This window comes from Pseudophryne corroboree, chromosome 2 (genome assembly GCF_028390025.1).
Source record: "Pseudophryne corroboree isolate aPseCor3 chromosome 2, aPseCor3.hap2, whole genome shotgun sequence".
Taxonomy (NCBI): Eukaryota; Metazoa; Chordata; class Amphibia; order Anura; family Myobatrachidae; genus Pseudophryne; species Pseudophryne corroboree.
In genome coordinates, this window is record NC_086445.1 from 629,819,823 (window position 1) to 629,964,001 (window position 144,179).

A 144,179-nucleotide genomic window follows, 5' to 3' on the forward strand; every position below is an offset into this window, starting at 1 on the left:
CAATTTATCAGAGATTTAAGTGAATAAGCTACAGTGTCCAAGGTACTAAACATAATATATTCTATGGGGTGTCATAAGCAAGTCATTAGAATACTTTCCTACTAAATTTATAAGACATAAGCATTCAATATTTGAGTAAACAAAGAGAAAATAAAGCTATCTATTGGGTTTCACTAAAAAGTCCATTGGAAGACTTGACTATTGTTGTTAAAAGACATAGGCATTCATATTATAGAGCCACACACTACACTAGTTAAATAAAAACATGATAACATAAGATTCGAACCAATGACAGTCTTAATTTGATAGTGCAAACCCAACACCTTACTAACTGTGCTAACCAGACTGTGCATACCAGACACACAATTTATCAGAGATTTAAGTGAATAAGCTACAGTGTCCAAGGTACTAAACATAATATATTCTATGGGGTGTCATAAGCAAGTCATTAGAATACTTTCCTACTAAATTTATAAGACATAAGCATTCAATATTTGAGTAAACAAAGAGAAAATAAAGCGATCTATTGGGTTTCACTAAAAAGTCCATTGGAAGACTTGACTATTGTTGTTAAAAGACATAGGCATTCATATTATAGAGCCACAAACCACACTAGTAAAATAAAAACAAGATAACATGGGATTCGAACCAATGACAGTCTTAATTTGATAGTGCAAACCCAACAACTTACTAACTGTGCTAACCAGACTGTGCATACTAGACACACAATTTATCAGAGATTTAAGTGAATAAGCTACAGTGTCCAAGGTACTAAACATAATATATTCTATGGGGTGTCATAAGCAAGTCATTAGAATACTTTCCTACTAAATTTATAAGACATAAGCATTCAATATTTGAGTAAACAAAGAGAAAATAAAGCTATCTATTGGGTTTCACTAAAAAGTCCTTTGGAAGACTTGACTATTGTTGTTAAAAGACATAGGCATTCATATTATAGAGCCACAAACCACACTAGTAAAATAAAAACATGATAACATGGGACTCGAACCAATGACAGTCTTAATTTGATAGTGCAAACCCAACACCTTACTAACTGTGCTAACCAGACTGTGCATACCAGACACACAATTTATCAGAGATTTAAGTGAATAAGCTACAGTGTCCAAGGTACTAAACATAATATATTCTATGGGGTGTCATAAGCAAGTCATTAGAATACTTTCCTACTAAATTTATAAGACATAAGCATTCAATATTTGAGTAAACAAAGAGAAAATAAAGCTATCTATTGGGTTTCACTAAAAAGTCCATTGGAAGACTTGACTATTGTTGTTAAAAGACATAGGCATTCATATTATAGAGCCACAAACCACACTAGTAAAATAAAAATATGATAACATGGGATTCGAACCAATGACAGTCTTAATTTGATAGTGCAAACCCAACACCTTACTAACTGTGCTAACCTGACTGTGCATACCAGACACACAATTTATCAGAGATTTAAGTGAATAAGCTACAGTGTCCAAGGTACTAAACATAACATATTCTATGGGGTGTCATAAGCAAGTCATTAGAATACTTTCCTACTAAATTTATAAGACATAAGCATTCAATATTTGAGTAAACAAAGAGAAAATAAAGCTATCTATTGGGTTTCACTAAAAAGTCCATTGGAAGACTTGACTATTGTTGTTAAAAGACATAGGCATTCATATTATAGAGCCACAAACCACACTAGTTAAATAAAAACATGATAACATAGGATTTGAACCAATGACAGTTTTAATTTGATAGTGCAAACCCAACACCTTACTAACTGTGCTAACCAGACTGTGCATACCAGACGCACAATTTATCAGAGATTTAAGTGAATAAGCTACAGTGTCCAAGGTACTAAACATAATATATTCTATGGGGTCTCATAAGCAAGTCATTAGAATACTTTCCTACTAAATTTATAAGACATAAGCATTCAATATTTGAGTAAACAAAGAGAAAATAAAGCTATCTATTGGGTTTCACTAAAAAGTCCATTGGAAGACTTGACTATTGTTGTTAAAAGACATAGGCATTCATATTATAGTGCCACAAACCACACTAGTTAAATAAAAACATGATAACATAGGATTCGAACCAATGACAGACTTAATTTGATAGTGCAAACCCAACACCTTACTAACTGTGCTAACCAGACTGTGCATGCCTGACACACAATTTATCAGAGATTTAGGTGAATAAGCTACAGTGTCCAAGGTACTAAACATAATATATTCTATGGGGTGTCATAAGCAAGTCATTAGAATACTTTCCTACTAAATTTATAAGACATAAGCATTCAATATTTGAGTAAACAAAGAGAAAATAAAGCTATCTATTGGGTTTCACTAAAAAGTCCATTGGAAGACTTGACTATTGTTGTTAAAAGACATAGGCATTCATATTATAGAGCCACAAACCTCACTAGTAAAATAAAAACATGACAACATGGGATTCGAACCAATGACAGTCTTAATTTGATAGTGCAAACCCAACACCTTACTAACTGCTAACAAGACTGTGCATACCAGACACACAATTTATCAGAGATTTAAGTGAATAAGCTACAGTGTCCAAGGTACTAAACATAATATATTCTATGGGGTGTCATAAGCAAGTCATTAGAATACTTTCCTACTAAATTTATAAGACATAAGCATTTAATATTTGAGTAAACAAAGAGAAAATAAAGCTATCTATTGGGTTTCACTAAAAAGTCCATTGGAAGACTTGACTATTGTTGTTAAAAGACATAGGCATTCATATTATAGAGCCACAAACCACACTAGTAAAATAAAAACAAGATAACATGGGATTCGAACCAATGACAGTTTTAATTTGATAGTGCAAACCCAACACCTTACTAACTGTGCTAACCAGACTGTGCATACCAGACGCACAATTTATCAGAGATTTAAGTGAATAAGCTACAGTGTCCAAGGTACTAAACATAATATATTCTATGGGGTCTCATAAGCAAGTCATTAGAATACTTTCCTACTAAATTTATAAGACATAAGCATTCAATATTTGAGTAAACAAAGAGAAAATAAAGCTATCTATTGGGTTTCACTAAAAAGTCCATTGGAAGACTTGACTATTGTTGTTAAAAGACATAGGCATTCATATTATAGTGCCACAAACCACACTAGTTAAATAAAAACATGATAACATAGGATTCGAACCAATGACAGACTTAATTTGATAGTGCAAACCCAACACCTTACTAACTGTGCTAACCAGACTGTGCATGCCTGACACACAATTTATCAGAGATTTAGGTGAATAAGCTACAGTGTCCAAGGTACTAAACATAATATATTCTATGGGGTGTCATAAGCAAGTCATTAGAATACTTTCCTACTAAATTTATAAGACATAAGCATTCAATATTTGAGTAAACAAAGAGAAAATAAAGCTATCTATTGGGTTTCACTAAAAAGTCCATTGGAAGACTTGACTATTGTTGTTAAAAGACATAGGCATTCATATTATAGAGCCACAAACCTCACTAGTAAAATAAAAACATGACAACATGGGATTCGAACCAATGACAGTCTTAATTTGATAGTGCAAACCCAACACCTTACTAACTGCTAACAAGACTGTGCATACCAGACACACAATTTATCAGAGATTTAAGTGAATAAGCTACAGTGTCCAAGGTACTAAACATAATATATTCTATGGGGTGTCATAAGCAAGTCATTAGAATACTTTCCTACTAAATTTATAAGACATAAGCATTTAATATTTGAGTAAACAAAGAGAAAATAAAGCTATCTATTGGGTTTCACTAAAAAGTCCATTGGAAGACTTGACTATTGTTGTTAAAAGACATAGGCATTCATATTATAGAGCCACAAACCACACTAGTAAAATAAAAACAAGATAACATGGGATTCGAACCAATGACAGTCTTAATTTGATAGTGTAAACCCAACAACTTACTAACTGTGCTAACCAGACTGTGCATACTAGACACAATTTATCAGAGATTTAAGTGAATAAGCTACAGTGTCCAAGGTACTAAACATAATATATTCTATGGGGTGTCATAAGCAAGTCATTAGAATACTTTCCTACTAAATTTATAAGACATAAGCATTCAATATTTGAGTAAACAAAGAGAAAATAAAGCTATCTATTGGGTTTCACTAAAAAGTCCTTTGGAAGACTTGACTATTGTTGTTAAAAGACATAGGCATTCATATTATAGAGCCACAAACCACACTAGTAAAATAAAAACATGATAACATGGGACTCGAACCAATGACAGTCTTAATTTGATAGTGCAAACCCAACACCTTACTAACTGTGCTAACCAGACTGTGCATACCAGACACACAATTTATCAGAGATTTAAGTGAATAAGCTACAGTGTCCAAGGTACTAAACATAATATATTCTATGGGGTGTCATAAGCAAGTCATTAGAATACTTTCCTACTAAATTTATAAGACATAAGCATTCAATATTTGAGTAAACAAAGAGAAAATAAAGCGATCTATTGGGTTTCACTAAAAAGTCCATTGGAAGACTTGACTATTGTTGTTAAAAGACATAGGCATTCATATTATAGAGCCACAAACCACACTAGTAAAATAAAAACATAACATGGGATTCGAACCAATGACAGTCTTAATTTGATAGTGCAAACCCAACACCTTACTAACTGTGCTAACCAAACTGTGCATACCAGACACACAATTTATCAGAGTTTTAAGTGAATAAGCTACAGTGTCCAAGGTACTAAACATAATATATTCTATGGGATGTAATAAGCAAGTCATTAGAATACTTTCCTACTAAATTTATAAGACATAAGCATTCAATATTTGAGTAAGCAAAGAGAAAATAAAGCGATCTATTGGGTTTCACTAAAAAGTCCATTGGAAGACTTGACTATTGTTGTTAAAAGACATAGGCATTCATATTATAGAGCCACAAACCACACTAGTTAAATAAAAACATAACATGGGATTCGAACCAATGACAGTCTTAATTTGATAGTGCAAAACCAACACCTTACTAACTGTGCTAACCAGATTCTGCATACCAGACACACAATTTATCAGAGATTTAAGTGAATAAGCTACAGTGTCCAAGGTACTAAACATAATATATTCTATGGGGTGTCATAAGCAAGTCATTAGAATACTTTCCTACTAAATTTATAAGACATAAGCATTCAATATTTGAGTAAACAAAGAGAAAATAAAGCTATCTATTGGGTTTCTCTAAAAAGTCCATTGGAAGACTTGACTATTGTTGTTAAAAGACATAGGCATTCATATTATAGAGCCACACACTACACTAGTTAAATAAAAACATGATAACATAAGATTCGAACCAATGACAGTCTTAATTTGATAGTGCAAACCCAACACCTTACTAACTGTGCTAACCAGACCGTGCATACCAGACGCACAATTTATCAGAGATTTAAGTGAATAAGCTACAGTGTCCAAGGTACTAAACATAATATATTCTATGGGGTGTCATAAGCAAGTCATTAGAATACTTTCCTACTAAATTTATAAGACATAAGCATTCAATATTTGAGTAAACAAAGAGAAAATAAAGCGATCTATTGGGTTTCACTAAAAAGTCCATTGGAAGACTTGACTATTGTTGTTAAAAGACATAGGCATTCATATTATAGAGCCACAAACCACACTAGTAAAATAAAAACAAGATAACATGGGATTCGAACCAATGACAGTCTTAATTTGATAGTGTAAACCCAACAACTTACTAACTGTGCTAACCAGACTGTGCATACTAGACACAATTTATCAGAGATTTAAGTGAATAAGCTACAGTGTCCAAGGTACTAAACATAATATATTCTATGGGGTGTCATAAGCAAGTCATTAGAATACTTTCCTACTAAATTTATAAGACATAAGCATTCAATATTTGAGTAAACAAAGAGAAAATAAAGCTATCTATTGGGTTTCACTAAAAAGTCCTTTGGAAGACTTGACTATTGTTGTTAAAAGACATAGGCATTCATATTATAGAGCCACAAACCACACTAGTAAAATAAAAACATGATAACATGGGACTCGAACCAATGACAGTCTTAATTTGATAGTGCAAACCCAACACCTTACTAACTGTGCTAACCAGACTGTGCATACCAGACACACAATTTATCAGAGATTTAAGTGAATAAGCTACAGTGTCCAAGGTACTAAACATAATATATTCTATGGGGTGTCATAAGCAAGTCATTAGAATACTTTCCTACTAAATTTATAAGACATAAGCATTCAATATTTGAGTAAACAAAGAGAAAATAAAGCGATCTATTGGGTTTCACTAAAAAGTCCATTGGAAGACTTGACTATTGTTGTTAAAAGACATAGGCATTCATATTATAGAGCCACAAACCACACTAGTAAAATAAAAACATAACATGGGATTCGAACCAATGACAGTCTTAATTTGATAGTGCAAACCCAACACCTTACTAACTGTGCTAACCAAACTGTGCATACCAGACACACAATTTATCAGAGTTTTAAGTGAATAAGCTACAGTGTCCAAGGTACTAAACATAATATATTCTATGGGATGTAATAAGCAAGTCATTAGAATACTTTCCTACTAAATTTATAAGACATAAGCATTCAATATTTGAGTAAGCAAAGAGAAAATAAAGCGATCTATTGGGTTTCACTAAAAAGTCCATTGGAAGACTTGACTATTGTTGTTAAAAGACATAGGCATTCATATTATAGAGCCACAAACCACACTAGTAAAATAAAAACAAGATAACATGGGATTCGAACCAATGACAGTTTTAATTTGATAGTGCAAACCCAACACCTTACTGACTGTGCTAACCAGACTGTGCATACCAGACGCACAATTTATCAGAGATTTAAGTGAATAAGCTACAGTGTCCAAGGTACTAAACATAATATATTCTATGGGGTCTCATAAGCAAGTCATTAGAATACTTTCCTACTAAATTTATAAGACATAAGCATTCAATATTTGAGTAAACAAAGAGAAAATAAAGCTATCTATTGGGTTTCACTAAAAAGTCCATTGGAAGACTTGACTATTGTTGTTAAAAGACATAGGCATTCATATTATAGAGCCACAAACCACACTAGTAAAATAAAAACAAGATAACATGGGATTCGAACCAATGACAGTCTTAATTTGATAGTGCAAACCCAACACCTTACTAACTGTGCTAACCAGACTGTGCATACCAGACACACAGTTTTTATCAGAGATTTAAGTGAATAAGCTACAGTGTCCAAGGTACTAAACATAATATATTCTATGGGGTGTCATAAGCAAGTCATTAGAATACTTTCCTACTAAATTTATAAGACATAAGCATTCAATATTTGAGTAAACAAAGAGAAAATAAAGCTATCTATTGGGTTTCACTAAAAAGTCCATTGGAAGACTTGACTATTGTTGTTAAAAGACATAGGCATTCATATTATAGAGCCACAAACCACACTAGTAAAATAAAAATATGATAACATGGGATTCGAACCAATGACAGTCTTAATTTGATAGTGCAAACCCAACACCTTACTAACTGTGCTAACCTGACTGTGCATACCAGACACACAATTTATCAGAGATTTAAGTGAATAAGCTACAGTGTCCAAGGTACTAAACATAATATATTCTATGGGGTGTCATAAGCAAGTCATTAGAATACTTTCCTACTAAATTTATAAGACATAAGCATTCAATATTTGAGTAAACAAAGAGAAAATAAAGCTATCTATTGGGTTTCACTAAAAAGTCCATTGGAAGACTTGACTATTGTTGTTAAAAGACATAGGCATTCATATTATAGAGCCACAAACCACACTAGTTAAATAAAAACATGATAACATAGGATTTGAACCAATGACAGTTTTAATTTGATAGTGCAAACCCAACACCTTACTAACTGTGCTAACCAGACTGTGCATACCAGATGCACAATTTATCAGAGATTTAAGTGAATAAGCTACAGTGTCCAAGGTACTAAACATAATATATTCTATGGGGTGTCATAAGCAAGTCATTAGAATACTTTCCTACTAAATTTATAAGACATAAGCATTCAATATTTGAGTAAACAAAGAGAAAATAAAGCTATCTATTGGGTTTCACTAAAAAGTCCATTGGAAGACTTGACTATTGTTGTTAAAAGACATAGGCATTCATATTATAGTGCCACAAACCACACTAGTTAAAAAAAACATGATAACATAGGATTCGAACCAGTGACAGACTTAATTTGATAGTGCAAACCCAACACCTTACTAACTGTGCTAACCAGACTGTGCATGCCTTACACACAATTTATCAGAGATTTAGGTGAATAAGCTACAGTGTCCAAGGTACTAAACATAATATATTCTATGGGGTGTCATAAGCAAGTCATTAGAATACTTTCCTACTAAATTTATAAGACATAAGCATTCAATATTTGAGTAAACAAAGAGAAAATAAAGCTATCTATTGGGTTTCACTAAAAAGTCCATTGGAAGACTTGACTATTGTTGTTAAAAGACATAGGCATTCATATTATAGAGCCACAAACCACACTAGTAAAATAAAAACAAGATAACATGGGATTCGAACCAATGACAGTCTTAATTTGATAGTGCAAACCCAACAACTTACTAACTGTGCTAACCAGACTGTGCATACTAGACACACAATTTATCAGATATTTAAGTGAATAAGCTACAGTGTCCAAGGTACTAAACATAATATATTCTATGGGGTGTCATAAGCAAGTCATTAGAATACTTTCCTACTAAATTTATAAGACATAAGCATTCAATATTTGAGTAAACAAAGAGAAAATAAAGCTATCTATTGGGTTTCACTAAAAAGTCCATTGGAAGACTTGACTATTGTTGTTAAAAGACATAGGCATTCATATTATAGAGCCACAAACCACACTAGTAAAATAAAAACAAGATAACATGGGATTCGAACCAATGACAGTCTTAATTTGATAGTGCAAACCCAACAATTTACTAACTGTGCTAACCAGACTGTGCATACTAGACACACAATTTATCAGAGATTTAAGTGAATAAGCTACAGTGTCCAAGGTACTAAACATAATATATTCTATGGGGTGTCATAAGCAAGTCATTAGAATACTTTCCTACTAAATTTATAAGACATAAGCATTCAATATTTGAGTAAACAAAGAGAAAATAAAGCTATCTATTGGGTTTCACTAAAAAGTCCTTTGGAAGACTTGACTATTGTTGTTAAAAGACATAGGCATTCATATTATAGAGCCACAAACCACACTAGTAAAATAAAAACATGATAACATGGGACTCGAACCAATGACAGTCTTAATTTGATAGTGCAAACCCAACACCTTACTAACTGTGCTAACCAGACTGTGCATACCAGACACACAATTTATCAGAGATTTAAGTGAATAAGCTACAGTGTCCAAGGTACTAAACATAATATATTCTATGGGGTGTCATAAGCAAGTCATTAGAATACTTTCCTACTAAATTTATAAGACATAAGCATTCAATATTTGAGTAAACAAAGAGAAAATAAAGCGATCTATTGGGTTTCACTAAAAAGTCCATTGGAAGACTTGACTATTGTTGTTAAAAGACATAGGCATTCATATTATAGAGCCACACACTACACTAGTTAAATAAAAACATGATAACATAAGATTCGAACCAATGACAGTCTTAATTTGATAGTGCAAACCCAACACCTTACTAACTGTGCTAACCAGACTGTGCATACCAGACACACAATTTATCAGAGATTTAAGTGAATAAGCTACAGTGTCCAAGGTACTAAACATAATATATTCTATGGGGTGTCATAAGCAAGTCATTAGAATACTTTCCTACTAAATTTATAAGACATAAGCATTCAATATTTGAGTAAACAAAGAGAAAATAAAGCGATCTATTGGGTTTCACTAAAAAGTCCATTGGAAGACTTGACTATTGTTGTTAAAAGACATAGGCATTCATATTATAGAGCCACAAACCACACTAGTAAAATAAAAACAAGATAACATGGGATTCGAACCAATGACAGTCTTAATTTGATAGTGCAAACCCAACAACTTACTAACTGTGCTAACCAGACTGTGCATACTAGACACACAATTTATCAGAGATTTAAGTGAATAAGCTACAGTGTCCAAGGTACTAAACATAATATATTCTATGGGGTGTCATAAGCAAGTCATTAGAATACTTTCCTACTAAATTTATAAGACATAAGCATTCAATATTTGAGTAAACAAAGAGAAAATAAAGCTATCTATTGGGTTTCACTAAAAAGTCCTTTGGAAGACTTGACTATTGTTGTTAAAAGACATAGGCATTCATATTATAGAGCCACAAACCACACTAGTAAAATAAAAACATGATAACATGGGACTCGAACCAATGACAGTCTTAATTTGATAGTGCAAACCCAACACCTTACTAACTGTGCTAACCAGACTGTGCATACCAGACACACAATTTATCAGAGATTTAAGTGAATAAGCTACAGTGTCCAAGGTACTAAACATAATATATTCTATGGGGTGTCATAAGCAAGTCATTAGAATACTTTCCTACTAAATTTATAAGACATAAGCATTCAATATTTGAGTAAACAAAGAGAAAATAAAGCTATCTATTGGGTTTCACTAAAAAGTCCATTGGAAGACTTGACTATTGTTGTTAAAAGACATAGGCATTCATATTATAGAGCCACAAACCACACTAGTAAAATAAAAATATGATAACATGGGATTCGAACCAATGACAATCTTAATTTGATAGTGCAAACCCAACACCTTACTAACTGTGCTAACCTGACTGTGCATACCAGACACACAATTTATCAGAGATTTAAGTGAATAAGCTACAGTGTCCAAGGTACTAAACATAACATATTCTATGGGGTGTCATAAGCAAGTCATTAGAATACTTTCCTACTAAATTTATAAGACATAAGCATTCAATATTTGAGTAAACAAAGAGAAAATAAAGCTATCTATTGGGTTTCACTAAAAAGTCCATTGGAAGACTTGACTATTGTTGTTAAAAGACATAGGCATTCATATTATAGAGCCACAAACCACACTAGTTAAATAAAAACATGATAACATAGGATTTGAACCAATGACAGTTTTAATTTGATAGTGCAAACCCAACACCTTACTAACTGTGCTAACCAGACTGTGCATACCAGACGCACAATTTATCAGAGATTTAAGTGAATAAGCTACAGTGTCCAAGGTACTAAACATAATATATTCTATGGGGTCTCATAAGCAAGTCATTAGAATACTTTCCTACTAAATTTATAAGACATAAGCATTCAATATTTGAGTAAACAAAGAGAAAATAAAGCTATCTATTGGGTTTCACTAAAAAGTCCATTGGAAGACTTGACTATTGTTGTTAAAAGACATAGGCATTCATATTATAGTGCCACAAACCACACTAGTTAAATAAAAACATGATAACATAGGATTCGAACCAATGACAGACTTAATTTGATAGTGCAAACCCAACACCTTACTAACTGTGCTAACCAGACTGTGCATGCCTGACACACAATTTATCAGAGATTTAGGTGAATAAGCTACAGTGTCCAAGGTACTAAACATAATATATTCTATGGGGTGTCATAAGCAAGTCATTAGAATACTTTCCTACTAAATTTATAAGACATAAGCATTCAATATTTGAGTAAACAAAGAGAAAATAAAGCTATCTATTGGGTTTCACTAAAAAGTCCATTGGAAGACTTGACTATTGTTGTTAAAAGACATAGGCATTCATATTATAGAGCCACAAACCTCACTAGTAAAATAAAAACATGACAACATGGGATTCGAACCAATGACAGTCTTAATTTGATAGTGCAAACCCAACACCTTACTAACTGCTAACAAGACTGTGCATACCAGACACACAATTTATCAGAGATTTAAGTGAATAAGCTACAGTGTCCAAGGTACTAAACATAATATATTCTATGGGGTGTCATAAGCAAGTCATTAGAATACTTTCCTACTAAATTTATAAGACATAAGCATTTAATATTTGAGTAAACAAAGAGAAAATAAAGCTATCTATTGGGTTTCACTAAAAAGTCCATTGGAAGACTTGACTATTGTTGTTAAAAGACATAGGCATTCATATTATAGAGCCACAAACCACACTAGTAAAATAAAAACAAGATAACATGGGATTCGAACCAATGACAGTTTTAATTTGATAGTGCAAACCCAACACCTTACTAACTGTGCTAACCAGACTGTGCATACCAGACGCACAATTTATCAGAGATTTAAGTGAATAAGCTACAGTGTCCAAGGTACTAAACATAATATATTCTATGGGGTCTCATAAGCAAGTCATTAGAATACTTTCCTACTAAATTTATAAGACATAAGCATTCAATATTTGAGTAAACAAAGAGAAAATAAAGCTATCTATTGGGTTTCACTAAAAAGTCCATTGGAAGACTTGACTATTGTTGTTAAAAGACATAGGCATTCATATTATAGAGCCACAAACCACACTAGTAAAATAAAAACAAGATAACATGGGATTCGAACCAATGACAGTCTTAATTTGATAGTGCAAACCCAACAACTTACTAACTGTGCTAACCAGACTGTGCATACTAGACACACAATTTATCAGAGATTTAAGTGAATAAGCTACAGTGTCCAAGGTACTAAACATAATATATTCTATGGGGTGTCATAAGCAAGTCATTAGAATACTTTCCTACTAAATTTATAAGACATAAGCATTCAATATTTGAGTAAACAAAGAGAAAATAAAGCTATCTATTGGGTTTCACTAAAAAGTCCATTGGAAGACTTGACTATTGTTGTTAAAAGACATAGGCATTCATATTATAGAGCCACAAACCACACTAGTAAAATAAAAACAAGATAACATGGGATTCGAACCAATGACAGTCTTAATTTGATAGTGCAAACCCAACAATTTACTAACTGTGCTAACCAGACTGTGCATACTAGACACACAATTTATCAGAGATTTAAGTGAATAAGCTACAGTGTCCAAGGTACTAAACATAATATATTCTATGGGGTGTCATAAGCAAGTCATTAGAATACTTTCCTACTAAATTTATAAGACATAAGCATTCAATATTTGAGTAAACAAAGAGAAAATAAAGCTATCTATTGGGTTTCACTAAAAAGTCCTTTGGAAGACTTGACTATTGTTGTTAAAAGACATAGGCATTCATATTATAGAGCCACAAACCACACTAGTAAAATAAAAACATGATAACATGGGACTCGAACCAATGACAGTCTTAATTTGATAGTGCAAACCCAACACCTTACTAACTGTGCTAACCAGACTGTGCATACCAGACACCCAATTTATCAGAGATTTAAGTGAATAAGCTACAGTGTCCAAGGTACTAAACATAATATATTCTATGGGGTGTCATAAGCAAGTCATTAGAATACTTTCCTACTAAATTTATAAGACATAAGCATTCAATATTTGAGTAAACAAAGAGAAAATAAAGCTATCTATTGGGTTTCACTAAAAAGTCCATTGGAAGACTTGACTATTGTTGTTAAAAGACATAGGCATTCATATTATAGAGCCACACACTACACTAGTTAAATAAAAACATGATAACATAAGATTCGAACCAATGACAGTCTTAATTTGATAGTGCAAACCCAACACCTTACTAACTGTGCTAACCAGACTGTGCATACCAGACACACAATTTATCAGAGATTTAAGTGAATAAGCTACAGTGTCCAAGGTACTAAACATAATATATTCTATGGGGTGTCATAAGCAAGTCATTAGAATACTTTCCTACTAAATTTATAAGACATAAGCATTCAATATTTGAGTAAACAAAGAGAAAATAAAGCGATCTATTGGGTTTCACTAAAAAGTCCATTGGAAGACTTGACTATTGTTGTTAAAAGACATAGGCATTCATATTATAGAGCCACAAACCACACTAGTAAAATAAAAACAAGATAACATGGGATTCGAACCAATGACAGTCTTAATTTGATAGTGCAAACCCAACAACTTACTAACTGTGCTAACCAGACTGTGCATACTAGACACACAATTTATCAGAGATTTAAGTGAATAAGCTACAGTGTCCAAGGTACTAAACATAATATATTCTATGGGGTGTCATAAGCAAGTCATTAGAATACTTTCCTACTAAATTTATAAGACATAAGCATTCAATATTTGAGTAAACAAAGAGAAAATAAAGCTATCTATTGGGTTTCACTAAAAAGTCCTTTGGAAGACTTGACTATTGTTGTTAAAAGACATAGGCATTCATATTATAGAGCCACAAACCACACTAGTAAAATAAAAACATGATAACATGGGACTCGAACCAATGACAGTCTTAATTTGATAGTGCAAACCCAACACCTTACTAACTGTGCTAACCAGACTGTGCATACCAGACACACAATTTATCAGAGATTTAAGTGAATAAGCTACAGTGTCCAAGGTACTAAACATAATATATTCTATGGGGTGTCATAAGCAAGTCATTAGAATACTTTCCTACTAAATTTATAAGACATAAGCATTCAATATTTGAGTAAACAAAGAGAAAATAAAGCTATCTATTGGGTTTCACTAAAAAGTCCATTGGAAGACTTGACTATTGTTGTTAAAAGACATAGGCATTCATATTATAGAGCCACAAACCACACTAGTAAAATAAAAATATGATAACATGGGATTCGAACCAATGACAGTCTTAATTTGATAGTGCAAACCCAACACCTTACTAACTGTGCTAACCTGACTGTGCATACCAGACACACAATTTATCAGAGATTTAAGTGAATAAGCTACAGTGTCCAAGGTACTAAACATAACATATTCTATGGGGTGTCATAAGCAAGTCATTAGAATACTTTCCTACTAAATTTATAAGACATAAGCATTCAATATTTGAGTAAACAAAGAGAAAATAAAGCTATCTATTGGGTTTCACTAAAAAGTCCATTGGAAGACTTGACTATTGTTGTTAAAAGACATAGGCATTCATATTATAGAGCCACAAACCACACTAGTTAAATAAAAACATGATAACATAGGATTTGAACCAATGACAGTTTTAATTTGATAGTGCAAACCCAACACCTTACTAACTGTGCTAACCAGACTGTGCATACCAGACGCACAATTTATCAGAGATTTAAGTGAATAAGCTACAGTGTCCAAGGTACTAAACATAATATATTCTATGGGGTCTCATAAGCAAGTCATTAGAATACTTTCCTACTAAATTTATAAGACATAAGCATTCAATATTTGAGTAAACAAAGAGAAAATAAAGCTATCTATTGGGTTTCACTAAAAAGTCCATTGGAAGACTTGACTATTGTTGTTAAAAGACATAGGCATTCATATTATAGTGCCACAAACCACACTAGTTAAATAAAAACATGATAACATAGGATTCGAACCAATGACAGACTTAATTTGATAGTGCAAACCCAACACCTTACTAACTGTGCTAACCAGACTGTGCATGCCTGACACACAATTTATCAGAGATTTAGGTGAATAAGCTACAGTGTCCAAGGTACTAAACATAATATATTCTATGGGGTGTCATAAGCAAGTCATTAGAATACTTTCCTACTAAATTTATAAGACATAAGCATTCAATATTTGAGTAAACAAAGAGAAAATAAAGCTATCTATTGGGTTTCACTAAAAAGTCCATTGGAAGACTTGACTATTGTTGTTAAAAGACATAGGCATTCATATTATAGAGCCACAAACCTCACTAGTAAAATAAAAACATGACAACATGGGATTCGAACCAATGACAGTCTTAATTTGATAGTGCAAACCCAACACCTTACTAACTGCTAACAAGACTGTGCATACCAGACACACAATTTATCAGAGATTTAAGTGAATAAGCTACAGTGTCCAAGGTACTAAACATAATATATTCTATGGGGTGTCATAAGCAAGTCATTAGAATACTTTCCTACTAAATTTATAAGACATAAGCATTTAATATTTGAGTAAACAAAGAGAAAATAAAGCTATCTATTGGGTTTCACTAAAAAGTCCATTGGAAGACTTGACTATTGTTGTTAAAAGACATAGGCATTCATATTATAGAGCCACAAACCACACTAGTAAAATAAAAACAAGATAACATGGGATTCGAACCAATGACAGTTTTAATTTGATAGTGCAAACCCAACACCTTACTAACTGTGCTAACCAGACTGTGCATACCAGACGCACAATTTATCAGAGATTTAAGTGAATAAGCTACAGTGTCCAAGGTACTAAACATAATATATTCTATGGGGTCTCATAAGCAAGTCATTAGAATACTTTCCTACTAAATTTATAAGACATAAGCATTCAATATTTGAGTAAACAAAGAGAAAATAAAGCTATCTATTGGGTTTCACTAAAAAGTCCATTGGAAGACTTGACTATTGTTGTTAAAAGACATAGGCATTCATATTATAGTGCCACAAACCACACTAGTTAAATAAAAACATGATAACATAGGATTCGAACCAATGACAGACTTAATTTGATAGTGCAAACCCAACACCTTACTAACTGTGCTAACCAGACTGTGCATGCCTGACACACAATTTATCAGAGATTTAGGTGAATAAGCTACAGTGTCCAAGGTACTAAACATAATATATTCTATGGGGTGTCATAAGCAAGTCATTAGAATACTTTCCTACTAAATTTATAAGACATAAGCATTCAATATTTGAGTAAACAAAGAGAAAATAAAGCTATCTATTGGGTTTCACTAAAAAGTCCATTGGAAGACTTGACTATTGTTGTTAAAAGACATAGGCATTCATATTATAGAGCCACAAACCTCACTAGTAAAATAAAAACATGACAACATGGGATTCGAACCAATGACAGTCTTAATTTGATAGTGCAAACCCAACACCTTACTAACTGCTAACAAGACTGTGCATACCAGACACACAATTTATCAGAGATTTAAGTGAATAAGCTACAGTGTCCAAGGTACTAAACATAATATATTCTATGGGGTGTCATAAGCAAGTCATTAGAATACTTTCCTACTAAATTTATAAGACATAAGCATTTAATATTTGAGTAAACAAAGAGAAAATAAAGCTATCTATTGGGTTTCACTAAAAAGTCCATTGGAAGACTTGACTATTGTTGTTAAAAGACATAGGCATTCATATTATAGAGCCACAAACCACACTAGTAAAATAAAAACAAGATAACATGGGATTCGAACCAATGACAGTCTTAATTTGATAGTGTAAACCCAACAACTTACTAACTGTGCTAACCAGACTGTGCATACTAGACACAATTTATCAGAGATTTAAGTGAATAAGCTACAGTGTCCAAGGTACTAAACATAATATATTCTATGGGGTGTCATAAGCAAGTCATTAGAATACTTTCCTACTAAATTTATAAGACATAAGCATTCAATATTTGAGTAAACAAAGAGAAAATAAAGCTATCTATTGGGTTTCACTAAAAAGTCCTTTGGAAGACTTGACTATTGTTGTTAAAAGACATAGGCATTCATATTATAGAGCCACAAACCACACTAGTAAAATAAAAACATGATAACATGGGACTCGAACCAATGACAGTCTTAATTTGATAGTGCAAACCCAACACCTTACTAACTGTGCTAACCAGACTGTGCATACCAGACACACAATTTATCAGAGATTTAAGTGAATAAGCTACAGTGTCCAAGGTACTAAACATAATATATTCTATGGGGTGTCATAAGCAAGTCATTAGAATACTTTCCTACTAAATTTATAAGACATAAGCATTCAATATTTGAGTAAACAAAGAGAAAATAAAGCGATCTATTGGGTTTCACTAAAAAGTCCATTGGAAGACTTGACTATTGTTGTTAAAAGACATAGGCATTCATATTATAGAGCCACAAACCACACTAGTAAAATAAAAACATAACATGGGATTCGAACCAATGACAGTCTTAATTTGATAGTGCAAACCCAACACCTTACTAACTGTGCTAACCAAACTGTGCATACCAGACACACAATTTATCAGAGTTTTAAGTGAATAAGCTACAGTGTCCAAGGTACTAAACATAATATATTCTATGGGATGTAATAAGCAAGTCATTAGAATACTTTCCTACTAAATTTATAAGACATAAGCATTCAATATTTGAGTAAGCAAAGAGAAAATAAAGCGATCTATTGGGTTTCACTAAAAAGTCCATTGGAAGACTTGACTATTGTTGTTAAAAGACATAGGCATTCATATTATAGAGCCACAAACCACACTAGTTAAATAAAAACATAACATGGGATTCGAACCAATGACAGTATTAATTTGATAGTGCAAAACCAACACCTTACTAACTGTGCTAACCAGATTCTGCATACCAGACACACAATTTATCAGAGATTTAAGTGAATAAGCTACAGTGTCCAAGGTACTAAACATAATATATTCTATGGGGTGTCATAAGCAAGTCATTAGAATACTTTCCTACTAAATTTATAAGACATAAGCATTCAATATTTGAGTAAACAAAGAGAAAATAAAGCTATCTATTGGGTTTCACTAAAAAGTCCTTTGGAAGACTTGACTATTGTTGTTAAAAGACATAGGCATTCATATTATAGAGCCACAAACCACACTAGTAAAATAAAAACATGATAACATGGGACTCGAACCAATGACAGTCTTAATTTGATAGTGCAAACCCAACACCTTACTAACTGTGCTAACCAGACTGTGCATACCAGACACACAATTTATCAGAGATTTAAGTGAATAAGCTACAGTGTCCAAGGTACTAAACATAATATATTCTATGGGGTGTCATAAGCAAGTCATTAGAATACTTTCCTACTAAATTTATAAGACATAAGCATTCAATATTTGAGTAAACAAAGAGAAAATAAAGCGATCTATTGGGTTTCACTAAAAAGTCCATTGGAAGACTTGACTATTGTTGTTAAAAGACATAGGCATTCATATTATAGAGCCACAAACCACACTAGTAAAATAAAAACATAACATGGGATTCGAACCAATGACAGTCTTAATTTGATAGTGCAAACCCAACACCTTACTAACTGTGCTAACCAAACTGTGCATACCAGACACACAATTTATCAGAGTTTTAAGTGAATAAGCTACAGTGTCCAAGGTACTAAACATAATATATTCTATGGGATGTAATAAGCAAGTCATTAGAATACTTTCCTACTAAATTTATAAGACATAAGCATTCAATATTTGAGTAAGCAAAGAGAAAATAAAGCGATCTATTGGGTTTCACTAAAAAGTCCATTGGAAGACTTGACTATTGTTGTTAAAAGACATAGGCATTCATATTATAGAGCCACAAACCACACTAGTTAAATAAAAACATAACATGGGATTCGAACCAATGACAGTATTAATTTGATAGTGCAAAACCAACACCTTACTAACTGTGCTAACCAGATTCTGCATACCAGACACACAATTTATCAGAGATTTAAGTGAATAAGCTACAGTGTCCAAGGTACTAAACATAATATATTCTATGGGGTGTCATAAGCAAGTCATTAGAATACTTTCCTACTAAATTTATAAGACATAAGCATTCAATATTTGAGTAAACAAAGAGAAAATAAAGCTATCTATTGGGTTTCTCTAAAAAGTCCATTGGAAGACTTGACTATTGTTGTTAAAAGACATAGGCATTCATATTATAGAGCCACACACTACACTAGTTAAATAAAAACATGATAACATAAGATTCGAACCAATGACAGTCTTAATTTGATAGTGCAAACCCAACACCTTACTAACTGTGCTAACCAGACCGTGCATACCAGACTCACAATTTATCAGAGATTTAAGTGAATAAGCTACAGTGTCCAAGGTACTAAACATAATATATTCTATGGGGTGTCATAAGCAAGTCATTAGAATACTTTCCTACTAAATTTATAAGACATAAGCATTCAATATTTGAGTAAACAAAGAGAAAATAAAGCGATCTATTGGGTTTCACTAAAAAGTCCATTGGAAGACTTGACTATTGTTGTTAAAAGACATAGGCATTCATATTATAGAGCCACAAACCACACTAGTAAAATAAAAACATGATAACATGGGACTCGAACCAATGACAGTCTTAATTTGATAGTGCAAACCCAACACCTTACTAACTGTGCTAACCAGACTGTGCATACCAGACACACAGTTTTTATCAGAGATTTAAGTGAATAAGCTACAGTGTCCAAGGTACTAAACATAATATATTCTATGGGGTGTCATAAGCAAGTCATTAGAATACTTTCCTACTAAATTTATAAGACATAAGCATTCAATATTTGAGTAAACAAAGAGAAAATAAAGCTATCTATTGGGTTTCACTAAAAAGTCCATTGGAAGACTTGACTATTGTTGTTAAAAGACATAGGCATTCATATTATAGAGCCACAAACCACACTAGTAAAATAAAAATATGATAACATGGGATTCGAACCAATGACAGTCTTAATTTGATAGTGCAAACCCAACACCTTACTAACTGTGCTAACCTGACTGTGCATACCAGACACAATTTATCAGAGATTTAAGTGAATAAGCTACAGTGTCCAAGGTACTAAACATAATATATTCTATGGGGTGTCATAAGCAAGTCATTAGAATACTTTCCTACTAAATTTATAAGACATAAGCATTCAATATTTGAGTAAACAAAGAGAAAATAAAGCTATCTATTGGGTTTCACTAAAAAGTCCATTGGAAGACTTGACTATTGTTGTTAAAAGACATAGGCATTCATATTATAGAGCCACAAACCACACTAGTTAAATAAAAACATGATAACATAGGATTCAAACCAATGACAGTCTTAATTTGATAGTGCAAACCCAACACCTTACTAACTGTGCTAACCAGACTGTGCATACCAGATGCACAATTTATCAGAGATTTAAGTGAATAAGCTACAGTGTCCAAGGTACTAAACATAATATATTCTATGGGGTGTCATAAGCAAGTCATTAGAATACTTTCCTACTAAATTTATAAGACATAAGCATTCAATATTTGAGTAAACAAAGAGAAAATAAAGCTATCTATTGGGTTTCACTAAAAAGTCCATTGGAAGACTTGACTATTGTTGTTAAAAGACATAGGCATTCATATTATAGTGCCACAAACCACACTAGTTAAAAAAAACATGATAACATAGGATTCGAACCAGTGACAGACTTAATTTGATAGTGCAAACCCAACACCTTACTAACTGTGCTAACCAGACTGTGCATGCCTTACACACAATTTATCAGAGATTTAGGTGAATAAGCTACAGTGTCCAAGGTACTAAACATAATATATTCTATGGGGTGTCATAAGCAAGTCATTAGAATACTTTCCTACTAAATTTATAAGACATAAGCATTCAATATTTGAGTAAACAAAGAGAAAATAAAGCTATCTATTGGGTTTCACTAAAAAGTCCATTGGAAGACTTGACTATTGTTGTTAAAAGACATAGGCATTCATATTATAGAGCCACAAACCACACTAGTAAAATAAAAACAAGATAACATGGGATTCGAACCAATGACAGTCTTAATTTGATAGTGCAAACCCAACAACTTACTAACTGTGCTAACCAGACTGTGCATACTAGACACACAATTTATCAGAGATTTAAGTGAATAAGCTACAGTGTCCAAGGTACTAAACATAATATATTCTATGGGGTGTCATAAGCAAGTCATTAGAATACTTTCCTACTAAATTTATAAGACATAAGCATTCAATATTTGAGTAAACAAAGAGAAAATAAAGCTATCTATTGGGTTTCACTAAAAAGTCCATTGGAAGACTTGACTATTGTTGTTAAAAGACATAGGCATTCATATTATAGAGCCACAAACCACACTAGTAAAATAAAAACAAGATAACATGGGATTCGAACCAATGACAGTCTTAATTTGATAGTGCAAACCCAACAATTTACTAACTGTGCTAACCAGACTGTGCATACTAGACACACAATTTATCAGAGATTTAAGTGAATAAGCTACAGTGTCCAAGGTACTAAACATAATATATTCTATGGGGTGTCATAAGCAAGTCATTAGAATACTTTCCTACTAAATTTATAAGACATAAGCATTCAATATTTGAGTAAACAAAGAGAAAATAAAGCTATCTATTGGGTTTCACTAAAAAGTCCTTTGGAAGACTTGACTATTGTTGTTAAAAGACATAGGCATTCATATTATAGAGCCACAAACCACACTAGTAAAATAAAAACATGATAACATGGGACTCGAACCAATGACAGTCTTAATTTGATAGTGCAAACCCAACACCTTACTAACTGTGCTAACCAGACTGTGCATACCAGACACACAATTTATCAGAGATTTAAGTGAATAAGCTACAGTGTCCAAGGTACTAAACATAATATATTCTATGGGGTGTCATAAGCAAGTCATTAGAATACTTTCCTACTAAATTTATAAGACATAAGCATTCAATATTTGAGTAAACAAAGAGAAAATAAAGCTATCTATTGGGTTTCACTAAAAAGTCCATTGGAAGACTTGACTATTGTTGTTAAAAGACATAGGCATTCATATTATAGAGCCACACACTACACTAGTTAAATAAAAACATGATAACATAAGATTCGAACCAATGACAGTCTTAATTTGATAGTGCAAACCCAACACCTTACTAACTGTGCTAACCAGACTGTGCATACCAGACACACAATTTATCAGAGATTTAAGTGAATAAGCTACAGTGTCCAAGGTACTAAACATAATATATTCTATGGGGTGTCATAAGCAAGTCATTAGAATACTTTCCTACTAAATTTATAAGACATAAGCATTCAATATTTGAGTAAACAAAGAGAAAATAAAGCGATCTATTGGGTTTCACTAAAAAGTCCATTGGAAGACTTGACTATTGTTGTTAAAAGACATAGGCATTCATATTATAGAGCCACAAACCACACTAGTAAAATAAAAACAAGATAACATGGGATTCGAACCAATGACAGTCTTAATTTGATAGTGCAAACCCAACAACTTACTAACTGTGCTAACCAGACTGTGCATACTAGACACACAATTTATCAGAGATTTAAGTGAATAAGCTACAGTGTCCAAGGTACTAAACATAATATATTCTATGGGGTGTCATAAGCAAGTCATTAGAATACTTTCCTACTAAATTTATAAGACATAAGCATTCAATATTTGAGTAAACAAAGAGAAAATAAAGCTATCTATTGGGTTTCACTAAAAAGTCCTTTGGAAGACTTGACTATTGTTGTTAAAAGACATAGGCATTCATATTATAGAGCCACAAACCACACTAGTAAAATAAAAACATGATAACATGGGACTCGAACCAATGACAGTCTTAATTTGATAGTGCAAACCCAACACCTTACTAACTGTGCTAACCAGACTGTGCATACCAGACACACAATTTATCAGAGATTTAAGTGAATAAGCTACAGTGTCCAAGGTACTAAACATAATATATTCTATGGGGTGTCATAAGCAAGTCATTAGAATACTTTCCTACTAAATTTATAAGACATAAGCATTCAATATTTGAGTAAACAAAGAGAAAATAAAGCTATCTATTGGGTTTCACTAAAAAGTCCATTGGAAGACTTGACTATTGTTGTTAAAAGACATAGGCATTCATATTATAGAGCCACAAACCACACTAGTAAAATAAAAATATGATAACATGGGATTCGAACCAATGACAGTCTTAATTTGATAGTGCAAACCCAACACCTTACTAACTGTGCTAACCTGACTGTGCATACCAGACACACAATTTATCAGAGATTTAAGTGAATAAGCTACAGTGTCCAAGGTACTAAACATAACATATTCTATGGGGTGTCATAAGCAAGTCATTAGAATACTTTCCTACTAAATTTATAAGACATAAGCATTCAATATTTGAGTAAACAAAGAGAAAATAAAGCTATCTATTGGGTTTCACTAAAAAGTCCATTGGAAGACTTGACTATTGTTGTTAAAAGACATAGGCATTCATATTATAGAGCCACAAACCACACTAGTTAAATAAAAACATGATAACATAGGATTTGAACCAATGACAGTTTTAATTTGATAGTGCAAACCCAACACCTTACTAACTGTGCTAACCAGACTGTGCATACCAGACGCACAATTTATCAGAGATTTAAGTGAATAAGCTACAGTGTCCAAGGTACTAAACATAATATATTCTATGGGGTCTCATAAGCAAGTCATTAGAATACTTTCCTACTAAATTTATAAGACATAAGCATTCAATATTTGAGTAAACAAAGAGAAAATAAAGCTATCTATTGGGTTTCACTAAAAAGTCCATTGGAAGACTTGACTATTGTTGTTAAAAGACATAGGCATTCATATTATAGTGCCACAAACCACACTAGTTAAATAAAAACATGATAACATAGGATTCGAACCAATGACAGACTTAATTTGATAGTGCAAACCCAACACCTTACTAACTGTGCTAACCAGACTGTGCATGCCTGACACACAATTTATCAGAGATTTAGGTGAATAAGCTACAGTGTCCAAGGTACTAAACATAATATATTCTATGGGGTGTCATAAGCAAGTCATTAGAATACTTTCCTACTAAATTTATAAGACATAAGCATTCAATATTTGAGTAAACAAAGAGAAAATAAAGCTATCTATTGGGTTTCACTAAAAAGTCCATTGGAAGACTTGACTATTGTTGTTAAAAGACATAGGCATTCATATTATAGAGCCACAAACCTCACTAGTAAAATAAAAACATGACAACATGGGATTCGAACCAATGACAGTCTTAATTTGATAGTGCAAACCCAACACCTTACTAACTGTGCTAACAAGACTGTGCATACCAGACACACAATTTATCAGAGATTTAAGTGAATAAGCTACAGTGTCCAAGGTACTAAACATAATATATTCTATGGGGTGTCATAAGCAAGTCATTAGAATACTTTCCTACTAAATTTATAAGACATAAGCATTTAATATTTGAGTAAACAAAGAGAAAATAAAGCTATCTATTGGGTTTCACTAAAAAGTCAATTGGAAGACTTGACTATTGTTGTTAAAAGACATAGGCATTCATATTATAGAGCCACAAACCACACTAGTAAAATAAAAACAAGATAACATGGGATTCGAACCAATGACAGTCTTAATTTGATAGTGCAAACCCAACAACTTACTAACTGTGCTAACCAGACTGTGCATACTAGACACAATTTATCAGAGATTTAAGTGAATAAGCTACAGTGTCCAAGGTACTAAACATAATATATTCTATGGGGTGTCATAAGCAAGTCATTAGAATACTTTCCTACTAAATTTATAAGACATAAGCATTCAATATTTGAGTAAACAAAGAGAAAATAAAGCTATCTATTGGGTTTCACTAAAAAGTCCTTTGGAAGACTTGACTATTGTTGTTAAAAGACATAGGCATTCATATTATAGAGCCACAAACCACACTAGTAAAATAAAAACATGATAACATGGGACTCGAACCAATGACAGTCTTAATTTGATAGTGCAAACCCAACACCTTACTAACTGTGCTAACCAGACTGTGCATACCAGACACACAATTTATCAGAGATTTAAGTGAATAAGCTACAGTGTCCAAGGTACTAAACATAATATATTCTATGGGGTGTCATAAGCAAGTCATTAGAATACTTTCCTACTAAATTTATAAGACATAAGCATTCAATATTTGAGTAAACAAAGAGAAAATAAAGCGATCTATTGGGTTTCACTAAAAAGTCCATTGGAAGACTTGACTATTGTTGTTAAAAGACATAGGCATTCATATTATAGAGCCACAAACCACACTAGTAAAATAAAAACATAACATGGGATTCGAACCAATGACAGTCTTAATTTGATAGTGCAAACCCAACACCTTACTAACTGTGCTAACCAAACTGTGCATACCAGACACACAATTTATCAGAGTTTTAAGTGAATAAGCTACAGTGTCCAAGGTACTAAACATAATATATTCTATGGGATGTAATAAGCAAGTCATTAGAATACTTTCCTACTAAATTTATAAGACATAAGCATTCAATATTTGAGTAAGCAAAGAGAAAATAAAGCGATCTATTGGGTTTCACTAAAAAGTCCATTGGAAGACTTGACTATTGTTGTTAAAAGACATAGGCATTCATATTATAGAGCCACAAACCACACTAGTTAAATAAAAACATAACATGGGATTCGAACCAATGACAGTCTTAATTTGATAGTGCAAAACCAACACCTTATTAACTGTGCTAACCAGATTCTGCATACCAGACACACAATTTATCAGAGATTTAAGTGAATAAGCTACAGTGTCCAAGGTACTAAACATAATATATTCTATGGGGTGTCATAAGCAAGTCATTAGAATACTTTCCTACTAAATTTATAAGACATAAGCATTCAATATTTGAGTAAACAAAGAGAAAATAAAGCTATCTATTGGGTTTCTCTAAAAAGTCCATTGGAAGACTTGACTATTGTTGTTAAAAGACATAGGCATTCATATTATAGAGCCACACACTACACTAGTTAAATAAAAACATGATAACATAAGATTCGAACCAATGACAGTCTTAATTTGATAGTGCAAACCCAACACCTTACTAACTGTGCTAACCAGACTGTGCATACCAGACTAACAATTTATCAGAGATTTAAGTGAATAAGCTACAGTGTCCAAGGTACTAAACATAATATATTCTATGGGGTGTCATAAGCAAGTCATTAGAATACTTTCCTACTAAATTTATAAGACATAAGCATTCAATATTTGAGTAAACAAAGAGAAAATAAAGCGATCTATTGGGTTTCACTAAAAAGTCCATTGGAAGACTTGACTATTGTTGTTAAAAGACATAGGCATTCATATTATAGAGCCACAAACCACACTAGTAAAATAAAAACATGATAACATGGGACTCGAACCAATGACAGTCTTAATTTGATAGTGCAAACCCAACACCTTACTAACTGTGCTAACCAGACTGTGCATACCAGACACACAGTTTTTATCAGAGATTTAAGTGAATAAGCTACAGTGTCCAAGGTACTAAACATAATATATTCTATGGGGTGTCATAAGCAAGTCATTAGAATACTTTCCTACTAAATTTATAAGACATAAGCATTCAATATTTGAGTAAACAAAGAGAAAATAAAGCTATCTATTGGGTTTCACTAAAAAGTCCATTGGAAGACTTGACTATTGTTGTTAAAAGACATAGGCATTCATATTATAGAGCCACAAACCACACTAGTAAAATAAAAATATGATAACATGGGATTCGAACCAATGACAGTCTTAATTTGATAGTGCAAACCCAACACCTTACTAACTGTGCTAACCTGACTGTGCATACCAGACACACAATTTATCAGAGATTTAAGTGAATAAGCTACAGTGTCCAAGGTACTAAACATAATATATTCTATGGGGTGTCATAAGCAAGTCATTAGAATACTTTCCTACTAAATTTATAAGACATAAGCATTCAATATTTGAGTAAACAAAGAGAAAATAAAGCTATCTATTGGGTTTCACTAAAAAGTCCATTGGAAGACTTGACTATTGTTGTTAAAAGACATAGGCATTCATATTATAGAGCCACAAACCACACTAGTTAAATAAAAACATGATAACATAGGATTCGAACCAATGACAGTCTTAATTTGATAGTGCAAACCCAACACCTTACTAACTGTGCTAACCAGACTGTGCATACCAGATGCACAATTTATCAGAGATTTAAGTGAATAAGCTACAGTGTCCAAGGTACTAAACATAATATATTCTATGGGGTGTCATAAGCAAGTCATTAGAATACTTTCCTACTAAATTTATAAGACATAAGCATTCAATATTTGAGTAAACAAAGAGAAAATAAAGCTATCTATTGGGTTTCACTAAAAAGTCCATTGGAAGACTTGACTATTGTTGTTAAAAGACATAGGCATTCATATTATAGTGCCACAAACCACACTAGTTAAAAAAAACATGATAACATAGGATTCGAACCAGTGACAGACTTAATTTGATAGTGCAAACCCAACACCTTACTAACTGTGCTAACCAGACTGTGCATGCCTTACACACAATTTATCAGAGATTTAGGTGAATAAGCTACAGTGTCCAAGGTACTAAACATAATATATTCTATGGGGTGTCATAAGCAAGTCATTAGAATACTTTCCTACTAAATTTATAAGACATAAGCATTCAATATTTGAGTAAACAAAGAGAAAATAAAGCTATCTATTGGGTTTCACTAAAAAGTCCATTGGAAGACTTGACTATTGTTGTTAAAAGACATAGGCATTCATATTATAGAGCCACAAACCACACTAGTAAAATAAAAACAAGATAACATGGGATTCGAACCAATGACAGTCTTAATTTGATAGTGCAAACCCAACAACTTACTAACTGTGCTAACCAGACTGTGCATACTAGACACACAATTTATCAGAGATTTAAGTGAATAAGCTACAGTGTCCAAGGTACTAAACATAATATATTCTATGGGGTGTCATAAGCAAGTCATTAGAATACTTTCCTACTAAATTTATAAGACATAAGCATTCAATATTTGAGTAAACAAAGAGAAAATAAAGCTATCTATTGGGTTTCACTAAAAAGTCCATTGGAAGACTTGACTATTGTTGTTAAAAGACATAGGCATTCATATTATAGAGCCACAAACCACACTAGTAAAATAAAAACAAGATAACATGGGATTCGAACCAATGACAGTCTTAATTTGATAGTGCAAACCCAACAATTTACTAACTGTGCTAACCAGACTGTGCATACTAGACACACAATTTATCAGAGATTTAAGTGAATAAGCTACAGTGTCCAAGGTACTAAACATAATATATTCTATGGGGTGTCATAAGCAAGTCATTAGAATACTTTCCTACTAAATTTATAAGACATAAGCATTCAATATTTGAGTAAACAAAGAGAAAATAAAGCTATCTATTGGGTTTCACTAAAAAGTCCTTTGGAAGACTTGACTATTGTTGTTAAAAGACATAGGCATTCATATTATAGAGCCACAAACCACACTAGTAAAATAAAAACATGATAACATGGGACTCGAACCAATGACAGTCTTAATTTGATAGTGCAAACCCAACACCTTACTAACTGTGCTAACCAGACTGTGCATACCAGACACACAATTTATCAGAGATTTAAGTGAATAAGCTACAGTGTCCAAGGTACTAAACATAATATATTCTATGGGGTGTCATAAGCAAGTCATTAGAATACTTTCCTACTAAATTTATAAGACATAAGCATTCAATATTTGAGTAAACAAAGAGAAAATAAAGCTATCTATTGGGTTTCACTAAAAAGTCCATTGGAAGACTTGACTATTGTTGTTAAAAGACATAGGCATTCATATTATAGAGCCACACACTACACTAGTTAAATAAAAACATGATAACATAAGATTCGAACCAATGACAGTCTTAATTTGATAGTGCAAACCCAACACCTTACTAACTGTGCTAACCAGACTGTGCATACCAGACACACAATTTATCAGAGATTTAAGTGAATAAGCTACAGTGTCCAAGGTACTAAACATAATATATTCTATGGGGTGTCATAAGCAAGTCATTAGAATACTTTCCTACTAAATTTATAAGACATAAGCATTCAATATTTGAGTAAACAAAGAGAAAATAAAGCGATCTATTGGGTTTCACTAAAAAGTCCATTGGAAGACTTGACTATTGTTGTTAAAAGACATAGGCATTCATATTATAGAGCCACAAACCACACTAGTAAAATAAAAACAAGATAACATGGGATTCGAACCAATGACAGTCTTAATTTGATAGTGCAAACCCAACAACTTACTAACTGTGCTAACCAGACTGTGCATACTAGACACACAATTTATCAGAGATTTAAGTGAATAAGCTACAGTGTCCAAGGTACTAAACATAATATATTCTATGGGGTGTCATAAGCAAGTCATTAGAATACTTTCCTACTAAATTTATAAGACATAAGCATTCAATATTTGAGTAAACAAAGAGAAAATAAAGCTATCTATTGGGTTTCACTAAAAAGTCCATTGGAAGACTTGACTATTGTTGTTAAAAGACATAGGCATTCATATTATAGAGCCACAAACCACACTAGTAAAATAAAAATATGATAACATGGGATTCGAACCAATGACAGTCTTAATTTGATAGTGCAAACCCAACACCTTACTAACTGTGCTAACCTGACTGTGCATACCAGACACACAATTTATCAGAGATTTAAGTGAATAAGCTACAGTGTCCAAGGTACTAAACATAACATATTCTATGGGGTGTCATAAGCAAGTCATTAGAATACTTTCCTACTAAATTTATAAGACATAAGCATTCAATATTTGAGTAAACAAAGAGAAAATAAAGCTATCTATTGGGTTTCACTAAAAAGTCCATTGGAAGACTTGACTATTGTTGTTAAAAGACATAGGCATTCATATTATAGAGCCACAAACCACACTAGTTAAATAAAAACATGATAACATAGGATTTGAACCAATGACAGTTTTAATTTGATAGTGCAAACCCAACACCTTACTAACTGTGCTAACCAGACTGTGCATACCAGACACACAATTTATCAGAGATTTAAGTGAATAAGCTACAGTGTCCAAGGTACTAAACATAATATATTCTATGGGGTCTCATAAGCAAGTCATTAGAATACTTTCCTACTAAATTTATAAGACATAAGCATTCAATATTTGAGTAAACAAAGAGAAAATAAAGCTATCTATTGGGTTTCACTAAAAAGTCCATTGGAAGACTTGACTATTGTTGTTAAAAGACATAGGCATTCATATTATAGTGCCACAAACCACACTAGTTAAATAAAAACATGATAACATAGGATTCGAACCAATGACAGACTTAATTTGATAGTGCAAACCCAACACCTTACTAACTGTGCTAACCAGACTGTGCATGCCTGACACACAATTTATCAGAGATTTAGGTGAATAAGCTACAGTGTCCAAGGTACTAAACATAATATATTCTATGGGGTGTCATAAGCAAGTCATTAGAATACTTTCCTACTAAATTTATAAGACATAAGCATTCAATATTTGAGTAAACAAAGAGAAAATAAAGCTATCTATTGGGTTTCACTAAAAAGTCCATTGGAAGACTTGACTATTGTTGTTAAAAGACATAGGCATTCATATTATAGAGCCACAAACCTCACTAGTAAAATAAAAACATGACAACATGGGATTCGAACCAATGACAGTCTTAATTTGATAGTGCAAACCCAACACCTTACTAACTGTGCTAACAAGACTGTGCATACCAGACACACAATTTATCAGAGATTTAAGTGAATAAGCTACAGTGTCCAAGGTACTAAACATAATATATTCTATGGGGTGTCATAAGCAAGTCATTAGAATACTTTCCTACTAAATTTATAAGACATAAGCATTTAATATTTGAGTAAACAAAGAGAAAATAAAGCTATCTATTGGGTTTCACTAAAAAGTCCATTGGAAGACTTGACTATTGTTGTTAAAAGACATAGGCATTCATATTATAGAGCCACAAACCACACTAGTAAAATAAAAACAAGATAACATGGGATTCGAACCAATGACAGTCTTAATTTGATAGTGCAAACCCAACAACTTACTAACTGTGCTAACCAGACTGTGCATACTAGACACAATTTATCAGAGATTTAAGTGAATAAGCTACAGTGTCCAAGGTACTAAACATAATATATTCTATGGGGTGTCATAAGCAAGTCATTAGAATACTTTCCTACTAAATTTATAAGACATAAGCATTCAATATTTGAGTAAACAAAGAGAAAATAAAGCTATCTATTGGGTTTCACTAAAAAGTCCTTTGGAAGACTTGACTATTGTTGTTAAAAGACATAGGCATTCATATTATAGAGCCACAAACCACACTAGTAAAATAAAAACATAACATGGGATTCGAACCAATGACAGTCTTAATTTGATAGTGCAAACCCAACACCTTACTAACTGTGCTAACCAGACTGTGCATACCAGACACACAATTTATCAGAGATTTAAGTGAATAAGCTACAGTGTCCAAGGTACTAAACATAATATATTCTATGGGGTGTCATAAGCAAGTCATTAGAATACTTTCCTACTAAATTTATAAGACATAAGCATTCAATATTTGAGTAAACAAAGAGAAAATAAAGCTATCTATTGGGTTTCACTAAAAAGTCCATTGGAAGACTTGACTATTGTTGTTAAAAGACATAGGCATTCATATTATAGAGCCACACACTACACTAGTTAAATAAAAACATGATAACATAAGATTCGAACCAATGACAGTCTTAATTTGATAGTGCAAACCCAACACCTTACTAACTGTGCTAACCAGACTGTGCATACCAGACACACAATTTATCAGAGATTTAAGTGAATAAGCTACAGTGTCCAAGGTACTAAACATAATATATTCTATGGGGTGTCATAAGCAAGTCATTAGAATACTTTCCTACTAAATTTATAAGACATAAGCATTCAATATTTGAGTAAACAAAGAGAAAATAAAGCGATCTATTGGGTTTCACTAAAAAGTCCATTGGAAGACTTGACTATTGTTGTTAAAAGACATAGGCATTCATATTATAGAGCCACAAACCACACTAGTAAAATAAAAACAAGATAACATGGGATTCGAACCAATGACAGTCTTAATTTGATAGTGCAAACCCAACAACTTACTAACTGTGCTAACCAGACTGTGCATACTAGACACACAATTTATCAGAGATTTAAGTGAATAAGCTACAGTGTCCAAGGTACTAAACATAATATATTCTATGGGGTGTCATAAGCAAGTCATTAGAATACTTTCCTACTAAATTTATAAGACATAAGCATTCAATATTTGAGTAAACAAAGAGAAAATAAAGCTATCTATTGGGTTTCACTAAAAAGTCCTTTGGAAGACTTGACTATTGTTGTTAAAAGACATAGGCATTCATATTATAGAGCCACAAACCACACTAGTAAAATAAAAACATGATAACATGGGACTCGAACCAATGACAGTCTTAATTTGATAGTGCAAACCCAACACCTTACTAACTGTGCTAACCAGACTGTGCATACCAGACACACAATTTATCAGAGATTTAAGTGAATAAGCTACAGTGTCCAAGGTACTAAACATAATATATTCTATGGGGTGTCATAAGCAAGTCATTAGAATACTTTCCTACTAAATTTATAAGACATAAGCATTCAATATTTGAGTAAACAAAGAGAAAATAAAGCTATCTATTGGGTTTCACTAAAAAGTCCATTGGAAGACTTGACTATTGTTGTTAAAAGACATAGGCATTCATATTATAGAGCCACAAACCACACTAGTAAAATAAAAATATGATAACATGGGATTCGAACCAATGACAGTCTTAATTTGATAGTGCAAACCCAACACCTTACTAACTGTGCTAACCTGACTGTGCATACCAGACACACAATTTATCAGAGATTTAAGTGAATAAGCTACAGTGTCCAAGGTACTAAACATAACATATTCTATGGGGTGTCATAAGCAAGTCATTAGAATACTTTCCTACTAAATTTATAAGACATAAGCATTCAATATTTGAGTAAACAAAGAGAAAATAAAGCTATCTATTGGGTTTCACTAAAAAGTCCATTGGAAGACTTGACTATTGTTGTTAAAAGACATAGGCATTCATATTATAGAGCCACAAACCACACTAGTTAAATAAAAACATGATAACATAGGATTCGAACCAATGACAGTCTTAATTTGATAGTGCAAACCCAACACCTTACTAACTGTGCTAACCAGACTGTGCATACCAGATGCACAATTTATCAGAGATTTAAGTGAATAAGCTACAGTGTCCAAGGTACTAAACATAATATATTCTATGGGGTGTCATAAGCAAGTCATTAGAATACTTTCCTACTAAATTTATAAGACATAAGCATTCAATATTTGAGTAAACAAAGAGAAAATAAAGCTATCTATTGGGTTTCACTAAAAAGTCCATTGGAAGACTTGACTATTGTTGTTAAAAGACATAGGCATTCATATTATAGTGCCACAAACCACACTAGTTAAAAAAAACATGATAACATAGGATTCGAACCAGTGACAGACTTAATTTGATAGTGCAAACCCAACACCTTACTAACTGTGCTAACCAGACTGTGCATGCCTTACACACAATTTATCAGAGATTTAGGTGAATAAGCTACAGTGTCCAAGGTACTAAACATAATATATTCTATGGGGTGTCATAAGCAAGTCATTAGAATACTTTCCTACTAAATTTATAAGACATAAGCATTCAATATTTGAGTAAACAAAGAGAAAATAAAGCTATCTATTGGGTTTCACTAAAAAGTCCATTGGAAGACTTGACTATTGTTGTTAAAAGACATAGGCATTCATATTATAGAGCCACAAACCACACTAGTAAAATAAAAACAAGATAACATGGGATTCGAACCAATGACAGTCTTAATTTGATAGTGCAAACCCAACAACTTACTAACTGTGCTAACCAGACTGTGCATACTAGACACACAATTTATCAGAGATTTAAGTGAATAAGCTACAGTGTCCAAGGTACTAAACATAATATATTCTATGGGGTGTCATAAGCAAGTCATTAGAATACTTTCCTACTAAATTTATAAGACATAAGCATTCAATATTTGAGTAAACAAAGAGAAAATAAAGCTATCTATTGGGTTTCACTAAAAAGTCCATTGGAAGACTTGACTATTGTTGTTAAAAGACATAGGCATTCATATTATAGAGCCACAAACCACACTAGTAAAATAAAAACAAGATAACATGGGATTCGAACCAATGACAGTCTTAATTTGATAGTGCAAACCCAACAATTTACTAACTGTGCTAACCAGACTGTGCATACTAGACACACAATTTATCAGAGATTTAAGTGAATAAGCTACAGTGTCCAAGGTACTAAACATAATATATTCTATGGGGTGTCATAAGCAAGTCATTAGAATACTTTCCTACTAAATTTATAAGACATAAGCATTCAATATTTGAGTAAACAAAGAGAAAATAAAGCTATCTATTGGGTTTCACTAAAAAGTCCTTTGGAAGACTTGACTATTGTTGTTAAAAGACATAGGCATTCCTATTATAGAGCCACAAACCACACTAGTAAAATAAAAACATGATAACATGGGACTCGAACCAATGACAGTCTTAATTTGATAGTGCAAACCCAACACCTTACTAACTGTGCTAACCAGACTGTGCATACCAGACACACAATTTATCAGAGATTTAAGTGAATAAGCTACAGTGTCCAAGGTACTAAACATAATATATTCTATGGGGTGTCATAAGCAAGTCATTAGAATACTTTCCTACTAAATTTATAAGACATAAGCATTCAATATTTGAGTAAACAAAGAGAAAATAAAGCTATCTATTGGGTTTCACTAAAAAGTCCATTGGAAGACTTGACTATTGTTGTTAAAAGACATAGGCATTCATATTATAGAGCCACACACTACACTAGTTAAATAAAAACATGATAACATAAGATTCGAACCAATGACAGTCTTAATTTGATAGTGCAAACCCAACACCTTACTAACTGTGCTAACCAGACTGTGCATACCAGACACACAATTTATCAGAGATTTAAGTGAATAAGCTACAGTGTCCAAGGTACTAAACATAATATATTCTATGGGGTGTCATAAGCAAGTCATTAGAATACTTTCCTACTAAATTTATAAGACATAAGCATTCAATATTTGAGTAAACAAAGAGAAAATAAAGCGATCTATTGGGTTTCACTAAAAAGTCCATTGGAAGACTTGACTATTGTTGTTAAAAGACATAGGCATTCATATTATAGAGCCACAAACCACACTAGTAAAATAAAAACAAGATAACATGGGATTCGAACCAATGACAGTCTTAATTTGATAGTGCAAACCCAACAACTTACTAACTGTGCTAACCAGACTGTGCATACTAGACACACAATTTATCAGAGATTTAAGTGAATAAGCTACAGTGTCCAAGGTACTAAACATAATATATTCTATGGGGTGTCATAAGCAAGTCATTAGAATACTTTCCTACTAAATTTATAAGACATAAGCATTCAATATTTGAGTAAACAAAGAGAAAATAAAGCTATCTATTGGGTTTCACTAAAAAGTCCTTTGGAAGACTTGACTATTGTTGTTAAAAGACATAGGCATTCATATTATAGAGCCACAAACCACACTAGTAAAATAAAAACATGATAACATGGGACTCGAACCAATGACAGTCTTAATTTGATAGTGCAAACCCAACACCTTACTAACTGTGCTAACCAGACTGTGCATACCAGACACACAATTTATCAGAGATTTAAGTGAATAAGCTACAGTGTCCAAGGTACTAAACATAATATATTCTATGGGGTGTCATAAGCAAGTCATTAGAATACTTTCCTACTAAATTTATAAGACATAAGCATTCAATATTTGAGTAAACAAAGAGAAAATAAAGCTATCTATTGGGTTTCACTAAAAAGTCCATTGGAAGACTTGACTATTGTTGTTAAAAGACATAGGCATTCATATTATAGAGCCACAAACCACACTAGTAAAATAAAAATATGATAACATGGGATTCGAACCAATGACAGTCTTAATTTGATAGTGCAAACCCAACACCTTACTAACTGTGCTAACCTGACTGTGCATACCAGACACACAATTTATCAGAGATTTAAGTGAATAAGCTACAGTGTCCAAGGTACTAAACATAACATATTCTATGGGGTGTCATAAGCAAGTCATTAGAATACTTTCCTACTAAATTTATAAGACATAAGCATTCAATATTTGAGTAAACAAAGAGAAAATAAAGCTATCTATTGGGTTTCACTAAAAAGTCCATTGGAAGACTTGACTATTGTTGTTAAAAGACATAGGCATTCATATTATAGAGCCACAAACCACACTAGTTAAATAAAAACATGATAACATAGGATTTGAACCAATGACAGTTTTAATTTGATAGTGCAAACCCAACACCTTACTAACTGTGCTAACCAGACTGTGCATACCACACACACAATTTATCAGAGATTTAAGTGAATAAGCTACAGTGTCCAAGGTACTAAACATAATATATTCTATGGGGTCTCATAAGCAAGTCATTAGAATACTTTCCTACTAAATTTATAAGACATAAGCATTCAATATTTGAGTAAACAAAGAGAAAATAAAGCTATCTATTGGGTTTCACTAAAAAGTCCATTGGAAGACTTGACTATTGTTGTTAAAAGACATAGGCATTCATATTATAGAGCCACAAACCACACTAGTAAAATAAAAATATGATAACATGGGATTCGAACCAATGACAGTCTTAATTTGATAGTGCAAACCCAACACCTTACTAACTGTGCTAACCTGACTGTGCATACCAGACACACAATTTATCAGAGATTTAAGTGAATAAGCTACAGTGTCCAAGGTACTAAACATAACATATTCTATGGGGTGTCATAAGCAAGTCATTAGAATACTTTCCTACTAAATTTATAAGACATAAGCATTCAATATTTGAGTAAACAAAGAGAAAATAAAGCTATCTATTGGGTTTCACTAAAAAGTCCATTGGAAGACTTGACTATTGTTGTTAAAAGACATAGGCATTCATATTATAGAGCCACAAACCACACTAGTTAAATAAAAACATGATAACATAGGATTTGAACCAATGACAGTTTTAATTTGTTAGTGCAAACCCAACACCTTACTAACTGTGCTAACCAGACTGTGCATACCAGACACACAATTTATCAGAGATTTAAGTGAATAAGCTACAGTGTCCAAGGTACTAAACATAATATATTCTATGGGGTGTCATAAGCAAGTCATTAGAATACTTTCCTACTAAATTTATAAGACATAAGCATTCAATATTTGAGTAAACAAAGAGAAAATAAAGCTATCTATTGGGTTTCACTAAAAAGTCCATTGGAAGACTTGACTATTGTTGTTAAAAGACATAGGCATTCATATTATAGAGCCACAAACCACACTAGTTAAATAAAAACATGATAACATAGGATTTGAACCAATGACAGTTTTAATTTGATAGTGCAAACCCAACACCTTACTAACTGTGCTAACCAGACTGTGCATACCAGACACACAATTTATCAGAGATTTAAGTGAATAAGCTACAGTGTCCAAGGTACTAAACATAATATATTCTATGGGGTCTCATAAGCAAGTCATTAGAATACTTTCCTACTAAATTTATAAGACATAAGCATTCAATATTTGAGTAAACAAAGAGAAAATAAAGCTATCTATTGGGTTTCACTAAAAAGTCCATTGGAAGACTTGACTATTGTTGTTAAAAGACATAGGCATTCATATTATAGTGCCACAAACCACACTAGTTAAATAAAAACATGATAACATAGGATTCGAACCAATGACAGACTTAATTTGATAGTGCAAACCCAACACCTTACTAACTGTGCTAACCAGACTGTGCATGCCTGACACACAATTTATCAGAGATTTAGGTGAATAAGCTACAGTGTCCAAGGTACTAAACATAATATATTCTATGGGGTGTCATAAGCAAGTCATTAGAATACTTTCCTACTAAATTTATAAGACATAAGCATTCAATATTTGAGTAAACAAAGAGAAAATAAAGCTATCTATTGGGTTTCACTAAAAAGTCCATTGGAAGACTTGACTATTGTTGTTAAAAGACATAGGCATTCATATTATAGAGCCACAAACCTCACTAGTAAAATAAAAACATGACAACATGGGATTCGAACCAATGACAGTCTTAATTTGATAGTGCAAACCCAACACCTTACTAACTGTGCTAACAAGACTGTGCATACCAGACACACAATTTATCAGAGATTTAAGTGAATAAGCTACAGTGTCCAAGGTACTAAACATAATATATTCTATGGGGTGTCATAAGCAAGTCATTAGAATACTTTCCTACTAAATTTATAAGACATAAGCATTTAATATTTGAGTAAACAAAGAGAAAATAAAGCTATCTATTGGGTTTCACTAAAAAGTCCATTGGAAGACTTGACTATTGTTGTTAAAAGACATAGGCATTCATATTATAGAGCCACAAACCACACTAGTAAAATAAAAACAAGATAACATGGGATTCGAACCAATGACAGTCTTAATTTGATAGTGCAAACCCAACAACTTACTAACTGTGCTAACCAGACTGTGCATACTAGACACAATTTATCAGAGATTTAAGTGAATAAGCTACAGTGTCCAAGGTACTAAACATAATATATTCTATGGGGTGTCATAAGCAAGTCATTAGAATACTTTCCTACTAAATTTATAAGACATAAGCATTCAATATTTGAGTAAACAAAGAGAAAATAAAGCTATCTATTGGGTTTCACTAAAAAGTCCTTTGGAAGACTTGACTATTGTTGTTAAAAGACATAGGCATTCATATTATAGAGCCACAAACCACACTAGTAAAATAAAAACATGATAACATGGGACTCGAACCAATGACAGTCTTAATTTGATAGTGCAAACCCAACACCTTACTAACTGTGCTAACCAGACTGTGCATACCAGACACACAATTTATCAGAGATTTAAGTGAATAAGCTACAGTGTCCAAGGTACTAAACATAATATATTCTATGGGGTGTCATAAGCAAGTCATTAGAATACTTTCCTACTAAATTTATAAGACATAAGCATTCAATATTTGAGTAAACAAAGAGAAAATAAAGCGATCTATTGGGTTTCACTAAAAAGTCCATTGGAAGACTTGACTATTGTTGTTAAAAGACATAGGCATTCATATTATAGAGCCACAAACCACACTAGTAAAATAAAAACATAACATGGGATTCGAACCAATGACAGTCTTAATTTGATAGTGCAAACCCAACACCTTACTAACTGTGCTAACCAGACTGTGCATACCAGACACACAATTTATCAGAGATTTAAGTGAATAAGCTACAGTGTCCAAGGTACTAAACATAATATATTCTATGGGGTGTCATAAGCAAGTCATTAGAATACTTTCCTACTAAATTTATAAGACATAAGCATTCAATATTTGAGTAAACAAAGAGAAAATAAAGCTATCTATTGGGTTTCACTAAAAAGTCCATTGGAAGACTTGACTATTGTTGTTAAAAGACATAGGCATTCATATTATAGAGCCACACACTACACTAGTTAAATAAAAACATGATAACATAAGATTCGAACCAATGACAGTCTTAATTTGATAGTGCAAACCCAACACCTTACTAACTGTGCTAACCAGACTGTGCATACCAGACACACAATTTATCAGAGATTTAAGTGAATAAGCTACAGTGTCCAAGGTACTAAACATAATATATTCTATGGGGTGTCATAAGCAAGTCATTAGAATACTTTCCTACTAAATTTATAAGACATAAGCATTCAATATTTGAGTAAACAAAGAGAAAATAAAGCGATCTATTGGGTTTCACTAAAAAGTCCATTGGAAGACTTGACTATTGTTGTTAAAAGACATAGGCATTCATATTATAGAGCCACAAACCACACTAGTAAAATAAAAACAAGATAACATGGGATTCGAACCAATGACAGTCTTAATTTGATAGTGCAAACCCAACAACTTACTAACTGTGCTAACCAGACTGTGCATACTAGACACACAATTTATCAGAGATTTAAGTGAATAAGCTACAGTGTCCAAGGTACTAAACATAATATATTCTATGGGGTGTCATAAGCAAGTCATTAGAATACTTTCCTACTAAATTTATAAGACATAAGCATTCAATATTTGAGTAAACAAAGAGAAAATAAAGCTATCTATTGGGTTTCACTAAAAAGTCCATTGGAAGACTTGACTATTGTTGTTAAAAGACATAGGCATTCATATTATAGAGCCACAAACCACACTAGTAAAATAAAAATATGATAACATGGGATTCGAACCAATGACAGTCTTAATTTGATAGTGCAAACCCAACACCTTACTAACTGTGCTAACCTGACTGTGCATACCAGACACACAATTTATCAGAGATTTAAGTGAATAAGCTACAGTGTCCAAGGTACTAAACATAACATATTCTATGGGGTGTCATAAGCAAGTCATTAGAATACTTTCCTACTAAATTTATAAGACATAAGCATTCAATATTTGAGTAAACAAAGAGAAAATAAAGCTATCTATTGGGTTTCACTAAAAAGTCCATTGGAAGACTTGACTATTGTTGTTAAAAGACATAGGCATTCATATTATAGAGCCACAAACCACACTAGTTAAATAAAAACATGATAACATAGGATTCGAACCAATGACAGTCTTAATTTGATAGTGCAAACCCAACACCTTACTAACTGTGCTAACCAGACTGTGCATACCAGATGCACAATTTATCAGAGATTTAAGTGAATAAGCTACAGTGTCCAAGGTACTAAACATAATATATTCTATGGGGTGTCATAAGCAAGTCATTAGAATACTTTCCTACTAAATTTATAAGACATAAGCATTCAATATTTGAGTAAACAAAGAGAAAATAAAGCTATCTATTGGGTTTCACTAAAAAGTCCATTGGAAGACTTGACTATTGTTGTTAAAAGACATAGGCATTCATATTATAGTGCCACAAACCACACTAGTTAAAAAAAACATGATAACATAGGATTCGAACCAGTGACAGACTTAATTTGATAGTGCAAACCCAACACCTTACTAACTGTGCTAACCAGACTGTGCATGCCTTACACACAATTTATCAGAGATTTAGGTGAATAAGCTACAGTGTCCAAGGTACTAAACATAATATATTCTATGGGGTGTCATAAGCAAGTCATTAGAATACTTTCCTACTAAATTTATAAGACATAAGCATTCAATATTTGAGTAAACAAAGAGAAAATAAAGCTATCTATTGGGTTTCACTAAAAAGTCCATTGGAAGACTTGACTATTGTTGTTAAAAGACATAGGCATTCATATTATAGAGCCACAAACCACACTAGTAAAATAAAAACAAGATAACATGGGATTCGAACCAATGACAGTCTTAATTTGATAGTGCAAACCCAACAACTTACTAACTGTGCTAACCAGACTGTGCATACTAGACACACAATTTATCAGAGATTTAAGTGAATAAGCTACAGTGTCCAAGGTACTAAACATAATATATTCTATGGGGTGTCATAAGCAAGTCATTAGAATACTTTCCTACTAAATTTATAAGACATAAGCATTCAATATTTGAGTAAACAAAGAGAAAATAAAGCTATCTATTGGGTTTCACTAAAAAGTCCATTGGAAGACTTGACTATTGTTGTTAAAAGACATAGGCATTCATATTATAGAGCCACAAACCACACTAGTAAAATAAAAACAAGATAACATGGGATTCGAACCAATGACAGTCTTAATTTGATAGTGCAAACCCAACAATTTACTAACTGTGCTAACCAGACTGTGCATACTAGACACACAATTTATCAGAGATTTAAGTGAATAAGCTACAGTGTCCAAGGTACTAAACATAATATATTCTATGGGGTGTCATAAGCAAGTCATTAGAATACTTTCCTACTAAATTTATAAGACATAAGCATTCAATATTTGAGTAAACAAAGAGAAAATAAAGCTATCTATTGGGTTTCACTAAAAAGTCCTTTGGAAGACTTGACTATTGTTGTTAAAAGACATAGGCATTCATATTATAGAGCCACAAACCACACTAGTAAAATAAAAACATGATAACATGGGACTCGAACCAATGACAGTCTTAATTTGATAGTGCAAACCCAACACCTTACTAACTGTGCTAACCAGACTGTGCATACCAGACACACAATTTATCAGAGATTTAAGTGAATAAGCTACAGTGTCCAAGGTACTAAACATAATATATTCTATGGGGTGTCATAAGCAAGTCATTAGAATACTTTCCTACTAAATTTATAAGACATAAGCATTCAATATTTGAGTAAACAAAGAGAAAATAAAGCTATCTATTGGGTTTCACTAAAAAGTCCATTGGAAGACTTGACTATTGTTGTTAAAAGACATAGGCATTCATATTATAGAGCCACACACTACACTAGTTAAATAAAAACATGATAACATAAGACTCGAACCAATGACAGTCTTAATTTGATAGTGCAAACCCAACACCTTACTAACTGTGCTAACCAGACTGTGCATACCAGACACACAATTTATCAGAGATTTAAGTGAATAAGCTACAGTGTCCAAGGTACTAAACATAATATATTCTATGGGGTGTCATAAGCAAGTCATTAGAATACTTTCCTACTAAATTTATAAGACATAAGCATTCAATATTTGAGTAAACAAAGAGAAAATAAAGCGATCTATTGGGTTTCACTAAAAAGTCCATTGGAAGACTTGACTATTGTTGTTAAAAGACATAGGCATTCATATTATAGAGCCACAAACCACACTAGTAAAATAAAAACAAGATAATATGGGATTCGAACCAATGACAGTCTTAATTTGATAGTGCAAACCCAACAACTTACTAACTGTGCTAACCAGACTGTGCATACTAGACACACAATTTATCAGAGATTTAAGTGAATAAGCTACAGTGTCCAAGGTACTAAACATAATATATTCTATGGGGTGTCATAAGCAAGTCATTAGAATACTTTCCTACTAAATTTATAAGACATAAGCATTCAATATTTGAGTAAACAAAGAGAAAATAAAGCTATCTATTGGGTTTCACTAAAAAGTCCTTTGGAAGACTTGACTATTGTTGTTAAAAGACATAGGCATTCATATTATAGAGCCACAAACCACACTAGTAAAATAAAAACATGATAACATGGGACTCGAACCAATGACAGTCTTAATTTGATAGTGCAAACCCAACACCTTACTAACTGTGCTAACCAGACTGTGCATACCAGACACACAATTTATCAGAGATTTAAGTGAATAAGCTACAGTGTCCAAGGTACTAAACATAATATATTCTATGGGGTGTCATAAGCAAGTCATTAGAATACTTTCCTACTAAATTTATAAGACATAAGCATTCAATATTTGAGTAAACAAAGAGAAAATAAAGCTATCTATTGGGTTTCACTAAAAAGTCCATTGGAAGACTTGACTATTGTTGTTAAAAGACATAGGCATTCATATTATAGAGCCACAAACCACACTAGTAAAATAAAAATATGATAACATGGGATTCGAACCAATGACAGTCTTAATTTGATAGTGCAAACCCAACACCTTACTAACTGTGCTAACCTGACTGTGCATACCAGACACACAATTTATCAGAGATTTAAGTGAATAAGCTACAGTGTCCAAGGTACTAAACATAACATATTCTATGGGGTGTCATAAGCAAGTCATTAGAATACTTTCCTACTAAATTTATAAGACATAAGCATTCAATATTTGAGTAAACAAAGAGAAAATAAAGCTATCTATTGGGTTTCACTAAAAAGTCCATTGGAAGACTTGACTATTGTTGTTAAAAGACATAGGCATTCATATTATAGAGCCACAAACCACACTAGTTAAATAAAAACATGATAACATAGGATTTGAACCAATGACAGTTTTAATTTGATAGTGCAAACCCAACACCTTACTAACTGTGCTAACCAGACTGTGCATACCAGACACACAATTTATCAGAGATTTAAGTGAATAAGCTACAGTGTCCAAGGTACTAAACATAATATATTCTATGGGGTCTCATAAGCAAGTCATTAGAATACTTTCCTACTAAATTTATAAGACATAAGCATTCAATATTTGAGTAAACAAAGAGAAAATAAAGCTATCTATTGGGTTTCACTAAAAAGTCCATTGGAAGACTTGACTATTGTTGTTAAAAGACATAGGCATTCATATTATAGTGCCACAAACCACACTAGTTAAATAAAAACATGATAACATAGGATTCGAACCAATGACAGACTTAATTTGACAGTGCAAACCCAACACCTTACTAACTGTGCTAACCAGACTGTGCATGCCTGACACACAATTTATCAGAGATTTAGGTGAATAAGCTACAGTGTCCAAGGTACTAAACATAATATATTCTATGGGGTGTCATAAGCAAGTCATTAGAATACTTTCCTACTAAATTTATAAGACATAAGCATTCAATATTTGAGTAAACAAAGAGAAAATAAAGCTATCTATTGGGTTTCACTAAAAAGTCCATTGGAAGACTTGACTATTGTTGTTAAAAGACATAGGCATTCATATTATAGAGCCACAAACCTCACTAGTAAAATAAAAACATGACAACATGGGATTCGAACCAATGACAGTCTTAATTTGATAGTGCAAACCCAACACCTTACTAACTGTGCTAACAAGACTGTGCATACCAGACACACAATTTATCAGAGATTTAAGTGAATAAGCTACAGTGTCCAAGGTACTAAACATAATATATTCTATGGGGTGTCATAAGCAAGTCATTAGAATACTTTCCTACTAAATTTATAAGACATAAGCATTTAATATTTGAGTAAACAAAGAGAAAATAAAGCTATCTATTGGGTTTCACTAAAAAGTCCATTGGAAGACTTGACTATTGTTGTTAAAAGACATAGGCATTCATATTATAGAGCCACAAACCACACTAGTAAAATAAAAACAAGATAACATGGGATTCGAACCAATGACAGTCTTAATTTGATAGTGCAAACCCAACAACTTACTAACTGTGCTAACCAGACTGTGCATACTAGACACAATTTATCAGAGATTTAAGTGAATAAGCTACAGTGTCCAAGGTACTAAACATAATATATTCTATGGGGTGTCATAAGCAAGTCATTAGAATACTTTCCTACTAAATTTATAAGACATAAGCATTCAATATTTGAGTAAACAAAGAGAAAATAAAGCTATCTATTGGGTTTCACTAAAAAGTCCTTTGGAAGACTTGACTATTGTTGTTAAAAGACATAGGCATTCATATTATAGAGCCACAAACCACACTAGTAAAATAAAAACATGATAACATGGGACTCGAACCAATGACAGTCTTAATTTGATAGTGCAAACCCAACACCTTACTAACTGTGCTAACCAGACTGTGCATACCAGACACACAATTTATCAGAGATTTAAGTGAATAAGCTACAGTGTCCAAGGTACTAAACATAATATATTCTATGGGGTGTCATAAGCAAGTCATTAGAATACTTTCCTACTAAATTTATAAGACATAAGCATTCAATATTTGAGTAAACAAAGAGAAAATAAAGCGATCTATTGGGTTTCACTAAAAAGTCCATTGGAAGACTTGACTATTGTTGTTAAAAGACATAGGCATTCATATTATAGAGCCACAAACCACACTAGTAAAATAAAAACATAACATGGGATTCGAACCAATGACAGTCTTAATTTGATAGTGCAAACCCAACACCTTACTAACTGTGCTAACCAGACTGTGCATACCAGACACACAATTTATCAGAGATTTAAGTGAATAAGCTACAGTGTCCAAGGTACTAAACATAATATATTCTATGGGGTGTCATAAGCAAGTCATTAGAATACTTTCCTACTAAATTTATAAGACATAAGCATTCAATATTTGAGTAAACAAAGAGAAAATAAAGCTATCTATTGGGTTTCACTAAAAAGTCCATTGGAAGACTTGACTATTGTTGTTAAAAGACATAGGCATTCATATTATAGAGCCACACACTACACTAGTTAAATAAAAACATGATAACATAAGATTCGAACCAATGACAGTCTTAATTTGATAGTGCAAACCCAACACCTTACTAACTGTGCTAACCAGACTGTGCATACCAGACACACAATTTATCAGAGATTTAAGTGAATAAGCTACAGTGTCCAAGGTACTAAACATAATATATTCTATGGGGTGTCATAAGCAAGTCATTAGAATACTTTCCTACTAAATTTATAAGACATAAGCATTCAATATTTGAGTAAACAAAGAGAAAATAAAGCGATCTATTGGGTTTCACTAAAAAGTCCATTGGAAGACTTGACTATTGTTGTTAAAAGACATAGGCATTCATATTATAGAGCCACAAACCACACTAGTAAAATAAAAACAAGATAACATGGGATTCGAACCAATGACAGTCTTAATTTGATAGTGCAAACCCAACAACTTACTAACTGTGCTAACCAGACTGTGCATACTAGACACACAATTTATCAGAGATTTAAGTGAATAAGCTACAGTGTCCAAGGTACTAAACATAATATATTCTATGGGGTGTCATAAGCAAGTCATTAGAATACTTTCCTACTAAATTTATAAGACATAAGCATTCAATATTTGAGTAAACAAAGAGAAAATAAAGCTATCTATTGGGTTTCACTAAAAAGTCCTTTGGAAGACTTGACTATTGTTGTTAAAAGACATAGGCATTCATATTATAGAGCCACAAACCACACTAGTAAAATAAAAACATGATAACATGGGACTCGAACCAATGACAGTCTTAATTTGATAGTGCAAACCCAACACCTTACTAACTGTGCTAACCAGACTGTGCATACCAGACACACAATTTATCAGAGATTTAAGTGAATAAGCTACAGTGTCCAAGGTACTAAACATAATATATTCTATGGGGTGTCATAAGCAAGTCATTAGAATACTTTCCTACTAAATTTATAAGACATAAGCATTCAATATTTGAGTAAACAAAGAGAAAATAGAGCTATCTATTGGGTTTCACTAAAAAGTCCATTGGAAGACTTGACTATTGTTGTTAAAAGACATAGGCATTCATATTATAGAGCCACAAACCACACTAGTAAAATAAAAATATGATAACATGGGATTCGAACCAATGACAGTCTTAATTTGATAGTGCAAACCCAACACCTTACTAACTGTGCTAACCTGACTGTGCATACCAGACACACAATTTATCAGAGATTTAAGTGAATAAGCTACAGTGTCCAAGGTACTAAACATAACATATTCTATGGGGTGTCATAAGCAAGTCATTAGAATACTTTCCTACTAAATTTATAAGACATAAGCATTCAATATTTGAGTAAACAAAGAGAAAATAAAGCTATCTATTGGGTTTCACTAAAAAGTCCATTGGAAGACTTGACTATTGTTGTTAAAAGACATAGGCATTCATATTATAGAGCCACAAACCACACTAGTTAAATAAAAACATGATAACATAGGATTTGAACCAATGACAGTTTTAATTTGATAGTGCAAACCCAACACCTTACTAACTGTGCTAACCAGACTGTGCATACCAGACACACAATTTATCAGAGATTTAAGTGAATAAGCTACAGTGTCCAAGGTACTAAACATAATATATTCTATGGGGTCTCATAAGCAAGTCATTAGAATACTTTCCTACTAAATTTATAAGACATAAGCATTCAATATTTGAGTAAACAAAGAGAAAATAAAGCTATCTATTGGGTTTCACTAAAAAGTCCATTGGAAGACTTGACTATTGTTGTTAAAAGACATAGGCATTCATATTATAGTGCCACAAACCACACTAGTTAAATAAAAACATGATAACATAGGATTCGAACCAATGACAGACTTAATTTGATAGTGCAAACCCAACACCTTACTAACTGTGCTAACCAGACTGTGCATGCCTGACACACAATTTATCAGAGATTTAGGTGAATAAGCTACAGTGTCCAAGGTACTAAACATAATATATTCTATGGGGTGTCATAAGCAAGTCATTAGAATACTTTCCTACTAAATTTATAAGACATAAGCATTCAATATTTGAGTAAACAAAGAGAAAATAAAGCTATCTATTGGGTTTCACTAAAAAGTCCATTGGAAGACTTGACTATTGTTGTTAAAAGACATAGGCATTCATATTATAGAGCCACAAACCTCACTAGTAAAATAAAAACATGACAACATGGGATTCGAACCAATGACAGTCTTAATTTGATAGTGCAAACCCAACACCTTACTAACTGTGCTAACAAGACTGTGCATACCAGACACACAATTTATCAGAGATTTAAGTGAATAAGCTACAGTGTCCAAGGTACTAAACATAATATATTCTATGGGGTGTCATAAGCAAGTCATTAGAATACTTTCCTACTAAATTTATAAGACATAAGCATTTAATTTTTGAGTAAACAAAGAGAAAATAAAGCTATCTATTGGGTTTCACTAAAAAGTCCATTGGAAGACTTGACTATTGTTGTTAAAAGACATAGGCATTCATATTATAGAGCCACAAACCACACTAGTAAAATAAAAACAAGATAACATGGGATTCGAACCAATGACAGTCTTAATTTGATAGTGCAAACCCAACAACTTACTAACTGTGCTAACCAGACTGTGCATACTAGACACAATTTATCAGAGATTTAAGTGAATAAGCTACAGTGTCCAAGGTACTAAACATAATATATTCTATGGGGTGTCATAAGCAAGTCATTAGAATACTTTCCTACTAAATTTATAAGACATAAGCATTCAATATTTGAGTAAACAAAGAGAAAATAAAGCTATCTATTGGGTTTCACTAAAAAGTCCTTTGGAAGACTTGACTATTGTTGTTAAAAGACATAGGCATTCATATTATAGAGCCACAAACCACACTAGTAAAATAAAAACATGATAACATGGGACTCGAACCAATGACAGTCTTAATTTGATAGTGCAAACCCAACACCTTACTAACTGTGCTAACCAGACTGTGCATACCAGACACACAATTTATCAGAGATTTAAGTGAATAAGCTACAGTGTCCAAGGTACTAAACATAATATATTCTATGGGGTGTCATAAGCAAGTCATTAGAATACTTTCCTACTAAATTTATAAGACATAAGCATTCAATATTTGAGTAAACAAAGAGAAAATAAAGCGATCTATTGGGTTTCACTAAAAAGTCCATTGGAAGACTTGACTATTGTTGTTAAAAGACATAGGCATTCATATTATAGAGCCACAAACCACACTAGTAAAATAAAAACATAACATGGGATTCGAACCAATGACAGTCTTAATTTGATAGTGCAAACCCAACACCTTACTAACTGTGCTAACCAGACTGTGCATACCAGACACACAATTTATCAGAGATTTAAGTGAATAAGCTACAGTGTCCAAGGTACTAAACATAATATATTCTATGGGGTGTCATAAGCAAGTCATTAGAATACTTTCCTACTAAATTTATAAGACATAAGCATTCAATATTTGAGTAAACAAAGAGAAAATAAAGCTATCTATTGGGTTTCACTAAAAAGTCCATTGGAAGACTTGACTATTGTTGTTAAAAGACATAGGCATTCATATTATAGAGCCACACACTACACTAGTTAAATAAAAACATGATAACATAAGATTCGAACCAATGACAGTCTTAATTTGATAGTGCAAACCCAACACCTTACTAACTGTGCTAACCAGACTGTGCATACCAGACACACAATTTATCAGAGATTTAAGTGAATAAGCTACAGTGTCCAAGGTACTAAACATAATATATTCTATGGGGTGTCATAAGCAAGTCATTAGAATACTTTCCTACTAAATTTATAAGACATAAGCATTCAATATTTGAGTAAACAAAGAGAAAATAAAGCGATCTATTGGGTTTCACTAAAAAGTCCATTGGAAGACTTGACTATTGTTGTTAAAAGACATAGGCATTCATATTATAGAGCCACAAACCACACTAGTAAAATAAAAACAAGATAACATGGGATTCGAACCAATGACAGTCTTAATTTGATAGTGCAAACCCAACAACTTACTAACTGTGCTAACCAGACTGTGCATACTAGACACACAATTTATCAGAGATTTAAGTGAATAAGCTACAGTGTCCAAGGTACTAAACATAATATATTCTATGGGGTGTCATAAGCAAGTCATTAGAATACTTTCCTACTAAATTTATAAGACATAAGCATTCAATATTTGAGTAAACAAAGAGAAAATAAAGCTATCTATTGGGTTTCACTAAAAAGTCCATTGGAAGACTTGACTATTGTTGTTAAAAGACATAGGCATTCATATTATAGAGCCACAAACCACACTAGTAAAATAAAAATATGATAACATGGGATTCGAACCAATGACAGTCTTAATTTGATAGTGCAAACCCAACACCTTACTAACTGTGCTAACCTGACTGTGCATACCAGACACACAATTTATCAGAGATTTAAGTGAATAAGCTACAGTGTCCAAGGTACTAAACATAACATATTCTATGGGGTGTCATAAGCAAGTCATTAGAATACTTTCCTACTAAATTTATAAGACATAAGCATTCAATATTTGAGTAAACAAAGAGAAAATAAAGCTATCTATTGGGTTTCACTAAAAAGTCCATTGGAAGACTTGACTATTGTTGTTAAAAGACATAGGCATTCATATTATAGAGCCACAAACCACACTAGTTAAATAAAAACATGATAACATAGGATTCGAACCAATGACAGTCTTAATTTGATAGTGCAAACCCAACACCTTACTAACTGTGCTAACCAGACTGTGCATACCAGATGCACAATTTATCAGAGATTTAAGTGAATAAGCTACAGTGTCCAAGGTACTAAACATAATATATTCTATGGGGTGTCATAAGCAAGTCATTAGAATACTTTCCTACTAAATTTATAAGACATAAGCATTCAATATTTGAGTAAACAAAGAGAAAATAAAGCTATCTATTGGGTTTCACTAAAAAGTCCATTGGAAGACTTGACTATTGTTGTTAAAAGACATAGGCATTCATATTATAGTGCCACAAACCACACTAGTTAAAAAAAACATGATAACATAGGATTCGAACCAGTGACAGACTTAATTTGATAGTGCAAACCCAACACCTTACTAACTGTGCTAACCAGACTGTGCATGCCTTACACACAATTTATCAGAGATTTAGGTGAATAAGCTACAGTGTCCAAGGTACTAAACATAATATATTCTATGGGGTGTCATAAGCAAGTCATTAGAATACTTTCCTACTAAATTTATAAGACATAAGCATTCAATATTTGAGTAAACAAAGAGAAAATAAAGCTATCTATTGGGTTTCACTAAAAAGTCCATTGGAAGACTTGACTATTGTTGTTAAAAGACATAGGCATTCATATTATAGAGCCACAAACCACACTAGTAAAATAAAAACAAGATAACATGGGATTCGAACCAATGACAGTCTTAATTTGATAGTGCAAACCCAACAACTTACTAACTGTGCTAACCAGACTGTGCATACTAGACACACAATTTATCAGAGATTTAAGTGAATAAGCTACAGTGTCCAAGGTACTAAACATAATATATTCTATGGGGTGTCATAAGCAAGTCATTAGAATACTTTCCTACTAAATTTATAAGACATAAGCATTCAATATTTGAGTAAACAAAGAGAAAATAAAGCTATCTATTGGGTTTCACTAAAAAGTCCATTGGAAGACTTGACTATTGTTGTTAAAAGACATAGGCATTCATATTATAGAGCCACAAACCACACTAGTAAAATAAAAACAAGATAACATGGGATTCGAACCAATGACAGTCTTAATTTGATAGTGCAAACCCAACAATTTACTAACTGTGCTAACCAGACTGTGCATACTAGACACACAATTTATCAGAGATTTAAGTGAATAAGCTACAGTGTCCAAGGTACTAAACATAATATATTCTATGGGGTGTCATAAGCAAGTCATTAGAATACTTTCCTACTAAATTTATAAGACATAAGCATTCAATATTTGAGTAAACAAAGAGAAAATAAAGCTATCTATTGGGTTTCACTAAAAAGTCCTTTGGAAGACTTGACTATTGTTGTTAAAAGACATAGGCATTCATATTATAGAGCCACAAACCACACTAGTAAAATAAAAACATGATAACATGGGACTCGAACCAATGACAGTCTTAATTTGATAGTGCAAACCCAACACCTTACTAACTGTGCTAACCAGACTGTGCATACCAGACACACAATTTATCAGAGATTTAAGTGAATAAGCTACAGTGTCCAAGGTACTAAACATAATATATTCTATGGGGTGTCATAAGCAAGTCATTAGAATACTTTCCTACTAAATTTATAAGACATAAGCATTCAATATTTGAGTAAACAAAGAGAAAATAAAGCTATCTATTGGGTTTCACTAAAAAGTCCATTGGAAGACTTGACTATTGTTGTTAAAAGACATAGGCATTCATATTATAGAGCCACACACTACACTAGTTAAATAAAAACATGATAACATAAGACTCGAACCAATGACAGTCTTAATTTGATAGTGCAAACCCAACACCTTACTAACTGTGCTAACCAGACTGTGCATACCAGACACACAATTTATCAGAGATTTAAGTGAATAAGCTACAGTGTCCAAGGTACTAAACATAATATATTCTATGGGGTGTCATAAGCAAGTCATTAGAATACTTTCCTACTAAATTTATAAGACATAAGCATTCAATATTTGAGTAAACAAAGAGAAAATAAAGCGATCTATTGGGTTTCACTAAAAAGTCCATTGGAAGACTTGACTATTGTTGTTAAAAGACATAGGCATTCATATTATAGAGCCACAAACCACACTAGTAAAATAAAAACAAGATAATATGGGATTCGAACCAATGACAGTCTTAATTTGATAGTGCAAACCCAACAACTTACTAACTGTGCTAACCAGACTGTGCATACTAGACACACAATTTATCAGAGATTTAAGTGAATAAGCTACAGTGTCCAAGGTACTAAACATAATATATTCTATGGGGTGTCATAAGCAAGTCATTAGAATACTTTCCTACTAAATTTATAAGACATAAGCATTCAATATTTGAGTAAACAAAGAGAAAATAAAGCTATCTATTGGGTTTCACTAAAAAGTCCTTTGGAAGACTTGACTATTGTTGTTAAAAGACATAGGCATTCATATTATAGAGCCACAAACCACACTAGTAAAATAAAAACATGATAACATGGGACTCGAACCAATGACAGTCTTAATTTGATAGTGCAAACCCAACACCTTACTAACTGTGCTAACCAGACTGTGCATACCAGACACACAATTTATCAGAGATTTAAGTGAATAAGCTACAGTGTCCAAGGTACTAAACATAATATATTCTATGGGGTGTCATAAGCAAGTCATTAGAATACTTTCCTACTAAATTTATAAGACATAAGCATTCAATATTTGAGTAAACAAAGAGAAAATAAAGCTATCTATTGGGTTTCACTAAAAAGTCCATTGGAAGACTTGACTATTGTTGTTAAAAGACATAGGCATTCATATTATAGAGCCACAAACCACACTAGTAAAATAAAAATATGATAACATGGGATTCGAACCAATGACAGTCTTAATTTGATAGTGCAAACCCAACACCTTACTAACTGTGCTAACCTGACTGTGCATACCAGACACACAATTTATCAGAGATTTAAGTGAATAAGCTACAGTGTCCAAGGTACTAAACATAACATATTCTATGGGGTGTCATAAGCAAGTCATTAGAATACTTTCCTACTAAATTTATAAGACATAAGCATTCAATATTTGAGTAAACAAAGAGAAAATAAAGCTATCTATTGGGTTTCACTAAAAAGTCCATTGGAAGACTTGACTATTGTTGTTAAAAGACATAGGCATTCATATTATAGAGCCACAAACCACACTAGTTAAATAAAAACATGATAACATAGGATTTGAACCAATGACAGTTTTAATTTGATAGTGCAAACCCAACACCTTACTAACTGTGCTAACCAGACTGTGCATACCAGACACACAATTTATCAGAGATTTAAGTGAATAAGCTACAGTGTCCAAGGTACTAAACATAATATATTCTATGGGGTCTCATAAGCAAGTCATTAGAATACTTTCCTACTAAATTTATAAGACATAAGCATTCAATATTTGAGTAAACAAAGAGAAAATAAAGCGATCTATTGGGTTTCACTAAAAAGTCCATTGGAAGACTTGACTATTGTTGTTAAAAGACATAGGCATTCATATTATAGAGCCACAAACCACACTAGTAAAATAAAAACAAGATAATATGGGATTCGAACCAATGACAGTCTTAATTTGATAGTGCAAACCCAACAACTTACTAACTGTGCTAACCAGACTGTGCATACTAGACACACAATTTATCAGAGATTTAAGTGAATAAGCTACAGTGTCCAAGGTACTAAACATAATATATTCTATGGGGTGTCATAAGCAAGTCATTAGAATACTTTCCTACTAAATTTATAAGACATAAGCATTCAATATTTGAGTAAACAAAGAGAAAATAAAGCTATCTATTGGGTTTCACTAAAAAGTCCTTTGGAAGACTTGACTATTGTTGTTAAAAGACATAGGCATTCATATTATAGAGCCACAAACCACACTAGTAAAATAAAAACATGATAACATGGGACTCGAACCAATGACAGTCTTAATTTGATAGTGCAAACCCAACACCTTACTAACTGTGCTAACCAGACTGTGCATACCAGACACACAATTTATCAGAGATTTAAGTGAATAAGCTACAGTGTCCAAGGTACTAAACATAATATATTCTATGGGGTGTCATAAGCAAGTCATTAGAATACTTTCCTACTAAATTTATAAGACATAAGCATTCAATATTTGAGTAAACAAAGAGAAAATAAAGCTATCTATTGGGTTTCACTAAAAAGTCCATTGGAAGACTTGACTATTGTTGTTAAAAGACATAGGCATTCATATTATAGAGCCACAAACCACACTAGTAAAATAAAAATATGATAACATGGGATTCGAACCAATGACAGTCTTAATTTGATAGTGCAAACCCAACACCTTACTAACTGTGCTAACCTGACTGTGCATACCAGACACACAATTTATCAGAGATTTAAGTGAATAAGCTACAGTGTCCAAGGTACTAAACATAACATATTCTATGGGGTGTCATAAGCAAGTCATTAGAATACTTTCCTACTAAATTTATAAGACATAAGCATTCAATATTTGAGTAAACAAAGAGAAAATAAAGCTATCTATTGGGTTTCACTAAAAAGTCCATTGGAAGACTTGACTATTGTTGTTAAAAGACATAGGCATTCATATTATAGAGCCACAAACCACACTAGTTAAATAAAAACATGATAACATAGGATTTGAACCAATGACAGTTTTAATTTGATAGTGCAAACCCAACACCTTACTAACTGTGCTAACCAGACTGTGCATACCAGACACACAATTTATCAGAGATTTAAGTGAATAAGCTACAGTGTCCAAGGTACTAAACATAATATATTCTATGGGGTCTCATAAGCAAGTCATTAGAATACTTTCCTACTAAATTTATAAGACATAAGCATTCAATATTTGAGTAAACAAAGAGAAAATAAAGCTATCTATTGGGTTTCACTAAAAAGTCCATTGGAAGACTTGACTATTGTTGTTAAAAGACATAGGCATTCATATTATAGTGCCACAAACCACACTAGTTAAATAAAAACATGATAACATAGGATTCGAACCAATGACAGACTTAATTTGACAGTGCAAACCCAACACCTTACTAACTGTGCTAACCAGACTGTGCATGCCTGACACACAATTTATCAGAGATTTAGGTGAATAAGCTACAGTGTCCAAGGTACTAAACATAATATATTCTATGGGGTGTCATAAGCAAGTCATTAGAATACTTTCCTACTAAATTTATAAGACATAAGCATTCAATATTTGAGTAAACAAAGAGAAAATAAAGCTATCTATTGGGTTTCACTAAAAAGTCCATTGGAAGACTTGACTATTGTTGTTAAAAGACATAGGCATTCATATTATAGAGCCACAAACCTCACTAGTAAAATAAAAACATGACAACATGGGATTCGAACCAATGACAGTCTTAATTTGATAGTGCAAACCCAACACCTTACTAACTGTGCTAACAAGACTGTGCATACCAGACACACAATTTATCAGAGATTTAAGTGAATAAGCTACAGTGTCCAAGGTACTAAACATAATATATTCTATGGGGTGTCATAAGCAAGTCATTAGAATACTTTCCTACTAAATTTATAAGACATAAGCATTTAATATTTGAGTAAACAAAGAGAAAATAAAGCTATCTATTGGGTTTCACTAAAAAGTCCATTGGAAGACTTGACTATTGTTGTTAAAAGACATAGGCATTCATATTATAGAGCCACAAACCACACTAGTAAAATAAAAACAAGATAACATGGGATTCGAACCAATGACAGTCTTAATTTGATAGTGCAAACCCAACAACTTACTAACTGTGCTAACCAGACTGTGCATACTAGACACAATTTATCAGAGATTTAAGTGAATAAGCTACAGTGTCCAAGGTACTAAACATAATATATTCTATGGGGTGTCATAAGCAAGTCATTAGAATACTTTCCTACTAAATTTATAAGACATAAGCATTCAATATTTGAGTAAACAAAGAGAAAATAAAGCTATCTATTGGGTTTCACTAAAAAGTCCTTTGGAAGACTTGACTATTGTTGTTAAAAGACATAGGCATTCATATTATAGAGCCACAAACCACACTAGTAAAATAAAAACATGATAACATGGGACTCGAACCAATGACAGTCTTAATTTGATAGTGCAAACCCAACACCTTACTAACTGTGCTAACCAGACTGTGCATACCAGACACACAATTTATCAGAGATTTAAGTGAATAAGCTACAGTGTCCAAGGTACTAAACATAATATATTCTATGGGGTGTCATAAGCAAGTCATTAGAATACTTTCCTACTAAATTTATAAGACATAAGCATTCAATATTTGAGTAAACAAAGAGAAAATAAAGCGATCTATTGGGTTTCACTAAAAAGTCCATTGGAAGACTTGACTATTGTTGTTAAAAGACATAGGCATTCATATTATAGAGCCACAAACCACACTAGTAAAATAAAAACATAACATGGGATTCGAACCAATGACAGTCTTAATTTGATAGTGCAAACCCAACACCTTACTAACTGTGCTAACCAGACTGTGCATACCAGACACACAATTTATCAGAGATTTAAGTGAATAAGCTACAGTGTCCAAGGTACTAAACATAATATATTCTATGGGGTGTCATAAGCAAGTCATTAGAATACTTTCCTACTAAATTTATAAGACATAAGCATTCAATATTTGAGTAAACAAAGAGAAAATAAAGCTATCTATTGGGTTTCACTAAAAAGTCCATTGGAAGACTTGACTATTGTTGTTAAAAGACATAGGCATTCATATTATAGAGCCACACACTACACTAGTTAAATAAAAACATGATAACATAAGATTCGAACCAATGACAGTCTTAATTTGATAGTGCAAACCCAACACCTTACTAACTGTGCATACCAGACACACAATTTATCAGAGATTTAAGTGAATAAGCTACAGTGTCCAAGGTACTAAACATAATATATTCTATGGGGTGTCATAAGCAAGTCATTAGAATACTTTCCTACTAAATTTATAAGACATAAGCATTCAATATTTGAGTAAACAAAGAGAAAATAAAGCGATCTATTGGGTTTCACTAAAAAGTCCATTGGAAGACTTGACTATTGTTGTTAAAAGACATAGGCATTCATATTATAGAGCCACAAACCACACTAGTAAAATAAAAACAAGATAACATGGGATTCGAACCAATGACAGTCTTAATTTGATAGTGCAAACCCAACAACTTACTAACTGTGCTAACCAGACTGTGCATACTAGACACACAATTTATCAGAGATTTAAGTGAATAAGCTACAGTGTCCAAGGTACTAAACATAATATATTCTATGGGGTGTCATAAGCAAGTCATTAGAATACTTTCCTACTAAATTTATAAGACATAAGCATTCAATATTTGAGTAAACAAAGAGAAAATAAAGCTATCTATTGGGTTTCACTAAAAAGTCCTTTGGAAGACTTGACTATTGTTGTTAAAAGACATAGGCATTCATATTATAGAGCCACAAACCACACTAGTAAAATAAAAACATGATAACATGGGACTCGAACCAATGACAGTCTTAATTTGATAGTGCAAACCCAACACCTTACTAACTGTGCTAACCAGACTGTGCATACCAGACACACAATTTATCAGAGATTTAAGTGAATAAGCTACAGTGTCCAAGGTACTAAACATAATATATTCTATGGGGTGTCATAAGCAAGTCATTAGAATACTTTCCTACTAAATTTATAAGACATAAGCATTCAATATTTGAGTAAACAAAGAGAAAATAGAGCTATCTATTGGGTTTCACTAAAAAGTCCATTGGAAGACTTGACTATTGTTGTTAAAAGACATAGGCATTCATATTATAGAGCCACAAACCACACTAGTAAAATAAAAATATGATAACATGGGATTCGAACCAATGACAGTCTTAATTTGATAGTGCAAACCCAACACCTTACTAACTGTGCTAACCTGACTGTGCATACCAGACACACAATTTATCAGAGATTTAAGTGAATAAGCTACAGTGTCCAAGGTACTAAACATAACATATTCTATGGGGTGTCATAAGCAAGTCATTAGAATACTTTCCTACTAAATTTATAAGACATAAGCATTCAATATTTGAGTAAACAAAGAGAAAATAAAGCTATCTATTGGGTTTCACTAAAAAGTCCATTGGAAGACTTGACTATTGTTGTTAAAAGACATAGGCATTCATATTATAGAGCCACAAACCACACTAGTTAAATAAAAACATGATAACATAGGATTTGAACCAATGACAGTTTTAATTTGATAGTGCAAACCCAACACCTTACTAACTGTGCTAACCAGACTGTGCATACCAGACACACAATTTATCAGAGATTTAAGTGAATAAGCTACAGTGTCCAAGGTACTAAACATAATATATTCTATGGGGTCTCATAAGCAAGTCATTAGAATACTTTCCTACTAAATTTATAAGACATAAGCATTCAATATTTGAGTAAACAAAGAGAAAATAAAGCTATCTATTGGGTTTCACTAAAAAGTCCATTGGAAGACTTGACTATTGTTGTTAAAAGACATAGGCATTCATATTATAGTGCCACAAACCACACTAGTTAAATAAAAACATGATAACATAGGATTCGAACCAATGACAGACTTAATTTGATAGTGCAAACCCAACACCTTACTAACTGTGCTAACCAGACTGTGCATGCCTGACACACAATTTATCAGAGATTTAGGTGAATAAGCTACAGTGTCCAAGGTACTAAACATAATATATTCTATGGGGTGTCATAAGCAAGTCATTAGAATACTTTCCTACTAAATTTATAAGACATAAGCATTCAATATTTGAGTAAACAAAGAGAAAATAAAGCTATCTATTGGGTTTCACTAAAAAGTCCATTGGAAGACTTGACTATTGTTGTTAAAAGACATAGGCATTCATATTATAGAGCCACAAACCTCACTAGTAAAATAAAAACATGACAACATGGGATTCGAACCAATGACAGTCTTAATTTGATAGTGCAAACCCAACACCTTACTAACTGTGCTAACAAGACTGTGCATACCAGACACACAATTTATCAGAGATTTAAGTGAATAAGCTACAGTGTCCAAGGTACTAAACATAATATATTCTATGGGGTGTCATAAGCAAGTCATTAGAATACTTTCCTACTAAATTTATAAGACATAAGCATTTAATTTTTGAGTAAACAAAGAGAAAATAAAGCTATCTATTGGGTTTCACTAAAAAGTCCATTGGAAGACTTGACTATTGTTGTTAAAAGACATAGGCATTCATATTATAGAGCCACAAACCACACTAGTAAAATAAAAACAAGATAACATGGGATTCGAACCAATGACAGTCTTAATTTGATAGTGCAAACCCAACAACTTACTAACTGTGCTAACCAGACTGTGCATACTAGACACAATTTATCAGAGATTTAAGTGAATAAGCTACAGTGTCCAAGGTACTAAACATAATATATTCTATGGGGTGTCATAAGCAAGTCATTAGAATACTTTCCTACTAAATTTATAAGACATAAGCATTCAATATTTGAGTAAACAAAGAGAAAATAAAGCTATCTATTGGGTTTCACTAAAAAGTCCTTTGGAAGACTTGACTATTGTTGTTAAAAGACATAGGCATTCATATTATAGAGCCACAAACCACACTAGTAAAATAAAAACATGATAACATGGGACTCGAACCAATGACAGTCTTAATTTGATAGTGCAAACCCAACACCTTACTAACTGTGCTAACCAGACTGTGCATACCAGACACACAATTTATCAGAGATTTAAGTGAATAAGCTACAGTGTCCAAGGTACTAAACATAATATATTCTATGGGGTGTCATAAGCAAGTCATTAGAATACTTTCCTACTAAATTTATAAGACATAAGCATTCAATATTTGAGTAAACAAAGAGAAAATAAAGCGATCTATTGGGTTTCACTAAAAAGTCCATTGGAAGACTTGACTATTGTTGTTAAAAGACATAGGCATTCATATTATAGAGCCACAAACCACACTAGTAAAATAAAAACATAACATGGGATTCGAACCAATGACAGTCTTAATTTGATAGTGCAAACCCAACACCTTACTAACTGTGCTAACCAGACTGTGCATACCAGACACACAATTTATCAGAGATTTAAGTGAATAAGCTACAGTGTCCAAGGTACTAAACATAATATATTCTATGGGGTGTCATAAGCAAGTCATTAGAATACTTTCCTACTAAATTTATAAGACATAAGCATTCAATATTTGAGTAAACAAAGAGAAAATAAAGCTATCTATTGGGTTTCACTAAAAAGTCCATTGGAAGACTTGACTATTGTTGTTAAAAGACATAGGCATTCATATTATAGAGCCACACACTACACTAGTTAAATAAAAACATGATAACATAAGATTCGAACCAATGACAGTCTTAATTTGATAGTGCAAACCCAACACCTTACTAACTGTGCTAACCAGACTGTGCATACCAGACACACAATTTATCAGAGATTTAAGTGAATAAGCTACAGTGTCCAAGGTACTAAACATAATATATTCTATGGGGTGTCATAAGCAAGTCATTAGAATACTTTCCTACTAAATTTATAAGACATAAGCATTCAATATTTGAGTAAACAAAGAGAAAATAAAGCGATCTATTGGGTTTCACTAAAAAGTCCATTGGAAGACTTGACTATTGTTGTTAAAAGACATAGGCATTCATATTATAGAGCCACAAACCACACTAGTAAAATAAAAACAAGATAACATGGGATTCGAACCAATGACAGTCTTAATTTGATAGTGCAAACCCAACAACTTACTAACTGTGCTAACCAGACTGTGCATACTAGACACACAATTTATCAGAGATTTAAGTGAATAAGCTACAGTGTCCAAGGTACTAAACATAATATATTCTATGGGGTGTCATAAGCAAGTCATTAGAATACTTTCCTACTAAATTTATAAGACATAAGCATTCAATATTTGAGTAAACAAAGAGAAAATAAAGCTATCTATTGGGTTTCACTAAAAAGTCCATTGGAAGACTTGACTATTGTTGTTAAAAGACATAGGCATTCATATTATAGAGCCACAAACCACACTAGTAAAATAAAAATATGATAACATGGGATTCGAACCAATGACAGTCTTAATTTGATAGTGCAAACCCAACACCTTACTAACTGTGCTAACCTGACTGTGCATACCAGACACACAATTTATCAGAGATTTAAGTGAATAAGCTACAGTGTCCAAGGTACTAAACATAACATATTCTATGGGGTGTCATAAGCAAGTCATTAGAATACTTTCCTACTAAATTTATAAGACATAAGCATTCAATATTTGAGTAAACAAAGAGAAAATAAAGCTATCTATTGGGTTTCACTAAAAAGTCCATTGGAAGACTTGACTATTGTTGTTAAAAGACATAGGCATTCATATTATAGAGCCACAAACCACACTAGTTAAATAAAAACATGATAACATAGGATTCGAACCAATGACAGTCTTAATTTGATAGTGCAAACCCAACACCTTACTAACTGTGCTAACCAGACTGTGCATACCAGATGCACAATTTATCAGAGATTTAAGTGAATAAGCTACAGTGTCCAAGGTACTAAACATAATATATTCTATGGGGTGTCATAAGCAAGTCATTAGAATACTTTCCTACTAAATTTATAAGACATAAGCATTCAATATTTGAGTAAACAAAGAGAAAATAAAGCTATCTATTGGGTTTCACTAAAAAGTCCATTGGAAGACTTGACTATTGTTGTTAAAAGACATAGGCATTCATATTATAGTGCCACAAACCACACTAGTTAAAAAAAACATGATAACATAGGATTCGAACCAGTGACAGACTTAATTTGATAGTGCAAACCCAACACCTTACTAACTGTGCTAACCAGACTGTGCATGCCTTACACACAATTTATCAGAGATTTAGGTGAATAAGCTACAGTGTCCAAGGTACTAAACATAATATATTCTATGGGGTGTCATAAGCAAGTCATTAGAATACTTTCCTACTAAATTTATAAGACATAAGCATTCAATATTTGAGTAAACAAAGAGAAAATAAAGCTATCTATTGGGTTTCACTAAAAAGTCCATTGGAAGACTTGACTATTGTTGTTAAAAGACATAGGCATTCATATTATAGAGCCACAAACCACACTAGTAAAATAAAAACAAGATAACATGGGATTCGAACCAATGACAGTCTTAATTTGATAGTGCAAACCCAACAACTTACTAACTGTGCTAACCAGACTGTGCATACTAGACACACAATTTATCAGAGATTTAAGTGAATAAGCTACAGTGTCCAAGGTACTAAACATAATATATTCTATGGGGTGTCATAAGCAAGTCATTAGAATACTTTCCTACTAAATTTATAAGACATAAGCATTCAATATTTGAGTAAACAAAGAGAAAATAAAGCTATCTATTGGGTTTCACTAAAAAGTCCATTGGAAGACTTGACTATTGTTGTTAAAAGACATAGGCATTCATATTATAGAGCCACAAACCACACTAGTAAAATAAAAACAAGATAACATGGGATTCGAACCAATGACAGTCTTAATTTGATAGTGCAAACCCAACAATTTACTAACTGTGCTAACCAGACTGTGCATACTAGACACACAATTTATCAGAGATTTAAGTGAATAAGCTACAGTGTCCAAGGTACTAAACATAATATATTCTATGGGGTGTCATAAGCAAGTCATTAGAATACTTTCCTACTAAATTTATAAGACATAAGCATTCAATATTTGAGTAAACAAAGAGAAAATAAAGCTATCTATTGGGTTTCACTAAAAAGTCCTTTGGAAGACTTGACTATTGTTGTTAAAAGACATAGGCATTCATATTATAGAGCCACAAACCACACTAGTAAAATAAAAACATGATAACATGGGACTCGAACCAATGACAGTCTTAATTTGATAGTGCAAACCCAACACCTTACTAACTGTGCTAACCAGACTGTGCATACCAGACACACAATTTATCAGAGATTTAAGTGAATAAGCTACAGTGTCCAAGGTACTAAACATAATATATTCTATGGGGTGTCATAAGCAAGTCATTAGAATACTTTCCTACTAAATTTATAAGACATAAGCATTCAATATTTGAGTAAACAAAGAGAAAATAAAGCTATCTATTGGGTTTCACTAAAAAGTCCATTGGAAGACTTGACTATTGTTGTTAAAAGACATAGGCATTCATATTATAGAGCCACACACTACACTAGTTAAATAAAAACATGATAACATAAGACTCGAACCAATGACAGTCTTAATTTGATAGTGCAAACCCAACACCTTACTAACTGTGCTAACCAGACTGTGCATACCAGACACACAATTTATCAGAGATTTAAGTGAATAAGCTACAGTGTCCAAGGTACTAAACATAATATATTCTATGGGGTGTCATAAGCAAGTCATTAGAATACTTTCCTACTAAATTTATAAGACATAAGCATTCAATATTTGAGTAAACAAAGAGAAAATAAAGCGATCTATTGGGTTTCACTAAAAAGTCCATTGGAAGACTTGACTATTGTTGTTAAAAGACATAGGCATTCATATTATAGAGCCACAAACCACACTAGTAAAATAAAAACAAGATAATATGGGATTCGAACCAATGACAGTCTTAATTTGATAGTGCAAACCCAACAACTTACTAACTGTGCTAACCAGACTGTGCATACTAGACACACAATTTATCAGAGATTTAAGTGAATAAGCTACAGTGTCCAAGGTACTAAACATAATATATTCTATGGGGTGTCATAAGCAAGTCATTAGAATACTTTCCTACTAAATTTATAAGACATAAGCATTCAATATTTGAGTAAACAAAGAGAAAATAAAGCTATCTATTGGGTTTCACTAAAAAGTCCATTGGAAGACTTGACTATTGTTGTTAAAAGACATAGGCATTCATATTATAGAGCCACAAACCACACTAGTAAAATAAAAATATGATAACATGGGATTCGAACCAATGACAGTCTTAATTTGATAGTGCAAACCCAACACCTTACTAACTGTGCTAACCTGACTGTGCATACCAGACACACAATTTATCAGAGATTTAAGTGAATAAGCTACAGTGTCCAAGGTACTAAACATAACATATTCTATGGGGTGTCATAAGCAAGTCATTAGAATACTTTCCTACTAAATTTATAAGACATAAGCATTCAATATTTGAGTAAACAAAGAGAAAATAAAGCTATCTATTGGGTTTCACTAAAAAGTCCATTGGAAGACTTGACTATTGTTGTTAAAAGACATAGGCATTCATATTATAGAGCCACAAACCACACTAGTTAAATAAAAACATGATAACATAGGATTTGAACCAATGACAGTTTTAATTTGATAGTGCAAACCCAACACGTTACTAACTGTGCTAACCAGACTGTGCATACCAGACACACAATTTATCAGAGATTTAAGTGAATAAGCTACAGTGTCCAAGGTACTAAACATAATATATTCTATGGGGTCTCATAAGCAAGTCATTAGAATACTTTCCTACTAAATTTATAAGACATAAGCATTCAATATTTGAGTAAACAAAGAGAAAATAAAGCTATCTATTGGGTTTCACTAAAAAGTCCATTGGAAGACTTGACTATTGTTGTTAAAAGACATAGGCATTCATATTATAGTGCCACAAACCACACTAGTTAAATAAAAACATGATAACATAGGATTCGAACCAATGACAGACTTAATTTGACAGTGCAAACCCAACACCTTACTAACTGTGCTAACCAGACTGTGCATGCCTGACACACAATTTATCAGAGATTTAGGTGAATAAGCTACAGTGTCCAAGGTACTAAACATAATATATTCTATGGGGTGTCATAAGCAAGTCATTAGAATACTTTCCTACTAAATTTATAAGACATAAGCATTCAATATTTGAGTAAACAAAGAGAAAATAAAGCTATCTATTGGGTTTCACTAAAAAGTCCATTGGAAGACTTGACTATTGTTGTTAAAAGACATAGGCATTCATATTATAGAGCCACAAACCTCACTAGTAAAATAAAAACATGACAACATGGGATTCGAACCAATGACAGTCTTAATTTGATAGTGCAAACCCAACACCTTACTAACTGTGCTAACAAGACTGTGCATACCAGACACACAATTTATCAGAGATTTAAGTGAATAAGCTACAGTGTCCAAGGTACTAAACATAATATATTCTATGGGGTGTCATAAGCAAGTCATTAGAATACTTTCCTACTAAATTTATAAGACATAAGCATTTAATATTTGAGTAAACAAAGAGAAAATAAAGCTATCTATTGGGTTTCACTAAAAAGTCCATTGGAAGACTTGACTATTGTTGTTAAAAGACATAGGCATTCATATTATAGAGCCACAAACCACACTAGTAAAATAAAAACAAGATAACATGGGATTCGAACCAATGACAGTCTTAATTTGATAGTGCAAACCCAACAACTTACTAACTGTGCTAACCAGACTGTGCATACTAGACACAATTTATCAGAGATTTAAGTGAATAAGCTACAGTGTCCAAGGTACTAAACATAATATATTCTATGGGGTGTCATAAGCAAGTCATTAGAATACTTTCCTACTAAATTTATAAGACATAAGCATTCAATATTTGAGTAAACAAAGAGAAAATAAAGCTATCTATTGGGTTTCACTAAAAAGTCCTTTGGAAGACTTGACTATTGTTGTTAAAAGACATAGGCATTCATATTATAGAGCCACAAACCACACTAGTAAAATAAAAACATGATAACATGGGACTCGAACCAATGACAGTCTTAATTTGATAGTGCAAACCCAACACCTTACTAACTGTGCTAACCAGACTGTGCATACCAGACACACAATTTATCAGAGATTTAAGTGAATAAGCTACAGTGTCCAAGGTACTAAACATAATATATTCTATGGGGTGTCATAAGCAAGTCATTAGAATACTTTCCTACTAAATTTATAAGACATAAGCATTCAATATTTGAGTAAACAAAGAGAAAATAAAGCGATCTATTGGGTTTCACTAAAAAGTCCATTGGAAGACTTGACTATTGTTGTTAAAAGACATAGGCATTCATATTATAGAGCCACAAACCACACTAGTAAAATAAAAACATAACATGGGATTCGAACCAATGACAGTCTTAATTTGATAGTGCAAACCCAACACCTTACTAACTGTGCTAACCAGACTGTGCATACCAGACACACAATTTATCAGAGATTTAAGTGAATAAGCTACAGTGTCCAAGGTACTAAACATAATATATTCTATGGGGTGTCATAAGCAAGTCATTAGAATACTTTCCTACTAAATTTATAAGACATAAGCATTCAATATTTGAGTAAACAAAGAGAAAATAAAGCTATCTATTGGGTTTCACTAAAAAGTCCATTGGAAGACTTGACTATTGTTGTTAAAAGACATAGGCATTCATATTATAGAGCCACACACTACACTAGTTAAATAAAAACATGATAACATAAGATTCGAACCAATGACAGTCTTAATTTGATAGTGCAAACCCAACACCTTACTAACTGTGCTAACCAGACTGTGCATACCAGACACACAATTTATCAGAGATTTAAGTGAATAAGCTACAGTGTCCAAGGTACTAAACATAATATATTCTATGGGGTGTCATAAGCAAGTCATTAGAATACTTTCCTACTAAATTTATAAGACATAAGCATTCAATATTTGAGTAAACAAAGAGAAAATAAAGCGATCTATTGGGTTTCACTAAAAAGTCCATTGGAAGACTTGACTATTGTTGTTAAAAGACATAGGCATTCATATTATAGAGCCACAAACCACACTAGTAAAATAAAAACAAGATAAAATGGGATTCGAACCAATGACAGTCTTAATTTGATAGTGCAAACCCAACAACTTACTAACTGTGCTAACCAGACTGTGCATACTAGACACAATTTATCAGAGATTTAAGTGAATAAGCTACAGTGTCCAAGGTACTAAACATAATATATTCTATGGGGTGTCATAAGCAAGTCATTAGAATACTTTCCTACTAAATTTATAAGACATAAGCATTCAATATTTGAGTAAACAAAGAGAAAATAAAGCTATCTATTGGGTTTCACTAAAAAGTCCTTTGGAAGACTTGACTATTGTTGTTAAAAGACATAGGCATTCATATTATAGAGCCACAAACCACACTAGTAAAATAAAAACATGATAACATGGGACTCGAACCAATGACAGTCTTAATTTGATAGTGCAAACCCAACACCTTACTAACTGTGCTAACCAGACTGTGCATACCAGACACACAATTTATCAGAGATTTAAGTGAATAAGCTACAGTGTCCAAGGTACTAAACATAATATATTCTATGGGGTGTCATAAGCAAGTCATTAGAATACTTTCCTACTAAATTTATAAGACATAAGCATTCAATATTTGAGTAAACAAAGAGAAAATAAAGCTATCTATTGGGTTTCACTAAAAAGTCCATTGGAAGACTTGACTATTGTTGTTAAAAGACATAGGCATTCATATTATAGAGCCACAAACCACACTAGTAAAATAAAAATATGATAACATGGGATTCGAACCAATGACAGTCTTAATTTGATAGTGCAAACCCAACACCTTACTAACTGTGCTAACCTGACTGTGCATACCAGACACACAATTTATCAGAGATTTAAGTGAATAAGCTACAGTGTCCAAGGTACTAAACATAACATATTCTATGGGGTGTCATAAGCAAGTCATTAGAATACTTTCCTACTAAATTTATAAGACATAAGCATTCAATATTTGAGTAAACAAAGAGAAAATAAAGCTATCTATTGGGTTTCACTAAAAAGTCCATTGGAAGACTTGACTATTGTTGTTAAAAGACATAGGCATTCATATTATAGAGCCACAAACCACACTAGTTAAATAAAAACATGATAACATAGGATTCGAACCAATGACAGTCTTAATTTGATAGTGCAAACCCAACACCTTACTAACTGTGCTAACCAGACTGTGCATACCAGATGCACAATTTATCAGAGATTTAAGTGAATAAGCTACAGTGTCCAAGGTACTAAACATAATATATTCTATGGGGTGTCATAAGCAAGTCATTAGAATACTTTCCTACTAAATTTATAAGACATAAGCATTCAATATTTGAGTAAACAAAGAGAAAATAAAGCTATCTATTGGGTTTCACTAAAAAGTCCATTGGAAGACTTGACTATTGTTGTTAAAAGACATAGGCATTCATATTATAGTGCCACAAACCACACTAGTTAAAAAAAACATGATAACATAGGATTCGAACCAGTGACAGACTTAATTTGATAGTGCAAACCCAACACCTTACTAACTGTGCTAACCAGACTGTGCATGCCTTACACACAATTTATCAGAGATTTAGGTGAATAAGCTACAGTGTCCAAGGTACTAAACATAATATATTCTATGGGGTGTCATAAGCAAGTCATTAGAATACTTTCCTACTAAATTTATAAGACATAAGCATTCAATATTTGAGTAAACAAAGAGAAAATAAAGCTATCTATTGGGTTTCACTAAAAAGTCCATTGGAAGACTTGACTATTGTTGTTAAAAGACATAGGCATTCATATTATAGAGCCACAAACCACACTAGTAAAATAAAAACAAGATAACATGGGATTCGAACCAATGACAGTCTTAATTTGATAGTGCAAACCCAACAACTTACTAACTGTGCTAACCAGACTGTGCATACTAGACACACAATTTATCAGAGATTTAAGTGAATAAGCTACAGTGTCCAAGGTACTAAACATAATATATTCTATGGGGTGTCATAAGCAAGTCATTAGAATACTTTCCTACTAAATTTATAAGACATAAGCATTTAATATTTGAGTAAACAAAGAGAAAATAAAGCTATCTATTGGGTTTCACTAAAAAGTCCATTGGAAGACTTGACTATTGTTGTTAAAAGACATAGGCATTCATATTATAGAGCCACAAACCACACTAGTAAAATAAAAACAAGATAACATGGGATTCGAACCAATGACAGTCTTAATTTGATAGTGCAAACCCAACAACTTACTAACTGTGCTAACCAGACTGTGCATACTAGACACAATTTATCAGAGATTTAAGTGAATAAGCTACAGTGTCCAAGGTACTAAACATAATATATTCTATGGGGTGTCATAAGCAAGTCATTAGAATACTTTCCTACTAAATTTATAAGACATAAGCATTCAATATTTGAGTAAACAAAGAGAAAATAAAGCTATCTATTGGGTTTCACTAAAAAGTCCTTTGGAAGACTTGACTATTGTTGTTAAAAGACATAGGCATTCATATTATAGAGCCACAAACCACACTAGTAAAATAAAAACATGATAACATGGGACTCGAACCAATGACAGTCTTAATTTGATAGTGCAAACCCAACACCTTACTAACTGTGCTAACCAGACTGTGCATACCAGACACACAATTTATCAGAGATTTAAGTGAATAAGCTACAGTGTCCAAGGTACTAAACATAATATATTCTATGGGGTGTCATAAGCAAGTCATTAGAATACTTTCCTACTAAATTTATAAGACATAAGCATTCAATATTTGAGTAAACAAAGAGAAAATAAAGCGATCTATTGGGTTTCACTAAAAAGTCCATTGGAAGACTTGACTATTGTTGTTAAAAGACATAGGCATTCATATTATAGAGCCACAAACCACACTAGTAAAATAAAAACATAACATGGGATTCGAACCAATGACAGTCTTAATTTGATAGTGCAAACCCAACACCTTACTAACTGTGCTAACCAGACTGTGCATACCAGACACACAATTTATCAGAGATTTAAGTGAATAAGCTACAGTGTCCAAGGTACTAAACATAATATATTCTATGGGGTGTCATAAGCAAGTCATTAGAATACTTTCCTACTAAATTTATAAGACATAAGCATTCAATATTTGAGTAAACAAAGAGAAAATAAAGCTATCTATTGGGTTTCACTAAAAAGTCCTTTGGAAGACTTGACTATTGTTGTTAAAAGACATAGGCATTCATATTATAGAGCCACAAACCACACTAGTAAAATAAAAACATGATAACATGGGACTCGAACCAATGACAGTCTTAATTTGATAGTGCAAACCCAACACCTTACTAACTGTGCTAACCAGACTGTGCATACCAGACACACAATTTATCAGAGATTTAAGTGAATAAGCTACAGTGTCCAAGGTACTAAACATAATATATTCTATGGGGTGTCATAAGCAAGTCATTAGAATACTTTCCTACTAAATTTATAAGACATAAGCATTCAATATTTGAGTAAACAAAGAGAAAATAAAGCTATCTATTGGGTTTCACTAAAAAGTCCATTGGAAGACTTGACTATTGTTGTTAAAAGACATAGGCATTCATATTATAGAGCCACAAACCACACTAGTAAAATAAAAATATGATAACATGGGATTCGAACCAATGACAGTCTTAATTTGATAGTGCAAACCCAACACCTTACTAACTGTGCTAACCTGACTGTGCATACCAGACACACAATTTATCAGAGATTTAAGTGAATAAGCTACAGTGTCCAAGGTACTAAACATAACATATTCTATGGGGTGTCATAAGCAAGTCATTAGAATACTTTCCTACTAAATTTATAAGACATAAGCATTCAATATTTGAGTAAACAAAGAGAAAATAAAGCTATCTATTGGGTTTCACTAAAAAGTCCATTGGAAGACTTGACTATTGTTGTTAAAAGACATAGGCATTCATATTATAGAGCCACAAACCACACTAGTTAAATAAAAACATGATAACATAGGATTTGAACCAATGACAGTTTTAATTTGATAGTGCAAACCCAACACCTTACTAACTGTGCTAACCAGACTGTGCATACCAGACGCACAATTTATCAGAGATTTAAGTGAATAAGCTACAGTGTCCAAGGTACTAAACATAATATATTCTATGGGGTCTCATAAGCAAGTCATTAGAATACTTTCCTACTAAATTTATAAGACATAAGCATTCAATATTTGAGTAAACAAAGAGAAAATAAAGCTATCTATTGGGTTTCACTAAAAAGTCCATTGGAAGACTTGACTATTGTTGTTAAAAGACATAGGCATTCATATTATAGTGCCACAAACCACACTAGTTAAATAAAAACATGATAACATAGGATTCGAACCAATGACAGACTTAATTTGATAGTGCAAACCCAACACCTTACTAACTGTGCTAACCAGACTGTGCATGCCTGACACACAATTTATCAGAGATTTAGGTGAATAAGCTACAGTGTCCAAGGTACTAAACATAATATATTCTATGGGGTGTCATAAGCAAGTCATTAGAATACTTTCCTACTAAATTTATAAGACATAAGCATTCAATATTTGAGTAAACAAAGAGAAAATAAAGCTATCTATTGGGTTTCACTAAAAAGTCCTTTGGAAGACTTGACTATTGTTGTTAAAAGACATAGGCATTCATATTATAGAGCCACAAACCACACTAGTAAAATAAAAACATGATAACATGGGACTCGAACCAATGACAGTCTTAATTTGATAGTGCAAACCCAACACCTTACTAACTGTGCTAACCAGACTGTGCATACCAGACACACAATTTATCAGAGATTTAAGTGAATAAGCTACAGTGTCCAAGGTACTAAACATAATATATTCTATGGGGTGTCATAAGCAAGTCATTAGAATACTTTCCTACTAAATTTATAAGACATAAGCATTCAATATTTGAGTAAACAAAGAGAAAATAAAGCTATCTATTGGGTTTCACTAAAAAGTCCATTGGAAGACTTGACTATTGTTGTTAAAAGACATAGGCATTCATATTATAGAGCCACAAACCACACTAGTAAAATAAAAATATGATAACATGGGATTCGAACCAATGACAGTCTTAATTTGATAGTGCAAACCCAACACCTTACTAACTGTGCTAACCTGACTGTGCATACCAGACACACAATTTATCAGAGATTTAAGTGAATAAGCTACAGTGTCCAAGGTACTAAACATAACATATTCTATGGGGTGTCATAAGCAAGTCATTAGAATACTTTCCTACTAAATTTATAAGACATAAGCATTCAATATTTGAGTAAACAAAGAGAAAATAAAGCTATCTATTGGGTTTCACTAAAAAGTCCATTGGAAGACTTGACTATTGTTGTTAAAAGACATAGGCATTCATATTATAGAGCCACAAACCACACTAGTTAAATAAAAACATGATAACATAGGATTTGAACCAATGACAGTTTTAATTTGATAGTGCAAACCCAACACCTTACTAACTGTGCTAACCAGACTGTGCATACCAGACGCACAATTTATCAGAGATTTAAGTGAATAAGCTACAGTGTCCAAGGTACTAAACATAATATATTCTATGGGGTCTCATAAGCAAGTCATTAGAATACTTTCCTACTAAATTTATAAGACATAAGCATTCAATATTTGAGTAAACAAAGAGAAAATAAAGCTATCTATTGGGTTTCACTAAAAAGTCCATTGGAAGACTTGACTATTGTTGTTAAAAGACATAGGCATTCATATTATAGTGCCACAAACCACACTAGTTAAATAAAAACATGATAACATAGGATTCGAACCAATGACAGACTTAATTTGATAGTGCAAACCCAACACCTTACTAACTGTGCTAACCAGACTGTGCATGCCTGACACACAATTTATCAGAGATTTAGGTGAATAAGCTACAGTGTCCAAGGTACTAAACATAATATATTCTATGGGGTGTCATAAGCAAGTCATTAGAATACTTTCCTACTAAATTTATAAGACATAAGCATTCAATATTTGAGTAAACAAAGAGAAAATAAAGCTATCTATTGGGTTTCACTAAAAAGTCCATTGGAAGACTTGACTATTGTTGTTAAAAGACATAGGCATTCATATTATAGAGCCACAAACCTCACTAGTAAAATAAAAACATGACAACATGGGATTCGAACCAATGACAGTCTTAATTTGATAGTGCAAACCCAACACCTTACTAACTGTGCTAACAAGACTGTGCATACCAGACACACAATTTATCAGAGATTTAAGTGAATAAGCTACAGTGTCCAAGGTACTAAACATAATATATTCTATGGGGTGTCATAAGCAAGTCATTAGAATACTTTCCTACTAAATTTATAAGACATAAGCATTTAATATTTGAGTAAACAAAGAGAAAATAAAGCTATCTATTGGGTTTCACTAAAAAGTCCATTGGAAGACTTGACTATTGTTGTTAAAAGACATAGGCATTCATATTATAGAGCCACAAACCACACTAGTAAAATAAAAACAAGATAACATGGGATTCGAACCAATGACAGTCTTAATTTGATAGTGCAAACCCAACAACTTACTAACTGTGCTAACCAGACTGTGCATACTAGACACAATTTATCAGAGATTTAAGTGAATAAGCTACAGTGTACAAGGTACTAAACATAATATATTCTATGGGGTGTCATAAGCAAGTCATTAGAATACTTTACTACTAAATTTATAAGACATAAGCATTCAATATTTGAGTAAACAAAGAGAAAATAAAGCTATCTATTGGGTTTCACTAAAAAGTCCTTTGGAAGACTTGACTATTGTTGTTAAAAGACATAGGCATTCATATTATAGAGCCACAAACCACACTAGTAAAATAAAAACATGATAACATGGGACTCGAACCAATGACAGTCTTAATTTGATAGTGCAAACCCAACATCTTACTAACTGTGCTAACAAGACTGTGCATACCAGACACACAATTTATCAGAGATTTAAGTGAATAAGCTACAGTGTCCAAGGTACTAAACATAATATATTCTATGGGGTGTCATAAGCAAGTCATTAGAATACTTTCCTACTAAATTTATAAGACATAAGCATTTAATATTTGAGTAAACAAAGAGAAAATAAAGCTATCTATTGGGTTTCACTAAAAAGTCCATTGGAAGACTTGACTATTGTTGTTAAAAGACATAGGCATTCATATTATAGAGCCACAAACCACACTAGTAAAATAAAAACAAGATAACATGGGATTCGAACCAATGACAGTCTTAATTTGATAGTGCAAACCCAACAACTTACTAACTGTGCTAACCAGACTGTGCATACTAGACACAATTTATCAGAGATTTAAGTGAATAAGCTACAGTGTACAAGGTACTAAACATAATATATTCTATGGGGTGTCATAAGCAAGTCATTAGAATACTTTACTACTAAATTTATAAGACATAAGCATTCAATATTTGAGTAAACAAAGAGAAAATAAAGCTATCTATTGGGTTTCACTAAAAAGTCCTTTGGAAGACTTGACTATTGTTGTTAAAAGACATAGGCATTCATATTATAGAGCCACAAACCACACTAGTAAAATAAAAACATGATAACATGGGACTCGAACCAATGACAGTCTTAATTTGATAGTGCAAACCCAACACCTTACTAACTGTGCTAACCAGACTGTGCATACCAGACACACAATTTATCAGAGATTTAAGTGAATAAGCTACAGTGTCCAAGGTACTAAACATAATATATTCTATGGGGTGTCATAAGCAAGTCATTAGAATACTTTCCTACTAAATTTATAAGACATAAGCATTCAATATTTGAGTAAACAAAGAGAAAATAAAGCGATCTATTGGGTTTCACTAAAAAGTCCATTGGAAGACTTGACTATTGTTGTTAAAAGACATAGGCATTCATATTATAGAGCCACAAACCACACTAGTAAAATAAAAACATAACATGGGATTCGAACCAATGACAGTCTTAATTTGATAGTGCAAACCCAACAACTTACTAACTGTGCTAACCAGACTGTGCATACCAGACACACAATTTATCAGAGATTTAAGTGAATAAGCTACAGTGTCCAAGGTACTAAACATAATATATTCTATGGGGTGTCATAAGCAAGTCATTAGAATACTTTCCTACTAAATTTATAAGACATAAGCATTCAATATTTGAGTAAACAAAGAGAAAATAAAGCTATCTATTGGGTTTCACTAAAAAGTCCATTGGAAGACTTGACTATTGTTGTTAAAAGACATAGGCATTCATATTATAGAGCCACACACTACACTAGTTAAATAAAAACATGATAACATAAGATTCGAACCAATGACAGTCTTAATTTGATAGTGCAAACCCAACACCTTACTAACTGTGCTAACCAGACTGTGCATACCAGACACACAATTTATCAGAGATTTAAGTGAATAAGCTACAGTGTCCAAGGTACTAAACATAACATATTCTATGGGGTGTCATAAGCAAGTCATTAGAATACTTTCCTACTAAATTTATAAGACATAAGCATTCAATATTTGAGTAAACAAAGAGAAAATAAAGCTATCTATTGGGTTTCACTAAAAAGTCCATTGGAAGACTTGACTATTGTTGTTAAAAGACATAGGCATTCATATTATAGAGCCACAAACCACACTAGTTAAATAAAAACATGATAACATAGGATTTGAACCAATGACAGTTTTAATTTGATAGTGCAAACCCAACACCTTACTAACTGTGCTAACCAGACTGTGCATACCAGACGCACAATTTATCAGAGATTTAAGTGAATAAGCTACAGTGTCCAAGGTACTAAACATAATATATTCTATGGGGTCTCATAAGCAAGTCATTAGAATACTTTCCTACTAAATTTATAAGACATAAGCATTCAATATTTGAGTAAACAAAGAGAAAATAAAGCTATCTATTGGGTTTCACTAAAAAGTCCATTGGAAGACTTGACTATTGTTGTTAAAAGACATAGGCATTCATATTATAGTGCCACAAACCACACTAGTTAAATAAAAACATGATAACATAGGATTCGAACCAATGACAGACTTAATTTGATAGTGCAAACCCAACACCTTACTAACTGTGCTAACCAGACTGTGCATGCCTGACACACAATTTATCAGAGATTTAGGTGAATAAGCTACAGTGTCCAAGGTACTAAACATAATATATTCTATGGGGTGTCATAAGCAAGTCATTAGAATACTTTCCTACTAAATTTATAAGACATAAGCATTCAATATTTGAGTAAACAAAGAGAAAATAAAGCTATCTATTGGGTTTCACTAAAAAGTCCATTGGAAGACTTGACTATTGTTGTTAAAAGACATAGGCATTCATATTATAGAGCCACAAACCTCACTAGTAAAATAAAAACATGACAACATGGGATTCGAACCAATGACAGTCTTAATTTGATAGTGCAAACCCAACACCTTACTAACTGTGCTAACAAGACTGTGCATACCAGACACACAATTTATCAGAGATTTAAGTGAATAAGCTACAGTGTCCAAGGTACTAAACATAATATATTCTATGGGGTGTCATAAGCAAGTCATTAGAATACTTTCCTACTAAATTTATAAGACATAAGCATTTAATATTTGAGTAAACAAAGAGAAAATAAAGCTATCTATTGGGTTTCACTAAAAAGTCCATTGGAAGACTTGACTATTGTTGTTAAAAGACATAGGCATTCATATTATAGAGCCACAAACCACACTAGTAAAATAAAAACAAGATAACATGGGATTCGAACCAATGACAGTCTTAATTTGATAGTGCAAACCCAACAACTTACTAACTGTGCTAACCAGACTGTGCATACTAGACACAATTTATCAGAGATTTAAGTGAATAAGCTACAGTGTCCAAGGTACTAAACATAATATATTCTATGGGGTGTCATAAGCAAGTCATTAGAATACTTTCCTACTAAATTTATAAGACATAAGCATTCAATATTTGAGTAAACAAAGAGAAAATAAAGCTATCTATTGGGTTTCACTAAAAAGTCCTTTGGAAGACTTGACTATTGTTGTTAAAAGACATAGGCATTCATATTATAGAGCCACAAACCACACTAGTAAAATAAAAACATGATAACATGGGACTCGAACCAATGACAGTCTTAATTTGATAGTGCAAACCCAACACCTTACTAACTGTGCTAACCAGACTGTGCATACCAGACACACAATTTATCAGAGATTTAAGTGAATAAGCTACAGTGTCCAAGGTACTAAACATAATATATTCTATGGGGTGTCATAAGCAAGTCATTAGAATACTTTCCTACTAAATTTATAAGACATAAGCATTCAATATTTGAGTAAACAAAGAGAAAATAAAGCGATCTATTGGGTTTCACTAAAAAGTCCATTGGAAGACTTGACTATTGTTGTTAAAAGACATAGGCATTCATATTATAGAGCCACAAACCACACTAGTAAAATAAAAACATAACATGGGATTCGAACCAATGACAGTCTTAATTTGATAGTGCAAACCCAACACCTTACTAACTGTGCTAACCAGACTGTGCATACCAGACACACAATTTATCAGAGATTTAAGTGAATAAGCTACAGTGTCCAAGGTACTAAACATAATATATTCTATGGGGTGTCATAAGCAAGTCATTAGAATACTTTCCTACTAAATTTATAAGACATAAGCATTCAATATTTGAGTAAACAAAGAGAAAATAAAGCTATCTATTGGGTTTCACTAAAAAGTCCATTGGAAGACTTGACTATTGTTGTTAAAAGACATAGGCATTCATATTATAGAGCCACACACTACACTAGTTAAATAAAAACATGATAACATAAGATTCGAACCAATGACAGTCTTAATTTGATAGTGCAAACCCAACACCTTACTAACTGTGCTAACCAGACTGTGCATACCAGACACACAATTTATCAGAGATTTAAGTGAATAAGCTACAGTGTCCAAGGTACTAAACATAATATATTCTATGGGGTGTCATAAGCAAGTCATTAGAATACTTTCCTACTAAATTTATAAGACATAAGCATTCAATATTTGAGTAAACAAAGAGAAAATAAAGCGATCTATTGGGTTTCACTAAAAAGTCCATTGGAAGACTTGACTATTGTTGTTAAAAGACATAGGCATTCATATTATAGAGCCACAAACCACACTAGTAAAATAAAAACAAGATAACATGGGATTCGAACCAATGACAGTCTTAATTTGATAGTGCAAACCCAACAACTTACTAACTGTGCTAACCAGACTGTGCATACTAGACACACAATTTATCAGAGATTTAAGTGAATAAGCTACAGTGTCCAAGGTACTAAACATAATATATTCTATGGGGTGTCATAAGCAAGTCATTAGAATACTTTCCTACTAAATTTATAAGACATAAGCATTCAATATTTGAGTAAACAAAGAGAAAATAAAGCTATCTATTGGGTTTCACTAAAAAGTCCTTTGGAAGACTTGACTATTGTTGTTAAAAGACATAGGCATTCATATTATAGAGCCACAAACCACACTAGTAAAATAAAAACATGATAACATGGGACTCGAACCAATGACAGTCTTAATTTGATAGTGCAAACCCAACACCTTACTAACTGTGCTAACCAGACTGTGCATACCAGACACACAATTTATCAGAGATTTAAGTGAATAAGCTACAGTGTCCAAGGTACTAAACATAATATATTCTATGGGGTGTCATAAGCAAGTCATTAGAATACTTTCCTACTAAATTTATAAGACATAAGCATTCAATATTTGAGTAAACAAAGAGAAAATAAAGCTATCTATTGGGTTTCACTAAAAAGTCCATTGGAAGACTTGACTATTGTTGTTAAAAGACATAGGCATTCATATTATAGAGCCACAAACCACACTAGTAAAATAAAAATATGATAACATGGAATTCGAACCAATGACAGTCTTAATTTGATAGTGCAAACCCAACACCTTACTAACTGTGCTAACCTGACTGTGCATACCAGACACACAATTTATCAGAGATTTAAGTGAATAAGCTACAGTGTCCAAGGTACTAAACATAACATATTCTATGGGGTGTCATAAGCAAGTCATTAGAATACTTTCCTACTAAATTTATAAGACATAAGCATTCAATATTTGAGTAAACAAAGAGAAAATAAAGCTATCTATTGGGTTTCACTAAAAAGTCCATTGGAAGACTTGACTATTGTTGTTAAAAGACATAGGCATTCATATTATAGAGCCACAAACCACACTAGTTAAATAAAAACATGATAACATAGGATTCAAACCAATGACAGTCTTAATTTGATAGTGCAAACCCAACACCTTACTAACTGTGCTAACCAGACTGTGCATACCAGATGCACAATTTATCAGAGATTTAAGTGAATAAGCTACAGTGTCCAAGGTACTAAACATAATATATTCTATGGGGTGTCATAAGCAAGTCATTAGAATACTTTCCTACTAAATTTATAAGACATAAGCATTCAATATTTGAGTAAACAAAGAGAAAATAAAGCTATCTATTGGGTTTCACTAAAAAGTCCATTGGAAGACTTGACTATTGTTGTTAAAAGACATAGGCATTCATATTATAGTGCCACAAACCACACTAGTTAAAAAAAACATGATAACATAGGATTCGAACCAGTGACAGACTTAATTTGATAGTGCAAACCCAACACCTTACTAACTGTGCTAACCAGACTGTGCATGCCTTACACACAATTTATCAGAGATTTAGGTGAATAAGCTACAGTGTCCAAGGTACTAAACATAATATATTCTATGGGGTGTCATAAGCAAGTCATTAGAATACTTTCCTACTAAATTTATAAGACATAAGCATTCAATATTTGAGTAAACAAAGAGAAAATAAAGCTATCTATTGGGTTTCACTAAAAAGTCCTTTGGAAGACTTGACTATTGTTGTTAAAAGACATAGGCATTCATATTATAGAGCCACAAACCACACTAGTAAAATAAAAACATGATAACATGGGACTCGAACCAATGACAGTCTTAATTTGATAGTGCAAACCCAACACCTTACTAACTGTGCTAACCAGACTGTGCATACCAGACACACAATTTATCAGAGATTTAAGTGAATAAGCTACAGTGTCCAAGGTACTAAACATAATATATTCTATGGGGTGTCATAAGCAAGTCATTAGAATACTTTCCTACTAAATTTATAAGACATAAGCATTCAATATTTGAGTAAACAAAGAGAAAATAAAGCTATCTATTGGGTTTCACTAAAAAGTCCATTGGAAGACTTGACTATTGTTGTTAAAAGACATAGCATTCATATTATAGAGCCACACACTACACTAGTTAAATAAAAACATGATAACATAAGATTCGAACCAATGACAGTCTTAATTTGATAGTGCAAACCCAACACCTTACTAACTGTGCTAACCAGACTGTGCATACCAGACACACAATTTATCAGAGATTTAAGTGAATAAGCTACAGTGTCCAAGGTACTAAACATAATATATTCTATGGGGTGTCATAAGCAAGTCATTAGAATACTTTCCTACTAAATTTATAAGACATAAGCATTCAATATTTGAGTAAACAAAGAGAAAATAAAGCGATCTATTGGGTTTCACTAAAAAGTCCATTGGAAGACTTGACTATTGTTGTTAAAAGACATAGGCATTCATATTATAGAGCCACAAACCACACTAGTAAAATAAAAACAAGATAACATGGGATTCGAACCAATGACAGTCTTAATTTGATAGTGCAAACCCAACAACTTACTAACTGTGCTAACCAGACTGTGCATACTAGACACACAATTTATCAGAGATTTAAGTGAATAAGCTACAGTGTCCAAGGTACTAAACATAATATATTCTATGGGGTGTCATAAGCAAGTCATTAGAATACTTTCCTACTAAATTTATAAGACATAAGCATTCAATATTTGAGTAAACAAAGAGAAAATAAAGCTATCTATTGGGTTTCACTAAAAAGTCCTTTGGAAGACTTGACTATTGTTGTTAAAAGACATAGGCATTCATATTATAGAGCCACAAACCACACTAGTAAAATAAAAACATGATAACATGGGACTCGAACCAATGACAGTCTTAATTTGATAGTGCAAACCCAACACCTTACTAACTGTGCTAACCAGACTGTGCATACCAGACACACAATTTATCAGAGATTTAAGTGAATAAGCTACAGTGTCCAAGGTACTAAACATAATATATTCTATGGGGTGTCATAAGCAAGTCATTAGAATACTTTCCTACTAAATTTATAAGACATAAGCATTCAATATTTGAGTAAACAAAGAGAAAATAAAGCTATCTATTGGGTTTCACTAAAAAGTCCATTGGAAGACTTGACTATTGTTGTTAAAAGACATAGGCATTCATATTATAGAGCCACAAACCACACTAGTAAAATAAAAATATGATAACATGGGATTCGAACCAATGACAGTCTTAATTTGATAGTGCAAACCCAACACCTTACTAACTGTGCTAACCTGACTGTGCATACCAGACACACAATTTATCAGAGATTTAAGTGAATAAGCTACAGTGTCCAAGGTACTAAACATAACATATTCTATGGGGTGTCATAAGCAAGTCATTAGAATACTTTCCTACTAAATTTATAAGACATAAGCATTCAATATTTGAGTAAACAAAGAGAAAATAAAGCTATCTATTGGGTTTCACTAAAAAGTCCATTGGAAGACTTGACTATTGTTGTTAAAAGACATAGGCATTCATATTATAGAGCCACAAACCACACTAGTTAAATAAAAACATGATAACATAGGATTTGAACCAATGACAGTTTTAATTTGATAGTGCAAACCCAACACCTTACTAACTGTGCTAACCAGACTGTGCATACCAGACGCACAATTTATCAGAGATTTAAGTGAATAAGCTACAGTGTCCAAGGTACTAAACATAATATATTCTATGGGGTCTCATAAGCAAGTCATTAGAATACTTTCCTACTAAATTTATAAGACATAAGCATTCAATATTTGAGTAAACAAAGAGAAAATAAAGCTATCTATTGGGTTTCACTAAAAAGTCCATTGGAAGACTTGACTATTGTTGTTAAAAGACATAGGCATTCATATTATAGTGCCACAAACCACACTAGTTAAATAAAAACATGATAACATAGGATTCGAACCAATGACAGACTTAATTTGATAGTGCAAACCCAACACCTTACTAACTGTGCTAACCAGACTGTGCATGCCTGACACACAATTTATCAGAGATTTAGGTGAATAAGCTACAGTGTCCAAGGTACTAAACATAATATATTCTATGGGGTGTCATAAGCAAGTCATTAGAATACTTTCCTACTAAATTTATAAGACATAAGCATTCAATATTTGAGTAAACAAAGAGAAAATAAAGCTATCTATTGGGTTTCACTAAAAAGTCCATTGGAAGACTTGACTATTGTTGTTAAAAGACATAGGCATTCATATTATAGAGCCACAAACCTCACTAGTAAAATAAAAACATGACAACATGGGATTCGAACCAATGACAGTCTTAATTTGATAGTGCAAACCCAACACCTTACTAACTGTGCTAACAAGACTGTGCATACCAGACACACAATTTATCAGAGATTTAAGTGAATAAGCTACAGTGTCCAAGGTACTAAACATAATATATTCTATGGGGTGTCATAAGCAAGTCATTAGAATACTTTCCTACTAAATTTATAAGACATAAGCATTTAATATTTGAGTAAACAAAGAGAAAATAAAGCTATCTATTGGGTTTCACTAAAAAGTCCATTGGAAGACTTGACTATTGTTGTTAAAAGACATAGGCATTCATATTATAGAGCCACAAACCACACTAGTAAAATAAAAACAAGATAACATGGGATTCGAACCAATGACAGTCTTAATTTGATAGTGCAAACCCAACAACTTACTAACTGTGCTAACCAGACTGTGCATACTAGACACAATTTATCAGAGATTTAAGTGAATAAGCTACAGTGTCCAAGGTACTAAACATAATATATTCTATGGGGTGTCATAAGCAAGTCATTAGAATACTTTCCTACTAAATTTATAAGACATAAGCATTCAATATTTGAGTAAACAAAGAGAAAATAAAGCTATCTATTGGGTTTCACTAAAAAGTCCTTTGGAAGACTTGACTATTGTTGTTAAAAGACATAGGCATTCATATTATAGAGCCACAAACCACACTAGTAAAATAAAAACATGATAACATGGGACTCGAACCAATGACAGTCTTAATTTGATAGTGCAAACCCAACACCTTACTAACTGTGCTAACCAGACTGTGCATACCAGACACACAATTTATCAGAGATTTAAGTGAATAAGCTACAGTGTCCAAGGTACTAAACATAATATATTCTATGGGGTGTCATAAGCAAGTCATTAGAATACTTTCCTACTAAATTTATAAGACATAAGCATTCAATATTTGAGTAAACAAAGAGAAAATAAAGCGATCTATTGGGTTTCACTAAAAAGTCCATTGGAAGACTTGACTATTGTTGTTAAAAGACATAGGCATTCATATTATAGAGCCACAAACCACACTAGTAAAATAAAAACATAACATGGGATTCGAACCAATGACAGTCTTAATTTGATAGTGCAAACCCAACACCTTACTAACTGTGCTAACCAGACTGTGCATACCAGACACACAATTTATCAGAGATTTAAGTGAATAAGCTACAGTGTCCAAGGTACTAAACATAATATATTCTATGGGGTGTCATAAGCAAGTCATTAGAATACTTTCCTACTAAATTTATAAGACATAAGCATTCAATATTTGAGTAAACAAAGAGAAAATAAAGCTATCTATTGGGTTTCACTAAAAAGTCCATTGGAAGACTTGACTATTGTTGTTAAAAGACATAGGCATTCATATTATAGAGCCACACACTACACTAGTTAAATAAAAACATGATAACATAAGATTCGAACCAATGACAGTCTTAATTTGATAGTGCAAACCCAACACCTTACTAACTGTGCTAACCAGACTGTGCATACCAGACACACAATTTATCAGAGATTTAAGTGAATAAGCTACAGTGTCCAAGGTACTAAACATAATATATTCTATGGGGTGTCATAAGCAAGTCATTAGAATACTTTCCTACTAAATTTATAAGACATAAGCATTCAATATTTGAGTAAACAAAGAGAAAATAAAGCGATCTATTGGGTTTCACTAAAAAGTCCATTGGAAGACTTGACTATTGTTGTTAAAAGACATAGGCATTCATATTATAGAGCCACAAACCACACTAGTAAAATAAAAACAAGATAACATGGGATTCGAACCAATGACAGTCTTAATTTGATAGTGCAAACCCAACAACTTACTAACTGTGCTAACCAGACTGTGCATACTAGACACACAATTTATCAGAGATTTAAGTGAATAAGCTACAGTGTCCAAGGTACTAAACATAATATATTCTATGGGGTGTCATAAGCAAGTCATTAGAATACTTTCCTACTAAATTTATAAGACATAAGCATTCAATATTTGAGTAAACAAAGAGAAAATAAAGCTATCTATTGGGTTTCACTAAAAAGTCCTTTGGAAGACTTGACTATTGTTGTTAAAAGACATAGGCATTCATATTATAGAGCCACAAACCACACTAGTAAAATAAAAACATGATAACATGGGACTCGAACCAATGACAGTCTTAATTTGATAGTGCAAACCCAACACCTTACTAACTGTGCTAACCAGACTGTGCATACCAGACACACAATTTATCAGAGATTTAAGTGAATAAGCTACAGTGTCCAAGGTACTAAACATAATATATTCTATGGGGTGTCATAAGCAAGTCATTAGAATACTTTCCTACTAAATTTATAAGACATAAGCATTCAATATTTGAGTAAACAAAGAGAAAATAAAGCTATCTATTGGGTTTCACTAAAAAGTCCATTGGAAGACTTGACTATTGTTGTTAAAAGACATAGGCATTCATATTATAGAGCCACAAACCACACTAGTAAAATAAAAATATGATAACATGGGATTCGAACCAATGACAGTCTTAATTTGATAGTGCAAACCCAACACCTTACTAACTGTGCTAACCTGACTGTGCATACCAGACACACAATTTATCAGAGATTTAAGTGAATAAGCTACAGTGTCCAAGGTACTAAACATAACATATTCTATGGGGTGTCATAAGCAAGTCATTAGAATACTTTCCTACTAAATTTATAAGACATAAGCATTCAATATTTGAGTAAACAAAGAGAAAATAAAGCTATCTATTGGGTTTCACTAAAAAGTCCATTGGAAGACTTGACTATTGTTGTTAAAAGACATAGGCATTCATATTATAGAGCCACAAACCACACTAGTTAAATAAAAACATGATAACATAGGATTCGAACCAATGACAGTCTTAATTTGATAGTGCAAACCCAACACCTTACTAACTGTGCTAACCAGACTGTGCATACCAGATGCACAATTTATCAGAGATTTAAGTGAATAAGCTACAGTGTCCAAGGTACTAAACATAATATATTCTATGGGGTGTCATAAGCAAGTCATTAGAATACTTTCCTACTAAATTTATAAGACATAAGCATTCAATATTTGAGTAAACAAAGAGAAAATAAAGCTATCTATTGGGTTTCACTAAAAAGTCCATTGGAAGACTTGACTATTGTTGTTAAAAGACATAGGCATTCATATTATAGTGCCACAAACCACACTAGTTAAAAAAAACATGATAACATAGGATTCGAACCAGTGACAGACTTATTTGATAGTGCAAACCCAACACCTTACTAACTGTGCTAACCAGACTGTGCATGCCTTACACACAATTTATCAGAGATTTAGGTGAATAAGCTACAGTGTCCAAGGTACTAAACATAATATATTCTATGGGGTGTCATAAGCAAGTCATTAGAATACTTTCCTACTAAATTTATAAGACATAAGCATTCAATATTTGAGTAAACAAAGAGAAAATAAAGCTATCTATTGGGTTTCACTAAAAAGTCCATTGGAAGACTTGACTATTGTTGTTAAAAGACATAGGCATTCATATTATAGAGCCACAAACCACACTAGTAAAATAAAAACAAGATAACATGGGATTCGAACCAATGACAGTCTTAATTTGATAGTGCAAACCCAACAACTTACTAACTGTGCTAACCAGACTGTGCATACTAGACACACAATTTATCAGAGATTTAAGTGAATAAGCTACAGTGTCCAAGGTACTAAACATAATATATTCTATGGGGTGTCATAAGCAAGTCATTAGAATACTTTCCTACTAAATTTATAAGACATAAGCATTCAATATTTGAGTAAACAAAGAGAAAATAAAGCTATCTATTGGGTTTCACTAAAAAGTCCATTGGAAGACTTGACTATTGTTGTTAAAAGACATAGGCATTCATATTATAGAGCCACAAACCACACTAGTAAAATAAAAACAAGATAACATGGGATTCGAACCAATGACAGTCTTAATTTGATAGTGCAAACCCAACAATTTACTAACTGTGCTAACCAGACTGTGCATACTAGACACACAATTTATCAGAGATTTAAGTGAATAAGCTACAGTGTCCAAGGTACTAAACATAATATATTCTATGGGGTGTCATAAGCAAGTCATTAGAATACTTTCCTACTAAATTTATAAGACATAAGCATTCAATATTTGAGTAAACAAAGAGAAAATAAAGCTATCTATTGGGTTTCACTAAAAAGTCCTTTGGAAGACTTGACTATTGTTGTTAAAAGACATAGGCATTCATATTATAGAGCCACAAACCACACTAGTAAAATAAAAACATGATAACATGGGACTCGAACCAATGACAGTCTTAATTTGATAGTGCAAACCCAACACCTTACTAACTGTGCTAACCAGACTGTGCATACCAGACACACAATTTATCAGAGATTTAAGTGAATAAGCTACAGTGTCCAAGGTACTAAACATAATATATTCTATGGGGTGTCATAAGCAAGTCATTAGAATACTTTCCTACTAAATTTATAAGACATAAGCATTCAATATTTGAGTAAACAAAGAGAAAATAAAGCTATCTATTGGGTTTCACTAAAAAGTCCATTGGAAGACTTGACTATTGTTGTTAAAAGACATAGGCATTCATATTATAGAGCCACAAACCACACTAGTAAAATAAAAACAAGATAACATGGGATTCGAACCAATGACAGTCTTAATTTGATAGTGCAAACCCAACAACTTACTAACTGTGCTAACCAGACTGTGCATACTAGACACACAATTTATCAGAGATTTAAGTGAATAAGCTACAGTGTCCAAGGTACTAAACATAATATATTCTATGGGGTGTCATAAGCAAGTCATTAGAATACTTTCCTACTAAATTTATAAGACATAAGCATTCAATATTTGAGTAAACAAAGAGAAAATAAAGCTATCTATTGGGTTTCACTAAAAAGTCCATTGGAAGACTTGACTATTGTTGTTAAAAGACATAGGCATTCATATTATAGAGCCACAAACCACACTAGTAAAATAAAAACAAGATAACATGGGATTCGAACCAATGACAGTCTTAATTTGATAGTGCAAACCCAACAATTTACTAACTGTGCTAACCAGACTGTGCATACTAGACACACAATTTATCAGAGATTTAAGTGAATAAGCTACAGTGTCCAAGGTACTAAACATAATATATTCTATGGGGTGTCATAAGCAAGTCATTAGAATACTTTCCTACTAAATTTATAAGACATAAGCATTCAATATTTGAGTAAACAAAGAGAAAATAAAGCTATCTATTGGGTTTCACTAAAAAGTCCTTTGGAAGACTTGACTATTGTTGTTAAAAGACATAGGCATTCATATTATAGAGCCACAAACCACACTAGTAAAATAAAAACATGATAACATGGGACTCGAACCAATGACAGTCTTAATTTGATAGTGCAAACCCAACACCTTACTAACTGTGCTAACCAGACTGTGCATACCAGACACACAATTTATCAGAGATTTAAGTGAATAAGCTACAGTGTCCAAGGTACTAAACATAATATATTCTATGGGGTGTCATAAGCAAGTCATTAGAATACTTTCCTACTAAATTTATAAGACATAAGCATTCAATATTTGAGTAAACAAAGAGAAAATAAAGCTATCTATTGGGTTTCACTAAAAAGTCCATTGGAAGACTTGACTATTGTTGTTAAAAGACATAGGCATTCATATTATAGAGCCACACACTACACTAGTTAAATAAAAACATGATAACATAAGATTCGAACCAATGACAGTCTTAATTTGATAGTGCAAACCCAACACCTTACTAACTGTGCTAACCAGACTGTGCATACCAGACACACAATTTATCAGAGATTTAAGTGAATAAGCTACAGTGTCCAAGGTACTAAACATAATATATTCTATGGGGTGTCATAAGCAAGTCATTAGAATACTTTCCTACTAAATTTATAAGACATAAGCATTCAATATTTGAGTAAACAAAGAGAAAATAAAGCGATCTATTGGGTTTCACTAAAAAGTCCATTGGAAGACTTGACTATTGTTGTTAAAAGACATAGGCATTCATATTATAGAGCCACAAACCACACTAGTAAAATAAAAACAAGATAACATGGGATTCGAACCAATGACAGTCTTAATTTGATAGTGCAAACCCAACAACTTACTAACTGTGCTAACCAGACTGTGCATACTAGACACACAATTTATCAGAGATTTAAGTGAATAAGCTACAGTGTCCAAGGTACTAAACATAATATATTCTATGGGGTGTCATAAGCAAGTCATTAGAATACTTTCCTACTAAATTTATAAGACATAAGCATTCAATATTTGAGTAAACAAAGAGAAAATAAAGCTATCTATTGGGTTTCACTAAAAAGTCCTTTGGAAGACTTGACTATTGTTGTTAAAAGACATAGGCATTCATATTATAGAGCCACAAACCACACTAGTAAAATAAAAACATGATAACATGGGACTCGAACCAATGACAGTCTTAATTTGATAGTGCAAACCCAACACCTTACTAACTGTGCTAACCAGACTGTGCATACCAGACACACAATTTATCAGAGATTTAAGTGAATAAGCTACAGTGTCCAAGGTACTAAACATAATATATTCTATGGGGTGTCATAAGCAAGTCATTAGAATACTTTCCTACTAAATTTATAAGACATAAGCATTCAATATTTGAGTAAACAAAGAGAAAATAAAGCTATCTATTGGGTTTCACTAAAAAGTCCATTGGAAGACTTGACTATTGTTGTTAAAAGACATAGGCATTCATATTATAGAGCCACAAACCACACTAGTAAAATAAAAATATGATAACATGGGATTCGAACCAATGACAGTCTTAATTTGATAGTGCAAACCCAACACCTTACTAACTGTGCTAACCTGACTGTGCATACCAGACACACAATTTATCAGAGATTTAAGTGAATAAGCTACAGTGTCCAAGGTACTAAACATAACATATTCTATGGGGTGTCATAAGCAAGTCATTAGAATACTTTCCTACTAAATTTATAAGACATAAGCATTCAATATTTGAGTAAACAAAGAGAAAATAAAGCTATCTATTGGGTTTCACTAAAAAGTCCATTGGAAGACTTGACTATTGTTGTTAAAAGACATAGGCATTCATATTATAGAGCCACAAACCACACTAGTTAAATAAAAACATGATAACATAGGATTTGAACCAATGACAGTTTTAATTTGATAGTGCAAACCCAACACCTTACTAACTGTGCTAACCAGACTGTGCATACCAGACGCACAATTTATCAGAGATTTAAGTGAATAAGCTACAGTGTCCAAGGTACTAAACATAATATATTCTATGGGGTCTCATAAGCAAGTCATTAGAATACTTTCCTACTAAATTTATAAGACATAAGCATTCAATATTTGAGTAAACAAAGAGAAAATAAAGCTATCTATTGGGTTTCACTAAAAAGTCCATTGGAAGACTTGACTATTGTTGTTAAAAGACATAGGCATTCATATTATAGTGCCACAAACCACACTAGTTAAATAAAAACATGATAACATAGGATTCGAACCAATGACAGACTTAATTTGATAGTGCAAACCCAACACCTTACTAACTGTGCTAACCAGACTGTGCATGCCTGACACACAATTTATCAGAGATTTAAGTGAATAAGCTACAGTGTCCAAGGTACTAAACATAATATATTCTATGGGGTGTCATAAGCAAGTCATTAGAATACTTTCCTACTAAATTTATAAGACATAAGCATTCAATATTTGAGTAAACAAAGAGAAAATAAAGCTATCTATTGGGTTTCACTAAAAAGTCCATTGGAAGACTTGACTATTGTTGTTAAAAGACATAGGCATTCATATTATAGAGCCACAAACCTCACTAGTAAAATAAAAACATGACAACATGGGATTCGAACCAATGACAGTCTTAATTTGATAGTGCAAACCCAACACCTTACTAACTGTGCTAACAAGACTGTGCATACCAGACACACAATTTATCAGAGATTTAAGTGAATAAGCTACAGTGTCCAAGGTACTAAACATAATATATTCTATGGGGTGTCATAAGCAAGTCATTAGAATACTTTCCTACTAAATTTATAAGACATAAGCATTTAATATTTGAGTAAACAAAGAGAAAATAAAGCTATCTATTGGGTTTCACTAAAAAGTCCATTGGAAGACTTGACTATTGTTGTTAAAAGACATAGGCATTCATATTATAGAGCCACAAACCACACTAGTAAAATAAAAACAAGATAACATGGGATTCGAACCAATGACAGTCTTAATTTGATAGTGCAAACCCAACAACTTACTAACTGTGCTAACCAGACTGTGCATACTAGACACAATTTATCAGAGATTTAAGTGAATAAGCTACAGTGTCCAAGGTACTAAACATAATATATTCTATGGGGTGTCATAAGCAAGTCATTAGAATACTTTCCTACTAAATTTATAAGACATAAGCATTCAATATTTGAGTAAACAAAGAGAAAATAAAGCTATCTATTGGGTTTCACTAAAAAGTCCTTTGGAAGACTTGACTATTGTTGTTAAAAGACATAGGCATTCATATTATAGAGCCACAAACCACACTAGTAAAATAAAAACATGATAACATGGGACTCGAACCAATGACAGTCTTAATTTGATAGTGCAAACCCAACACCTTACTAACTGTGCTAACCAGACTGTGCATACCAGACACACAATTTATCAGAGATTTAAGTGAATAAGCTACAGTGTCCAAGGTACTAAACATAATATATTCTATGGGGTGTCATAAGCAAGTCATTAGAATACTTTCCTACTAAATTTATAAGACATAAGCATTCAATATTTGAGTAAACAAAGAGAAAATAAAGCGATCTATTGGGTTTCACTAAAAAGTCCATTGGAAGACTTGACTATTGTTGTTAAAAGACATAGGCATTCATATTATAGAGCCACAAACCACACTAGTAAAATAAAAACATAACATGGGATTCGAACCAATGACAGTCTTAATTTGATAGTGCAAACCCAACACCTTACTAACTGTGCTAACCAAACTGTGCATACCAGACACACAATTTATCAGAGTTTTAAGTGAATAAGCTACAGTGTCCAAGGTACTAAACATAATATATTCTATGGGATGTAATAAGCAAGTCATTAGAATACTTTCCTACTAAATTTATAAGACATAAGCATTCAATATTTGAGTAAGCAAAGAGAAAATAAAGCGATCTATTGGGTTTCACTAAAAAGTCCATTGGAAGACTTGACTATTGTTGTTAAAAGACATAGGCATTCATATTATAGAGCCACAAACCACACTAGTTAAATAAAAACATAACATGGGATTCGAACCAATGACAGTCTTAATTTGATAGTGCAAAACCAACACCTTACTAACTGTGCTAACCAGATTCTGCATACCAGACACACAATTTATCAGAGATTTAAGTGAATAAGCTACAGTGTCCAAGGTACTAAACATAATATATTCTATGGGGTGTCATAAGCAAGTCATTAGAATACTTTCCTACTAAATTTATAAGACATAAGCATTCAATATTTGAGTAAACAAAGAGAAAATAAAGCTATCTATTGGGTTTCTCTAAAAAGTCCATTGGAAGACTTGACTATTGTTGTTAAAAGACATAGGCATTCATATTATAGAGCCACACACTACACTAGTTAAATAAAAACATGATAACATAAGATTCGAACCAATGACAGTCTTAATTTGATAGTGCAAACCCAACACCTTACTAACTGTGCTAACCTGACTGTGCATACCAGACTCACAATTTATCAGAGATTTAAGTGAATAAGCTACAGTGTCCAAGGTACTAAACATAATATATTCTATGGGGTGTCATAAGCAAGTCATTAGAATACTTTCCTACTAAATTTATAAGACATAAGCATTCAATATTTGAGTAAACAAAGAGAAAATAAAGCGATCTATTGGGTTTCACTAAAAAGTCCATTGGAAGACTTGACTATTGTTGTTAAAAGACATAGGCATTCATATTATAGAGCCACAAACCACACTAGTAAAATAAAAACATGATAACATGGGACTCGAACCAATGACAGTCTTAATTTGATAGTGCAAACCCAACACCTTACTAACTGTGCTAACCAGACTGTGCATACCAGACACACAATTTATCAGAGATTTAAGTGAATAAGCTACAGTGTCCAAGGTACTAAACATAATATATTCTATGGGGTGTCATAAGCAAGTCATTAGAATACTTTCCTACTAAATTTATAAGACATAAGCATTCAATATTTGAGTAAACAAAGAGAAAATAAAGCTATCTATTGGGTTTCACTAAAAAGTCCATTGGAAGACTTGACTATTGTTGTTAAAAGACATAGGCATTCATATTATAGAGCCACAAACCACACTAGTAAAATAAAAATATGATAACATGGGATTCGAACCAATGACAGTCTTAATTTGATAGTGCAAACCCAACACCTTACTAACTGTGCTAACCTGACTGTGCATACCAGACACACAATTTATCAGAGATTTAAGTGAATAAGCTACAGTGTCCAAGGTACTAAACATAATATATTCTATGGGGTGTCATAAGCAAGTCATTAGAATACTTTCCTACTAAATTTATAAGACATAAGCATTCAATATTTGAGTAAACAAAGAGAAAATAAAGCTATCTATTGGGTTTCACTAAAAAGTCCATTGGAAGACTTGACTATTGTTGTTAAAAGACATAGGCATTCATATTATAGAGCCACAAACCACACTAGTTAAAAAAAACATGATAACATAGGATTCGAACCAGTGACAGACTTAATTTGATAGTGCAAACCCAACACCTTACTAACTGTGCTAACCAGACTGTGCATGCCTTACACACAATTTATCAGAGATTTAGGTGAATAAGCTACAGTGTCCAAGGTACTAAACATAATATATTCTATGGGGTGTCATAAGCAAGTCATTAGAATACTTTCCTACTAAATTTATAAGACATAAGCATTCAATATTTGAGTAAACAAAGAGAAAATAAAGCTATCTATTGGGTTTCACTAAAAAGTCCATTGGAAGACTTGACTATTGTTGTTAAAAGACATAGGCATTCATATTATAGAGCCACAAACCACACTAGTAAAATAAAAACAAGATAACATGGGATTCGAACCAATGACAGTCTTAATTTGATAGTGCAAACCCAACAACTTACTAACTGTGCTAACCAGACTGTGCATACTAGACACACAATTTATCAGAGATTTAAGTGAATAAGCTACAGTGTCCAAGGTACTAAACATAATATATTCTATGGGGTGTCATAAGCAAGTCATTAGAATACTTTCCTACTAAATTTATAAGACATAAGCATTCAATATTTGAGTAAACAAAGAGAAAATAAAGCTATCTATTGGGTTTCACTAAAAAGTCCTTTGGAAGACTTGACTATTGTTGTTAAAAGACATAGGCATTCATATTATAGAGCCACAAACCACACTAGTAAAATAAAAACATGATAACATGGGACTCGAACCAATGACAGTCTTAATTTGATAGTGCAAACCCAACACCTTACTAACTGTGCTAACCAGACTGTGCATACCAGACACACAATTTATCAGAGATTTAAGTGAATAAGCTACAGTGTCCAAGGTACTAAACATAATATATTCTATGGGGTGTCATAAGCAAGTCATTAGAATACTTTCCTACTAAATTTATAAGACATAAGCATTCAATATTTGAGTAAACAAAGAGAAAATAAAGCTATCTATTGGGTTTCACTAAAAAGTCCATTGGAAGACTTGACTATTGTTGTTAAAAGACATAGGCATTCATATTATAGAGCCACAAACCACACTAGTAAAATAAAAACAAGATAACATAGGATTCGAACCAATGACAGTCTTAATTTGATAGTGCAAACCCAACAACTTACTAACTGTGCTAACCAGACTGTGCATACTAGACACACAATTTATCAGAGATTTAAGTGAATAAGCTACAGTGTCCAAGGTACTAAACATAATATATTCTATGGGGTGTCATAAGCAAGTCATTAGAATACTTTCCTACTAAATTTATAAGACATAAGCATTCAATATTTGAGTAAACAAAGAGAAAATAAAGCTATCTATTGGGTTTCACTAAAAAGTCCTTTGGAAGACTTGACTATTGTTGTTAAAAGACATAGGCATTCATATTATAGAGCCACAAACCACACTAGTAAAATAAAAACATGATAACATGGGACTCGAACCAATGACAGTCTTAATTTGATAGTGCAAACCCAACACCTTACTAACTGTGCTAACCAGACTGTGCATACCAGACGCACAATTTATCAGAGATTTAAGTGAATAAGCTACAGTGTCCAAGGTACTAAACATAATATATTCTATGGGGTGTCATAAGCAAGTCATTAGAATACTTTCCTACTAAATTTATAAGACATAAGCATTCAATATTTGAGTAAACAAAGAGAAAATAAAGCTATCTATTGGGTTTCACTAAAAAGTCCATTGGAAGACTTGACTATTGTTGTTAAAAGACATAGGCATTCATATTATAGAGCCACAAACCACACTAGTTAAATAAAAACATGATAACATAGGATTCGAACCAATGACAGTCTTAATTTGATAGTGCAAACCCAACACCTTACTAACTGTGCTAACCAGACTGTGCATACCAGACGCACAATTTATCAGAGATTTAAGTGAATAAGCTACAGTGTCCAAGGTACTAAACATAATATATTCTATGGGGTGTCATAAGCAAGTCATTAGAATACTTTCCTACTAAATTTATAAGACATAAGCATTCAATATTTGAGTAAACAAAGAGAAAATAAAGCTATCTATTGGGTTTCACTAAAAAGTCCATTGGAAGACTTGACTATTGTTGTTAAAAGACATAGGCATTCATATTATAGAGCCACAAACCACACTAGTAAAATAAAAACAAGATAACATGGGATTCGAACCAATGACAGTCTTAATTTGATAGTGCAAACCCAACAATTTACTAACTGTGCTAACCAGACTGTGCATACTAGACACACAATTTATCAGAGATTTAAGTGAATAAGCTACAGTGTCCAAGGTACTAAACATAATATATTCTATGGGGTGTCATAAGCAAGTCATTAGAATACTTTCCTACTAAATTTATAAGACATAAGCATTCAATATTTGAGTAAACAAAGAGAAAATAAAGCTATCTATTGGGTTTCACTAAAAAGTCCTTTGGAAGACTTGACTATTGTTGTTAAAAGACATAGGCATTCATATTATAGAGCCACAAACCACACTAGTAAAATAAAAACATGATAACATGGGACTCGAACCAATGACAGTCTTAATTTGATAGTGCAAACCCAACACCTTACTAACTGTGCTAACCAGACTGTGCATACCAGACACACAATTTATCAGAGATTTAAGTGAATAAGCTACAGTGTCCAAGGTACTAAACATAATATATTCTATGGGGTGTCATAAGCAAGTCATTAGAATACTTTCCTACTAAATTTATAAGACATAAGCATTCAATATTTGAGTAAACAAAGAGAAAATAAAGCTATCTATTGGGTTTCACTAAAAAGTCCATTGGAAGACTTGACTATTGTTGTTAAAAGACATAGGCATTCATATTATAGAGCCACACACTACACTAGTTAAATAAAAACATGATAACATAAGATTCGAACCAATGACAGTCTTAATTTGATAGTGCAAACCCAACACCTTACTAACTGTGCTAACCAGACTGTGCATACCAGACACACAATTTATCAGAGATTTAAGTGAATAAGCTACAGTGTCCAAGGTACTAAACATAATATATTCTATGGGGTGTCATAAGCAAGTCATTAGAATACTTTCCTACTAAATTTATAAGACATAAGCATTCAATATTTGAGTAAACAAAGAGAAAATAAAGCGATCTATTGGGTTTCACTAAAAAGTCCATTGGAAGACTTGACTATTGTTGTTAAAAGACATAGGCATTCATATTATAGAGCCACAAACCACACTAGTAAAATAAAAACAAGATAACATGGGATTCGAACCAATGACAGTCTTAATTTGATAGTGCAAACCCAACAACTTACTAACTGTGCTAACCAGACTGTGCATACTAGACACACAATTTATCAGAGATTTAAGTGAATAAGCTACAGTGTCCAAGGTACTAAACATAATATATTCTATGGGGTGTCATAAGCAAGTCATTAGAATACTTTCCTACTAAATTTATAAGACATAAGCATTCAATATTTGAGTAAACAAAGAGAAAATAAAGCTATCTATTGGGTTTCACTAAAAAGTCCTTTGGAAGACTTGACTATTGTTGTTAAAAGACATAGGCATTCATATTATAGAGCCACAAACCACACTAGTAAAATAAAAACATGATAACATGGGACTCGAACCAATGACAGTCTTAATTTGATAGTGCAAACCCAACACCTTACTAACTGTGCTAACCAGACTGTGCATACCAGACACACAATTTATCAGAGATTTAAGTGAATAAGCTACAGTGTCCAAGGTACTAAACATAATATATTCTATGGGGTGTCATAAGCAAGTCATTAGAATACTTTCCTACTAAATTTATAAGACATAAGCATTCAATATTTGAGTAAACAAAGAGAAAATAAAGCTATCTATTGGGTTTCACTAAAAAGTCCATTGGAAGACTTGACTATTGTTGTTAAAAGACATAGGCATTCATATTATAGAGCCACAAACCACACTAGTAAAATAAAAATATGATAACATGGGATTCGAACCAATGACAGTCTTAATTTGATAGTGCAAACCCAACACCTTACTAACTGTGCTAACCTGACTGTGCATACCAGACACACAATTTATCAGAGATTTAAGTGAATAAGCTACAGTGTCCAAGGTACTAAACATAACATATTCTATGGGGTGTCATAAGCAAGTCATTAGAATACTTTCCTACTAAATTTATAAGACATAAGCATTCAATATTTGAGTAAACAAAGAGAAAATAAAGCTATCTATTGGGTTTCACTAAAAAGTCCATTGGAAGACTTGACTATTGTTGTTAAAAGACATAGGCATTCATATTATAGAGCCACAAACCACACTAGTTAAATAAAAACATGATAACATAGGATTTGAACCAATGACAGTTTTAATTTGATAGTGCAAACCCAACACCTTACTAACTGTGCTAACCAGACTGTGCATACCAGACGCACAATTTATCAGAGATTTAAGTGAATAAGCTACAGTGTCCAAGGTACTAAACATAATATATTCTATGGGGTCTCATAAGCAAGTCATTAGAATACTTTCCTACTAAATTTATAAGACATAAGCATTCAATATTTGAGTAAACAAAGAGAAAATAAAGCTATCTATTGGGTTTCACTAAAAAGTCCATTGGAAGACTTGACTATTGTTGTTAAAAGACATAGGCATTCATATTATAGTGCCACAAACCACACTAGTTAAATAAAAACATGATAACATAGGATTCGAACCAATGACAGACTTAATTTGATAGTGCAAACCCAACACCTTACTAACTGTGCTAACCAGACTGTGCATGCCTGACACACAATTTATCAGAGATTTAAGTGAATAAGCTACAGTGTCCAAGGTACTAAACATAATATATTCTATGGGGTGTCATAAGCAAGTCATTAGAATACTTTCCTACTAAATTTATAAGACATAAGCATTCAATATTTGAGTAAACAAAGAGAAAATAAAGCTATCTATTGGGTTTCACTAAAAAGTCCATTGGAAGACTTGACTATTGTTGTTAAAAGACATAGGCATTCATATTATAGAGCCACAAACCTCACTAGTAAAATAAAAACATGACAACATGGGATTCGAACCAATGACAGTCTTAATTTGATAGTGCAAACCCAACACCTTACTAACTGTGCTAACAAGACTGTGCATACCAGACACACAATTTATCAGAGATTTAAGTGAATAAGCTACAGTGTCCAAGGTACTAAACATAATATATTCTATGGGGTGTCATAAGCAAGTCATTAGAATACTTTCCTACTAAATTTATAAGACATAAGCATTTAATATTTGAGTAAACAAAGAGAAAATAAAGCTATCTATTGGGTTTCACTAAAAAGTCCATTGGAAGACTTGACTATTGTTGTTAAAAGACATAGGCATTCATATTATAGAGCCACAAACCACACTAGTAAAATAAAAACAAGATAACATGGGATTCGAACCAATGACAGTCTTAATTTGATAGTGCAAACCCAACAACTTACTAACTGTGCTAACCAGACTGTGCATACTAGACACAATTTATCAGAGATTTAAGTGAATAAGCTACAGTGTCCAAGGTACTAAACATAATATATTCTATGGGGTGTCATAAGCAAGTCATTAGAATACTTTCCTACTAAATTTATAAGACATAAGCATTCAATATTTGAGTAAACAAAGAGAAAATAAAGCTATCTATTGGGTTTCACTAAAAAGTCCTTTGGAAGACTTGACTATTGTTGTTAAAAGACATAGGCATTCATATTATAGAGCCACAAACCACACTAGTAAAATAAAAACATGATAACATGGGACTCGAACCAATGACAGTCTTAATTTGATAGTGCAAACCCAACACCTTACTAACTGTGCTAACCAGACTGTGCATACCAGACACACAATTTATCAGAGATTTAAGTGAATAAGCTACAGTGTCCAAGGTACTAAACATAATATATTCTATGGGGTGTCATAAGCAAGTCATTAGAATACTTTCCTACTAAATTTATAAGACATAAGCATTCAATATTTGAGTAAACAAAGAGAAAATAAAGCGATCTATTGGGTTTCACTAAAAAGTCCATTGGAAGACTTGACTATTGTTGTTAAAAGACATAGGCATTCATATTATAGAGCCACAAACCACACTAGTAAAATAAAAACATAACATGGGATTCGAACCAATGACAGTCTTAATTTGATAGTGCAAACCCAACACCTTACTAACTGTGCTAACCAAACTGTGCATACCAGACACACAATTTATCAGAGTTTTAAGTGAATAAGCTACAGTGTCCAAGGTACTAAACATAATATATTCTATGGGATGTAATAAGCAAGTCATTAGAATACTTTCCTACTAAATTTATAAGACATAAGCATTCAATATTTGAGTAAGCAAAGAGAAAATAAAGCGATCTATTGGGTTTCACTAAAAAGTCCATTGGAAGACTTGACTATTGTTGTTAAAAGACATAGGCATTCATATTATAGAGCCACAAACCACACTAGTTAAATAAAAACATAACATGGGATTCGAACCAATGACAGTCTTAATTTGATAGTGCAAAACCAACACCTTACTAACTGTGCTAACCAGATTCTGCATACCAGACACACAATTTATCAGAGATTTAAGTGAATAAGCTACAGTGTCCAAGGTACTAAACATAATATATTCTATGGGGTGTCATAAGCAAGTCATTAGAATACTTTCCTACTAAATTTATAAGACATAAGCATTCAATATTTGAGTAAACAAAGAGAAAATAAAGCTATCTATTGGGTTTCTCTAAAAAGTCCATTGGAAGACTTGACTATTGTTGTTAAAAGACATAGGCATTCATATTATAGAGCCACACACTACACTAGTTAAATAAAAACATGATAACATAAGATTCGAACCAATGACAGTCTTAATTTGATAGTGCAAACCCAACACCTTACTAACTGTGCTAACCTGACTGTGCATACCAGACTCACAATTTATCAGAGATTTAAGTGAATAAGCTACAGTGTCCAAGGTACTAAACATAATATATTCTATGGGGTGTCATAAGCAAGTCATTAGAATACTTTCCTACTAAATTTATAAGACATAAGCATTCAATATTTGAGTAAACAAAGAGAAAATAAAGCGATCTATTGGGTTTCACTAAAAAGTCCATTGGAAGACTTGACTATTGTTGTTAAAAGACATAGGCATTCATATTATAGAGCCACAAACCACACTAGTAAAATAAAAACATGATAACATGGGACTCGAACCAATGACAGTCTTAATTTGATAGTGCAAACCCAACACCTTACTAACTGTGCTAACCAGACTGTGCATACCAGACACACAATTTATCAGAGATTTAAGTGAATAAGCTACAGTGTCCAAGGTACTAAACATAATATATTCTATGGGGTGTCATAAGCAAGTCATTAGAATACTTTCCTACTAAATTTATAAGACATAAGCATTCAATATTTGAGTAAACAAAGAGAAAATAAAGCTATCTATTGGGTTTCACTAAAAAGTCCATTGGAAGACTTGACTATTGTTGTTAAAAGACATAGGCATTCATATTATAGAGCCACAAACCACACTAGTAAAATAAAAATATGATAACATGGGATTCGAACCAATGACAGTCTTAATTTGATAGTGCAAACCCAACACCTTACTAACTGTGCTAACCTGACTGTGCATACCAGACACACAATTTATCAGAGATTTAAGTGAATAAGCTACAGTGTCCAAGGTACTAAACATAATATATTCTATGGGGTGTCATAAGCAAGTCATTAGAATACTTTCCTACTAAATTTATAAGACATAAGCATTCAATATTTGAGTAAACAAAGAGAAAATAAAGCTATCTATTGGGTTTCACTAAAAAGTCCATTGGAAGACTTGACTATTGTTGTTAAAAGACATAGGCATTCATATTATAGAGCCACAAACCACACTAGTTAAAAAAAACATGATAACATAGGATTCGAACCAGTGACAGACTTAATTTGATAGTGCAAACCCAACACCTTACTAACTGTGCTAACCAGACTGTGCATGCCTTACACACAATTTATCAGAGATTTAGGTGAATAAGCTACAGTGTCCAAGGTACTAAACATAATATATTCTATGGGGTGTCATAAGCAAGTCATTAGAATACTTTCCTACTAAATTTATAAGACATAAGCATTCAATATTTGAGTAAACAAAGAGAAAATAAAGCTATCTATTGGGTTTCACTAAAAAGTCCATTGGAAGACTTGACTATTGTTGTTAAAAGACATAGGCATTCATATTATAGAGCCACAAACCACACTAGTAAAATAAAAACAAGATAACATGGGATTCGAACCAATGACAGTCTTAATTTGATAGTGCAAACCCAACAACTTACTAACTGTGCTAACCAGACTGTGCATACTAGACACACAATTTATCAGAGATTTAAGTGAATAAGCTACAGTGTCCAAGGTACTAAACATAATATATTCTATGGGGTGTCATAAGCAAGTCATTAGAATACTTTCCTACTAAATTTATAAGACATAAGCATTCAATATTTGAGAAAATAAAGCTATCTATTGGGTTTCACTAAAAAGTCCTTTGGAAGACTTGACTATTGTTGTTAAAAGACATAGGCATTCATATTATAGAGCCACAAACCACACTAGTAAAATAAAAACATGATAACATGGGACTCGAACCAATGACAGTCTTAATTTGATAGTGCAAACCCAACACCTTACTAACTGTGCTAACCAGACTGTGCATACCAGACACACAATTTATCAGAGATTTAAGTGAATAAGCTACAGTGTCCAAGGTACTAAACATAATATATTCTATGGGGTGTCATAAGCAAGTCATTAGAATACTTTCCTACTAAATTTATAAGACATAAGCATTCAATATTTGAGTAAACAAAGAGAAAATAAAGCTATCTATTGGGTTTCACTAAAAAGTCCATTGGAAGACTTGACTATTGTTGTTAAAAGACATAGGCATTCATATTATAGAGCCACAAACCACACTAGTAAAATAAAAACAAGATAACATAGGATTCGAACCAATGACAGTCTTAATTTGATAGTGCAAACCCAACAACTTACTAACTGTGCTAACCAGACTGTGCATACTAGACACACAATTTATCAGAGATTTAAGTGAATAAGCTACAGTGTCCAAGGTACTAAACATAATATATTCTATGGGGTGTCATAAGCAAGTCATTAGAATACTTTCCTACTAAATTTATAAGACATAAGCATTCAATATTTGAGTAAACAAAGAGAAAATAAAGCTATCTATTGGGTTTCACTAAAAAGTCCTTTGGAAGACTTGACTATTGTTGTTAAAAGACATAGGCATTCATATTATAGAGCCACAAACCACACTAGTAAAATAAAAACATGATAACATGGGACTCGAACCAATGACAGTCTTAATTTGATAGTGCAAACCCAACACCTTACTAACTGTGCTAACCAGACTGTGCATACCAGACGCACAATTTATCAGAGATTTAAGTGAATAAGCTACAGTGTCCAAGGTACTAAACATAATATATTCTATGGGGTGTCATAAGCAAGTCATTAGAATACTTTCCTACTAAATTTATAAGACATAAGCATTCAATATTTGAGTAAACAAAGAGAAAATAAAGCTATCTATTGGGTTTCACTAAAAAGTCCATTGGAAGACTTGACTATTGTTGTTAAAAGACATAGGCATTCATATTATAGAGCCACAAACCACACTAGTTAAATAAAAACATGATAACATAGGATTCGAACCAATGACAGTCTTAATTTGATAGTGCAAACCCAACACCTTACTAACTGTGCTAACCAGACTGTGCATACCAGGCGCACAATTTATCAGAGATTTAAGTGAATAAGCTACAGTGTCCAAGGTACTAAACATAATATATTCTATGGGGTGTCATAAGCAAGTCATTAGAATACTTTCCTACTAAATTTATAAGACATAAGCATTCAATATTTGAGTAAACAAAGAGAAAATAAAGCTATCTATTGGGTTTCACTAAAAAGTCCATTGGAAGACTTGACTATTGTTGTTAAAAGACATAGGCATTCATATTATAGAGCCACAAACCACACTAGTAAAATAAAAACAAGATAACATGGGATTCGAACCAATGACAGTCTTAATTTGATAGTGCAAACCCAACAACTTACTAACTGTGCTAACCAGACTGTGCATACTAGACACACAATTTATCAGAGATTTAAGTGAATAAGCTACAGTGTCCAAGGTACTAAACATAATATATTCTATGGGGTGTCATAAGCAAGTCATTAGAATACTTTCCTACTAAATTTATAAGACATAAGCATTCAATATTTGAGTAAACAAAGAGAAAATAAAGCTATCTATTGGGTTTCACTAAAAAGTCCATTGGAAGACTTGACTATTGTTGTTAAAAGACATAGGCATTCATATTATAGAGCCACAAACCACACTAGTTAAATAAAAACATGATAACATAGGATTTGAACCAATGACAGTTTTAATTTGATAGTGCAAACCCAACACCTTACTAACTGTGCTAACCAGACTGTGCATACCAGACGCACAATTTATCAGAGATTTAAGTGAATAAGCTACAGTGTCCAAGGTACTAAACATAATATATTCTATGGGGTGTCATAAGCAAGTCATTAGAATACTTTCCTACTAAATTTATAAGACATAAGCATTCAATATTTGAGTAAACAAAGAGAAAATAAAGCTATCTATTGGGTTTCACTAAAAAGTCCATTGGAAGACTTGACTATTGTTGTTAAAAGACATAGGCATTCATATTATAGAGCCACAAACCTCACTAGTAAAATAAAAACATGATAACATGGGATTTGAACCAATGACAGTCTTAATTTGATAGTGCAAACCCAACACCTTACTAACTGTGCTAACCAGACTGTGCATACCAGACACACAATTTATCAGAGATTTAAGTGAATAAGCTACAGTGTCCAAGGTACTAAACATAATATATTCTATGGGGTGTCATAAGCAAGTCATTAGAATACTTTCCTACTAAATTTATAAGACATAAGCATTCAATATTTGAGTAAACAAAGAGAAAATAAAGCTATCTATTGGGTTTCACTAAAAAGTCCATTGGAAGACTTGACTATTGTTGTTAAAAGACATAGGCATTCATATTATAGAGCCACAAACCTCACTAGTAAAATAAAAACATGATAACATGGGATTCGAACCAATGACAGTCTTAATTTGATAGTGCAAACCCAACACCTTACTAACTGTGCTAACCAGACTGTGCATACCAGACACACAATTTATCAGAGATTTAAGTGAATAAGCTACAGTGTCCAAGGTACTAAACATAATATATTCTATGGGGTGTCATAAGCAAGTCATTAAAATACTTTCCTACTAAATTTATAAGACATAAGCATTCAATATTTGAGTAAACAAAGAGAAAATAAAGCGATCTATTGGGTTTCACTAAAAAGTCCATTGGAAGACTTGACTATTGTTGTTAAAAGACATAGGCATTCATATTATAGAGCCACAAACCTCACTAGTAAAATAAAAACATGATAACATGGGACTCGAACCAATGACAGTCTTAATTTGATAGTGCAAACCCAACACCTTACTAACTGTGCTAACCAGACTGTGCATACCAGACGCACAATTTATCAGAGATTTAAGTGAATAAGCTACAGTGTCCAAGGTACTAAACATAATATATTCTATGGGGTGTCATAAGCAAGTCATTAGAATACTTTCCTACTAAATTTATAAGACATAAGCATTCAATATTTGAGTAAACAAAGAGAAAATAAAGCTATCTATTGGGTTTCACTAAAAAGTCCATTGCAAGACTTGACTATTGTTGTTAAAAGACATAGGCATTCATATTATAGAGCCACAAACCACACTAGTTAAATAAAAACATGATAACATAGGATTTGAACCAATGACAGTTTTAATTTGATAGTGCAAACCCAACACCTTACTAACTGTGCTAACCAGACTGTGCATACCAGACGCACAATTTATCAGAGATTTAAGTGAATAAGCTACAGTGTCCAAGGTACTAAACATAATATATTCTATGGGGTGTCATAAGCAAGTCATTAGAATACTTTCCTACTAAATTTATAAGACATAAGCATTCAATATTTGAGTAAACAAAGAGAAAATAAAGCTATCTATTGGGTTTCACTAAAAAGTCCATTGGAAGACTTGACTATTGTTGTTAAAAGACATAGGCATTCATATTATAGAGCCACAAACCACACTAGTTAAATAAAAACATGATAACATAGGATTCGAACCAATGACAGTCTTAATTTGATAGTGCAAACCCAACACCTTACTAACTGTGCTAACCAGACTGTGCATACCAGACGCACAATTTATCAGAGATTTAAGTGAATAAGCTACAGTGTCCAAGGTACTAAACATAATATATTCTATGGGGTGTCATAAGCAAGTCATTAGAATACTTTCCTACTAAATTTATAAGACATAAGCATTCAATATTTGAGTAAACAAAGAGAAAATAAAGCTATCTATTGGGTTTCACTAAAAAGTCCATTGGAAGACTTGACTATTGTTGTTAAAAGACATAGGCATTCATATTATAGAGCCACAAACCACACTAGTAAAATAAAAACAAGATAACATGGGATTCGAACCAATGACAGTCTTAATTTGATAGTGCAAACCCAACAACTTACTAACTGTGCTAACCAGACTGTGCATACTAGACACACAATTTATCAGAGATTTAAGTGAATAAGCTACAGTGTCCAAGGTACTAAACATAATATATTCTATGGGGTGTCATAAGCAAGTCATTAGAATACTTTCCTACTAAATTTATAAGACATAAGCATTCAATATTTGAGTAAACAAAGAGAAAATAAAGCTATCTATTGGGTTTCACTAAAAAGTCCATTGGAAGACTTGACTATTGTTGTTAAAAGACATAGGCATTCATATTATAGAGCCACAAACCACACTAGTTAAATAAAAACATGATAACATAGGATTTGAACCAATGACAGTTTTAATTTGATAGTGCAAACCCAACACCTTACTAACTGTGCTAACCAGACTGTGCATACCAGACGCACAATTTATCAGAGATTTAAGTGAATAAGCTACAGTGTCCAAGGTACTAAACATAATATATTCTATGGGGTGTCATAAGCAAGTCATTAGAATACTTTCCTACTAAATTTATAAGACATAAGCATTCAATATTTGAGTAAACAAAGAGAAAATAAAGCTATCTATTGGGTTTCACTAAAAAGTCCATTGGAAGACTTGACTATTGTTGTTAAAAGACATAGGCATTCATATTATAGAACCACAAACCACACTAGTTAAATAAAAACATGATAACATAGGATTCGAACCAATGACAGTCTTAATTTGATAGTGCAAACCCAACACCTTACTAACTGTGCTAACCAGACTGTGCATACCAGACGCACAATTTATCAGAGATTTAAGTGAATAAGCTACAGTGTCCAAGGTACTAAACATAATATATTCTATGGGGTGTCATAAGCAAGTCATTAGAATACTTTCCTACTAAATTTATAAGACATAAGCATTCAATATTTGAGTAAACAAAGAGAAAATAAAGCTATCTATTGGGTTTCACTAAAAAGTCCATTGGAAGACTTGACTATTGTTGTTAAAAGACATAGGCATTCATATTATAGTGCCACAAACCACACTAGTTAAATAAAAACATGATAACATAGGATTCGAACCAATGACAGACTTAATTTGATAGTGCAAACCCAACACCTTACTAACTGTGCTAACCAGACTGTGCATGCCTGACACACAATTTATCAGAGATTTAGGTGAATAAGCTACAGTGTCCAAGGTACTAAACATAATATATTCTATGGGGTGTCATAAGCAAGTCATTAGAATACTTTCCTACTAAATTTATAAGACATAAGCATTCAATATTTGAGTAAACAAAGAGAAAATAAAGCTATCTATTGGGTTTCACTAAAAAGTCCATTGGAAGACTTGACTATTGTTGTTAAAAGACATAGGCATTCATATTATAGAGCCACAAACCTCACTAGTAAAATAAAAACATGATAACATGGGATTTGAACCAATGACAGTCTTAATTTGATAGTGCAAACCCAACACCTTACTAACTGTGCTAACCAGACTGTGCATACCAGACACACAATTTATCAGAGATTTAAGTGAATAAGCTACAGTGTCCAAGGTACTAAACATAATATATTCTATGGGGTGTCATAAGCAAGTCATTAGAATACTTTCCTACTAAATTTATAAGACATAAGCATTCAATATTTGAGTAAACAAAGAGAAAATAAAGCTATCTATTGGGTTTCACTAAAAAGTCCATTGGAAGACTTGACTATTGTTGTTAAAAGACATAGGCATTCATATTATAGAGCCACAAACCTCACTAGTAAAATAAAAACATGATAACATGGGATTCGAACCAATGACAGTCTTAATTTGATAGTGCAAACCCAACACCTTACTAACTGTGCTAACCAGACTGTGCATACCAGACACACAATTTATCAGAGATTTAAGTGAATAAGCTACAGTGTCCAAGGTACTAAACATAATATATTCTATGGGGTGTCATAAGCAAGTCATTAAAATACTTTCCTACTAAATTTATAAGACATAAGCATTCAATATTTGAGTAAACAAAGAGAAAATAAAGCGATCTATTGGGTTTCACTAAAAAGTCCATTGGAAGACTTGACTATTGTTGTTAAAAGACATAGGCATTCATATTATAGAGCCACAAACCTCACTAGTAAAATAAAAACATGATAACATGGGACTCGAACCAATGACAGTCTTAATTTGATAGTGCAAACCCAACACCTTACTAACTGTGCTAACCAGACTGTGCATACCAGGCGCACAATTTATCAGAGATTTAAGTGAATAAGCTACAGTGTCCAAGGTACTAAACATAATATATTCTATGGGGTGTCATAAGCAAGTCATTAGAATACTTTCCTACTAAATTTATAAGACATAAGCATTCAATATTTGAGTAAACAAAGAGAAAATAAAGCTATCTATTGGGTTTCACTAAAAAGTCCATTGCAAGACTTGACTATTGTTGTTAAAAGACATAGGCATTGATATTATAGAGCCACAAACCACACTAGTTAAATAAAAACATGATAACATAGGATTTGAACCAATGACAGTTTTAATTTGATAGTGCAAACCCAACACCTTACTAACTGTGCTAACCAGACTGTGCATACCAGATGCACAATTTATCAGAGATTTAAGTGAATAAGCTACAGTGTCCAAGGTACTAAACATAATATATTCTATGGGGTGTCATAAGCAAGTCATTAGAATACTTTCCTACTAAATTTATAAGACATAAGCATTCAATATTTGAGTAAACAAAGAGAAAATAAAGCTATCTATTGGGTTTCACTAAAAAGTCCATTGGAAGACTTGACTATTGTTGTTAAAAGACATAGGCATTCATATTATAGAACCACAAACCACACTAGTTAAATAAAAACATGATAACATAGGATTCGAACCAATGACAGTCTTAATTTGATAGTGCAAACCCAACACCTTACTAACTGTGCTAACCAGACTGTGCATACCAGATGCACAATTTATCAGAGATTTAAGTGAATAAGCTACAGTGTCCAAGGTACTAAACATAATTTATTCTATGGGGTGTCATAAGCAAGTCATTAGAATACTTTCCTACTAAATTTATAAGACATAAGCATTCAATATTTGAGTAAACAAAGAGAAAATAAAGCTATCTATTGGGTTTCACTAAAAAGTCCATTGGAAGACTTGACTATTGTTGTTAAAAGACATAGGCATTCATATTATAGTGCCACAAACCACACTAGTTAAATAAAAACATGATAACATAGGATTCGAACCAATGACAGACTTAATTTGATAGTACAAACCCAACACCTTACTAACTGTGCTAACCAGACTGTGCATGCCTGACACACAATTTATCAGAGATTTAGGTGAATAAGCTACAGTGTCCAAGGTACTAAACATAATATATTCTATGGGGTGTCATAAGCAAGTCATTAGAATACTTTCCTACTAAATTTATAAGACATAAGCATTCAATATTTGAGTAAACAAAGAGAAAATAAAGCTATCTATTGGGTTTCACTAAAAAGTCCATTGGAAGACTTGACTATTGTTGTTAAAAGACATAGGCATTCATATTATAGAGCCACAAACCTCACTAGTAAAATAAAAACATGATAACATGGGATTTGAACCAATGACAGTCTTAATTTGATAGTGCAAACCCAACACCTTACTAACTGTGCTAACCAGACTGTGCATACCAGACACACAATTTATCAGAGATTTAAGTGAATAAGCTACAGTGTCCAAGGTACTAAACATAATATATTCTATGGGGTGTCATAAGCAAGTCATTAGAATACTTTCCTACTAAATTTATAAGACATAAGCATTCAATATTTGAGTAAACAAAGAGAAAATAAAGCTATCTATTGGGTTTCACTAAAAAGTCCATTGGAAGACTTGACTATTGTTGTTAAAAGACATAGGCATTCATATTATAGAGCCACAAACCTCACTAGTAAAATAAAAACATGATAACATGGGATTCGAACCAATGACAGTCTTAATTTGATAGTGCAAACCCAACACCTTACTAACTGTGCTAACCAGACTGTGCATACCAGACACACAATTTATCAGAGATTTAAGTGAATAAGCTACAGTGTCCAAGGTACTAAACATAATATATTCTATGGGGTGTCATAAGCAAGTCATTAAAATACTTTCCTACTAAATTTATAAGACATAAGCATTCAATATTTGAGTAAACAAAGAGAAAATAAAGCGATCTATTGGGTTTCACTAAAAAGTCCATTGGAAGACTTGACTATTGTTGTTAAAAGACATAGGCATTCATATTATAGAGCCACAAACCTCACTAGTAAAATAAAAACATGATAACATGGGACTCGAACCAATGACAGTCTTAATTTGATAGTGCAAACCCAACACCTTACTAACTGTGCTAACCAGACTGTGCATACCAGACGCACAATTTATCAGAGATTTAAGTGAATAAGCTACAGTGTCCAAGGTACTAAACATAATATATTCTATGGGGTGTCATAAGCAAGTCATTAGAATACTTTCCTACTAAATTTATAAGACATAAGCATTCAATATTTGAGTAAACAAAGAAAATAAAGCTATCTATTGGGTTTCACTAAAAAGTCCATTGCAAGACTTGACTATTGTTGTTAAAAGACATAGGCATTCATATTATAGAGCCACAAACCACACTAGTTAAATAAAAACATGATAACATAGGATTTGAACCAATGACAGTTTTAATTTGATAGTGCAAACCCAACACCTTACTAACTGTGCTAACCAGACTGTGCATACCAGACGCACAATTTATCAGAGATTTAAGTGAATAAGCTACAGTGTCCAAGGTACTAAACATAATATATTCTATGGGGTGTCATAAGCAAGTCATTAGAATACTTTCCTACTAAATTTATAAGACATAAGCATTCAATATTTGAGTAAACAAAGAGAAAATAAAGCTATCTATTGGGTTTCACTAAAAAGTCCATTGGAAGACTTGACTATTGTTGTTAAAAGACATAGGCATTCATATTATAGAGCCACAAACCACACTAGTTAAATAAAAACATGATAACATAGGATTCGAACCAATGACAGTCTTAATTTGATAGTGCAAACCCAACACCTTACTAACTGTGCTAACCAGACTGTGCATACCAGACGCACAATTTATCAGAGATTTAAGTGAATAAGCTACAGTGTCCAAGGTACTAAACATAGTATATTCTATGGGGTGTCATAAGCAAGTCATTAGAATACTTTCCTACTAAATTTATAAGACATAAGCATTCAATATTTGAGTAAACAAAGAGAAAATAAAGCTATCTATTGGGTTTCACTAAAAAGTCCATTGGAAGACTTGACTATTGTTGTTAAAAGACATAGGCATTCATATTATAGAGCCACAAACCACACTAGTAAAATAAAAACAAGATAACATGAGATTCGAACCAATGACAGTCTTAATTTGATAGTGCAAACCCAACAACTTACTAACTGTGCTAACCAGACTGTGCATACTAGACACACAATTTATCAGAGATTTAAGTGAATAAGCTACAGTGTCCAAGGTACTAAACATAATATATTCTATGGGGTGTCATAAGCAAGTCATTAGAATACTTTCCTACTAAATTTATAAGACATAAGCATTCAATATTTGAGTAAACAAAGAGAAAATAAAGCTATCTATTGGGTTTCACTAAAAAGTCCATTGGAAGACTTGACTATTGTTGTTAAAAGACATAGGCATTCATATTATAGAGCCACAAACCACACTAGTTAAATAAAAACATGATAACATAGGATTTGAACCAATGACAGTTTTAATTTGATAGTGCAAACCCAACACCTTACTAACTGTGCTAACCAGACTGTGCATACCAGACACACAATTTATCAGAGATTTAAGTGAATAAGCTACAGTGTCCAAGGTACTAAACATAATATATTCTATGGGGTGTCATAAGCAAGTCATTAGAATACTTTCCTACTAAATGTATAAGACATAAGCATTCAATATTTGAGTAAACAAAGAGAAAATAAAGCTATCTATTGGGTTTCACTAAAAAGTCCATTGGAAGACTTGACTATTGTTGTTAAAAGACATAGGCATTCATATTATAGTGCCACAAACCACACTAGTTAAATAAAAACATGATAACATAGGATTCGAACCAATGACAGACTTAATTTGATAGTGCAAACCCAACACCTTACTAACTGTGCTAACCAGACTGTGCATGCCTGACACACAATTTATCAGAGATTTAGGTGAATAAGCTACAGTGTCCAAGGTACTAAACATAATATATTCTATGGGGTGTCATAAGCAAGTCATTAGAATACTTTCCTACTAAATTTATAAGACATAAGCATTCAATATTTGAGTAAACAAAGAGAAAATAAAGCTATCTATTGGGTTTCACTAAAAAGTCCATTGGAAGTCTTGACTATTGTTGTTAAAAGACATAGGCATTCATATTATAGAGCCACAAACCTCACTAGTAAAATAAAAACATGATAACATGGGATTTGAACCAATGACAGTCTTAATTTGATAGTGCAAACCCAACACCTTACTAACTGTGCTAACCAGACTGTGCATACCAGACACACAATTTATCAGAGATTTAAGTGAATAAGCTACAGTGTCCAAGGTACTAAACATAATATATTCTATGGGGTGTCATAAGCAAGTCATTAGAATACTTTCCTACTAAATTTATAAGACATAAGCATTCAATATTTGAGTAAACAAAGAGAAAATAAAGCTATCTATTGGGTTTCACTAAAAAGTCCATTGGAAGACTTGACTATTGTTGTTAAAAGACATAGGCATTCATATTATAGAGCCACAAACCTCACTAGTAAAATAAAAACATGATAACATGGTATTCGAACCAATGACAGTCTTAATTTGATAGTGCAAACCCAACACCTTACTAACTGTGCTAACCAGACTGTGCATACCAGACACACAATTTATCAGAGATTTAAGTGAATAAGCTACAGTGTCCAAGGTACTAAACATAATATATTCTATGGGGTGTCATAAGCAAGTCATTAAAATACTTTCCTACTAAATTTATAAGACATAAGCATTCAATATTTGAGTAAACAAAGAGAAAATAAAGCGATCTATTGGGTTTCACTAAAAAGTCCATTGGAAGACTTGACTATTGTTGTTAAAAGACATAGGCATTCATATTATAGAGCCACAAACCTCACTAGTAAAATAAAAACATGATAACATGGGATTCGAACCAATGACAGTCTTAATTTGATAGTGCAAACCCAACACCTTACTAACTGTGCTAACCAGACTGTGCATACCAGACACACAATTTATCAGAGATTTAAGTGAATAAGCTACAGTGTCCAAGGTACTAAACATAATATATTCTATGGGGTGTCATAAGCAAGTCATTAGAATACTTTCCTACTAAATTTATAAGACATAAGCATTCAATATTTGAGTAAACAAAGAGAAAATAAAGCGATCTATTGGGTTTCACTAAAAAGTCCTTTGGAAGACTTGACTATTGTTGTTAAAAGACATAGGCATTCATATTATAGAGCCACAAACCACACTAGTAAAATAAAAACATGATAACATGGGACTCGAACCAATGACAGTCTTAATTTGATAGTGCAAACCCAACACCTTACTAACTGTGCTAACCAGACTGTGCATACCAGACACACAATTTATCAGAGATTTAAGTGAATAAGCTACAGTGTCCAAGGTACTAAACATAATATATTCTATGGGGTGTCATAAGCAAGTCATTAAAATACTTTCCTACTAAATTTATAAGACATAAGCATTCAATATTTGAGTAAACAAAGAGAAAATAAAGCGATCTATTGGGTTTCACTAAAAAGTCCATTGGAAGACTTGACTATTGTTGTTAAAAGACATAGGCATTCATATTATAGAGCCACAAACCTCACTAGTAAAATAAAAACATGATAACATGGGATTCAAACCAATGACAGTCTTAATTTGATAGTGCAAACCCAACACCTTACTAACTGTGCTAACAAGACTGTGCATACCAGACACACAATTTATCAGAGATTTAAGTGAATAAGCTACAGTGTCCAAGGTACTAAACATAATATATTCTATGGGGTGTCATAAGCAAGTCATTAGAATACTTTCCTACTAAATTTATAAGACATAAGCATTTAATATTTGAGTAAACAAAGAGAAAATAAAGCTATCTATTGGGTTTCACTAAAAAGTCCATTGGAAGACTTGACTATTGTTGTTAAAAGACATAGGCATTCATATTATAGAGCCACAAACCACACTAGTAAAATAAAAACAAGATAACATGGGATTCGAACCAATGACAGTCTTAATTTGATAGTGCAAACCCAACAACTTACGAACTGTGCTAACCAGACTGTGCATACTAGACACACAATTTATCAGAGATTTAAGTGAATAAGCTACAGTGTCCAAGGTACTAAACATAATATATTCTATGGGGTGTCATAAGCAAGTCATTAGAATACTTTCCTACTAAATTTATAAGACATACGCATTCAATATTTGAGTAAACAAAGAGAAAATAAAGCTATCTATTGGGTTTCACTAAAAAGTCCTTTGGAAGACTTGACTATTGTTGTTAAAAGACATAGGCATTCATATTATAGAGCCACAAACCACACTAGTAAAATAAAAACATGATAACATTGGACTCGAACCAATGACAGTCTTAATTTGATAGTGCAAACCCAACACCTTACTAACTGTGCTAACCAGACTATGCATACCAGACACACAATTTATCAGAGATTTAAGTGAATAAGCTACAGTGTCCAAGGTACTAAACATAATATATTCTATGGGGTGTCATAAGCAAGTCATTAGAATACTTTCCTACTAAATTTATAAGACATAAGCATTCAATATTTGAGTAAACAAAGAGAAAATAAAGCTATCTATTGGGTTTCACTAAAAAGTCCATTGGAAGACTTGACTATTGTTGTTAAAAGACATAGGCATTCATATTATAGAGCCACAAACCACACTAGTAAAATAAAAATATGATAACATGGGATTCGAACCAATGACAGTCTTAATTTGATAGTGCAAACCCAACACCTTACTAACTGTGCTAACCTGACTGTGCATACCAGACACACAATTTATCAGAGATTTAAGTGAATAAGCTACAGTGTCCAAGGTACTAAACATAACATATTCTATGGGGTGTCATAAGCAAGTCATTAGAATACTTTCCTACTAAATTTATAAGACATAAGCATTCAATATTTGAGTAAACAAAGAGAAAATAAAGCTATCTATTGGGTTTCACTAAAAAGTCCATTGGAAGACTTGACTATTGTTGTTAAAAGACATAGGCATTCATATTATAGAGCCACAAACCACACTAGTTAAATAAAAACATGATAACATAGGATTTGAACCAATGACAGTTTTAATTTGATAGTGCAAACCCAACACCTTACTAACTGTGCTAACCAGACTGTGCATACCAGACGCACAATTTATCAGAGATTTAAGTGAATAAGCTACAGTGTCCAAGGTACTAAACATAATATATTCTATGGGGTGTCATAAGCAAGTCATTAGAATACTTTCCTACTAAATTTATAAGACATAAGCATTCAATATTTGAGTAAACAAAGAGAAAATAAAGCTATCTATTGGGTTTCACTAAAAAGTCCATTGGAAGACTTGACTATTGTTGTTAAAAGACATAGGCATTCATATTATAGAGCCACAAACCACACTAGTTAAATAAAAACATGATAACATAGGATTCGAACCAATGACAGTCTTAATTTGATAGTGCAACCCCAACACCTTACTAACTGTGCTAACCAGACTGTGCATACCAGACACACAATTTATCAGAGATTTAAGTGAATAAGCTACAGTGTCCAAGGTACTAAACATAATATATTCTATGGGGTGTCATAAGCAAGTCATTAAAATACTTTCCTACTAAATTTATAAGACATAAGCATTCAATATTTGAGTAAACAAAGAGAAAATAAAGCTATCTATTGGGTTTCACTAAAAAGTCCATTGGAAGACTTGACTATTGTTGTTAAAAGACATAGGCATTCATATTATAGAGCCACAAACCTCACTAGTAAAATAAAAACATGATAACATGGGATTCGAACCAATGACAGTCTTAATTTGATAGTGCAAACCCAACACCTTACTAACTGTGCTAACCAGACTGTGCATACCAGACACACAATTTATCAGAGATTTAAGTGAATAAGCTACAGTGTCCAAGGTACTAAACATAATATATTCTATGGGGTGTCATAAGCAAGTCATTAGAATACTTTCCTACTAAATTTATAAGACATAAGCATTCAATATTTGAGTAAACAAAGAGAAAATAAAGCTATCTATTGGGTTTCACTAAAAAGTCCTTTGGAAGACTTGACTATTGTTGTTAAAAGACATAGGCATTCATATTATAGAGCCACAAACCACACTAGTAAAATAAAAACATGATAACATGGGACTCGAACCAATGACAGTCTTAATTTGATAGTGCAAACCCAACACCTTACTAACTGTGCTAACCAGACTGTGCATACCAGACACACAATTTATCAGAGATTTAAGTGAATAAGCTACAGTGTCCAAGGTACTAAACATAATATATTCTATGGGGTGTCATAAGCAAGTCATTAGAATACTTTCCTACTAAATTTATAAGACATAAGCATTCAATATTTGAGTAAACAAAGAGAAAATAAAGCTATCTATTGGGTTTCACTAAAAAGTCCATTGGAAGACTTGACTATTGTTGTTAAAAGACATAGGCATTCATATTATAGAGCCACAAACCTCACTAGTAAAATAAAAACATGATAACATGGGATTCGAACCAATGACAGTCTTAATTTGATAGTGCAAACCCAACACCTTACTAACTGTGCTAACCAGACTGTGCATACCAGACACACAATTTATCCGAGATTTAAGTGAATAAGCTACAGTGTCCAAGGTACTAAACATAATATATTCTATGGGGTGTCATAAGCAAGTCATTAAAATACTTTCCTACTAAATTTATAAGACATAAGCATTCAATATTTGAGTAAACAAAGAGAAAATAAAGCGATCTATTGGGTTTCACTAAAAAGTCCATTGGAAGACTTGACTATTGTTGTTAAAAGACATAGGCATTCATATTATAGAGCCACAAACCTCACTAGTAAAATAAAAACATGATAACATGGGATTCGAACCAATGACAGTCTTAATTTGATAGTGCAACCCCAACACCTTACTAACTGTGCTAACCAGACTGTGCATACCAGACACACAATTTATCAGAGATTTAAGTGAATAAGCTACAGTGTCCAAGGTACTAAACATAATATATTCTATGGGGTGTCATAAGCAAGTCATTAAAATACTTTCCTACTAAATTTATAAGACATAAGCATTCAATATTTGAGTAAACAAAGAGAAAATAAAGCTATCTATTGGGTTTCACTAAAAAGTCCATTGGAAGACTTGACTATTGTTGTTAAAAGACATAGGCATTCATATTATAGAGCCACAAACCTCACTAGTAAAATAAAAACATGATAACATGGGATTCGAACCAATGACAGTCTTAATTTGATAGTGCAAACCCAACACCTTACTAACTGTGCTAACCAGACTGTGCATACCAGACACACAATTTATCAGAGATTTAAGTGAATAAGCTACAGTGTCCAAGGTACTAAACATAATATATTCTATGGGGTGTCATAAGCAAGTCATTAGAATACTTTCCTACTAAATTTATAAGACAAGCATTCAATATTTGAGTAAACAAAGAGAAAATAAAGCGATCTATTGGGTTTCACTAAAAAGTCCATTGGAAGACTTGACTATTGTTGTTAAAAGACATAGGCATTCATATTATAGAGCCACAAACCACACTAGTAAAATAAAAATATGATAACATGGGATTCGAACCAATGACAGTCTTAATTTGATAGTGCAAACCCAACACCTTACTAACTGTGCTAACCTGACTGTGCATACCAGACACACAATTTATCAGAGATTTAAGTGAATAAGCTACAGTGTCCAAGGTACTAAACATAACATATTCTATGGGGTGTCATAAGCAAGTCATTAGAATACTTTCCTACTAAATTTATAAGACATAAGCATTCAATATTTGAGTAAACAAAGAGAAAATAAAGCGATCTATTGGGTTTCACTAAAAAGTCCTTTGGAAGACTTGACTATTGTTGTTAAAAGACATAGGCATTCATATTATAGAGCCACAAACCACACTAGTAAAATAAAAACATGATAACATGGGACTCGAACCAATGACAGTCTTAATTTGATAGTGCAAACCCAACACCTTACTAACTGTGCTAACCAGACTGTGCATACCAGACACACAATTTATCAGAGATTTAAGTGAATAAGCTACAGTGTCCAAGGTACTAAACATAATATATTCTATGGGGTGTCATAAGCAAGTCATTAGAATACTTTCCTACTAAATTTATAAGACATAAGCATTCAATATTTGAGTAAACAAAGAGAAAATAAAGCTATCTATTGGGTTTCACTAAAAAGTCCATTGGAAGACTTGACTATTGTTGTTAAAAGACATAGGCATTCATATTATAGAGCCACAAACCTCACTAGTAAAATAAAAACATGATAACATGGGATTCGAACCAATGACAGTCTTAATTTGATAGTGCAAACCCAACACCTTACTAACTGTGCTAACCAGACTGTGCATACCAGACACACAATTTATCAGAGATTTAAGTGAATAAGCTACAGTGTCCAAGGTACTAAACATAATATATTCTATGGGGTGTCATAAGCAAGTCATTAGAATACTTTCCTACTAAATTTATAAGACATAAGCATTCAATATTTGAGTAAACAAAGAGAAAATAAAGCGATCTATTGGGTTTCACTAAAAAGTCCTTTGGAAGACTTGACTATTGTTGTTAAAAGACATAGGCATTCATATTATAGAGCCACAAACCACACTAGTAAAATAAAAACATGATAACATGGGACTCGAACCAATAACAGTCTTAATTTGATAGTGCAAACCCAACACCTTACTAACTGTGCTAACCAGACTGTGCATACCAGACACACAATTTATCAGAGATTTAAGTGAATAAGCTACAGTGTCCAAGGTACTAAACATAATATATTCTATGGGGTGTCATAAGCAAGTCATTAGAATACTTTCCTACTAAATTTATAAGACATAAGCATTCAATATTTGAGTAAACAAAGAGAAAATAAAGCTATCTATTGGGTTTCACTAAAAAGTCCATTGGAAGACTTGACTATTGTTGTTAAAAGACATAGGCATTCATATTATAGAGCCACAAACCTCACTAGTAAAATAAAAACATGATAACATGGGATTCGAACCAATGACAGTCTTAATTTGATAGTGCAAACCCAACACCTTACTAACTGTGCTAACCAGACTGTGCATACCAGACACACAATTTATCCGAGATTTAAGTGAATAAGCTACAGTGTCCAAGGTACTAAACATAATATATTCTATGGGGTGTCATAAGCAAGTCATTAAAATACTTTCCTACTAAATTTATAAGACATAAGCATTCAATATTTGAGTAAACAAAGAGAAAATAAAGCGATCTATTGGGTTTCACTAAAAAGTCCATTGGAAGACTTGACTATTGTTGTTAAAAGACATAGGCATTCATATTATAGAGCCACAAACCTCACTAGTAAAATAAAAACATGATAACATGGGATTCGAACCAATGACAGTCTTAATTTGATAGTGCAACCCCAACACCTTACTAACTGTGCTAACCAGACTGTGCATACCAGACACACAATTTATCAGAGATTTAAGTGAATAAGCTACAGTGTCCAAGGTACTAAACATAATATATTCTATGGGGTGTCATAAGCAAGTCATTAAAATACTTTCCTACTAAATTTATAAGACATAAGCATTCAATATTTGAGTAAACAAAGAGAAAATAAAGCTATCTATTGGGTTTCACTAAAAAGTCCATTGGAAGACTTGACTATTGTTGTTAAAAGACATAGGCATTCATATTATAGAGCCACAAACCTCACTAGTAAAATAAAAACATGATAACATGGGATTCGAACCAATGACAGTCTTAATTTGATAGTGCAAACCCAACACCTTACTAACTGTGCTAACCAGACTGTGCATACCAGACACACAATTTATCAGAGATTTAAGTGAATAAGCTACAGTGTCCAAGGTACTAAACATAATATATTCTATGGGGTGTCATAAGCAAGTCATTAGAATACTTTCCTACTAAATTTATAAGACATAAGCATTCAATATTTGAGTAAACAAAGAGAAAATAAAGCTATCTATTGGGTTTCACTAAAAAGTCCTTTGGAAGACTTGACTATTGTTGTTAAAAGACATAGGCATTCATATTATAGAGCCACAAACCACACTAGTAAAATAAAAACATGATAACATGGGACTCGAACCAATGACAGTCTTAATTTGATAGTGCAAACCCAACACCTTACTAACTGTGCTAACCAGACTGTGCATACCAGACACACAATTTATCAGAGATTTAAGTGAATAAGCTACAGTGTCCAAGGTACTAAACATAATATATTCTATGGGGTGTCATAAGCAAGTCATTAGAATACTTTCCTACTAAATTTATAAGACATAAGCATTCAATATTTGAGTAAACAAAGAGAAAATAAAGCTATCTATTGGGTTTCACTAAAAAGTCCATTGGAAGACTTGACTATTGTTGTTAAAAGACATAGGCATTCATATTATAGAGCCACAAACCTCACTAGTAAAATAAAAACATGATAACATGGGATTCGAACCAATGACAGTCTTAATTTGATAGTGCAAACCCAACACCTTACTAACTGTGCTAACCAGACTGTGCATACCAGACACACAATTTATCCGAGATTTAAGTGAATAAGCTACAGTGTCCAAGGTACTAAACATAATATATTCTATGGGGTGTCATAAGCAAGTCATTAAAATACTTTCCTACTAAATTTATAAGACATAAGCATTCAATATTTGAGTAAACAAAGAGAAAATAAAGCGATCTATTGGGTTTCACTAAAAAGTCCATTGGAAGACTTGACTATTGTTGTTAAAAGACATAGGCATTCATATTATAGAGCCACAAACCTCACTAGTAAAATAAAAACATGATAACATGGGATTCGAACCAATGACAGTCTTAATTTGATAGTGCAACCCCAACACCTTACTAACTGTGCTAACCAGACTGTGCATACCAGACACACAATTTATCAGAGATTTAAGTGAATAAGCTACAGTGTCCAAGGTACTAAACATAATATATTCTATGGGGTGTCATAAGCAAGTCATTAAAATACTTTCCTACTAAATTTATAAGACATAAGCATTCAATATTTGAGTAAACAAAGAGAAAATAAAGCTATCTATTGGGTTTCACTAAAAAGTCCATTGGAAGACTTGACTATTGTTGTTAAAAGACATAGGCATTCATATTATAGAGCCACAAACCTCACTAGTAAAATAAAAACATGATAACATGGGATTCGAACCAATGACAGTCTTAATTTGATAGTGCAAACCCAACACCTTACTAACTGTGCTAACCAGACTGTGCATACCAGACACACAATTTATCAGAGATTTAAGTGAATAAGCTACAGTGTCCAAGGTACTAAACATAATATATTCTATGGGGTGTCATAAGCAAGTCATTAGAATACTTTCCTACTAAATTTATAAGACAAGCATTCAATATTTGAGTAAACAAAGAGAAAATAAAGCGATCTATTGGGTTTCACTAAAAAGTCCATTGGAAGACTTGACTATTGTTGTTAAAAGACATAGGCATTCATATTATAGAGCCACAAACCACACTAGTAAAATAAAAATATGATAACATGGGATTCGAACCAATGACAGTCTTAATTTGATAGTGCAAACCCAACACCTTACTAACTGTGCTAACCTGACTGTGCATACCAGACACACAATTTATCAGAGATTTAAGTGAATAAGCTACAGTGTCCAAGGTACTAAACATAACATATTCTATGGGGTGTCATAAGCAAGTCATTAGAATACTTTCCTACTAAATTTATAAGACATAAGCATTCAATATTTGAGTAAACAAAGAGAAAATAAAGCGATCTATTGGGTTTCACTAAAAAGTCCTTTGGAAGACTTGACTATTGTTGTTAAAAGACATAGGCATTCATATTATAGAGCCACAAACCACACTAGTAAAATAAAAACATGATAACATGGGACTCGAACCAATGACAGTCTTAATTTGATAGTGCAAACCCAACACCTTACTAACTGTGCTAACCAGACTGTGCATACCAGACACACAATTTATCAGAGATTTAAGTGAATAAGCTACAGTGTCCAAGGTACTAAACATAATATATTCTATGGGGTGTCATAAGCAAGTCATTAGAATACTTTCCTACTAAATTTATAAGACATAAGCATTCAATATTTGAGTAAACAAAGAGAAAATAAAGCTATCTATTGGGTTTCACTAAAAAGTCCATTGGAAGACTTGACTATTGTTGTTAAAAGACATAGGCATTCATATTATAGAGCCACAAACCTCACTAGTAAAATAAAAACATGATAACATGGGATTCGAACCAATGACAGTCTTAATTTGATAGTGCAAACCCAACACCTTACTAACTGTGCTAACCAGACTGTGCATACCAGACACACAATTTATCAGAGATTTAAGTGAATAAGCTACAGTGTCCAAGGTACTAAACATAATATATTCTATGGGGTGTCATAAGCAAGTCATTAAAATACTTTCCTACTAAATTTATAAGACATAAGCATTCAATATTTGAGTAAACAAAGAGAAAATAAAGCGATCTATTGGGTTTCACTAAAAAGTCCATTGGAAGACTTGACTATTGTTGTTAAAAGACATAGGCATTCATATTATAGAGCCACAAACCTCACTAGTAAAATAAAAACATGATAACATGGGATTCGAACCAATGACAGTCTTAATTTGATAGTGCAAACCCAACACCTTACTAACTGTGCTAACAAGACTGTGCATACCAGACACACAATTTATCAGAGATTTAAGTGAATAAGCTACAGTGTCCAAGGTACTAAACATAATATATTCTATGGGGTGTCATAAGCAAGTCATTAGAATACTTTCCTACTAAATTTATAAGACATAAGCATTTAACATTTGAGTAAACAAAGAGAAAATAAAGCTATCTATTGGGTTTCACTAAAAAGTCCATTGGAAGACTTGACTATTGTTGTTAAAAGACATAGGCATTCATATTATAGTGCCACAAACCACACTAGTTAAATAAAAACATGATAACATAAGATTCGAACCAATGACAGACTTAATTTGATAGTGCAAACCCAACACCTTACTAACTGTGCTAACCAGACTGTGCATGCCTGACACACAATTTATCAGAGATTTAGGTGAATAAGCTACAGTGTCCAAGGTACTAAACATAATATATTCTATGGGGTGTCATAAGCAAGTCATTAGAATACTTTCCTACTAAATTTATAAGACATAAGCATTCAATATTTGAGTAAACAAAGAGAAAATAAAGCTATCTATTGGGTTTCACTAAAAAGTCCATTGGAAGACTTGACTATTGTTGTTAAAAGACATAGGCATTCATATTATAGAGCCACAAACCTCACTAGTAAAATAAAAACATGATAACATGGGATTCGAACCAATGACAGTCTTAATTTGATAGTGCAAACCCAACACCTTACTAACTGTGCTAACCAGACTGTGCATACCAGACACACAATTTATCAGAGATTTAAGTGAATAAGCTACAGTGTCCAAGGTACTAAACATAATATATTCTATGGGGTGTCATAAGCAAGTCATTAAAATACTTTCCTACTAAATTTATAAGACATAAGCATTCAATATTTGAGTAAACAAAGAGAAAATAAAGCGATCTATTGGGTTTCACTAAAAAGTCCATTGGAAGACTTGACTATTGTTGTTAAAAGACATAGGCATTCATATTATAGAGCCACAAACCTCACTAGTAAAATAAAAACATGATAACATGGGATTCGAACCAATGACAGTCTTAATTTGATAGTGCAAACCCAACACCTTACTAACTGTGCTAACCAGACTGTGCATACCAGATACACAATTTATCAGAGATTTAAGTGAATAAGCTACAGTGTCCAAGGTACTAAACATAATATATTCTATGGGGTGTCATAAGCAAGTCATTAGAATACTTTCCTACTAAATTTATAAGACATAAGCATTCAATATTTGAGTAAACAAAGAGAAAATAAAGCTATCTATTGGGTTTCACTAAAAAGTCCATTGGAAGACTTGACTATTGTTGTTAAAAGACATAGGCATTCATATTATAGAGCCACAAACCACACTAGTAAAATAAAAATATGATAACATGGGATTCGAACCAATGACAGTCTTAATTTGATAGTGCAAACCCAACACCTTACTAACTGTGCTAACCTGACTGTGCATACCAGACACACAATTTATCAGAGATTTAAGTGAATAAGCTACAGTGTCCAAGGTACTAAACATAACATATTCTATGGGGTGTCATAAGCAAGTCATTAGAATACTTTCCTACTAAATTTATAAGACATAAGCATTCAATATTTGAGTAAACAAAGAGAAAATAAAGCTATCTATTGGGTTTCACTAAAAAGTCCATTGGAAGACTTGACTATTGTTGTTAAAAGACATAGGCATTCATATTATAGAGCCACAAACCACACTAGTTAAAAAAAACATGATAACATAGGATTTGAACCAATGACAGTTTTAATTTGATAGTGCAAACCCAACACCTTACTAACTGTGCTAACCAGACTGTGCATACCAGACGAACAATTTATCAGAGATTTAAGTGAATAAGCTACAGTGTCCAAGGTACTAAACATAATATATTCTATGGGGTGTCATAAGCAAGTCATTAGAATACTTTCCTACTAAATTTATAAGACATAAGCATTCAATATTTGAGTAAACAAAGAGAAAATAAAGCTATCTATTGGGTTTCACTAAAAAGTCCATTGGAAGACTTGACTATTGTTGTTAAAAGACATAGGCATTCATATTATAGTGCCACAAACCACACTAGTTAAAAAAAACATGATAACATAGGATTCGAACCAATGACAGACTTAATTTGATAGTGCAAACCCAACACCTTACTAACTGTGCTAACCAGACTGTGCATGCCTGACACACAATTTATCAGAGATTTAGGTGAATAAGCTACAGTGTCCAAGGTACTAAACATAATATATTCTATGGGGTGTCATAAGCAAGTCATTAGAATACTTTCCTACTAAATTTATAAGACATAAGCATTCAATATTTGAGTAAACAAAGAGAAAATAAAGCTATCTATTGGGTTTCACTAAAAAGTCCATTGGAAGACTTGACTATTGTTGTTAAAAGACATAGGCATTCATATTATAGAGCCACAAACCACACTAGTAAAATAAAAACAAGATAACATGGGATTCGAACCAATGACAGTCTTAATTTGATAGTGCAAACCCAACAACTTACTAACTGTGCTAACCAGACTGTGCATACTAGACACACAATTTATCAGAGATTTAAGTGAATAAGCTACAGTGTCCAAGGTACTAAACATAATATATTCTATGGGGTGTCATAAGCAAGTCATTAGAATACTTTCCTACTAAATTTATAAGACATAAGCATTCAATATTTGAGTAAACAAAGAGAAAATAAAGCTATCTATTGGGTTTCACTAAAAAGTCCTTTGGAAGACTTGACTATTGTTGTTAAAAGACATAGGCATTCATATTATAGAGCCACAAACCACACTAGTAAAATAAAAACATGATAACATGGGACTCGAACCAATGACAGTCTTAATTTGATAGTGCAAACCCAACACCTTACTAACTGTGCTAACCAGACTGTGCATACCAGACACACAATTTATCAGAGATTTAAGTGAATAAGCTACAGTGTCCAAGGTACTAAACATAATATATTCTATGGGGTGTCATAAGCAAGTCATTAGAATACTTTCCTACTAAATTTATAAGACATAAGCATTCAATATTTGAGTAAACAAAGAGAAAATAAAGCTATCTATTGGGTTTCACTAAAAAGTCCATTGGAAGACTTGACTATTGCTGTTAAAAGACATAGGCATTCATATTATAGAGCCACAAACCACACTAGTAAAATAAAAACAAGATAACATAGGATTCGAACCAATGACAGTCTTAATTTGATAGTGCAAACCCAACAACTTACTAACTGTGCTAACCAGACTGTGCATACTAGACACACAATTTATCAGAGATTTAAGTGAATAAGCTACAGTGTCCAAGGTACTAAACATAATATATTCTATGGGGTGTCATAAGCAAGTCATTAGAATACTTTCCTACTAAATTTATAAGACATAAGCATTTAATATTTGAGTAAACAAAGAGAAAATAAAGCTATCTATTGGGTTTCACTAAAAAGTCCATTGGAAGACTTGACTATTGTTGTTAAAAGACATAGGCATTCATATTATAGAGCCACAAACCACACTAGTAAAATAAAAACAAGATCACATGGGATTCGAACCAATGACAGTCTTAATTTGATAGTGTAAACCCAACAACTTACTAACTGTGCTAACCAGACTGTGCATACTAGACACACAATTTATCAGAGATTTAAGTGAATAAGCTACAGTGTCCAAGGTACTAAACATAATATATTCTATGGGGTGTCATAAGCAAGTCATTAGAATACTTTCCTACTAAATTTATAAGACATAAGCATTCAATATTTGAGTAAACAAAGAGAAAATAAAGCTATCTATTGGGTTTCACTAAAAAGTCCTTTGGAAGACTTGACTATTGTTGTTAAAAGACATAGGCATTCATATTATAGAGCCACAAACCACACTAGTAAAATAAAAACATGATAACATGGGACTCGAACCAATGACAGTCTTAATTTGATAGTGCAAACCCAACACCTTACTAACTGTGCTAACCAGACTGTGCATACCAGACACACAATTTATCAGAGATTTAAGTGAATAAGCTACAGTGTCCAAGGTACTAAACATAATATATTCTATGGGGTGTCATAAGCAAGTCATTAGAATACTTTCCTACTAAATTTATAAGACATAAGCATTCAATATTTGAGTAAACAAAGAGAAAATAAAGCTATCTATTGGGTTTCACTAAAAAGTCCATTGGAAGACTTGACTATTGTTGTTAAAAGACATAGGCATTCATATTATAGAGCCACAAACCACACTAGTAAAATAAAAATATGATAACATGGGATTCGAACCAATGACAGTCTTAATTTGATAGTACAAACCCAACACCTTACTAACTGTGCTAACCTGACTGTGCATACCAGACACACAATTTATCAGAGATTTAAGTGAATAAGCTACAGTGTCCAAGGTACTAAACATAACATATTCTATGGGGTGTCATAAGCAAGTCATTAGAATACTTTCCTACTAAATTTATAAGACATAAGCATTCAATATTTGAGTAAACAAAGAGAAAATAAAGCTATCTATTGGGTTTCACTAAAAAGTCCATTGGAAGACTTGACTATTGTTGTTAAAAGACATAGGCATTCATATTATAGAGCCACAAACCACACTAGTTAAATAAAAACATGATAACATAGGATTTGAACCAATGACAGTTTTAATTTGATAGTGCAAACCCAACACCTTACTAACTGTGCTAACCAGACTGTGCATACCAGACGAACAATTTATCAGAGATTTAAGTGAATAAGCTACAGTGTCCAAGGTACTAAACATAATATATTCTATGGGGTGTCATAAGCAAGTCATTAGAATACTTTCCTACTAAATTTATAAGACATAAGCATTCAATATTTGAGTAAACAAAGAGAAAATAAAGCTATCTATTGGGTTTCACTAAAAAGTCCATTGGAAGACTTGACTATTGTTGTTAAAAGACATAGGCATTCATATTATAGAGCCACAAACCACACTAGTAAAATAAAAACAAGATAACAAGGGATTCGAACCAATGACAGTCTTAATTTGATAGTGCAAACCCAACAACTTACTAACTGTGCTAACCAGACTGTGCATACTAGACACACAATTTATCAGAGATTTAAGTGAATAAGCTACAGTGTCCAAGGTACTAAACATAATATATTCTATGGGGTGTCATAAGCAAGTCATTAGAATACTTTCCTACTAAATTTATAAGACATAAGCATTCAATATTTGAGTAAACAAAGAGAAAATAAAGCTATCTATTGGGTTTCACTAAAAAGTCCTTTGGAAGACTTGACTATTGTTGTTAAAAGACATAGGCATTCATATTATAGAGCCACAAACCACACTAGTAAAATAAAAACATGATAACATGGGACTCGAACCAATGACAGTCTTAATTTGATAGTGCAAACCCAACACCTTACTAACTGTGCTAACCAGACTGTGCATACAAGACACACAATTTATCAGAGATTTAAGTGAATAAGCTACAGTGTCCAAGGTACTAAACATAATATATTCTATGGGGTGTCATAAGCAAGTCATTAGAATACTTTCCTACTAAATTTATAAGACATAAGCATTCAATATTTGAGTAAACAAAGAGAAAATAAAGCTATCTATTGGGTTTCACTAAAAAGTCCATTGGAAGACTTGACTATTGCTGTTAAAAGACATAGGCATTCATATTATAGAGCCACAAACCACACTAGTAAAATAAAAACAAGATAACATAGGATTCGAACCAATGACAGTCTTAATTTGATAGTGCAAACCCAACAACTTACTAACTGTGCTAACCAGACTGTGCATACTAGACACACAATTTATCAGAGATTTAAGTGAATAAGCTACAGTGTCCAAGGTACTAAACATAATATATTCTATGGGGTGTCATAAGCAAGTCATTAGAATACTTTCCTACTAAATTTATAAGACATAAGCATTCAATATTTGAGTAAACAAAGAGAAAATAAAGCTATCTATTGGGTTTCACTAAAAAGTCCTTTGGAAGACTTGACTATTGTTGTTAAAAGACATAGGCATTCATATTATAGAGCCACAAACCACACTAGTAAAATAAAAACATGATAACATGGGACTCGAACCAACGACAGTCTTAATTTGATAGTGCAAACCCAACACCTTACTAACTGTGCTAACCAGACTGTGCATACCAGACACACAATTTATCAGATATTTAAGTGAATAAGCTACAGTGTCCAAGGTACTAAACATAATATATTCTATGGGGTGTCATAAGCAAGTCATTAGAATACTTTCCTACTAAATTTATAAGACATAAGCATTCAATATTTGAGTAAACAAAGAGAAAATAAAGCTATCTATTGGGTTTCACTAAAAAGTCCATTGCAAGACTTGACTATTGTTGTTAAAAGACATAGGCATTCATATTATAGAGCCACAAACCACACTAGTTAAATAAAAACATGATAACATAGGATTTGAACCAATGACAGTTTTAATTTGATAGTGCAAACCCAACACCTTACTAACTGTGCTAACCAGACTGTGCATACCAGACGCACAATTTATCAGAGATTTAAGTGAATAAGCTACAGTGTCCAAGGTACTAAACATAATATATTCTATGGGGTGTCATAAGCAAGTCATTAGAATACTTTCCTACTAAATTTATAAGACATAAGCATTCAATATTTGAGTAAACAAAGAGAAAATAAAGCTATCTATTGGGTTTCACTAAAAAGTCCATTGGAAGACTTGACTATTGTTGTTAAAAGACATAGGCATTCATATTATAGAGCCACAAACCACACTAGTTAAATAAAAACATGATAACATAGGATTCGAACCAATGACAGTCTTAATTTGATAGTGCAAACCCAACACCTTACTAACTGTGCTAACCAGACTGTGCATACCAGACGCACAATTTATCAGAGATTTAAGTGAATAAGCTACAGTGTCCAAGGTACTAAACATAATATATTCTATGGGGTGTCATAAGCAAGTCATTAGAATACTTTCCTACTAAATTTATAAGACATAAGCATTCAATATTTGAGTAAACAAAGAGAAAATAAAGCTATCTATTGGGTTTCACTAAAAAGTCCATTGGAAGACTTGACTATTGTTGTTAAAAGACATAGGCATTCATATTATAGTGCCACAAACCACACTAGTTAAATAAAAACATGATAACATAAGATTCGAACCAATGACAGACTTAATTTGATAGTGCAAACCCAACACCTTACTAACTGTGCTAACCAGACTGTGCATGCCTGACACACAATTTATCAGAGATTTAGGTGAATAAGCTACAGTGTCCAAGGTACTAAACATAATATATTCTATGGGGTGTCATAAGCAAGTCATTAGAATACTTTCCTACTAAATTTATAAGACATAAGCATTCAATATTTGAGTAAACAAAGAGAAAATAAAGCTATCTATTGGGTTTCACTAAAAAGTCCATTGGAAGACTTGACTATTGTTGTTAAAAGACATAGGCATTCATATTATAGAGCCACAAACCTCACTAGTAAAATAAAAACATGATAACATGGGATTCGAACCAATGACAGTCTTAATTTGATAGTGCAAACCCAACACCTTACTAACTGTGCTAACCAGACTGTGCATACCAGACAAACAATTTATCAGAGATTTAAGTGAATAAGCTACAGTGTCAAAGGTACTAAACATAATATATTCTATGGGGTGTCATAAGCAAGTCATTAAAATACTTTCCTACTAAATTTATAAGACATAAGCATTCAATATTTGAGTAAACAAAGAGAAAATAAAGCGATCTATTGGGTTTCACTAAAAAGTCCATTGGAAGACTTGACTATTGTTGTTAAAAGACATAGGCATTCATATTATAGAGCCACAAACCTCACTAGTAAAATAAAAACATGATAACATGGGATTCGAACCAATGACAGTCTTAATTTGATAGTGCAAACCCAACACCTTACTAACTGTGCTAACAAGACTGTGCATACCAGACACACAATTTATCAGAGATTTAAGTGAATAAGCTACAGTGTCCAAGGTACTAAACATAATATATTCTATGGGGTGTCATAAGCAAGTCATTAGAATACTTTCCTACTAAATTTATAAGACATAAGCATTTAATATTTGAGTAAACAAAGAGAAAATAAAGCTATCTATTGGGTTTCACTAAAAAGTCCATTGGAAGACTTGACTATTGTTGTTAAAAGACATAGGCATTCATATTATAGAGCCACAAACCTCACTAGTAAAATAAAAACATGATAACATGGGATTCGAACCAATGACAGTCTTAATTTGATAGTGCAAACCCAACACCTTACTAACTGTGCTAACCAGACTGTGCATACCAGACACACAATTTATCAGAGATTTAAGTGAATAAGCTACAGTGTCCAAGGTACTAAACATAATATATTCTATGGGGTGTCATAAGCAAGTCATTAGAATACTTTCCTACTAAATTTATAAGACATAAGCATTCAATATTTGAGTAAACAAAGAGAAAATAAAGCTATCTATTGGGTTTCACTAAAAAGTCCATTGGAAGACTTGACTATTGTTGTTAAAAGACATAGGCATTCATATTATAGAGCCACAAACCTCACTAGTAAAATAAAAACATGATAACATGGGATTCGAACCAATGACAGTCTTAATTTGATAGTGCAAACCCAACACCTTACTAACTGTGCTAACCAGACTGTGCATACCAGACACACAATTTATCAGAGATTTAAGTGAATAAGCTACAGTGTCCAAGGTACTAAACATAATATATTCTATGGGGTGTCATAAGCAAGTCATTAAAATACTTTCCTACTAAATTTATAAGACATAAGCATTCAATATTTGAGTAAACAAAGAGAAAATAAAGCGATCTATTGGGTTTCACTAAAAAGTCCATTGGAAGACTTGACTATTGTTGTTAAAAGACATAGGCATTCATATTATAGAGCCACAAACCTCACTAGTAAAATAAAAACATGATAACATGGGATTCGAACCAATGACAGTCTTAATTTGATAGTGCAAACCCAACACCTTACTAACTGTGCTAACAAGACTGTGCATACCAAACACACAATTTATCAGAGATTTAAGTGAATAAGCTACAGTGTCCAAGGTACTAAACATAATATATTCTATGGGGTGTCATAAGCAAGTCATTAGAATACTTTCCTACTAAATTTATAAGACATAAGCATTTAACATTTGAGTAAACAAAGAGAAAATAAAGCTATCTATTGGGTTTCACTAAAAAGTCCATTGGAAGACTTGACTATTGTTGTTAAAAGACATAGGCATTCATATTATAGAGCCACAAACCACACTAGTAAAATAAAAACAAGATAACATGGGATTCGAACCAATGACAGTCTTAATTTGATAGTGCAAACCCAACAACTTACTAACTGTGCTAACCAGACTGTGCATACTAGACACACAATTTATCAGAGATTTAAGTGAATAAGCTACAGTGTCCAAGGTACTAAACATAATATATTCTATGGGGTGTCATAAGCAAGTCATTAGAATACTTTCCTACTAAATTTATAAGACATAAGCATTCAATATTTGAGTAAACAAAGAGAAAATAAAGCTATCTATTGGGTTTCACTAAAAAGTCCATTGCAAGACTTGACTATTGTTGTTAAAAGACATAGGCATTCATATTATAGAGCCACAAACCACACTAGTTAAATAAAAACATGATAACATAGGATTTGAACCAATGACAGTTTTAATTTGATAGTGCAAACCCAACACCTTACTAACTGTGCTAACCAGACTGTGCATACCAGACGCACAATTTATCAGAGATTTAAGTGAATAAGCTACAGTGTCCAAGGTACTAAACATAATATATTCTATGGGGTGTCATAAGCAAGTCATTAGAATACTTTCCTACTAAATTTATAAGACATAAGCATTCAATATTTGAGTAAACAAAGAGAAAATAAAGCTATCTATTGGGTTTCACTAAAAAGTCCATTGGAAGACTTGACTATTGTTGTTAAAAGACATAGGCATTCATATTATAGAGCCACAAACCACACTAGTTAAATAAAAACATGATAACATAGGATTCGAACCAATGACAGTCTTAATTTGATAGTGCAAACCCAACACCTTACTAACTGTGCTAACCAGACTGTGCATACCAGACGCACAATTTATCAGAGATTTAAGTGAATAAGCTACAGTGTCCAAGGTACTAAACATAATATATTCTATGGGGTGTCATAAGCAAGTCATTAGAATACTTTCCTACTAAATTTATAAGACATAAGCATTCAATATTTGAGTAAACAAAGAGAAAATAAAGCTATCTATTGGGTTTCACTAAAAAGTCCATTGGAAGACTTGACTATTGTTGTTAAAAGACATAGGCATTCATATTATAGTGCCACAAACCACACTAGTTAAATAAAAACATGATAACATAAGATTCGAACCAATGACAGACTTAATTTGATAGTGCAAACCCAACACCTTACTAACTGTGCTAACCAGACTGTGCATGCCTGACACACAATTTATCAGAGATTTAGGTGAATAAGCTACAGTGTCCAAGGTACTAAACATAATATATTCTATGGGGTGTCATAAGCAAGTCATTAGAATACTTTCCTACTAAATTTATAAGACATAAGCATTCAATATTTGAGTAAACAAAGAGAAAATAAAGCTATCTATTGGGTTTCACTAAAAAGTCCATTGGAAGACTTGACTATTGTTGTTAAAAGACATAGGCATTCATATTATAGAGCCACAAACCTCACTAGTAAAATAAAAACATGATAACATGGGATTCGAACCAATGACAGTCTTAATTTGATAGTACAAACCCAACACCTTACTAACTGTGCTAACCAGACTGTGCATACCAGACACACAATTTATCAGAGATTTAAGTGAATAAGCTACAGTGTCCAAGGTACTAAACATAATATATTCTATGGGGTGTCATAAGCAAGTCATTAAAATACTTTCCTACTAAATTTATAAGACATAAGCATTCAATATTTGAGTAAACAAAGAGAAAATAAAGCGATCTATTGGGTTTCACTAAAAAGTCCATTGGAAGACTTGACTATTGTTGTTAAAAGACATAGGCATTCATATTATAGAGCCACAAACCTCACTAGTAAAATAAAAACATGATAACATGGGATTCGAACCAATGACAGTCTTAATTTGATAGTGCAAACCCAACACCTTACTAACTGTGCTAACAAGACTGTGCATACCAGACACACAATTTATCAGAGATTTAAGTGAATAAGCTACAGTGTCCAAGGTACTAAACATAATATATTCTATGGGGTGTCATAAGCAAGTCATTAGAATACTTTCCTACTAAATTTATAAGACATAAGCATTTAATATTTGAGTAAACAAAGAGAAAATAAAGCTATCTATTGGGTTTCACTAAAAAGTCCATTGGAAGACTTGACTATTGTTGTTAAAAGACATAGGCATTCATATTATAGAGCCACAAACCTCACTAGTAAAATAAAAACATGATAACATGGGATTCGAACCAATGACAGTCTTAATTTGATAGTGCAAACCCAACACCTTACTAACTGTGCTAACCAGACTGTGCATACCAGACACACAATTTATCAGAGATTTAAGTGAATAAGCTACAGTGTCCAAGGTACTAAACATAATATATTCTATGGGGTGTCATAAGCAAGTCATTAGAATACTTTCCTACTAAATTTATAAGACATAAGCATTCAATATTTGAGTAAACAAAGAGAAAATAAAGCTATCTATTGGGTTTCACTAAAAAGTCCATTGGAAGACTTGACTATTGTTGTTAAAAGACATAGGCATTCATATTATAGAGCCACAAACCTCACTAGTAAAATAAAAACATGATAACATGGGATTCGAACCAATGACAGTCTTAATTTGATAGTGCAAACCCAACACCTTACTAACTGTGCTAACCAGACTGTGCATACCAGACACACAATTTATCAGAGATTTAAGTGAATAAGCTACAGTGTCCAAGGTACTAAACATAATATATTCTATGGGGTGTCATAAGCAAGTCATTAAAATACTTTCCTACTAAATTTATAAGACATAAGCATTCAATATTTGAGTAAACAAAGAGAAAATAAAGCGATCTATTGGGTTTCACTAAAAAGTCCATTGGAAGACTTGACTATTGTTGTTAAAAGACATAGGCATTCATATTATAGAGCCACAAACCTCACTAGTAAAATAAAAACATGATAACATGGGATTCGAACCAATGACAGTCTTAATTTGATAGTGCAAACCCAACACCTTACTAACTGTGCTAACAAGACTGTGCATACCAGACACACAATTTATCAGAGATTTAAGTGAATAAGCTACAGTGTCCAAGGTACTAAACATAATATATTCTATGGGGTGTCATAAGCAAGTCATTAGAATACTTTCCTACTAAATTTATAAGACATAAGCATTTAACATTTGAGTAAACAAAGAGAAAATAAAGCTATCTATTGGGTTTCACTAAAAAGTCCATTGGAAGACTTGACTATTGTTGTTAAAAGACATAGGCATTCATATTATAGAGCCACAAACCACACTAGTAAAATAAAAACAAGATAACATGGGATTCGAACCAATGACAGTCTTAATTTGATAGTGCAAACCCAACAACTTACTAACTGTGCTAACCAGACTGTGCATACTAGACACACAATTTATCAGAGATTTAAGTGAATAAGCTACAGTGTCCAAGGTACTAAACATAATATATTCTATGGGGTGTCATAAGCAAGTCATTAGAATACTTTCCTACTAAATTTATAAGACATAAGCATTCAATATTTGAGTAAACAAAGAGAAAATAAAGCTATCTATTGGGTTTCACTAAAAAGTCCATTGGAAGACTTGACTATTGTTGTTAAAAGACATAGGCATTCATATTATAGTGCCACAAACCACACTAGTTAAATAAAAACATGATAACATAAGATTCGAACCAATGACAGACTTAATTTGATAGTGCAAACCCAACACCTTACTAACTGTGCTAACCAGACTGTGCATGCCTGACACACAATTTATCAGAGATTTAGGTGAATAAGCTACAGTGTCCAAGGTACTAAACATAATATATTCTATGGGGTGTCATAAGCAAGTCATTAGAATACTTTCCTACTAAATTTATAAGACATAAGCATTCAATATTTGAGTAAACAAAGAGAAAATAAAGCTATCTATTGGGTTTCACTAAAAAGTCCATTGGAAGACTTGACTATTGTTGTTAAAAGACATAGGCATTCATATTATAGAGCCACAAACCTCACTAGTAAAATAAAAACATGATAACATGGGATTCGAACCAATGACAGTCTTAATTTGATAGTGCAAACCCAACACCTTACTAACTGTGCTAACCAGACTGTGCATACCAGACACACAATTTATCAGAGATTTAAGTGAATAAGCTACAGTGTCCAAGGTACTAAACATAATATATTCTATGGGGTGTCATAAGCAAGTCATTAAAATACTTTCCTACTAAATTTATAAGACATAAGCATTCAATATTTGAGTAAACAAAGAGAAAATAAAGCGATCTATTGGGTTTCACTAAAAAGTCCATTGGAAGACTTGACTATTGTTGTTAAAAGACATAGGCATTCATATTATAGAGCCACAAACCTCACTAGTAAAATAAAAACATGATAACATGGGATTCGAACCAATGACAGTCTTAATTTGATAGTGCAAACCCAACACCTTACTAACTGTGCTAACAAGACTGTGCATACCAGACACACAATTTATCAGAGATTTAAGTGAATAAGCTACAGTGTCCAAGGTACTAAACATAATATATTCTATGGGGTGTCATAAGCAAGTCATTAGAATACTTTCCTACTAAATTTATAAGACATAAGCATTTAATATTTGAGTAAACAAAGAGAAAATAAAGCTATCAATTGGGTTTCACTAAAAAGTCCATTGGAAGACTTGACTATTGTTGTTAAAAGACATAGGCATTCATATTATAGAGCCACAAACCACACTAGTAAAATAAAAACATGATAACATGGGACTCGAAGCAATGACAGTCTTAATTTGATAGTGCAAACCCAACACCTTACTAACTGTGCTAACCAGACTGTGCATACCAGACACACAATTTATCAGAGATTTAAGTGAATAAGCTACAGTGTCCAAGGTACTAAACATAATATATTCTATGGGGTGTCATAAGCAAGTCATTAGAATACTTTCCTACTAAATTTATAAGACATAAGCATTCAATATTTGAGTAAACAAAGAGAAAATAAAGCTATCTATTGGGTTTCACTAAAAAGTCCATTGGAAGACTTGACTATTGTTGTTAAAAGACATAGGCATTCATATTATAGAGCCACAAACCACACTAGTAAAATAAAAACATGATAACATGGGATCCGAACCAATGACAGTCTTAATTTGTTAGTGCAAACCCAACACCTTACTAACTGTGCTAACCAGACTGTGCATACCAGACACACAATGTATCAGAGATTTAAGTGAATAAGCTACAGTGTCCAAGGTACTAAACATAATATATTCTATGGGGTGTCATAAGCAAGTCATTAGAATACTTTCCTACTAAATTTATAAGACATAAGCATTCAATATTTGAGTAAACAAAGAGAAAATAAAGCTATCTATTGGGTTTTACTAAAAAGTCCATTGGAAGACTTGACTATTGTTGTTAAAAGACATAGTCATTCATATTATAGAGCCACAAACCACACTAGTAAAATAAAAACATGATAACATGGGATTCGAACCAATGACAGTCTTAATTTGATAATGCAAACCCAACACCTTACTAACTGTGCTAACCAGACTCTGCATACCAGACACACAATTTATAAGAGATTTAAGTGAATAAGCTACAGTGTCCAAGGTACTAAACATAATATATTCTATGGGGTGTCATGAGCAAGTCATTAGAATACTTTCCTACTAAATTTATAAGACATAAGCATTCAATATTTGAGTAAACAAAGAGAAAATAAAGCTATCTATTGGGTTTCACTAAAAAGTCCACTGGAAGACTTGACTATTGTTGTTAAAAGACATAGGCATTCATATTATAGAGCCACAAACCTCACTAGTAAAATAAAAACATGATAACATGGGATTCGAACCAATGACAGTCTTAATTTGATAGTGCAAACCCAACACCTTACTAACTGTGCTAACCAGACTGTGCATACCAGACGCACAATTTATCAGAGATTTAAGTGAATAAGCTACAGTGTCCAAGGTACTAAACATAATATATTCTATGGGGTGTCATAAGCAAGTCATTAGAATACTTTCCTACTAAATTTATAAGACATAAGCATTCAATATTTGAGTAAACAAAGAGAAAATAAAGCTATCTATTGGGTTTCACTAAAAAGTCCATTGGAAGACTTGACTATTGTTGTTAAAAGACATAGGCATTCATATTATAGAGCCACAAACCACACTAGTTAAATAAAAACATGATAACATAGGATTCGAACCAATGACAGTCTTAATTTGATAGTGCAAACCCAACACCTTACTAACTGTGCTAACCAGACTGTGCATACCAGACACACAATTTATCAGAGATTTAAGTGAATAAGCTACAGTGTCCAAGGTACTAAACATAATATATTCTATGGGGTGTCATAAGCAAGTCATTAGAATACTTTCCTACTAAATTTATAAGACATAAGCATTCAATATTTGAGTAAACAAAGAGAAAATAAAGCTATCTATTGGGTTTCACTAAAAAGTCCATTGGAAGACTTGACTATTGTTGTTAAAAGACATAGGCATTCATATTATAGTGCCACAAACCACACTAGTTAAATAAAAACATGATAACATAGGATTCGAACCAATGACAGACTTAATTTGATAGTGCAAACCCAACACCTTACTAACTGTGCTAACCAGACTGTGCATGCCTGACACACAATTTATCAGAGATTTAGGTGAATAAGCTACAGTGTCCAAGGTACTAAACATAATATATTCTATGGGGTGTCATAAGCAAGTCATTAGAATACTTTCCTACTAAATTTATAAGACATAAGCATTCAATATTTGAGTAAACAAAGAGAAAATAAAGCTATCTATTGGGTTTCACTAAAAAGTCCATTGGAAGACTTGACTATTGTTGTTAAAAGACATAGGCATTCATATTATAGAGCCACAAACCTCACTAGTAAAATAAAAACATGATAACATGGGATTCGAACCAATGACAGTCTTAATTTGATAGTGCAAACCCAACACCTTACTAACTGTGCTAACCAGACTGTGCATACCAGACGCACAATTTATCAGAGATTTAAGTGAATAAGCTACAGTGTCCAAGGTACTAAACATAATATATTCTATGGGGTGTCATAAGCAAGTCATTAGAATACTTTCCTACTAAATTTATAAGACATAAGCATTCAATATTTGAGTAAACAAAGAGAAAATAAAGCTATCTATTGGGTTTCACTAAAAAGTCCATTGGAAGACTTGACTATTGTTGTTAAAAGACATAGGCATTCATATTATAGAGCCACAAACCACACTAGTTAAATAAAAACATGATAACATAGGATTCGAACCAATGACAGTCTTAATTTGATAGTGCAAACCCAACACCTTACTAACTGTGCTAACCAGACTGTGCATACCAGACGCACAATTTATCAGAGATTTAAGTGAATAAGCTACAGTGTCCAAGGTACTAAACATAATATATTCTATGGGGTGTCATAAGCAAGTCATTAGAATACTTTCCTACTAAATTTATAAGACATAAGCATTCAATATTTGAGTAAACAAAGAGAAAATAAAGCTATCTATTGGGTTTCACTAAAAAGTCCATTGGAAGACTTGACTATTGTTGTTAAAAGACATAGGCATTCATATTATAGTGCCACAAACCACACTAGTTAAATAAAAACATGATAACATAGGATTCGAACCAATGACAGACTTAATTTGATAGTGCAAACCCAACACCTTACTAACTGTTCTAACCAGACTGTGCATGCCTGACACACAATTTATCAGAGATTTAGGTGAATAAGCTACAGTGTCCAAGGTACTAAACATAATATATTCTATGGGGTGTCATAAGCAAGTCATTAGAATACTTTCCTACTAAATTTATAAGACATAAGCATTCAATATTTGAGTAAACAAAGAGAAAATAAAGCTATCTATTGGGTTTCACTAAAAAGTCCATTGGAAGACTTGACTATTGTTGTTAAAAGACATAGGCATTCATATTATAGAGCCACAAACCTCACTAGTAAAATAAAAACATGATAACATGGGATTCGAACCAATGACAGTCTTAATTTGATAGTGCAAACCCAACACCTTACTAACTGTGCTAACCAGACTGTGCATACCAGACACACAATTTATCAGAGATTTAAGTGAATAAGCTACAGTGTCCAAGGTACTAAACATAATATATTCTATGGGGTGTCATAAGCAAGTCATTAGAATACTTTCCTACTAAATTTATAAGACATAAGCATTCAATATTTGAGTAAACAAAGAGAAAATAAAGCGATCTATTGGGTTTTACTAAAAAGTCCATTGGAAGACTTGACTATTGTTGTTAAAAGACATAGTCATTCATATTATAGAGCCACAAACCACACTAGTAAAATAAAAACATGATAACATGGGATTCGAACCAATGACAGTCTTAATTTGATAATGCAAACCCAACACCTTACTAACTGTGCTAACCAGACTCTGCATACCAGACACACAATTTATAAGAGATTTAAGTGAATAAGCTACAGTGTCCAAGGTACTAAACATAATATATTCTATGGGGTGTCATGAGCAAGTCATTAGAATACTTTCCTACTAAATTTATAAGACATAAGCATTCAATATTTGAGTAAACAAAGAGAAAATAAAGCTATCTATTGGGTTTCACTAAAAAGTCCACTGGAAGACTTGACTATTGTTGTTAAAAGACATAGGCATTCATATTATAGAGCCACAAACCTCACTAGTAAAATAAAAACATGATAACATGGGATTCGAACCAATGACAGTCTTAATTTGATAGTGCAAACCCAACACCTTACTAACTGTGCTAACCAGACTGTGCATACCAGACGCACAATTTATCAGAGATTTAAGTGAATAAGCTACAGTGTCCAAGGTACTAAACATAATATATTCTATGGGGTGTCATAAGCAAGTCATTAGAATACTTTCCTACTAAATTTATAAGACATAAGCATTCAATATTTGAGTAAACAAAGAGAAAATAAAGCTATCTATTGGGTTTCACTAAAAAGTCCATTGGAAGACTTGACTATTGTTGTTAAAAGACATAGGCATTCATATTATAGAGCCACAAACCACACTAGTTAAATAAAAACATGATAACATAGGATTCGAACCAATGACAGTCTTAATTTGATAGTGCAAACCCAACACCTTACTAACTGTGCTAACCAGACTGTGCATACCAGACACACAATTTATCAGAGATTTAAGTGAATAAGCTACAGTGTCCAAGGTACTAAACATAATATATTCTATGGGGTGTCATAAGCAAGTCATTAGAATACTTTCCTACTAAATTTATAAGACATAAGCATTCAATATTTGAGTAAACAAAGAGAAAATAAAGCTATCTATTGGGTTTCACTAAAAAGTCCATTGGAAGACTTGACTATTGTTGTTAAAAGACATAGGCATTCATATTATAGTGCCACAAACCACACTAGTTAAATAAAAACATGATAACATAGGATTCGAACCAATGACAGACTTAATTTGATAGTGCAAACCCAACACCTTACTAACTGTGCTAACCAGACTGTGCATGCCTGACACACAATTTATCAGAGATTTAGGTGAATAAGCTACAGTGTCCAAGGTACTAAACATAATATATTCTATGGGGTGTCATAAGCAAGTCATTAGAATACTTTCCTACTAAATTTATAAGACATAAGCATTCAATATTTGAGTAAACAAAGAGAAAATAAAGCTATCTATTGGGTTTCACTAAAAAGTCCATTGGAAGACTTGACTATTGTTGTTAAAAGACATAGGCATTCATATT